The sequence below is a fragment of the Ochlerotatus camptorhynchus genome, unplaced genomic scaffold, assembly GCF_037179485.1.
Source record: "Ochlerotatus camptorhynchus isolate MF236.1 unplaced genomic scaffold, CSIRO-AGI_Acam_v1.1 ptg000404l, whole genome shotgun sequence".
NCBI lineage: Eukaryota > Metazoa > Arthropoda > Insecta > Diptera > Culicidae > Ochlerotatus > Ochlerotatus camptorhynchus.
Window position 1 is genome coordinate 395,106 of NW_027040890.1, and position 137,395 is coordinate 532,500.

The 137,395-nt window shown below is 38.5% G+C and overlaps 5 protein-coding genes across 8 annotated transcripts; 2 read left to right on the forward strand and 3 right to left on the reverse strand.

Moving 5' to 3' along the window:
- Nucleotides 1–20,663: 20,663 nt before the first annotated feature.
- LOC135710866 (sodium-independent sulfate anion transporter-like) lies at nucleotides 20,664–76,682 on the reverse strand. Of its 4 annotated transcripts, none has more exons than XM_065233567.1 (5): nucleotides 76,294–76,682; nucleotides 31,824–31,978; nucleotides 22,857–23,095; nucleotides 22,004–22,784; nucleotides 20,664–21,939 (listed from the first exon to the last, which is right to left on the reverse strand). In XM_065233567.1, the coding sequence occupies exons 1-5, from the start codon at nucleotides 76,296–76,298 to the stop codon at nucleotides 21,146–21,148; spliced, it is 1,974 nt and encodes a 657-aa protein (XP_065089639.1). In that variant the 5' UTR covers nucleotides 76,299–76,682; the 3' UTR covers nucleotides 20,664–21,145. The 4 variants fall into 4 exon arrangements, with proteins under 4 accessions (XP_065089639.1, XP_065089638.1, XP_065089640.1 ...); XM_065233566.1 differs by lacking the exon at nucleotides 76,294–76,682 and adding an exon at nucleotides 44,014–44,112; XM_065233568.1 differs by lacking the exon at nucleotides 76,294–76,682 and adding an exon at nucleotides 32,761–32,841.
- Nucleotides 76,683–121,712: 45,030 nt separating this feature from the next.
- On the forward strand, nucleotides 121,713–122,697 carry LOC135710832 (transmembrane protease serine 11D-like). The gene is made up of 2 exons (XM_065233530.1): nucleotides 121,713–121,820; nucleotides 121,880–122,697. Exons 1-2 carry the CDS (start codon nucleotides 121,787–121,789, stop codon nucleotides 122,668–122,670), a joined length of 825 nt encoding a protein of 274 aa, XP_065089602.1. The 5' UTR covers nucleotides 121,713–121,786; the 3' UTR covers nucleotides 122,671–122,697.
- An 835-nt stretch (nucleotides 122,698–123,532) lies between these two features.
- On the reverse strand, nucleotides 123,533–124,518 carry LOC135710833 (trypsin alpha-3-like). The gene is made up of 2 exons (XM_065233531.1): nucleotides 124,433–124,518; nucleotides 123,533–124,376 (listed from the first exon to the last, which is right to left on the reverse strand). The coding sequence occupies exons 1-2, from the start codon at nucleotides 124,461–124,463 to the stop codon at nucleotides 123,574–123,576; spliced, it is 834 nt and encodes a 277-aa protein (XP_065089603.1). The 5' UTR covers nucleotides 124,464–124,518; the 3' UTR covers nucleotides 123,533–123,573.
- A 153-nt stretch (nucleotides 124,519–124,671) lies between these two features.
- LOC135710834 (trypsin alpha-3-like) lies at nucleotides 124,672–125,610 on the forward strand. Its single transcript, XM_065233532.1, has 2 exons — nucleotides 124,672–124,770; nucleotides 124,827–125,610. Exons 1-2 carry the CDS (start codon nucleotides 124,731–124,733, stop codon nucleotides 125,606–125,608), a joined length of 822 nt encoding a protein of 273 aa, XP_065089604.1. The 5' UTR covers nucleotides 124,672–124,730; the 3' UTR covers nucleotides 125,609–125,610.
- A 59-nt stretch (nucleotides 125,611–125,669) lies between these two features.
- LOC135710835 (trypsin-like) lies at nucleotides 125,670–126,619 on the reverse strand. Its single transcript, XM_065233533.1, has 2 exons — nucleotides 126,188–126,619; nucleotides 125,670–126,131 (listed from the first exon to the last, which is right to left on the reverse strand). The coding sequence occupies exons 1-2, from the start codon at nucleotides 126,563–126,565 to the stop codon at nucleotides 125,670–125,672; spliced, it is 840 nt and encodes a 279-aa protein (XP_065089605.1). The 5' UTR covers nucleotides 126,566–126,619.
- Nucleotides 126,620–137,395: the final 10,776 nt, after the last annotated feature.

Consider the following 137,395-nt stretch of genomic DNA (forward strand, 5'->3'; position numbering starts at 1 on the left):
CACGAGAGGAGCTTTAGCATATACATATTCTAAATAATTATTCAAAGATTGGTATCTCCAAAGTCCGCCAATTCCAGTCATCAATCATCTATGACGGAGTGATATTGCCGGGCCAGGAACTTGAACCTCAACACCACATTTTTATCAACCGATTACCGGGACGCTCACTTGCCACTAGCATTTTGGAAGCCCCTGATCCCCTCATCACAGTCGAGCCTCTCCTGCCATCGACCTGCAGTCGTCCCGGTCCTGTGTTTGAGTCCAGAAACGGGGTCTTCCAAAATCCAACCGCAGGCAAGTATGATCGCTTTCTGAATAATTCCGTCCCTGAAACGATTATCACTTCTAGTCGAACTTCAACAATGAACTCCTTCGTGATTGACCCATGTTGGACACCGGGACGCACGCCTGCCATATGTGTTATGGAAGCCCCTAATTCATCCATCACAGTCGAGTTATTCCTGCCAGCAACCTCCAGCCGTCACTGTCCTGTGTTTGGATTTGATGAAGGGGTCTTCCAAAACCCTATCTCAGGCAAGTACGACATTATTTCGAACAATCCACTTCCTGAAATGTATTATGCCTACAGCCGATCATTTCCGATAAAAGCACAACCTGCTTTATTCAACTCGACACTCGGACGCACACTTGCAACTAGCCTTGTGGAAGCCCCTGATCCTATCATCGCAGTCGAGCCTATGCTGCCAGCGTTCAACAGTCGTCCCAGCCCTGCGTTTGAGTTAGGAGAGGGGGTCTTCCAAACTCCAACAGTAGGCAAGTATAATCAGCAAGCAACAACTGCTCTGTCTGAAAAATTCTTGGTTTCCAGAGTGCCATTGTATATGTCTGCTCCTCGACAATTGTGGTCTGAAGATAACATTAACAGTATACCAGCCCCACCATACCAGAAGCCGAGACGCTCCACAGAAAATTCACCGGAAGAAGCATTCAGATCCTCTGATCTAGTCCTGCCGAAGATTGACGACTTACACCATTATGATGAATCAACTTCTGTTTGTTTACTGGGACGCACTGCCGTTGGCATCATGGAAGCCCCCGAGCCCCCCGCCACAGTCGAGCCATTCCCGCCAGCGACCTGCAGCCGTCCCGGCCCTGTGTGTGGGCCTGGTGAAGGGGTCTTCCAACCACTCGTTTACGGCAAGTATGAACTCGTCCATGTGAATTCAACTGTTGATCCGCCACTTCGTTTCAGTTCATCTTCGCTTATGGCCACCACTTTGAGCCTTTCTACGTCAGGTGATCTTTCGCTGCCTGATAGTTCACCGTTCTCTCGTGCGGATCCTGGACAAGTTATCATTGACACGGCTCGCACCGAACCCTCTAGCGGTTTACGTGTCTACTATCAGAACACCAGGGGCTCATGACTAAATTGGACGATGTTTACCTGGCTGCACTTGACGGGGAATATGTCGTTTATGTATTCACGGAAACTTGGCTCGATGGGAGGATCAATTCAGTGCAACTGTTTGGTGACTCTTTTACTGTCTACAGATTAGACCGTAATTCATCCAACAGCATTCGTACTCGCGGTGGTGGTGTGCTCATCGCTGTTTCCAACGAATTCGCCTCCTGCGTAATCTCCAACGAACTATTTACTACAATTGAAGCGGTTTGGGTTAAGGTCAACCTCACTTCGCGGGACATCCTCATTGGAGCGGTGTATATTCCCCCTGAACGTCGACATGACTGCACCACAATGCAGCTTCATCTGGATGCTACAGAATTTGCATCGTCCATGGCTGATATAACGGATGTGCTTCTTCTGCTTGGTGATTTTAATCAGCCTAGGCTTAGCTGGTCACCCTCAGGCCAGGGTTATGCGTTTCCAGATCCGATTGCATCTTCAACTACTCCTGCCAGCCGCTTGCTTGTTGATGGCACGGCTTTTCATGGACTGAGCCAGATAAACCTTGTTCCCGATTTCCAGTCTCGTTTTCTTGACTTGGTTTTTGTTAGCGAAAGTGCACTTCTGGACTGTGTCGTCGTTGAAGCGCCTGATGTCATCGTTCCTCTTCCCTGCTTTGGATATATCTATCGCGAACGGATCTCAAATTCGTTTTGATGAAACCATGACTGCCACTCGGCTCAATTTCCGGAAGACCGATTTCCGTTTGCTGAGACGTTCCTTGTCCCGGATCAACTGGAACGTGTTGAATGACCTTGATATCGATACAGCAGCCGCTCGATATAATAGCCTTTTGCGCGACTGTTTGTGCTTCAGTACCGAAGTGCCAACCTCCAAGAAAACCGCCTTGGTCTAACGCTACTCTCCGCAACCTGAAACGAGTGCGATCTAGAGCTCTCCGTGCTCTCACTCATCGACGATGTACCCTTACCAAGCGAAATTTTTCAATTGCCAGCAATGATTATCGCCACTACAACAAGCTTCTTTACAAGAGGTATGTAATTCGTACTCAACATAATCTGCAATGCCACCCCAAGGGATTCTGGTCGTTTGTGAATACTAAGAGGAAGGAAACTGGACTGCCGTCAAAAATGTTTCTCGGCAATGACGTAGCATTGACAACTGAGGACAAATGCAGCCTATTTGCTAGGCACTTCTTAAGCGTCTTCTCGAATGACTCCCCATCGCAAGCAGAAATTGAGTGAGCCGTCCGTGATGTGCCAACCGACGTCGTAAACATGGATGTTTTTGCCGTAGATGTACAAATGGTTCTCTCTGTGATGAGTAAAACCAAATCATCATTTTCACCAGGTCCGAGTGTTATTCCATCTGCAGTCCTAAAAAAATGCTCCGATATCTTAGCTGCTCCGTTGTCCTTGCTCTTCAACCTGTCACTTCGTCAACAGAAATTTCCCGCACTATGGAAACGGTCTACTATGTTCCCTGTTTTCAAGAAAGGAGACAAACGCAATGTGGAAAACTACCGTGGGATTACCTCGCTTGGGGTTGAATCTAAAGCCTGGTACGCAGCTGAAAAGTAATGACGTTTTTATGTGCTACCGGATAGGACACGGAATGCAAAAGAAATTACTTTTCCTCAGCATTTCTTGACCCAGTACGCAGTTCAAAAGAAATCGGTAAAGGAAAGATCGATTACATTAGTATCGTGATCGACATGAAGGTGGCGCATTCTGAATGCAATTTCACTTTCCTTGCGGAATAATGGTCTGATCAATTATTCCGTTAGGAAATGTTGGCGTTTATTGCAAAACTGATGTTTTGGATGCATTTAAACAACATAAACACTAATAAGTGTTGATTTTACAATTTGACAACATCTCGCTATAATCTCAAAATTTAGCAGACTATAGCTGTCAAATTTTCTTTTGGGAAAAATCCTCAAAAATTACTTTTCCGTTTTCTTTTCAGCTGCGTACCAGGCTTAAGGTGTTTGAGTCGCTGATAAATGAGAGATTGTTTGCTTCCTGCAAGCATTACATAAGTACATGTCAACATGGTTTCTTTCCTGGCCGCTCCGTGGAAACTAATCTCGTCAGCTTTACGTCGTTCTGTATGGAAAATGTATGCAAGAAACTTCAAGTGGATGCCATCTACACTGATCTTAAAGCTGCGTTTGATAGAGTTTTGCACGACGTTCTGCTAGCAAAGCTTGAAAAAATTGGATGTTCTGTTTCCTTCTGCAGCTGGCTTAGATCGTACCTCGTGCAAGGTGAAGTTACTGTATGCATTGGAAACTACTCATCGTACTGTTTCTCGAACAGATCAGGAGTTCCACAGGGTAGCACTTTGGGACCAATGCTCTTCTCTTTATTTGTGAACGATGTAACGTTTATTCTACTACGAGGAGGTAAATTGTTTTTTGCCGATGACTTGAAGATTTATCTAGTCGTTCGAGGCTATGCCGACTGTTTAGAACTACAAAACCTTCTTGAAATCTTTAATGATTGGTGTGAACGTAATTTTATGGTCCTGTGCGTCTCAAAGTGCTGCGTAATTAGTTTCCATCGAACTAGGACTGCCATTTTGTTTGATTATAACGTTGCTGGAACTGCAGTTCAACGTGTCGATCACGTTAAAGACCTCGGTGTCATGTTGGATGAAAAGCTCACGTACACTCGCCACTTCTCAACCACGATCGACAAAGCTAATCTACAGCTTGGATTCATGTTCAAGATATCTAAGGAATTTCGTGATCCTCTGTGTTTTAAAGCCCTTTACTGTTCATTGGTACGCTCACTACTGGAATTCGCGTGTGTTGTCTGGAATCCCTACCAAGCTGTATGGAGTGGACGATTCGAAGCTGTTCAACGCAAATTCGTCAGATACGCACTGCGCTATCTTCCATGGAGTGACCCGCTGAATTTACCACCGTATGCTGACCGCTGTCGTTTACTGGGTTTGGATACTCTTGCTAAGCGACGAAACATATCGCAGGTCGTCTTCGTTGCTAAAGTTTTACTCGCAGAATATGATGTTCCTGAGTTACTGGCCAAAATTAATCTGTATGCTCCTGCCCGAACACTCCGTCCGAGAACCTTGCTACATGAAGTAGTACATGCAACCAACTATGCTGCAAACAGTTCCTTTGTCGCCATGATTCATCAATTCAACGAAGCCTCTGACCTATTTGACTTTGACATCAATGCCTCGATGTTTCGTCATCGTTTGCTGTTGGCCAATTTTTAATTTTTAATGAGTGACTACATTTAGATTTAAGTGTTTCATTGAGACTATCAAGTCAGATGGACTATAATAATAATAAATAAATAATAAATAAATAAATATTTCTCCTAAAAGTTGACACTAGCCCCAAATATTGAACAGTTTTATAAGACCAGGATCTTGAAACATGTTCTCAACTGAAGTCTCAGAATTTTGTCAATTTGTTCCTGCATCTTGAATTGTTGTGAACAACAATTCTAAACCAAAAACTTTTCTAAATTATTTTTATGAAAATTATCTCAGATTATCTGAAATTTGATCAAGGATATTCTTAAGATCATGCTTTTGACATAGGACCAGTGATGGAAAAGTTCGCGAAAACTCACTATGACTCGCGAACTTTTCCCTTGGTGAACTTAGTGAAATATCGCGAACTTTTCCAACACTGCATAAGACTACGTCTGTGATTTCTATATGGGGGTACACTTTGTGGAAACCAAAAATGGAACATGTAACGAAATTTTGAAAGATTTTGAACATTAATAATTCAGCTTCCCCTGGACCAATTCCAATAATGTTATTACCAATCGATCAGACATATTTCTAGGCATCGATAACATTGCTTCCGACTGATAATTTTCACCAAAAAACTATTGAAAAAGTGGTAAAAGTCAAGCATTGTCCAAAAGCGTCGAAATAACTAAAAAAAACCACAAATTTCGTACATGCATATGCTGCTCCCCAACACTGTCATCAGAGAGGTGTGTGCGAATAGGGAGGATGCAATTGCGTAACATTTTGCACACTCATCGCCATATTAAGAACCACACGCCTCCAACGACCACACAAAATGCCCTCCAGATTTGTAATGTTGTAACCAAACTTGGAAGCAGGTGTGCAAGAGATTTTGATCGAATCTCTTCATCGACTTTCTGTTTCGTTAATAACTCGACGGAAAACACATTCATTGATACGTTTGTTGCTCTGGATGATAGAAGAGCATAGCAGAAATTGTGCGAAATAGGTTAGTGAAGCCATGGTCACCAACAATGGGAATCGATGAAGAGAATTTACTTTCACGCCTCTGCTTCTAAGCCCCTTAATTCAGTCGTCGTCATAGCAATGAAAACTAGCATCGCACCACTTTTGGTTCTTGGGCTACACTTGCTGGTTGCAATTGTGCTGTTCGACATTTTCGATACCCTCTAGGATATCGCTTCCTTATGCAAAGATATTCAGGAATACAAGGTCTTCAAAACTATGGATAGTAATTGACAGAATTTACTCACTAGATGGCGCTAAAACGAAAAGGAACAAGTTGTGCCATCTTAAATACACATGATATAACGGCTATCTACAGATCCTGCTCACATGAATATCCAACTAACATTTTTCACAATGTAAACGCTTTACTCATTTCATTTATACCGCCTCATGCTGTATTCAAACGTTATACGATATAAGGCAACCTCTATACAAGCAAATTTGGCGAACTTAGTCAGCTACTTATGGCTGTTGGGACAGTTGAAACAAGCTCTTATTGCATTTCCATTTACGCTTCTAAACAGCTGTTATCCTGCTGTTTAGTTGTGTGCGAACTTGAAAGGCGCTTATTCAACCTTTTCTCGGTTATTCAATAATCACTACACAGCTTTCTGTTGAAGCCGATGTAAATATTGTTTAGGTTTTTTTTTTATTGGAGGAGTTGATTGAGTTTATTTTTGTGAGAATCGAATTAATCGAAATTAGGTTATAAGCACACCACCAAAATATATATACCCTGCACCGGAACCTGGAATAGAACTTGAGACGACCGTATTGGCAAACCTTGACACTATCAGCTTCGCTACGCCAACACTATGAACTGACGTAAACAAATATACATGACTTTCTGCAATAATATCTTTGATTAGAGGCTTTATGATAGTGCACATGAATCACTTTTCCCGACTAGTCACGTCAGCTTTGTAAAGGAGCAGAGTAAAAGCTGTAAAAAACCTTTATTATGGTAAAGAGTTCAGCTCAGAATTAACTCACAAGGCAACGCTAGTGTGACATTATTTTTTAATTGTTTGCCCTAAATTATCATATGGACCCAATAGACGGTTTCCAGCTTGGTAAAGTTGTTCAGATGGACAAGACCTGGATGGACTATTGATGAGCATTTTTTTAGAAAACAAATTTTAAATAAATAAAAGCTTACACATTATATTTTTTCTACCGAGCTCGGCTGTGCAAATCTCGCCAAAAAATGTTTTACTGAGATCTCAGCACACATTTCATTTGTTTGCTGAGATTTAGCTGAGCATTATCCGAAACTCAGCAATCAAATGTCACTTTTGCTGAGATCTCAGTGAAACTTATTTTGCCGAGATTTGCACAGCCGAGCTCGGTAGAAAAAACTAAGTGTGTAAATTGAATTATTTCTTTTTAAATGTGGATGACAGGAATCTTCTGAACAGAGTCGGCAACTAATGGATTTTTATTTTCTGACCAAGATTGCGGAGGACACCGATATTATTATTAGCTAAAAGGTCAAATAGAAGCAAAAAAAAAAAGTTTAAGGGTTGTGTCCTAGACACGACCGCAGTATGACGTAGAACCACACAAAATTGATGTTTTTCATGCATGTTTGACTATTATACTTTATCTTAAAATTTTCAAGTATTTCAATGTTTCGGTTAAGGTTCACTCAAAACAATTTAAATATTTTTCTTGACAAATATATTAATGTGAAATTCCACATGCTTTTCATTTGACCACATAAACAGAATCCACTCAGAAGTACACATGAAATTTATACGAAAAATGAATAGTATGTGTGGTCACGCATGGTTTTCATATGTACATATATTAAGTATGTGGCCGACACATAGATATTGATTTGTTGATCACGTTGCAACAATTCTTGTGTGGAACACATAAAAACTCTAGAACAAGATCCTTAGGATGATCCTAAACAGTCCAGGATCCGAAATTCTGAGGTTCACCACCTGGCTGGCCTTCAGCCTCTCGAAGAGCGACGAACGGTCTCCTTGGAAAGGTTCAGAGACACCTGTCTGAGATCAGATCTTCAGATCGTAATCTGGCACGTTAGTTAAGGTAGACTCGTAGTTAGGTAGGTTATCAATTTTTTCAATTAATACAAAACACACCCCCCAAGAGGTATTCTGTTAACTAGATGAAATACGCAAATACTAAATTAGAATATCCGATGAACAAAGATGAAGAGCCAGATAGGCTAATCAATTGAAATCGAATATGTCTTTCAAGCAATTTTTCTTTCTCAAATTTGAAAGTTTTGGTGCGGGAAGAAATTAAAGGAGAAACTTCTGTTTTTACTAATAATTGTGGTTTGTTTAAAATTTATTTCTCGGAAAAAAGTGATCGTCAAAGTCCATGTCTTTTTCGGATTTTTATAGAGGGGGGGGGGGGGTGTGATCGCTGTGATCCACCTTTAACCAATGACTTGGTCCTGCTTGTTGCAGGACCAGGTGCCTCGCCGTCCGAAGCGACAATGAGTAAAAGCACGACTTTAAATGATCTTTATTTCTGATATTTGTGTGGTTTTACATGTATGAATTAACAAGTGACACAGATGCGTCTTTTCAACTTTAGTTCATTTTAAATTTTTTTAATTATTATTTAAAGTTTCTAGTCCTATCAGGCCTGTTTTTAAGAATGACCACCTTGGTGGGATTGGTTTGTTTTAAATTGGAAAAGGGAAACTACTTATAACTACTATTTACAACTACAACTAACCTACAACTACTATATGCACCTAACCTACTATATACAAATTGCTTATCAAAGCATGTTCTGATTCATTACATTTTTGTGCAAATTTAGTCTTAATTTCGTTTATTCTGGAATCTATTTTGGCAATGCCTGCCTCTTCGTGTAAATTTGTTATTCTAGTGTCGAAAGGACGATCGAGTATCATCCTAAGCACTCTGTTTTGTGCCACCTGGACTTTGTTCCTGTGAGTTTGAGCACTTGATTCCCACACCGGTGCAGCGTAGAAAATTGCAGGTGCTATGATTTGATTGTAGACAGCCAGTTTGTTAACCTTAGAGAGGCGAGATCTGCGAGAAATCAGCGGATACAAACACCTAACTAAGCTTGAACACTTAACTAACGTCTTTTCTATATGCGAGCGGAACAGCAGCTTCTCATCGAATACCATTCCAAGGTACGTAACTTCAGCAGACCACTCAACCCTTGTGCCATCCATGACTACTGTGCAAGAAGGTGCCGGTATCAGTTTGGGTGATTGTCTATGGAGGAACATGATAGTTTGGGTTTTGGAGGCATTGATTTTGATTTTCCAAGTTTTTGCATAGTCAGCAAAGGTGTCAAGGCATCGTTGTAGTTTGTTTGTAATTTCGCGAGGCATTCTGCCCTTGACTGATATCGCGGTATCATCTGCGAACAGGAAGAACACGCAAACGTCTCCGAGGGGAGAAATGTCAGAAGTATACAAGCTGTAGAGCAAGGGGCCCAACAAACTGCCTTGCGGAATGCCTGCCGGGATGGAAAATTTATCGGAGAGACAACCATTCAACGATACCTTGAACGACCTTTGCTGAAGGTAGTTACGGGTAATTTTGACCAAATGCAACGGTAAATTGTAGTTACAAAGCTTGTATATAAGTCCGTCATGCCAGACATTGTCAAACGCCTTTTCGACGTCTAGCAAGGCCATGGCTATGGACTTGGATACAGCCTTGTTACTTCGAATGTTGTTCATCACCCGTACTAGCTGATGGGTGGTGGAGTGCCCCTTCCTGAACCCAAACTGTTCCGGTAGGAGAATATTGTTTTCCTCCACAAACTTGAGCAATCTATTGAGAATGAGTTTCTCGAACAATTTGCTCAGCGCTGAGAGGAGGCTGATCGGTCTGTAGCTTGATGGCAATGCTTGATCTTTAGCAGTTTTTTTTTTGAGTTTAAATGATCTTTATTTTAGTTTAACTTGGACGATTACCATATAAATTTTTACTAAGTGATTTAATTGCTTTCTTCTTCTTTAGGTATGGGCAAAATTCAAAATTTGTTTTACAGAATTAGTCCTAGACTTAGTACACTGTCGACCACCTTGGTGGGATTGGTTTGTTTTGTTTTTAGAATTTGAAGAGAAACTACTTAATACTACTATTTACAGCTTAAAACTAACCTACTCTACTATATACACTTAACCTACTATGTACAAATTGCTTATTAAAGCATGTTCAGAAAGATTGCATTTTTGAATAAATTTAGTTGTCATATCATCAATTTTGGAATCTACTTTGGGAATTTCTGCCTCTTGATGGAGGTCTGCTATTCTTGTGTCGAATGGACGATCTAGGATCATCCTCAACACTCTATTCTGTGCAACCTGGATTTTGTTCCTGTGGGTCTGAGCGCACGATTCCCACACCGGGGCGGCATAGAAGATCGCGGGGGCTATGATCTGTTTGTAAACAGCCAGTTTGTTTTGCCTTGAGAGGCGGGATCTGCGGCAAATGAGCGGATACAAACACCTAACCAAGGCGGAGCACTTAACTAGGGTTTTCTCTATGTGCGAGCGGAACAGGAGCTTCTCATCGAACAACATCCCGAGATAAGTAACATCAGTGGACCACTCGACCCTTGTACCATCCATTATTACGGTACAGGAGGGAGACGGTTTAAGTTTTGGTGATTGTCTGTGAAGGAACATGATCGCTTGGGTTTTCGAGGCGTTGATTTTGATTTTCCACGAGGTGGCATAATCAGTAAAGGTGTCAAGGCATCGTTGCAGCTTGTTCGTAATTTCACGAGGCATCCTACCCTTGACGGCTATCGCGGTGTCATCTGCGAACAGAAAGAACACGCAACCGTCTCCTAGAGGAGGGATGTCCGACGTGTAGATGCTGTAAAGCAGTGGTCCCAGCAGACTCCCTTGCGGAACACCTGCTGGGATCGGAAATTGTCCCGAAAGGGAACTATTCAACGACACCCTGAACGACCTTTGCTGGAGATAGTTACGGGTGATTTTCACAAGGTATGGTGGAAAGTTGGAGTTACAAAGCTTGTATATAAGTCCGTCGTGCCAGACATTGTCAAACGCCTTTTCGACGTCTAACAAGGCCATGGCTGTGGACTTGGATACAGCTTTGTTACTTCGGATGTTATTCATCACCCGCACTAGCTGATGATTGGTGGAATGCCCCTTGCGGAACCCGAACTGTTCCGGAAGAAGAATGTCATGTTCCTCCACAAACTTGTTTAGTCGGCTGAGGATCAATTTTTCGAACAGCTTGCTCAGCGCTGAGAGCAGGCTAATCGGTCTGTAGCTTGACGGTAGTGAAGGGTCTTTCCCAGGTTTGCGGATCGGGATGATTTTTGCCACCTTCCAGATGCTTGGAAAGTAGTGCAGCTCCAAGCATCTGTTGAGGATGGCAGCCAGCAGCGAGTGGACCCTCGGGCTGAGATTTTTCAACGCTAGGTTGAATATTCCGTCAAACCCGGGAGCCTTCATGTTTTTACTATATTTCAGCGCTGAGCAAATTTGTTCCTCTGTAATCCGTTCTTCTGGAGGGACGGCACAAGGGGAGGTATCTAACGTCTGGACGCACTGCACAACCTGGTTCTCGAGTGGACTTGGGATTGTAGAGCCAAGCAAATGCGATTGGGCAATGTGCTCCCCAATTGCATTGGCCTTCTCTTCGTTGGTGATAAGCCGTTCGTCATTGACTCTAAGTGGTGGAATGGGCTTGGGGTGAGACTTCAGCACCTTGGCAACCTTCCAGAATGGTCTGGAACGGTCGTCCAGGTTCTGAACGAGCCGCCCGAAACTCTCGTTCCGGATTGAGACCATTCTGGAAGCGATCTGCCGATTCAGATCGACCATTTCGTATTTACGCTGCAGATCCCCAGTCCGCTGAAACTGGCGTCTACGAACATTTCTGAGCCGAATCAAGAGTTTGGTGTGGGAATCAATTGCTTGAAACTTACCCCTCACAGGAACTCGTCGAACGCACTCTTCGTCAGCCACGGATATGGCTTGATGGAGACCCTCCAGAGCCCGGTCGATGTCCTCCACTGTGTCGAGTGGTGGGTTGTCGTCGATGTGGCGGTCGACCACGCGTCGAAACTGGACCCAGTTGACTCGATGGTAGTCCTTCCGCTGGCACGGTGCAGGGGCCACGTTGTAGCCCAGCTCGGTCAGCACCGGTTGGTGGTCCGAACTCAGGTCGTTGACGGCAACCGGCTTGGCTAATCTGGTGTTTGCCAAGAACAGGTCCAGCGTCGATGGGTTGCCCGTCGGTGATGTGAAGGTTGGTTCGTCCGGAAACCAGACGGAATAGAGACCATGCTGGGAATGGTCGAATAGCAGGCGGCCGTTTTGGTTCTGCTGGTAGTTCCGCCAGGCCTCGTGCCGGGCGTTCAGGTCCCCTCCGATTACGAAGCGGGCATTGGTGCGGGTTATGATGGCAAGGTCGTTCTTGAACTGCTGTGCTGTACCATTGCTAACGGTACATTGCCGGGGGCAGTAGACAACGATGAACCGGACGTTTCCGGTCGATGTTTCCACCTCAACGCCGACGGCCTCGATGATGGAAGTGCGGTAGTGGGGTAGGGTGCAGTACTTAATGCCTTTCTTGATGATGACCGCGACACCGCCCCCCCTGGAGCTGGTGCGATCAAGCCGGACAATGCTGTGGTCGGGCAGCCAGAAGCTGTCACCGGTCTTGAGGTGGGTCTCGGTGAGAAGGCCCACGTCGATGTCGTGCTTGCGGAGGAAGTCTGCAAGCTCAATGTTTTTCGCCCCTACGGAGCGAGCGTTCCAGTTGGCGATCTTTATGGGTTCACGGTCCATAATTAGCGACGAAGGAGATGATAGCTTGGAGCTGTTGTGTTCTTGTTGCGCAGGTGCGCTTGATGATGATGGCCTTAGCCAACAGTGTGACGATCTCATCCGTTGACAGCGGAGAATCGTCTGTAGCTTCACCGGTTGTACCGGCCAATCCCGGAGCAGGGGGATCCGTCGATGGGCCGGAGGCTTGACTGGGTACTGCAGCGGCAGCCGACTGGGCAGCAGCCAACTGTTGGTTGAGCGGGAGCGGCGCCAACACTGGAATTGGCCGTGGTTGGACCGGTGATAACGGAGGAAAGTTCTGCGCGTTGTTTTCCGGGACCTTCTTGCGACCGGGCTGGTTGTTGGACGAGGCCTTCTTCCGGATCTCGGCGTATTCGGCCCGCTTCGGACAGGCCTTACTCGTGGCCTTGTGGGCAGCACCGCAGTTGGCGCATGTGGGAGCGGCTTCCTCGATGCTGTCGCAGTCGTCGATCTTGTGGTTTTTGCCGCATTTGATGCAGCGGCTGGCCATGCGGCAGTTCCTGGTGCCGTGCCCGAACAATAGGCAGTTCGAGCACTGAGTGACGCCACGGTGGGTTGGCTTATACCGCTCCCACTTCACTACGATGTGGAACAGTGTGCGTGTCGTATGGAGATCCTTCACGGTTGTGGAGTTCTTCTGCAGATGGACCAAGTAGAGCTGGTCACGATACTTGATGGCCTTGCTGCGGGTCATCTTGTGGATTTCGACCGGCTTGAGGCCGTTCGCCTTAATCTCGTCCATTAAGGTGGTGGTGTCCATGTCGTGGAGCCCGCGCAGCACCACTTTCAGCGGCTTGGTGGCCTCGACGTCGTGGGAGAAGTACTCCAGCTTCATCCTGTCCAAGAGGGCCTGGACTGCGTTGTAGTGATTTTCGGCCGAGACCATCAGTTTGTAGCCTTCCGTGCACCGTTGAATGGTGCAGCGAAGGCCCTGCTTAATGTAGAAATCCAGCTGCTCCCATAGCCCGGGAGGGAAGCCCTTCACATAGAAGGGTGGCAACTTAACTTTTTTAGGCACCGTCTCAGGGTCCGACTGCGGTTGGGCTCCGTTCTGCAGGGCGGAGAACGGATTGTTGCTCAGCAGCTTTTTTGCTGCCGATGCGGTGGCGCTGATGTCTTCAGGTCTGGGTCGTTTAGTTCCGGGAGGCCCCGGCTGCGGGTCCGCAACGCCTGTCGGGACGGGCAATGGGGTTTTCTTCTGCTTCTTCTGAGCTGGCTCGGTGGTCGCGCCGTCTCCTGGGAGAGTCTGTTTTCCCGGTAAGCCGGCACTCGCGTTACCGCGCGATTTCTTACCCATGGCTGGGTCAGCGAGAGCGTCACTATACAACGCGGAGCTAATTCGACTTGCGAACGAACGAACGAAACTAGAGAGAATTCAAATCGACTGAACTGCTCAACAGTCTGGCGATTGATCTTTAGCACGACAGCAGCGCTGTTTTGTATCTTTTCAGGTTCAAGCAGAACGATGTGCAACCGAACCTGATAGGATTTCTCGCCGTTTTTTATGAATGGGGTGGAGCAGAAAGTTTCTTTTGTGCAGAATATGTAAAATAGGATGGACTTGTGATGTTAATATAATTGCATATATAGAGGTACCAGATATGTTTTACAGTCAGTTGTTGGTAATCCATCGAGTGTATGTCTCCTGTTAAGCAATTATTTTTTGAAAATGTTGGCTCTGCATGTAAAAAAATAATTGTTTATAGGGGAAATGTTGACTTCGGCAATACCTTAACCTATTATCGTCATGGCCAATAGATGCTCTGAAACACAATGTATCCACATGCCAAAATTGAGCTCTCAAGGACGTTGTTTACCCCCCGACGATAATAGGTTAAGGTATTGCCGAAGCCAACATTTCCGCTACATAATTGTGGTTTGATTAAAATTTATTTCCCGGAAAAAAATGATCGTCAAAGTCCATGTCTTTTTCTGGTTATTGTTAAGGATTGATGCATATATTATGTCACGCTCTAAGGGGGAGGGGGGTCTAATATTTTGTGACACGCAATGCATTAGGTATAGGAAAAACGTCACGATAGGGGGGAGGAGGTTGTTAATTTTTTGCTCGATTTAGCGTGACATAATTAATGCATGGGCCCTAAGGGGGAGGGGGTTTTACATGCACGTTTTTTTAAGTCTCATTCCTCATTGTGGTGGACACGCCGTGATCCACCTTTAGCCGCTTACTGCAGGACCTAGTGCCACGCCGTCCGAAGCGGGAATGAGCAGAGGCAGGAGAGCAGCGCTGATTTATATCTTTTCATGTTCAAGCAGAATGATGTGCAACCAAGTGGTATTCGTTTATGATGACTGGGTTTGGGAAAAAATGCTTATTTCATGAAAACAGTGATAAAATTATCATTTGTACATTTTCAATAGTTTAATTATAGAAAAATTGGAAAAATATTTTTTTCAGTAAGTTTGTAATGTAATATCCTATCGATTGGCGTATTTGGATTTAAATTTCATCTATAAATGACAAAGTTACAAGCGTTCAAAACCTAATACTCCTTTACCACACATATTTTTTGATTTGCACCCCAGTATAGTCGACAAAGACGTAGTCCTACGTCAAAAAAACTGCTACTTGATACTGTTTGATTGCAATTACCATGCCGCCTACAACCCAATTTGTTTATTTTTTTAATTATTTTTCATGACGGAAGTTTATTCAGCAAGTACCCACAAATTGTATTCATTGAAATTAGAGTAAAGGATCTAATTTAATCACCTGTATTTGCATCCAATTGACAAACGCAGCTGGTTACAGAAAAACAAACCCAAGTTCTGACATGAAGCCGCCATATTTAATGTTTAACCATAGCATTATGACCGAAAAAACATTTGCTCAGACGATGGGACAACTGTACAAAATTTAGTTACGTATGTTGTTTTCAATGTAAATCCAGTCGAATACAAAGCGAAATATTCCGACCAACCGGTAGACATACCATATTTTGCTTCCATGATTTGATTGATATGTTAATCTAATTTGGCAATCGTTGTCACAGGTGAATACGTCAATTGATAATAACGAACGTAATTTTCATTCCATGACGCAAGTTCCGTTCATCGTACGTCAATGACCAATGCTACTGACGCCAGAGAGGCAGCTCCCACACCTGGACCCTACCTACCGACCCATGAACTCACGTAGCTGTCTTGAATTTATCTAATCTCACGCTTATAGATTTTCTGCACTATCCTTCAGTTACGGTAACTGCCCTTAAGATCTCTGAAATTCACCAAACAATCTCTAGATCTAGCTTTTCTGAGGTACTCGGAACTTCCAAAAAGTTCATAAAGTTTTTCTCAAATTCTCTGATCTGATGATCCACATGTCTGAATTTCTTTTGACTTACGTTAATTTCACTGAATATAATTGAAATTTCAAGAAGTTATTAAAAGATCATGCAGATTTTTTTAAGCTAATGGAATTGCTTATGGTTTCCTTGAAGTTCCCATATTTTCAAGCTAACAACTTCCCTTAGGTTCCCGCAGCTTGTTCATCATCGAATAAGCTTTCTAAAAGAAGCTTCTAAAGGAGCTTCTTAAGAGGAATTCAGGAATTCAACGATTTTTTTTAAAGTCATGATTCTAGGAAAATATAATTGGACGCAACAATCGCCAAATGAAAGGTTTCACGGTCCCTAGAACGGTATTGAATATTTTCGGAATCGGTCAACTACACAGATAGAAATTCTGAATTTTAATTGTGATGTTAACATTCATTCACGTAAACTTAAATTTAATTTCACGCAACCGAGCAACTTGTAAACAATGTTGTTTACAAAGATGGGCTTTTGTATACAATATTTGCTACATTGCATGATATATGTCAGAACATTATATGATATATAATATAAACTTATATGACATGTGACGCTCCATTTATGTGCACCATATTGAACAAAAATTTACACTACTTTTCGAACTGTGTAGTTCCAGAGATACGGCCGGAACATGATCCACTGAATACCGGCCTTAAGCCAGTAAGTAACCTGCATGTGCCAAATATGTCATACGACACCTCAACACACAGGTGAACTCGAAAAAGAGATCAATCCCCAGGGATTTGACCAGTTTTTGACATGGACCAAAACCTATCATGTAACGCCTCAAATCACATTAGAATTCAAAACCTAGTTCAATGGAAGTTATATGAAGTGCTTCGAACCACATTGATCACATACGGACATGTTCCGATCACCCCCGGGGAAGTGGCCAGTTTCTTACTTCGACCAAACCCTATCATGCGACACCTCAAATCACGTGAGAATTCAAAACCTAGGTCAACGGTAGATATATTAAATACCCAAAATCACATAAGTCAAATTTGGGCATATTTCGGGTACCCTCAAGGAACCTACCAAACCTCACCTAAACGCTAAACATCGGAAAAGGTGAGAAATGGGTTTGATCATCTTTTTTTTCAGATCGCTTCCACTATGTGGCAGTAGAATGTTGACATCTGTGATAGAATTGTACAGAACGCCGGACGGAAATGTTTCAATTTTATCTAGATGAACGTGTCATTGGGAGGGTACTAATGGATATTTTTGGTCGCTCTTGAAAATTTTGTCGGTTGCTGAATTTATGTATGGGCCCAAATTATGTGCATTTAGGTCGACATTACATCCATTTCCCCTACCACTTCAATACTGTTACTCATTTGATCACAAACATTGGGTTGCTGGGTACATTATCAGAGAGCTTTGAGGGTGATGTGGCTGGCAGCAAGGCAAGCGAACCTTCAATGAAAATTATTCGATCAGTAGCGGTGCGGCTTCTTCCTCCTTCTTCGGTGAATCGAGCGTTCTTGATAGCTAACTGCATACGGGGAGCCAATCGTTGTGTAGTGGAGAAACATCATGTACAACGCTACGCGCCGAAACACTGCTTCTGTTGATGACCACCGGACCTGGAACCGGATTGCACATTCGAGCAATTTTCTATAGTGACCAATTGATAAAGTATTAATTTAATCAGATTCGTAGAAGAACTAAAATCCGTCACGACTAACCCGCGACTAACTTTGGTTTCTGAAAATGCAGCCCCAATGTTGCCATGGTATGTTAGATTTTAACTTATGGGAACTGATATCCGATTGATGACCTTGACAAATGTCCAGAAAATACTTTTTACCAAATTTATGGAGGTGCTGAAAATGACCGTTTTGTCGTGATGGTTGAGTAATGCTGAACTATTAGTGTGTTCAACACAGATGAGGTTGGCGAGCTGTATGTTGTTTGGAACGAGGGCATAGATGACCCACAGTGACTCACGAAGAGCTACTGAATCCGATCAGTAGCGGTGCGGCTTCTTTCTCCTTCTTCGGTGAATGGACGCCCATGTGGGCTGCACCTCGCTGCTTGCCGGCAGCCTTTCGTTGTGTACTGGAGAACAATGTTCAACACCACGTGCTGAAAGCACTGCTGCTGATGACAGCCGACCAGACACCACACGGTAACCGAAAAATACCCAATAATGACTACAAAGTAAACATTTTCGAGGGAAACTGGAACTACCCATTAAATGAGTAAAATTTCACCTATTTATGAGTAAATACAACTACAAAAATAAGTAGTAAGTATTCATTTTTGAGTAACAAATACACATAAATGGGTAATATGTTTACTCATTTAATGGGTAGTCCCAGTCTCCCTCGAAAATGCTTACTTTGTAGTCATTATTGGGTATTTTGCGGTTACCGTGCACCATACACGGGTACACGACATTAGGCATACGGACGTTAGGCATAATCTACCCGATGAATTCCAGAAGGATGATAATGGGGACCGTTTAATGATTGCTGACATCGGTGACAATCTAGTTTACAGCATTTATGAACTCGGTAAGCTGATCTTAATTTCCAATGTGAAATTTGACACTGATTCCAAAAATGCAGTTAGAAAAAAAGAAAGTAGAACAGTTTTTGATGTATGGCTACAAGTTGGTTTTTTTTTTTATAAATGAACAAAAACATATTTACTTAAAATCAAATATCTCTAGCAAATCCGGAAAACTTTGAGAATTGGGGCGAAATTGCTTTTGCAAACAAACATGTCAATCGCTGATTTCTCGCGAATAAAAGAACAATCTCGTGAACAAACTGTACACAATGATAGAGGAACCATTCATCTACCAGTTTATAACTCCATGCTCTTCATGAATATAGGTGTGAACATGTCGTTGAAAATCAATTTTCTTCACTCACATTTGGATTTTTTCCCACCGATTCTTGATGACGAAAGTAAGTAAGTAAATAAGTAAGTAAGTAAGTAAATAAGTAAGTAAGTAAGTAAATAATTAAGTAAGTAAGTAAATAAGTAAGTAAGTAAGTAAATAAGTAAGTAAGTAAGCAAGTAAATTCAATTTTATTTAATTTTATGAAAAATATTTGAAATTTATAACAAAATCAACTTTTAGCTATATATTGAAAACTGTTCTACTTCTATTTTTTTTCTGACTGCATTTTTGGAATCAGCGTTAAATTTCACATTGGAATCAATAGTCGAAATCCTAAATGCAGGAGGTATGTTTTTTATTATTGATTGAAAAACCACAGAATTCCCCATTCTTCATTTCAGGAGCTGTTCTTTGGCAACATCTTTTATATAACCTTAGCTGTTTTTTTTGTTATTGAATGAAAAATCGCAAAATTCACCATTCTTTATTTCATGAGCTGTTCTTTAAGAAAAACCTTTTCTTCTTTGACAATTGCAATATGTGTGTAAGAATATATTACAACAAATGTATGTTTTTTTTTCTAGATGCGATTGATTTCAAGATATATTTCAAAACTATGCTGAGTTTTTATTGCCAGATTACTTAACCGCTATCGCTACTAATCTTGGATCTAAGTAAATATGTAGCTACGTCACTTATGATATGATCAATAATGGATTCCAAAATGTTTAATAAGCACATTTAAACTATGTTTGTATAATTTGTATCATCTTTTATTCAACGCTTAGTCTTATTTAAGCATTGTTTACCATGCTCAAAACAGGTTTATTATGCCTAACGTACATTATGCCTAATGACTTTATGCCTAACGCCCATTATGCTTAACGTCCGTATGCCTTACGTATTTATGCCAAATGGATGGATATCGCCCGTACGTGTTTAAACATTTTTGATAAACCTTACATCGCATACAAATGTGAACTACCGAATTTGGTAGTTCTGTTTGGCTTTGTCTGTTATCTTATTAAAGGGAAAACACCGTAATATCTAAATTCATGCGCTCGATAGAACAACCGGTCCGATACAAGTAATTTTCCGAACTCATCGCGTTGGGCAGCCCTGGGCTACATTCTACATAATGTCATACATTGGACATGCCCCTTTCCGGTTAATCATCAAGTTAATCATCCTAATCGGTAATGCATCCAAAAACGGCTTTCATTGGATATTAGAGCAACAGGACTAATTCAATCACATGTGTTTGTATTCATTCGTACAAAACAGCTGGGCATAGAAACTAATCTACAAATGTCGTTCCGCACAGACGTCTCGCATTTTGTTTGATCGTTATATTATAATCGAAGAAACATTTACTTAGGATAAGGAAATCGTTGACCTATGGTTCTAAAGCTTAGGCTCATCGATAAAAATCTCCAGTTCTTCCAGTTCTTAGTGCAATGCGTCATCTGGACATATGGATATTTCTGGTTGGCAGCAAAATATGGACGGAAAATGCTTTCGTTCAAAATTTGTGTATGGGCTCAATATTAGGGACACTTAGGTCGACTTTAGGGACATCGACGCTATATAACAACTGCCCATTTGTAAGCTTTTTTGTTGCCAGCCCAAGTGTAGGATATCTCATCCGGTCGGATGATGTTTGTATTTACGTGTCAATTGATTCGTTCTCAGCTAAATTGTGGGAAATTCCGAAATTGAAGTGAAATATTTGCCAAAGTGCTTTGATTGACGTGTTAATCTAATTTGGTGATCGTTATAATAGGTTTATTTTTTGGCACTTCAATGTATGGAGAAAATAATGCGACGCGATTTCAATTCAAGGCCTGGACTACTACAGCTATTCACATGACATAACAACAGGAAATCAACAAATCGTTACCGCAATTAGATACCAGGTGACCGCAGTGGAACGAGTGAAAAGGAAAATATTTTACAGAGTAAGACAATTCGGATTCAACTGTATAAAAATAAAGGTTTCATTAAAATAAAGGAACATTTCGTGTATTTCAACAATATGGATCAACTTACAAATCTAAAAACTAGCTTATCCTACCAATGTAACTGGTGATTCGTAGCGTTCTGTTTGCCATGCTTGTACAAATAATAACAACCGATTCAATTTTATCAGCAAATCATAAGAATTTTTCTTCTATAATCGTCGGGATTTAAGTACACCTTTACCGTCGCTTTCCAGTACGACCCAGCATATCAACAAATTAACGGGAACTACTACTACCTCCTAATATGTCCACGCTCTCCTTAAAATCTAGATCACTTCTCTTGTGGGAGACACAATTCGTTCGATTAAGTCATCGTTACTAACGAACTAAATATCAGTATCTAGGATTACAACTCTTTCCATTAGATAAGCGGTTTCAATGGTCCTGAGTTTCTGTCTTTTGCCGCTCTACAATTGATCTAATGCTCTCTAGCACGCTATGTGTTTGTTTTTCGTCCTAAGCCTGGAAACTCTTTCGCCGAATTTCCTGTATAGCCTTCTCCAGCTGTTCGATATTGTAGAAAACTCGATACTCAAGATCTGCTCCCTCGAAAACGTTGCACACGGACGGTTTCAGATTCAGGAAGAGTAGCATCTGATTTCGCAGTTTGAAATCTTTGATAAGTGTATCGATGACCTGAGCGGCGGTGAAGTCCGCTCCGTAGATGTGAGTGCAATCAATGACCACCGGAGTTTGGTTCTTGAGGCCGTGTTTGTTGATAAGGTTTCGTACAAAGTCAGATGATGGAAAGATGAGACTTCGATCCGGGGTGAGCATCAGGTACTTGATTCCACACGGTGTGATCAGTTGGTCCAGGTGGATCTTTGGCCGAGCCGCGTGGTACAAGATGAAGATGACGTTAAGGCCGATACCAACCAGAATGCCGTATTCGATCGGAAGAGCCAAGCAAGCAATGAAGGCAGCAATTCCGGGAATCAGATCAGATTTCTTACTCCTCCACATGGGCTTTACCACGCGAACCTCAACCATAAACACCACAGCGGCAATGATGATGGCGGCCAGTGCAGCTTTCGGAATGTAGAAGAAGTAGGGCGTGAAGAATAGGAGCGCTAGGATTACAATGATTCCCGTGTACAGACCACCGAACACAGTTCGAACTCCACTAGCATTGTTGACGGCACCTCGAGAAAGTGCTCCAGTTCCCGGGTAGCCTTGAACGAAGGAGTTTGCAATATTCGAAACACCAATAGCGATCAGCTCCTGAGTTGCATCGACAGGTTTTCCGTCAGCTGTGGAAATAGAAATGAATCGTATTACTCCAAAGAATCAAACACAAAGCTTGAAAACACTCACCAAAAGCCTTACAGATGGCAATGTCTTCCAGGAGGGCAATCAATGGAATTACAATCAGCATTGATCCGAAGCTACCGAGCATGTCTCCGAAGCTTTCATATTCTTGGACGACTGCTCCGGTTTCGTCTACAACCTCCGGGACGAAAAACGGTGGTAGTTGAATTGATGGGAGTCCACTCGGAACGTTGCCAATCATTTTGAACGGCATTTGCCCATTGCTGTAGAAGGCAGCTCCAATAGATCCGCACACTATCACAATGATGGCATTACGAGCTGTTCCAATCAGCCACAAAGACTTGTTCACGATCTTCTGAAATACAGACTGTTGTTCAACTTCCAGGGGTCCAATTTTGACGCGTGGCAAAAGTCTCATCAACAGCAAAACCACAATGCAAGTAAAACCCATCACAGCATCGCCCAATTGAGTATTGTGGATGTCATCCAATATCGACTGCCACTGCTCAATAAACGTATTACCCTTAGCAGCGATGCCGAGCAGATCCTTGATTTGCGAACTCAGAATGATCAACGCCACCGCGGAGGAAAATCCAGAACTGACTGGTCCAGATACGAAATCGATCAGAAAACCGAGAGCAAAAAGTCCCATCAACAGCTCAATCAGGCCTGTCAGGAAGGCAAGAAGTACCGCACGTTGCCAAATTCCGTGCGTCACTTGGAATGTCAGAAGAGACGCAATGGCTGTCGGTCCCATTGGAACGTCCTTGCAGGATCCCAGAAAGATGTACACGAAACAACCGAGGAAGGAACCGTAGAGACCATACTGTAGAATAAGAAAAAAAAACGGATGAGCTTTTTTTTGGAATGTTGGGTAATTGAGATGCTCGAAACTTACGGCAGCCGGTAGTCCCGCAATGCTACTGTATGCCAGCGCCTGTGGAATAACGGTAAGGCCGACGGTAAAGCCGGCCACTAGATCGCCGACAGCATCGTCCATGTTGTACTTGGGAAGCCAGTTGAACACCGGAACGCGCTTGTAGAGGATCTTCTTGCGGAAAATGCTGCGGTACTTTCGCCGGCACCAGGGGCCAACTTCACGCAGCTGATCCATGGTGGACTTTTTGTCGTCGGATACTGCAAAAGGGGGAAAGGACAATGGTTAGCGTTGTTTGGTTGGGTGTTTGAAGGTTCAACAATTTGCTTGTTGATTTAAGGAATTAATTTTCAGTTTAAGATTTTAAATTTCGAATTTTCAAATTCTTATTTATCAATTCAACTTTTAAATTTTACAACTTTGAATTTTCAATTTCATTTCCGACTTTTAAGTATTGAATTTCTAAAACAAATTTTTAATTCCAACATTGTCATCTACTAAAAATTTTTAAAGCCAATTCAGAACTACGAATTTGGAAAGTAAAATTTGAAATGTAGAATTTAAAGAGTCGAATTTGAAATGCAGAATTTGGAATGTGCAATTTGGAATGTGGTTTGAGGAATGTGGAATGTGGAATTTGTCTGAATTGTCTGATTTGTAATTTAAAATTTCTCAGACTTACAGTTTGCAATTGGTCGGATTATTATGTGTTTTTGAATTCAAAACATGTCCGATACAGAATTTGTCGGATTTGAAATTTATTTGATTTGGAATTTGGTATTTGTCTGTGTTGTGATTTGTAATTTTTAACCTGTAATTTGTCTGGTTTGAGATATTCAATATGTCTGATATAGAATTCTCTTGATTTGGAATATGAAACATGCAACATGTTTTATTTGGAATTTGGAACTTGTCTGATTTTAAATTTGCAATTTGTCTGATTTTTAATTTTTGATTTGTCTGCTTTGGAATTTGAAATTTGTTTGATTTTGAATTTTTAATTTGTCTGACTTGTAATCTGAAATTTTTCAAATGGGAAATTTGGAATTTGTCTGATTTGGAATTACGAATTTGCCTGATTTAGAATCCGGAACTTGGAAATTGTCCAATTCAGATAAAATTTGTCCAAATCAGACCAAATTTGTCTGTTTTTTTGATCTGTAGCTTCTTTCATTTAGAATTTTAAATTTTTCTGTTGTGCAACTTGGTCTGATTGGAAATCTAGAATTCGTCTGATATGGAATTTGACTGATTAGGAATTATGAATTTGGCTGATGTCAAATTTTATGATTTGTAATTTGGAATTTAAAATTTATCTGAATTGGGATTTTTTTTATTTGTCTTATATGGAATTTGTCTGATCTGTAATTTTTGATATGTCTGTATTTTAATTTAAAATTCTTCTGATATGGAATTTAAAATTTATCTGAATTGGTATTTGAAATTTGCAATTTGTCATATGTGAAATTTGGAATGTGTCTTATAAGATTTTTTCTGATATGTAATATGCATTTGTCTGTTACTAAATTTATCTGATTTGAAATTTATTTGATTTGGAATTTGATATTTATCTGATTTGTATTTGTTATTTGACTGATTTTGATTTTTATTTTAGTTAGTCTCTTTTGGAATTTAAAATTTGTTTTAATTAGTCTCATTTGGAATTTAAAATTTGTTTGAATTTGAAATCCGTCTGATTTGGGATTTGTCTGACTTATCTGTTTTTTTTTTTTTTTTTTTAATTTGGTTCATGGGATTTTTCTTTTTCGTTATTTGGAATGAGGATGTTTGGAATTTGGAATTGATTTGATTTGGAAAATGTTTCATTTTTAACCAGTACATTATTTGATTTTCAAAATGTCTATTTTGCAATTAGGAATTTGTCTGATTTTTAAACTGAATTTTTTTTTATTTGTAATTTGAAATTTGTCTGAATTGGGATAAGAAATTTGTCTGATTTGGAATTTGTCTGATCTGGAATTTGTAATTTGTCTAAACTGGAATTTGAAATAAATCCGATTTGGAAATTAAAATTCGTTTGAATTTGAAATCCATCTGATTTGCGACTTGTGTGACTTGTTTTCTGTTATTTTTTTTAATTTGAAATTTGGATTTTTCTAATTGGTTTTATGGAATTTAGAATTGGTTTGATTTGGAAAATGTTTGATTTTTAATCAGCACATTCTTGATTTGGAAAATGTCTATTTTGCAATTAGGAATTCGTCTGATTTTTATCTTGGAATTTGTCTGATTTAAAATTTGGAATTTGTTGGATTTGGAAGTATGAATTTGGCTGATGTGAAATGTGATATTTTTGTCTGATTTGAAACTTGAAATTTGTTTGATTTACGATTTAAAATTTGTCTGATTTGGAATTTGTCTAAGCTGGAATTTGAAATAAGTCCAATTTGGAAAACGAAATTTGCCTGATTAAATTTTATTGGAATTTGTCTGATTGGTCTGATTTGTAAATTGTGGGGTAAGAAATATATTTTATTTGGAATTCGTCTGATCTTAAATTTGTAATTTGTCTGAAATGGAATTTAGAATTATTCTTATTTGGAGTTTTAAATGTGTCTGATTTGGAAAATGAAATTAGAAATTTGTCTGATGTGGATTTCAAAATTTGTCTGATGTGGAATTTGACTTATTTATAATTTATCATTTGTCTGATCCGGGATTTGAAAATTTTCAGAAACGGATTTTGTCACATTTGAAATTTATTTGATTTGGAAATTGAATTTTTTCTGATTTGTAATCTGTGTTTTGTTTCATTTCGAAAAATTTCAATTTGTTTGATTTGTTATCTGGAATTTGTCTGATTTTGAATAACGATTTTTTTCTAATGTGGAAGTTTAGATTAGTTTGATTTGTAATTTAAGATTTTTTTGATTGGTAAATGGTCTGATTTATAATTTGAAATTTGTCTGAAATAGAATTAAAAATTAGTCTCAATGGAAATTTGTCATATCCAAAATTTATAATTTGTCTGAATTCAAATTTTAAATAAGTCTATTTGGAATTTGCCTGAAGTTGATTTTGCTGTCGGATTTAGAATTTGTTAATTTTGAATTTAACGTATATCTTATTTATATTTTTTTTCTCATTTGCAAGTTGGAAATTGTCTGATTTGGAATTTTAAATTTGTCTGATTTGTAATCTGTTAATTGTTTATATCGAATTCCAATTTTAACCAATTAGGATTTTTAAATATGTTTGTTTTGTTATTTGGAATTTGTCTGATTGGAAATCATGAGTTAATATGATGTGGAATTTTTAAATTTGCCTGATGTAGAATTTGTTTGATTTGTTATTTGTAATTAATCTGATTTTGTTGTTTAGAATCTTGCGGACTTATTGAAGTCTATTTGTCTCATTTGGAATTTGAAATTTTACTGAGTTGGAAGTTTAATTTCGTCTTATTTGCAGTTTAAAATATGTCTGATTCGGAATTGGAAGTTTTTAAATTTTCAGATTTGGAATTAAAAATTTGTTTAATGTGGATTTTCAAATAAGTCTGATTTGTAATTCTAAATTTGTCGGACTTGGAATTCGAAATTTGCTTCATTTGCCTGAATTCGAATTTGAAACTGGTCTAATTTGGAGTAAGGAATTTGTCTGAATTGGAATGTGAGATTAGTCTGAAAAAGAATTTGAAATTCCACTGATTTAAGATCTGAAATGTGTGTGATGAGAAATTTGTCTGATTTGTAATTCGTATTTTTTGTGAATTGAATTTGAATTTAAAATTATTTGAAATTTGTAATTTGTCTGAATTGGAGTTAGAAATTTGTCTCATTTAGAATTGGTCTAGATGTTAGTTTGTAATTTGTCTGATTTGATATTTACTATTTGTCTTTTTTGGAGTTTAAAATTTGTCTGCATGGAATTTGATTATAAATATGATATTTGTCGGATTTAAAAATTTTAAATTGTCTGATTTGAAATTTGTAATTTGTCTGAATTTGAATTTTGTTTGATTAGGAATGTTAATTACATCTGATTTGTTATACGGAATTTGTCGAACTGGGAATTCGAAGCTGGCCTCATTTGGAGTTTTTTGAATTGGAATTTGAAAGTTGTCTAATTTGGAATTTTTAATTTGTCTGAAATAATGTTTGTTATTGTAAAATTGACTGATTCGTAATTTTTTATTCGTCTGAAATGAAATTTTAAATTTGTCTGATTAGTAATTTTTAATTTGTATGATTTGGGATTTGACGTTTGATTGATTAGGACTTTGTCTGATCTGTTATTTGTTATTTGTCTAAATTGGATTTGGATTTATAATTTTAAATTTGTCTAATATGGAATCTTAAATTGGATTGACTTGAAATTTTTAATTTGTCTGATTTGGAATAAGGAATATGTCTGATGTGGAATTTAAAATTTGTTTGATTTTTAATTGAACATTTGTCATATTTGGAAGTTAAATGTGATCCGAATTTTGTATGATTTGGAATTAATCTGATGAGTTATTTGAAATTTCTCTGATTTGTTACCTGATTTAAAATTTATATCATTTGGAATTTGATGTTTGTCTAATTTGTATTTTTTAATTTGTCTGATAAGGAATTTTAAATTTGTCTGATATGGAACTTGTCTGATTTGAAATTCGTCTGATATGCAATTTTAAATTTGTCTGATTTGGAATTTAGTATTCGACTGACTTGGAATAAGCAATATGAAATTTGTTTGATTTGGAAGTTGTCTGATTTTTGTCTGATTTGTAATTTGAGATTTATCTGACATGTTACATGTAATTTTTCAAATTTTGAATTTCCAATACATCTGATTTGATATTTAGGATTGGTCTAATTTGGAATAAGTATCTTGGAATTTATCTGCTTAGAAATGTTTCTGTATTGTAATTTTATATTTGTCTGATTTTAAATTTGCCTGATTTTTATTTCCAATTTGTATGATTTGCAATTTGGAGTTGGTCTGATTTATAATCTGAAATTTTGTGTTTGAAATCTGTGTGCTTTGTTTTTTCGAATTTGTATGAAGTGCAATTTGAAATTTGTCTGATTTGGAATTTGAAATTTGTCGAAATTGGAATTTGAAATTTGTCTTATTTGGAATTTGTAATTTTGTGATTTGGAATTAGGAATTTGATGATGTAGAATTTAAAATTTGTTTGATTATAAATTAAATGTTTGTCTTATTTAACTTCAAAAATGTGGATTCGATTTTTGTTTTATTTGGAATTTGTCTTATTTGTAATTCGAAATTTTTCTGATTTGGGATTGAAAATTAGTACCTACGATGTGGAATTTTAAATTTGTTTGATTATCAAGTTTTCTGATTTTTTATTTATTATTTGTCTGATTTGAATTTTAAATTTGTCCGATACAGAATTTGGCAGATTTGAAATTTATTTGATTTTAAATGTGAGGTTTGTCTGATTTGTAATATCAATTTATCAATTTATTTCTGATATTGAATTTTTGTGATTTGGAGTTCGTCTGATTTGTAATTTGATTTTTTTTTTCTGATTTGTACTCTTTAACTTGATTGATTGAAAATGTGGAATTGGTCTGATGTGAAATTGGTTTCATCTGGAATTTAATATTTATCTGATTTGAAATTTATAATTTGTCCGATTAAGAATTTGAAATTTGTCCGATATGGAATATGTCTGATTTGGAATTTGTCACATATGCAATTTAAATTTGCCTGATTTGAAATTGGGGATTTGGCTGACTTGGAATAAGGAAAATGAAATTGGTTTGATGTGGAAGTTGTCTGATTTGTAATCTGTAGTTTCTATGATTCTGATTTGCTTTTTGAAATTGGTATGAATTTCTATGTGAAATTTGTCTGATTTGGAATTTAAAATTTGAAATCTGTCCGATTGTTAGTTTGATATTGGTCTGATTTGAGATATGTTATTCATCTTATTTGGAACTTGAATTTGGTCTGATATGGGATTTTCTAATTTTGAAATTGTCTGATTTTCAATTTGAAATTTGTCTGATTAGTAATTTGGGATTTGTCTGACTTGCAAATTGTAATTTTTCAAATTTTGAATTTTCAATATATCAGATTTGATGTTCGGAATCAGTCTGATTTGGAATTAGGATTTTGGAATTTGTCTGCTTTGAAATTTGTCTGATTTTTAATCTCTAATTTGTCTGATTCAGAATTTTGGATTATTCAGATTTGCTATTTGGAATTGGTATGATTTTTTATGTTGAATTTGTCTGATTTGGTATCTGCCTGATTTTAATTAGATATTGGTCTGATTTGTAACATGTTATTCAGCTAATTTGGAATTTGAAGTTGGTCTGATATGGGATTTTCTAATTTAAAATTTATCTAAATTTCAATTTGAAATTTACCTGATTTCTAAATTTTCTGACTTTTTGTTTGATTTGTAATTTGGGATTTGTCTAACTTGCAAACCGTAATTTTTCAAATTTTTAATTTCCAATATATCTAAATTGATGTATGAAATTTGTCTGATTTGCGATTGTTATGATTTGTTTTTTATTATTTGTCTGATTTGAATTTTAAATTTTTACGATACAGATGTTGTCGAGGTTGAAATTTATTTTGTTTTATTTGCTGTTTGTCTGATTTTAATTTTAATTCGTCTGATTTGGATTGCAAATATTTCTGATATGGAATTTTTGTGATTTGGAGTTCTTCTGATTAGCAGTTTGATTTTTTTTTTAATCTTTAATTTGACTGATTAAGAATATGGAATTTATATCAGTTGGAATTTGACGTTTGTCTGATTTGTAATTTGTAATTTGTTTGATTAGGAATTTTAAATTTGTCTGATATGGAACATGTCTAATATGGAATTTTTCCGATATGCAATTTTTTATTTGTCTGATTTGGACAAGGAATATGAAATATGTTTGATTTGGAAGTTGTCTGATTTGTAATCCGTAGTTTCTTTGATTCAGAATTTTGAATTTTTCTGGTTTGCTATTTGAATTTGTTATGATTTTTGTTGGTGAAGTTTGTCTAATTTGGAATTTATAATTTGGAATTTATAATTTGGAATTTTTAATTTGAAATTGGTCTGATATGGGATTTTTTAATTAGGAAATTGTCTGATTTTCAATTTGAAATTTGTTTGATTTATAAATTTTCTGATTTTTTGTCTGATTTGTAATTGAGATTTGTCTGACTTGCAGCCTGTATTTTTTCAAATTTTAAATTCCCAATATATCTTATTTGAAATTTGGAATTGGTCTGATTTATAATTTGAAATTTGGAATTTGGTGTTTGAAATCTGTGTGATTTGTTATTATGAATTTGAGTGATGTGCAATTTGAAATTTGACTGATTTGGAATTTGAAATTGCCTGATTTGGAATTAGGAATTTGTCTGATGTAGATTTTGAGATTTGTCTGATTTGTTAATTGTACTATTAATTTTTATGACTTGAATTTTGAAACTTGATTGATATGGAATATGTTGGATTTGAAATTTATTCGATTTGTAATTTGAACATGTCTGATTAGAAATTTAGAATATGTTAGATAGGAAATCTGAAATTTGACTGATTTTGAATTTGGAATTTCTTACATTTGGAATTTGAATCGGAAATTTGTCTTATCTGGAATTTGAAATTTGATATATGTTTGGTTTGGAATTTCTGATTTATAATTTTGAATTCTGAATTGGTCTGATTAGGAATTTATCTGATTAATCTTTGAGTTGAAATTGGAAATAAGACTTGATTTGATTTGTTACTTATGGTAACTTTTTTGATTTGGAACTATTCTGATTTATTATAAGTCTGTCTTGAAGTTCGTCTGATTTGTAATTTGTAATTTGTAATTTGTATGATTTGTTATTTGAGATTTGGAAATTTGTTTTTAATGTCTGTCCGATAGCAAGTTTAGGCCGAAAGGTCTAAGAATGTCATGAAATTTTACCCACGGTTAGATTTTCTAATTTTATAAACGAAAAAAAAAAAACTTAAAAATATGGAGTGGTTAATTTTTCTGGAAAATTGTAGTTGTAGTTTTCTGATTTTTCTGGACATCACTTACTTTGAAAATTCATAAGTCACGAACCAAGCATTTTAGTTAAATGGAAAGGACATTAAATCAGAATTCATAATAAAATATAATCTGAAAAATGTTTCCTACGAAAATGTACATCATGGAGCAAAATCGCAATATCATATTCCAATACCTTTCTCTTTCATGCAAATGTTTTATCTTTCACTGGTTAAAATTTCAGAGTGGTATCTCTCACCGTTTTGAATAATTACCAAAAAACTAATGGCCGATTACGTGCCATTCTAAAAGAATCATAAAACAAGCAAGAAAACGGTAATTTTCATGGCTTTCCTATGACCTATTTTGGTCATATCTCAAAAAACGGAGTCACTTTGAATTTTTCTTCAGTGAAATATAAGAGTTTTTCAAGAATTTCAATAATCATTAGGAAAAGTTGAATACCCTGACCATGGTTTTTCCTTATGTTTCTTGGAATTTTCCACCACCACAAAAAAAATTGCCCTAATAATTTTTCAGATTATTTGTTTTATGGACTTTTGAGATAATTTTCTTATCATTTCAGAATACAACGTTCATTCTAAGTAACACATTTTCAAAGTACTTGATGTCCGGGAAAATTCAAAAACATCAACTAAAATTTGCCGAGATAATTAAACACCCCGTATTTTTGATTTTTATTTTCCATTCATATAGCCACATACTCTACGTGTGCGCAAAATTTCATAAAACTCTGAGACCCTTCGGCTCATTTGTTACGTTATTGAAAAAAATCCCCAATTTGTCTGATTTGGAATTCGTCTGATCTGTAATTTGTAATATTATCTGATTGGGAATTTAAGATTTGGCTGTTTGGAATTAAGTATGATTTGGAATCTGTCAGATTTGGAATTTGAAATTAGTCTGATCTGGACCCTGAAATTTGTCTGATTTGAATTTGTAATGTTGAAAATTTGAAATTTGAAACTTAGAGTGTGGAATTTTGAATCTAAAAAATACTTACAAATGAACTCATTGCTTCCCCGATAGCCCGGAACATCCTTGTGGATGGGAGGAATGCTGAGTGATCCTTGTGATCCTGCTAAGCCATGGATGTTATAAACGGAGGCTCCTCTGATGCCTTGAACCTTGTCCAGTTGGGTATCACTAGATGATCGTCTGGAAGTAATGAGGAAAAATGCGATTTTAGTCAGATTTTGAAAAACATTTCGATCGTCGGTGCACACGCTTCCCAAATAGTGGGAAAATCTCTAAAGATCGCGAACAAAACTGGATTGATCCGCATCGGAAACGACCTCGTTTGACGTTGTTCGCCTCAAATGACGTAGTGCGACACGCAGTTTCTGAGTGATTTTCTTTTGTCCCGAATTTACTTCAAGGGTTGGCTATAGATGACGTCACTTTAAAACTTCTAATCACAGAATTGATTCAAATACATCAATTCTGAAATTTGTTGCATATGGAACTTATTTTCGGAAAAAACAACGCTGTGAAATCACTGTCGCGTAATCTATCGTCATTAGTAGGTAGCAACGAAGCACGCGATATTAAAATAGCACATTTTCGGTTCACAATTTTCTTGACTCTCGAGAATACATCTGTGAGAAAGCTTTGTCTCAAAAACCAAACGCCAGCTGATGTTACGGGGGAAGATCATGTGAGATTGAAATATCGGACTTCACTGCATCAGATATTGGCGAAGGTCTTGTATTCTAGAATGATATCACTTCCTTAATGCTAAGTTTATCTAAATTACCTGATCTGCATATTTGCAGCAAATGAAGAATTTTGAAACATTTCACACTGTATAAGCACTTTGGTATCGAATTCAGATCATAAAAATGTTCTCTGCATTAGTACGTTGACACTCCAGCGAAGCGAATCACTATAATAAACTGCAGTCCAACTACGCCCGAGTAAATATCGATTCGAGTACGTACCGGTAGGATGTGTGGATGAGTACCAAGTGATGGTCCTCTTTGCCTTACTGGGTCAATGATACTCGGTACTTATCTTGTTTTGACCGTCATTCATGGACGACGAAACCTATGTACCTCTAAATACAGCAGATATGCAAGATACCGGACCACTACAATCGATTTCAATTACTGACGTAGAACGGCATGAAACTCGTTCATCTTAATCGACTTGTTTCAATCAACTAAGTATCTACGAGTGTTCAAAAACATCCAATTCTTAGTCTGTCGTGTAACAGGCAATGAATGTGCTGATAAGTAGATTCAAATCCCATTCGAAGTGGAAACCTACGGTACTTCAAGGGCACCGATTCGGAAATGTGTTTTCTTCCTCTATTCATGAATCGACAGCCAGAATGGGGGGGAATTCGCAAATTGATTATGATTGATTATTTACTACACGCCACCCAGTTTTATGGCTTGTTATCTCTATTAACTGTATGGAGGGAAAATAACTGTGCTTTTCCTATCACCTCTATCCGCTGGGCTGAGGTTTAATTTCGTGTGTGATTGAAGGCAGAGATTGCCAGTTTCCCAGAGGATTGGTGGGTGGAAACTACACCTGGGAGTGGAATAATTTTCGTTTGATGGGTTTATTTTTACTTCACATGGTAGCAGCACCAGATTTGCAATGCAATGTTGAATTTTGGCTCTCTTTGAATGGTTTGGATTGGGATTCGGTGGTGGGACTATTTATTAGTGTATAGTTGACAGGATGAGTGCCTTCATGTTTTTTTACATCAATGAGACCTAATTATGTGATTCTCCTGAAATAGTGAATGCTCAATTATCCAACTTATATAAATGAGCTTGTAAGAATCCGGATTGTAACATGTGTTTCCGGTCCCAAAAAAAACTTGGCAGTATTGCAAGGTTTATTCATACTCATCAATCCAACGACAGTTTAGAGATAACTGCAAAATAAGCTACAAAATACTATGTTGAAATCGATGTATTCATGTAGGTCATATGACAAGTGCCGATGTCGTCAATTGGGTTCTTTAATGCATAATACGTTGATAATACAGCAATGTTCGAATTTCATTTTCAACTACCACTTAGAGATTTTTTGCACGGACATATTGAAGATATTTCATTCAAAGTGTGTTTTGTTACTTCATACGTGAAGTTTACGGATTTCAGAGTTGGGATGAAATGCTATACATATATCAACATGAAGCTTTAGTGCAATAATTTCTAGATTCTTCTTCTTCTTATTCGCATTTCAAGCTTATTGCTTAGTGCATATTAGCTTATTGCGTGCTCTCAATTTAGTGCACTTGCACTTCAACAGTTATTAATTGAGAGCTTTCGATGCCAATACCAATTGCATGAATTTGTATATTGTGTGGCAAGCACAATGATACTCTATGCCCAGGGAAGTCGAGAAAATTTCCAACCCGAAAGATTCCCTCGACCAGACCGGGAATCGAACCCGCCGCCTCCGGCTTGGTAATACCGTGCAAATAATTTCTAGATAGAGCTGGAATTAGGGCATAAAACAATTTTGTAAACAAGGACTTCTCTCCATAATGTCTTCGAATCCAAACCAACACGTCTACGCAAACCAACATAACCATCGGATAAGGGTAGATTTCCCCTAGCCGCAGGTGATGTTGATTTGCGTAGGGTAGTTTTGACTTTATAGAAATCATCTAGAGAAGTCATTGTTTATATAACCTGTTACGCCCTTATTCCAGCTCTACCTAGATGTATATGATAAATTGAGCGAAGGACCATTATTGCGACAGTACTAATCAAATGAACATTCCTTTACCAAGATCATACATTGGATGGATGAGGGGATTTGAGGTATTTCCTCAAATCCACAGGCAAAGGAGTGCGCGTTTGACTTGCAAGAAACTGTTGACAGCTTTTTGATCTGGAAGGATCATTTATTCAGTGGTGAAAATTTCATCAGGAGTCATGCACAAGTTTATAAATTATCGAAGACACGAAAATAAATCTGCACACTCACGCAAAACAGAACAAACGTACACCATGTCCAATATATTCTCATAAAAATTCGGATTTTATTGGCAATTATTTTTTATTGAAAGTCAATATTATACAGTTCAATTACAGCATATTTTTCGGAATAACACCACCTTTAATCTTGTTGACCAGCTTGAAACGTTTTTCAAATCCATCACAAGCGGCATACACGACTTCCATCGGCATATCGTCCCAAATTCGACGTATTATGGCTTTTAACTGAGCCAAAGTAGAAACCTTGTGCTCGTTTATTTTCGACAGCATGTATGACCACACAAAATAATCAAAGGGGGTTACATCTGCTGAACTGAGAGGCCATTCATCCTTGGCCAAAAAGTCGGTTAAATTTGCCCGACACCAGTTTTGGACCAAATTAGCTGTATGAGAAGGCGCTCATCATCATCCTTCCCGTACAATCTTTCTAAGATTGGCTTCACGACCACCGCTGTTAATTTTCATATCATTCGATTGAAGATGAACTAAATCAACCATTCAATCAATTCTGTGAAAACGAATTCTCACATGTCCATCATTTGAAGAGCCCCTTTCTCATTCGAACCTCATCATCACTGTCAATTGAGTCACTCACTATCATTTGATATACGACAGTGGAGTATGGAAGAAACCCAGCAAAATGGTCCCGAACAGACAAGTCGACCAGATGTCGGATCAATGTAAGACAAATTTAACGTTGATTTCGACTCAATGTCGAAATTTATAGTTTATTACAGGTCAACATCGGGTTGGGGTTTGGTAGAAGTCAGGTTGGTGTCGGATTGACTTAGCTTTTTCGCCGGAATGTTAACCAGAGCTCCGTTTATGTGTAGGTACCACTCAATTGAATGATATCAAGCGTTTCTCAAATGAGAATGATCCATGCCTTCGTCAAATGACTGAGCAACTAATAGCATCCATTCGAAGGAGGTCCCCTTTGATAGCGGATAGCTGCTTTTCTCATTTTCATCAAAAATGATCAATTGATTTCAATTGAAGTCTCGTCCAGCGTGCCGCAATAGAAGAAAAGTTGCTCTTTCAAGCCTTTTCTTCTTGGAAGATTCCGAAACTCCGTGAACTTAACGTTTCTTGAAAGCTTGGCGGTGGCTATCTACTTGACTAACCTATTGGTCCCAAGCAAATCGATTAATGTACCCCATTCTAGTCGAAATTCTAGTATTACACTATGTTTTGTTATGATTCGCTATGAAAATTTGTCAGATAAAATGAGGGGTCCGTGGATTTTCCAATGTTTCGAGGGGTGCATCGATTAGCTTGGGATCGAAGATAGTACCAGAGCTGAGCGTTTGTTGTTGAGAACGTTTCTTCGGGACCTTCTGGTCTTAGAGTTACCACTATGGTACTTTCCTCTTGGAGAAATGATCGATATTGTGTGACCAAATTCTAAATGCAGAGTCTGACCAAAATAGTTTTTTTTATATCCACAGGACTTCACTGCAACCTCTGGAGTTGAAGAGCTGGAGATCTTTTAAATACTTGAAGACTAATGAATCATTTAAAGAGAATACTTATGGGACGAGATTGGAGTTTTTGAACAGTTTAAGATACTCGCAAAAATACTTGATCAACTTAAAAAATATCCAGAGGATTTCATTAATAGCTGCCTTTCAAAGTGTTTTTATGTTACTTCATACGCAAAGTTAGCGATTTTCAGAGTTGGTTGGAAATGCTAACATGAAGATTTAGTGTGATAATTTATTAGCTAGAGCATGATCTTTAGAAGAGGATAGGTGGATAGTTCCGTTGTTCATGTCAGCATTTCCAAAAAGTTCCAAAATCTTTACTTCTTGAAAATTTTCCACAAAACTCCATGAACTTCTTCCAAGTCCCACATTTTTTTACAAGTTCTTTCAAATCAACTAAGATCTCAGAAAGTTCCTGATCTTCTACAAACTTCAGGAAAGACCCTGAACAATTTTTCAAAAAAATCTGAACGAAACAATTCCCAAGTAACAATTTATCAGCCTTTTGGCTTTCACTCTGATTTATTGGGGTTTTATAATGGCAATAAGCAATCTTTTGAGCTTAAATACAGCTTGATTAGTAGTTCAGCTGTATGCTGTAAACACCTTTTAAAGCCTGACGAGACAATCAGAAAGTATCAGGTTTTAAAAATGAATTTAATTCAGCACTCTATCCCTTTATAAAACTGTTCAGTAAATCAATCGGTATTTATCTTATTGATGTCACGACAAAATACTCCACAAAGGTGTTTTATCATTATAAAAGCAATTATAAAACCGTTTGGTTTTAAACGGGATCAAAAAGCATATATTGATGCGTTTTGGTGTCAAAGAAGTGTATCACAAAGCCTCCCACTGTTTACAAATAAATCCTTAAAAGATGGATCCGCCTAGAGACAGAGAAAAACTACTTTCAAACGCAGAATCGCATGGAAATTTCAAAAGATAATCGAGTAAAAATTCTAGCAAAATCGGTTAAGGTGATACGGCACGTCATGCAACAATGGCTGTCCTTACAATCATTAAATAAACGTGTTTTGGTTTGTGTACGAAAGACATCTTCCTAAAAAACAGTAAATTACTAATTTCATACTTTAAAAAATGGGCCTGAATTGTATGAATAATATCTTGATACATATTTTTATACTTTTCCACTAAAATACTGACAATTCATTCACGCGTTGGTAATATTTGCATTAAAAAATACGATCAGCCGATTTTGTTCTGCTCAGGGCATGAAATTTCAATAACTGTTTTCACTGGCTTTCACTTCTCAGAACCACACTAAAAATAAATAACGACACGTGCTTCTACAAGCACTTTTAAGTAAATGCACTTTTAAAGACGATATTTACTTAAATAATATCATTTGCATCGTTAAAAACGCGAACCGCGAATAATTTTGCAAGTTGAAACTGTTTTTTTCTACACACCGCATTACGAAGGTGTGTGTACGAATCATCTATCATCGTATCCAGTGTTGTTGATTTAATTGAAACACAGTGTGTTAAAACAATGCTTTTATTGCTTTTTAAGGTGCTTTAACTGTGTTCAATTTAGAAACCATCACTAATAATTGTTTAAAACAGTTTCTTATTTTGTTTCTCAAGACAAAAAAAGGATAGTAAATGATCCTAGAAATCTTCTATAGAAAACATATGTGTCGTTCTGGTTGCACTGCTTGAAGCCATCAGCTGATATGCAAAAGGCGGCAAAAGGATGATTCGAGAACAAAAACGTACACTATAAGAAAAAAATATCCAGCGGCCAGTTCATTTTTGCCTACTTTTGACTTTGAGTATAATCACGTTGAGTATAATCATATTCACCTACTTTTGGGTACAAGTAACTATTTTTGGGTAAAAGCGAATTGTCAATTCAATACTAATTGAACACAAACAACAATGAAAACTCTTCGACCCACATTACCTACTTTTGGCTTCCTGCAATAAAGTGCCGAGATTTGTGAAATTGAGGCACTTTGGGATCTTTTTTCTTACTGTGTACCTGGAGGTTTGAGCTCTGGAATCACTTTTGGACAGGTCGTATTTAACCAAAATGTACAAAGTGTGATGTTGAATCAATTAACTACTATGATGACTTGACATGTTGGTCTTGGTGGCCAGGCGCATTATTATTTTCTGTATTGGAAGGGGTGTCCTGGGAGGTGGTAGGTCGATAATATTGGCAAATTTTATGTAAATGTATTGATAGTCTCTGTTACACATTCGACCTAATAATAACGAACTCTAGCAGCTATGTTTATGATAGTTGCGGTAGTGCACAGGCCAGTGACAAGGCCTATACCAACAGCAGCGTTTGACAGTATGCAGCATGTCCCAGGCTCAAATCGTTTATTTTGCTGTGCTGGGCCCGCTGTCATGGTATAACATGTTGCCTACGCACCTGCCACTGGGCTGGTAGTGCATGATGTACACTCACACCACTACAGCATCAATGATAATCAATTCACTGACACATAGAAAGGATAGAAAAAAAAGCAAAAAAATCGTGATGTATCGTATCACTTAAATATAAAATCCTGAGCACGGATTTGAGCACTGCTACTGACTTGATCGATCGTTGGAGAGTATAGCAATTTGATTTCTAAATTTAGTTTTTTTGAGAAAATTAACAAATAAATTTTCCGTGTACATTTTTTCTCAAATGCCTAATAGATTCCCTATAGCTTTTTCTCAGACTTAATTTCTATACAATCAATTGCTTTATAGACATGACTGTTTGAAAATCTTCTTCTTTTTCTTTGCATTTCAAGTTTATTGCTTATCGCGAATTAGCTTATTGCGTGCTCTCAACTTCGTGTTCTAGATGCACTTCCACTGTTATTAATTGAGAGCTTTCGATCTCTGATACCATTTTTACATTAGTATAATTGTGTGGCAAGTACAATCATACTCTATGCCCAGGGACCGAAAATTTAACCCAGTCCAGCATGGGTTTGCTTTGTAGCTGTGTCTTTATACACTGAACTAGAGAGGCCACGATTTTTTGCAAATATATATATTGTAAACACAAACACCCTTTTGAAAGATTAGTCTTGAGTCAAAATGGTCTCTTGCCCAGGATCCCTTATACCGAAGACATTTAAAAATATGTTAAAAAGTCGGAGAAGAATGAACCAGGTTGTGGTAGTTAATAGTTGATCAAAAGTCTTTGGAAATTTTCAGTCCAGTAACAAACAGGCAAATTCTTCCTTGGGTAACCTAGTAACAATCTACCTAAAATTTACTGCAGAAATATATTCAATGATGGCAACAATTTGAAAGATTTCGTTTATTCAGGATTTATAAATGATGGTCATAAACATTTAAATTTTATCGACCATGAAAATAATTCTAAGCAATTTTATTCGACTTTATCGACTCATATCGATACCAAAGTTTGTCTGTGACACCAAACACTTAAATCCTATGGTATTAATTTATTTCAGTTGTTATTCCACCATTTTGAACTCATTTTTGGAAATTATCGATTCAACATCTTCTAAAATGTAGTTGTTGTTTTTTTTTAGAAAGTAAAAAGTAGTAGTAGTAGTAGTAGTAGTAGTAGTAGTAGTAGTAAAATTTGAGCTAAGTAGTCGCACCCAATATTGACCTGCGCTCTTAAAATATAGATCTGCCAAAAGTAACGATGCGCCGGTCTTGACGTCGATGATGTTGTTTCAAATAGTGTCTTATCTAGTGATGATATGGTACGTTGTAAAAAATTTGCACTTTATCGCAGCTGCATGATGAGCAGCACCCTACTCTACATGTGGCGAAGGTGGCATTTGCCACACAACGAAAACCCGAGGGGCGGAAAATCGCTCTAATGTTCCTTGAACGTCTATAAAGTCCCTTTATCCTTACTTCTTGAAATTATGATTCGTTTCAAAAAGTTCTGTCAACATTTTCCAAGCACTATAATATTTGTTTTCTTATTTATCTCATATTAGTTTACCAGTTAACTTTCTCAAAATTTCAGGAAAAATTTCCTAAACATTCGTCGGCAAAACTTCGGACAAAACAACTACCATTAGGTTATTAAATCAAAACCTCAGTATGAAGACCTTTCTGCGCCCGAGGCAATTGTTCACCCTTCTTAAGCCTCAAGTTAAAGACTAAATAAGGGCAAGATAATAAATATAATCATACCTAAACCTAAAAAACAAACAAAAAACCAATGAAAACATACCTAAATATGGTTTCCCTTTATGCGTATAAGTCAGACTACCTCTGGCGTTTTACAAATCACTGCCAATTCGGTTTCTACGTTGCTGTTCAATTTATGCTGGTTCAGAAAAACATCGAAAACTTCACAGAAGTGCAGATATCTTCAGGAAAATTTTGAGAACTTCATAGCAGTATATGGAACATAAGGGAAGATCCAAAAACTTCAGGAACTTTCATGAACATTAGCAAAATGCGGAAGCTTTTCAAAGATGTTTAGTAAGCTCCAAAGTGAAATGTCTTCTATGTAAAGTTAAAGAACTGGATCGAATACTCGCGGTTGTCTCGAGGTTAGTGGAGATTTACAATATTTTGGATGGGAAAAGGGAGAAGGAGGTTTAAAATGTGATTTATGATACAAAGTTCAGTACTGTTTGAAGTGAGTCTGTACATGCTAAGCTTTTCTGCAATGATCCAGTACTTTACAAAGAAGTCACCAGCTTTTCTTAAGTTATTCGGTACCTTCCAAAGTGATTCCAAACATTCCTAATGTCAGTGCAGATAGACCTCGTTTTTGGAAACAGAACTACAGTGCACTCTCTAAAAAACTCGATATCGAAGGGACCATTGAGTAATAAAATAACAATCCCATACAAATTTGCTATCGCAGCAGCCATCACATTCATTTCAACTATGGTTCCACAACTTTAAATCGAGTTAGTGGACATCCAGTAGTGGAGAGTTGACAGCAAAATCGAGACCTTTTTCGATGTGTCACAATTGACAACTAATATGGCTTAGCGATAAGAATCAATACTCCCTTAAGTGAATCCTGTTGAAAAGCTATGGAAAAACTTTTGGAATGGAGGAGAATTTCTCGGTTTCCAAAAAAAAAACGAGAATCACGTCAATTCATTCCAATCCATTCCCAAATTGACCTACATTTGGACGCGGCCGGCCCTGATATTGCCCATCGTAAAGCATGAGACTACCAGTTTTAACACATTACAGATGCTAGTCCCATGCATTGTGTGTTGCTTCTCTGTGGAATACAGGTGATCTGGTAATAACAGAGTAGCAACCGTGGGCGGTTAATCATTCTCATACTTAATTATGCCTGTACTATCTGAAATGATTCAGTACTTTCTGGAGGTTTTCTGTAGTAATTTGTTACTTTCAAACTGATTCCGACATTTTCTAAAGAAATTTCGAACCTTTTTGAAATAATTCTGTGCTCCCCAAAGTGATTCAAATTTTTCTGAAATGATTAAATATTTTCTAAAGGGATTCCAAACCTTTATAAAGTAATTCAGCCTGTTGCAAAGTAATTCAGTTTTAGAGAAAATGATAGCAATCATTCCTAAAGTGATTCAGTACTCTCTGGAGTGATTCCGATTTTTTAAGTGATACAGTAATTTTTGAAATGATTCAGTACTTTTCAAATTTATCATAAACTTTTCCAAAATGATTCCGAACATTCCTGAAGATATTCAGTATTTTCTGAAGAGATTCTAATCATTTCTGACGTGATTCAGTGCATTTCTAAGTGATTCAATTGTTTCCGCAATCATTCAGTGCTTCCAAAGTGATTTCGTAAATTCCTGTCTCATTTTGGAGCCTCATTTGATTGTAGAATAGAGCGCTATCACCCATTTCCGTTCTATCGATCAGAAAAGATCAATAATATCAATGATTTCACCATGCACAAATCAAAAATAGGTTTGTTCCGATGCGTTAGTTTATTAGCTACAACATAAATCCTGTTAGAGCGCATTGTATGAATATTTACGCTCATTGTTCTCAAAACAAAAGAAGCGCTCCTAGCGAATTCCCTTTTTCTACGTTTATCCCTAGGACGAAGAAAATCTAATGGCGTTTCAATGCGTTTGGACGTAATTGAAACTCGTAGAACGAATTTAGAATCAAGAAGCAGTATTAGATTTTAAACAATATCTAAACAATTTGTGACTCTTTATCGAATCTAACGGTACGTATGGAAAGGTGAATAAATTTAGAAGTCATCTCTGACAGAAATATTCCATTTTTAGTTAAAACTCGTTCAGAAAAGAGAGGTAAAGTGCATGTTGTGCTTAGTAAGACAGAAATTAGATCAAAAACCCTACCTTTGAATAAACTCAGCATCATCGGAAAACAGAAAAAGTCTCGATTCTAATTAAATCAGTAACTTTTCTACACTTCCGGTGTAACGCCACTACTTCAACCGAGTTAACAAGTTCTGAACCGTCAAAATTTGCACCAGCGCCAACGTCTGTGCCCCATGTCGATCTGCATGATTAATTTGAACCAGTCTAACATACACTAGATAGGTATCATTTGACCTTAAAACACAAGCGAGATTTGTATTCTCGCCCTTCGGTCAAATCCGCATCGCGTTCTCATCTTCGCATCGTTTAGCGTCATGGTACTGATCGCACATACAAATCTTGAACTTGATCGCGTCCGACACCTACTCGTAGATTAGTGACGTGCATGCGAACGGTATTTTCCCACGATTTCCCATGCTTAACTACGGTTTTCTATTTTTATCAAAAAAAAAAAAAAAGGGGGCCATTGCTCTCCCTCTCACAGGATTAGAATGGTCTGCGTAAAACTTCTGTGGCTTACTAATAGTGTGTAGATTAGCGTGTTCCCTGCGTCAAAGTCATCAAGTAATCAAAACAAGATTATTAATCCAAAGCTGCACGCAGTGATAAAGCAGTAAATATATTTGCGCATGCTGGGGTAATCAGCTGAGTTCAAGAGATAACCCGTTTTTTCTCGAAAACAATTGCCACAGGTGACTGAAACGTGCTTCTTGACAACAAGGTGTCACTTGTTGCCGTTGTCTTTATGACAGTAATTGTAAATTAATTTCCACCAGGGAAATAAAAAGCTGTTTGTGCAAATTTCACTTTTTCCTGCTGCGAATGGATACAGTGTCAATTTAGATAAGACAATGGTAAACATTTTACTGCATCACAACTCGTGCCTAGATTTGCCACAAAGAAGGTGGCACGAGCTATTTGGCAATCTTACTCGTTGAATTGCAGATGTTTGTTTGATTTGAGATGGTGATGAGTCGTTTAGCAGTTCGTATGGAAAATATTTGCTGAATAACTTGTGCGAAAATGTTTCTACGTCTAATGAAGCAACCAAGCGTCTCCATTGAATTATGAACTCCATGAATGCTCAAAAACGAGTAGATTGCTGCTCAAGGTTTTCTTATTGTATCTATAGCTCTCTTCACCGCTAGTTGAAACGTCGGAGAATCCTCATCACCTTGAGCGTGTATTACATAAACAACACATTTTTGCGCTTATAACTTAATAACTGGACATTAACGTTCTTCCTATGGTCCACAATGGCTAAACAAGATAAACCGTCACTAGTTACGCATTGCCCCCGTACTTAAGCTGGCACCTTTTTATCTTATGATAAACATTTCACCCTGATGGGCTGTTGAATCACTTCCATATCATAAACTCATCCATCACGTTCCTGTTAGCGTATTCTCGCGTAGAACGTGACGTTTCCTACATACAGGAACGGTTGGTCACGAGAGTGCGTTCACTCACCTTATCTCGATACGGGGGATCCGCAGATCCATATTTTTTTTAGTGTTGGCGAGATTTTGCGCGTTAGCAATTGGTGACGACTGCCCTAGAACAGTTTTTGCGGATAAATCCTACGCGATCCTTAACGATCGACCGAGCGTGGTAAACTGAACGAACTGGGTGATGTGGTCCTTGTGCGATGGGGCTGCTCGTTTGCTTCGGATACTATTCGGAAGTAATGACGACCAATTGTTTGAGTGTTATCTACCGTTAACGACCGATTGTGGGGATGTTAATGATGTTGATTGGGTTTTTATTTTCAAAATTTAATTATTTGGAAATCGTTCCAGCTATATGTTTAAAGTTAAAGTTACGGATGTAATCGACAAGTTACCTGAGAAGCTGCCACCTGACGGCAATAGCAACATCAAATTACCTCATCCGCAAACACGGAGCGTCGCACAGTGGAAGCATGAACGAGACCAAATTTTTGGATCACTGTCAAGTTCAAAGATGAGAAAAGATCTTGCTTCGGTAAAAGGCAGCAAGATTGGATGCTGGCGTGTTTACTTGTTTTAAGTGTATTGGTTCATTTGCCGGGGCAGTCAGTGTTTTGAAAACGGCGAGCAAGATAAATCCACTTATAAAAGAGGAGAAAATCTGGGGTGATGACGTTTGAGTGAATTAAAGCTAAATTTGTTTGCCAAAAAAGGAGGTATCTCACGTTACATTTATATTGGTCCTTATTCCATGTTCGGACACAGCAGTTGTAACGGTTTGTGAGCGGTTTTCGTTATACAAGAACAAGGTATCCAAGGATACCATGTATTCTTATTTTTTATACGAAAAAAGTTGAGAACCCTTGTTTATGTTGATACCGTAATCCAGTCAAGAAGAATTGCGGAAATGTTCGGAATAAGTTAAAAAAATTGGGGAAAATTAAAAAATTTGAAAATTTATTCCAAACTTGTACAAGCTTAGTTCTGTTAACATGGAGGCGAACCAGCCCAAGGCTGAAAGCCTCCCTAATAAAGTTAAATAATAATAATAGTTCTGTTAACACCTTTTAATGATAGAAAATAAAATTTATCAATTTATTTGATTCCTTACAGATAACGGTCATTTGAATTTTTACCGACTTTTTCAGCAATTCAAAAGCCTAGTAAAAAATACTGACTCCTCTAAAATAATCTTAGTGTGTAATCTTAGATCCATAGGCCAACATTAGAGCCATTTCCCCAATATTGACATGTAGGGGAAATGGCTCTAATGTTGGCCTATGGATCTAAGATTGGGCCCATCGTTAAAAATTGGGACGGTACTAATGGATATTTTTAGTAGATTTCTGAATTTATGTATGGGTCCAAATTAGGGGCATTTAGACCGACATTACATCCATTTCCCCTATTTCTTCAAATTCAAAATTAATAAAACTTTGGCGAAGCCTTATTGTAACCATTAAGCACAAACTGGCACGTTACGCCTGCTGTCAACTAAGTGTACTTTGAAAAGTCTTACAATTGTTAATCGAGAGCGAGAGCGGCAAGACAATAAGAAATTATCCGATACAACTCAAAATTCTCTCTCTTGACCAATACGGTTCTGAACCTGAGAAATCCTCTAAATTTTCTTTAGCAAAAGTCCAGCAGCACCTTCATACGGACCAAATCTCAATTCCGTCTGTAAACACCTAAATATGCCCTAGACTAAATACGACTGCAGTCCCTAAAGTTTATCGAAACTTTCAATAGACATGCTCGGGATTTCCTCTCGACGTCCTCTGAAACCCTGTGTCACAAAAAATAAAATATCTAATAGAGGAAATAGATGTATTGTCGGCCTAAATGCCTATAATTTGGGCCCATACATAAATTCAACAATCGACTAAATTTTCAATAGCGTACAAAAATATCCATTAGTACCGTCCCAATGACGCGTTCATCTAGACAACATTGATAAATAGCAAATTTTTAGCGATGGGCCCAATCTTAGATCCATAGGCCAACATTAGAGCGATTTCCCCTATGTGTTGGTAGAGAAAAAATGTAAACTTTGCGGGAGACGATGTCTTAACACTCGAAAGCAATTTTGTGAAATATGAAGTAAAACAAATCCTAGCTAGTTCTGCATGATGATTTTGTTTGATTTTATTTAATTGTAAAGTCGCTGGGAAATACCAGCTGGCCATTTGTTTTTTTTATTATTTCCTTACTTGAATACAGGCAAAAACTCACAAACAGGCTGCTTTTTAATGGTATACAGTGTGATAATTCAATTATCAATAAATTATCTCAACATTTAGTGGCAAACCATTCATAAATTTTGGTAACATACAAAAATTCTATAATCCACATTAAATTTCATATGGCATTGAAACAATCTTTTCGACGTTACTACAAGGGTGATTGATTAGACGAAAGAAACGAATCGTGCGGAATGAAAGCCGAGGAAAAACTAATTGCACCAATATATTCAGGCCTACAATTCCACACCTTCTATAGACAGGTTGAGCCTTGATAGCTAGCTGACCTTGACCAATGTCCAAATAATACTCTTAACAAATTTTTGGTGGCTCTGAAAAGGACCGTTTTGTAGTGATGGTTGAGTAGTTCCACATAACATATGTGGAACTCGATAATCAAAAATCAACCCCATTTCAGTGATTTCAAGTGGTATAGAAAGACATCGATCTGTCAAATCGATTATACTAGCTGTAAAATGAGAAAAGGGATCAAGGGGTAGTCAATTCCATTAAAATACTTATAGTGTGGTTTATAATTCTCTGTCTTCATAGAACTTTTGAACTTATGTCTTGGTTTTTCCTTAACTATTTACGCCCTTTGTTGTAGCTAGCTCCTCACCTTGCGTTACACAGCAAAATATATATTAACGTTTGCAATCAAAAAAGTATAAATACGTATATTGTATTGTTTTTCTGTAGCTATGGCAAAAAATGGAGAAAATCCACGCCAATACTTCTTCTAACCTTAAATATTTTTGTATACTTAGAAGAAAAATGTATGTACCATTGTTTCGTTAATCTTTTTTAAATGTTTGGAACCAATTGCATCAACCTTTGATTTTATTTTGGATTCGTAGGAGAAAAAATAAGACCGCGCAAATTAATAGTTAACAACATAAGCAACATTTTGAAGTCCAAAGAGAAGCAGCATCATTTTGCAACAAGTGTCCCGGTATATGCGGAAATTATGCAGTGTTTTGAGCTGACCATCGTTCCATTCGCAAGAATTTCGCAAGCAGGACGATAAATCAAATCGAGTGCTTATCGATACCTGTAATACCCAAGTATTCAATCCTCCATATGCTCTCAGTTGCGGACGAGGCTGCGGCCAATTAAAAATGTTTTGAGCAAAAGATCTACTCCAGTTATTTTGCACTAAAAACGTGGAAAGATTGATCGAATAGGCAAAGAAAGAACGTTCCTAGCAAACTTTTTTCGACCACTGTGGCTAAGGTCCCAACCTGGGGGCCCCAGGTAGCTGTCTCAAAGTTAACAGGAACGGCTAATAGAGATGAACTAGCCTTCAGCTAAAAATCTCTCAAATAAAGATTAAAACAAGAACAACGGCTATATTTTCTAGCAACAATAAGCACTATTTACCAACGAAAGTTATCGTTTGAATCTATTTTACATAGTGTGCCAGTATTGGCACTAGTGGTCCAGTAGGGCCAAATTTGAAATAAATTTTAATGGATTTATTCGCGTAGATTTCTGCGAAAACATATGTTCTAACCTTGTATTGAATCAAGTTTAGAAAGATTGTTAAAATGTGAAATTTAAGATAAGGTCAATTTGACGACCACTAGGGCCTAAATCTGGTACACATACCCTAGTTATGTTTTTAGATTTCTAAGACAAATTTAAACTTTTTTTTATGACTCATTTTTTTTCTTTATTTTTGAGATTTTTAGCCGTAGGCTAGTTCATCACATTCATGACACTAATAAGTTGACTTATGAATTATATTATTCATATAAAATGTTAGTTTTATTACATCTATTCAACGCAAACATAAAATCTTCGAATTGTTTGCATTCAATTACATTCAACTATCGAAATTTACGCAATGAATCGAAAGGAATTCAATCAGGTTAAAGAGAAAAAGAAATATTGCATCTGTAAATATGCCATATTTCTGGTTAATAACGCTCTTGATTGGCTTCTGACCGGCTTGAAAATGTTAGTTAAAAAAAAAAACCCCTGTAGAGCTGGTCGAAAAAAGAAAGGCCGCATTATCCGATATAAGTCATACAAGGTCTGCAACAGCAGGAAGCAGAAATATTGTAAACATTGCTGCGCAAGCGAATGACGACGTTACGTCAGCACAACATTCCATACTGCAAACAGCAGACGTGACATCACAGGCAACAGTTGTTTCGTGTAAAAAGATAAACTCTTAGGTGAAATACGAACACCACATTCCACATTCAACTGTGTAATACCAATAAGTCAGTTGGGCCAGACCTTGTATGATTGACATCGCGCATAGACGAGTGCACGGATGGATTTGAGTTCACTCACTCGATAAAAAGTGACACAACAGCGGGGCCCTGTTTACTAAAAATGAACACATGAATAATACTCACGTAACATTTGAAACGGGTCTATCAACTAATGTACACAAAACTTGTTAAGCCTTTTTGTGCGAACCGAATACGCTCACGCAAACTAACAACACCATCGGGCAGAGGATATTCTCCCCTTCCCGATAGTGCTCTTGGTTTGCGTGGACGTGCTTCGGTTTTCGTGGAAAGGACCTAGCAAATTATTTACAAAAGTCGATAGGCCCTTTTCAAATGTTACGTGAGCATTATTTATGTGTTCATTTTTAGTAAACAGGGTCTCGCTAATGTGCCAAATTTTTTTCAGTAGATGAACAAAAGTTCACCCCCCAACAAACAATCGTCTATTGAAGAAACGACTTCTTGGCCATTTTATTCAACTGCATGCTTAATAGTACTTGTACTATTTTGAATAATAATTTCTGTTCAGGCTTTGTTCACACAAATCTAGAGAATTTATTCAACCACAACATCGAAATATTTGGTGTTGAATAAGGTATGTCGAGAAGCTTTTATTCGACTTATATTGAGTTGTAACAGAGTTTATACGATAAAATTAATGATTATTCAGCGTTTTTATACATCACTGCTTCTCCTTAAAACAGTGATGCTCTTGTATACGCTTGATTCTCATGTGAAGTAACGTTTAATTAGACATTATTATACATTTATTAAACGATTATTCAACTGTGGGAAAATTAACCCGAAAATAAGATCAACGGGGACAGGGAAGGGGGTGTTGTGGTGTGTTTTTCTTAAGTGTATTGTATTTCATTATTTCTGACGTGGCTCGCACCGCACAGATATTAGAAAATTTATTAAATACTTATACATGTCGCTGTATGGTATGGGATTCGAACCATGTACCTTCCGATCACCAGCCGCTTGCCTTGTCATCTGAGCTATCCTAGAATTCATTATATGGGCAACTCAATAATCTATAAAAGCTTGCATGAAAGTAAATACCTATCAGCATTCCCGATCGCAACGCTAGCTTCTTGAAGGCCCTGTGGGAATGATTAATTCATTCATCATTGTTTTGTATGAGAACAATGTTGCCTCTTCACATCTCCAAGTCGAAAGAAAGGATGCTCGGTTATATTTTAAACTAGATCAATGCATTCATTATCGTGAGTCATGTGATCGATGAATTAATTATTGTAAAAAAAAAAGGTTTGAGCTTGGGATTGAACTCATGACCTTCTAATTGGAAAGCGGAAACGGTAACCAATACTCTACTGATTTCGCCTTGTTGTAAGACTGAATCAGTGTTGTCGAATAATGAATCTAATACGTCGTTTATAAAGCATTTACAAATCATGTGATTACAACATGGACGCATAGTGGTATAAGAGCTATTATGCTGACTGTATTCACCTTTATTCAAAAATATTGTAAAGTAATGCAATGCAATCTTATAAATGAGCTGGAGAACATTTATTAGACGTCTAATAAAGCATGTTATTAAATCAATTGAAAACAGTCGAATTAAAGTGTCAATGTATGTATGTAATGTACACTCATTCAATTTGTTATTAGATCGAACTTCTGGCGTTGAATTGGGAAGACATTTAACACTTTTACAGCTTTTAATAAGTAAATTAATCAGATCAGAGCAAACAGTGGAATAAATGTGCATCTATCGATCTCAATTAGCTTTTTCAGCACATAATTCGACAACTCTTTTTATTCAGCATTGTACACTGTTATACAACATTAATTCAATATATTTGCTTATTTGTGACTTTGAATTGTTTGTTGGGTGGTATAAGAGCTATTTGCTGAGTGTATTCACCTTTATACAGCAATATTGTAAAGCAATGCAATGAAATCTAATAATGGAGCTAGAAAACATTTATTAGACGTCTAATAAAGCATATTATTGAATCAATTGAAAACAGTCGAATTAAAGTCTCTATGTATGTGCAAATTACACTTATTCAGTTTGTTATTAGATCAAGCTTCTGGTTCTGAATAAGGAAGACAGTCAACGTTTATAAAGCTTTTAATAAGAAAATTAATCATATCAGAGCAAACGGCGGAATAAAGACGCATCTATCGATTTCAATGACCTTTTTTCAGCACATAATTCGACATCCTGTTTTATTCAGCATTGTACACTGCTATACAACATTTATTCAATGTGTATGCTTATTTGTGACTTTGAATTGTTTGTTGGGCCGTGCACTCGTCTATTATCCTGACAATTTACGATTTGCCTTCTTTCTATATCTCTTTACTCTTATGGTTAAATCCCATCAACAATCGTCAGTATGTGCGTGAAGCCTGGTGGACATTTCCTTACCTTTTCACTTCTATGAAAATCGCAAAAGATACTATCAAGCTTTGTGTGAAGAGATGGTGGCTAGCTGGTTCTATGGTGGAGTGAAGAAATAAGACAAAGTACGCTATGTTTCATGCACATATTTTCAGATGCTTATAAGATTTTACCATAGGAGTAAAGAGTTGCAGGGTCATCGTCAACGTCAACGTCAATGCTTACTGGGCATTTAACAATATATCTGCTTTTCTTTCATAAGAGCTAATGTCACAAACGTAAACTTTTTCTGCAAATTTCTCTAGAATGAAAAACCACTCAAGTCAACTACACGTAAACTGTGTAGAGGGAGTAAATATCCGATGGAATTGGTGGCTTACATGGAATGACTTTGAGCTACAATAAATATACGAAAGAAGACATTGTTTACGTTTTCGACATTGGTCCTTATGAACGCACAGTGGCGATATCACGACAATTTTGTTTTGACAGATCGATGACCAACTATACCAGTTATACCACTGAGGCAACACAAAAAAGGGGTCAACTTTTAGAAAATTATTTTGCATGCAGTTCCACATATGTTATGTGGTAGTTCTGAGCTGGGTGTTCAACACGAATGAGGCTGTCGAGCTGTATGTCATTTGGAGCGAGGGTGACACGCATGGCATAGATGACCGAACCGCAGCGACTCACGAAGAGCTACTGATTCCGCTCCAAAGCATAGCGGTGCAACTTCTTCCTCCTTTGATGGTTGCTTATGTGGGCTCTGCAGCTCGCTGCTTGCAGGCAGCCTTTCGTTATTACTGGAGAACAATTTTCAACGCCAAACGCCGAAAGCACTGCTACTGCTGCTACAATTTTCGAGGACCGAACACCACCACACAGTGGTGTGGTCATTAGGAGCGTGTGGTTCTGAGTATGGCGATGAGTTTGCAAAATATTACACAATTCCAACCTCCCTATTCGCACGCGCCCGAGGATCGGAGGCGAATGCCACTTCGACTTTTTTTTTTTTTTTTTTTTTTTTTTTTTTAACTCTTTATTTGTTCCAAATTCAAAATAAATTACATTTCATTTTAACCTAGGTGCTCCAGTTACTGCAGTAACGTACCAGCCTTAATTGTTATGATATATATCTAAGTGTTTTTACATTGTTCATGTCTTGGCAATTCAGTATTTTAAACAGGTTTTTTAACCTGCATGTCAGTATAACAATTGATATCTTAAAACTAAAAACTAAAACTAAATCTTATCTAAGTATAAAGGGAATTAATCGTTGCAATTGAGGATTGCAACGATTTTTGCCTGAAATTATTAATTATTTTGTTGGACATTTGTGCTAAAGTCTCAACATTCGAAATTCTATGTACTTCGGTTGTACGGTACCAGGGAGGCAACTTCAAAATCATTTTCAGAATTTTGTTCTGAATCCTTTGAAGTGCTTTTTTCCTGGTAGTGCAGCAACTAGACCATATTGGCACAGCGTAAAGCATGGCCGGTCTAAAAACTTGTTTAAATATTAGAAGTTTATTCGTCAGGCAAAGCTTGGATTTCCTGTTTATAAGAGGATACAAACATTTTATATATTTGTTACATTTGGCTTGAATGCCCTCAATGTGATCTTTAAAAGTTAATTTTTGGTCAAGTATTAATCCAAGATATTTCACTTGGTTTGACCAGGAAATTGGAACTCCGTTCATAGTGACTATGTGACTACTACTAGGTTTCAAAAAGGAAGCCCTGGGCTTATGTGGAAATATTATAAGTTGAGTTTTGGAAGCGTTGGGAGAAATCTTCCATTTTTGTAAATAAGAAGAGAAAATATCTAAACTTTTCTGAAGTCTGCTGCAAATAACACGAAGACTTCTTCCTTTAGCGGAAATGCCTGTGTCATCAGCGAACAAAGATTTGTGGCAACCCTGAGGCAAATCAGGGAGGTCCGAAGTGAAAATGTTATACAATATAGGCCCAAGAATGCTACCCTGAGGAACTCCTGCTCTAACAGGTAGTCGATTAGATTTGGAATTTTGATAATTTACCTGCAGAGTTCTGTCAGTTAAATAATTTTGAACTAATTTCATAATGTAAAGTGGAAAATTAAACTTTTTCAATTTAGCAATCAAACCTTCATGCCAAACACTGTCGAATGCTTTTTCTATGTCTAGAAGAGCAACTCCAGTTGAGTGGCCTTCAGATTTGTTAGAACGAATTATATTGGTAACTCTCAAGAGTTGATGAGTAGTTGAATGCCCATGGCGAAATCCAAACTGCTCATCTGCAAAAATTGAGTTCGTATTGATGTGAAGCATCATTCTATTCAAAATTATTTTTTCAAAAAGTTTACTTATTGAAGAAAGCAAACTTATTGGACGGTAGCTAGAAGCTTCAGCTGGATTTTTATCCGGCTTCAAAATAGGAACAACTTTTGCATTTTTCCATTTATCAGGAAAGTATGCCAAATGGAAACATCTGTTAAATAATTTTACCAAGAAAGACAAGGTACTCTCTGGGAGTTTTTTGATGAGGATATAGAAAATTCCATCATCACCTGGAGCTTTCATATTTTGAAACTTTTTAGTTATAGACCTTACTTCGTCCAAATCAGTCCCCCAGGAATCATCAAAAATATTTTCCCGAGAGAAAATATTCAGAAAATCCCCAGCAACCTGATTCTCAATAGGACTAGTAAGACCCAAACTGAAATTATGGGAACTCTCGAATTGCTTAGCAAGTTTCTGAGCTTTTTCCAAATTTGTGATCAAAATTTTACCACCTTCTTTAAGCGCTGGAATAGGCTTTTGAGGTTTTTTCAAAATTTTTGTGAGTTTCCAAAAGGGTTTGGAACTCGGGTCTAATTTAGAAATATTATTTTCAAAAGTTTTGTTCCTCAGGGCAGAGAATCGCTTTTTAATTTGTTTTTGCAGATCCCGCCAGATAACTTTCATGGCAGGATCGCGTGTTCTTTGATATTGTCTCCTACGGACATTTTTAAGACGGATCAAGAGCTGAAGATCATCGTCTATTATAATTGAATCGAATTTAACCTCGCATTTTGGTACTGAGGCAGCTCTTGCTGCAACTATAGAAGTAGTCAGAGATTCAAGAGCATAATTAATTTCATCTTTGGTTTGCAAAGGAATGTTTGGATCGAAGTTATATTCCATAAATGTTCGATACTGCTCCCAATCAGCTCTATGGTAATTGAAAGTAGAGCTGTTGGGATTACAAATTATTTCTTGGGATATTTCAAAAGTTACTGGAAGGTGATCAGAACCGAAGTCAGCATGGGTAACCAATTGGCTACAAAGTTGACATGAATCAGTTAAGACCAAATCAATAGTGGAGGGATTTCTTGCAGAAGAAAAGCATGTTGGGCTGTTTGGATATTGAATAGTGTAATAACCTGCAGAACAATCATCAAACAGAATATTACCATTGGAATTGCTTTGAGCATTATTCCATGAGCGGTGTTTTGCATTAAAATCACCAATAATGAAGAATTTAGACCTATGACGGGTAAGTTTCTGGAGGTCACCCTTGAGAAAATTCTTTTGCTGGCCTACGCATTGGAATGGCAAATAGGCAGCTATAAACGTAAGTTGTCCAAATTTTGTTTCAATAGAAACTCCCAAAGTTTCAAAAACTTTGGTTTCAAATGAAGAAAGAATTTTATGTTTGATTCGTCTATGAATAATGATGGCAACGCCACCACAGGGTCCATCAAGACGATCATTTCTATAAATTAAGTAATTTGCGTCCTTCTTAACCTTATGGGCAGGTTTAAGGAACGTTTCAGTTATAACGGCAATATGCACGTTATGAACTCTCAAAAAGTTAAATAGCTCGTCTTCATTATCTTTAAGAGATCGAGCATTCCAATTTACAATATTTAATGCTTTAAAATCCATTACTGAATTTTAAAGTCATGACAATATTATTTGCAAATTTTACTCCAGTTTGAATAGCATCAAACATGGAGTTAGATTTAAGCATATCAGAAATCATGTCAATTAATGAATTCTGTAAAAATTCCATTTTAGGAGCAGTAATGCTTCCTAAGTCAAAATTGTCAAAATTTCCGTTAGAACGTTGGTTAGTATTTTGATTTCTACCCGCTGCAATAGCAGCATAGGTAGCTCCATTAACTCGCTGAACATTGTTAGCAGCGAGGGGAGTAGGTACAGATGAAACATTTGAAGCAGGGGAGATATTTGTACCTACGGGTACGAATGTAGAATTTGTTCCTCGCTGACCGTTGTTAACAGCAGAGGAATTTGTACCTGGTCGGAAACGTGGAGCGTTTCCTACCTGACGGTTAGAACGAGATTGTAGGATCGCTTTGCGAGTATTACATTCCCAAAAATTGGATTTGTGGTTTTCACCACAATTTGAACATTTAAATTTCTTAGGATCTTCCTTCACAGGACAGTGGTCCTTTGCGTGAGAGGAATCACCACAATTCATGCATTTAGCTGGCATGTAGCAATTTTTAGTTCCGTGACCCCATCCCTGGCACTTACGGCACTGGGTGAGGTTTTGGAAATTTCCTCCAGTCTTCCTGAAGTGTTCCCACTTCACTCGGACATGGAGCATAAGGCTAGCTTTTTCTAAGGCCTTAAGGTTGTTTAGTTCACTAGACTTGAAGTGAACTAAATAAAAATCATTAGAAATCCCGTTGCGCGAATCGCCAGGACGGGATTTCATTTTCATTTTGATTACTTGGAGTGGCACAACTCCAAGTAATTTTGCCAGTTCATCTTTGATCTGATCCAGGGATTCACCACTGGGCAGTCCTTTCATGACAACCTTGAACACACGTTCAGTTTTGGTGTCGTAAGTAAAAAATTTGTGCTTCTTCTCAGTAAGATACTTGAGAAGACATTTAAATCCGTCCAAGGTTTCAGCCAATACACGGCATTCACCCCGACGTCCAATTTGTAGTGAAAACTTAACTTTCACGAAATTCAAAAGTTCCATGCGAAGAGCATGGAAATCGGTAGTGGTTATCACAATAGGGGGAATCTTTTCCTTCTTGGCATTAAGCCGGGAAAGTTTACTAGAATTTTTCTTGGATGATGGATCATTCTCATCATCCGTGAGCAAATCAAATTGATTACTCAAATTAATTTCATCAGAAGGGGGGTCAAGAGTTTGCCCCTTTCTTTTGCGTTTAGGCGCCATGGCGGCAGTAAATTTTTATCCAAATCGATTTCCAAGCAGATTACTATAAGAATCTGAAGGATCGAAGAGGAATTTTCCAAATCGATATCCAAGAAGGATTACCTCGGGTAGGGTCCAAACAAGGATCGAAGAGGAATAAGAGTTGAACAAGGTAGAAAATTTTTACAGGTTGAGCACTGAAAAGTGCTGTTTAAATTTGTTGTAGCTTTAGGTAGTAGTAACACTTCCTTCAGCAAAAAGCAAATAGATCCGCACGGCAAGAGAGCACGATGCGGACTGATGCCACTTCGACTTGTTTCATCTACTTACTACTCCATGACGACTGTGCTGGGGAAGCAGCATATGCATATAGGTAATTGGTAGATTTGTTAGTTAATTCGACGCTTTTGGACAATGCTGGACATTTACCAGTTTTTCATTAGTTTCTTGTTGAAAATAAACATTCGGAAGCATTGTTATCGATACGTAGCCATATTTCTGATCGATTGGTGATAAAATTATTGAAATTGGACCAGGGGCAGCTGAGTTATTGACGTTCAAAATCTTTCTTAATTTGTTACATGTTCCATTTTCAGTTTTCTCAAAGTGTACCCCCATATAGAAATCAAAGACGTAGTCCTACGTCAAAATCAGTTTTTTCTTAGATTCCTGAGAAAATTTTCATGCAAAACTATGTTTTCTATCTTATCATGGGAAAAATTGGACCCTTAGCAAAACTGAAAGGTCGATATTTTGTGGTTTTTTTGAGTCCAACTTTATGCCATGATGTTTTACAAAATTTTTTTTTAGATTTTTGATATAATTTTCCAATAATTTTATAAAAATCAAATCAAATTAATAAAAATTAAAGGGCTGTGTCCTAGACACGACCGTAGTATGACGTAGAACCACACAAAATTGATGCTTTTCATGCATTTTTGACTATTATACTTCATCGTAAAATTTTCAAGTATTTCAAGGTTTCGGTTATGGTTCACTCAAAACAATTTAAACATTTTTCTTGCCAAATATATTAATGTGAAATCCCACATGATTTCATTTGACTCAGAAGTACACATGAAATTTATACGCAAATGAATAGTATGAGTGGTCACGCATGGTTTTCATATGTACATGTATTAAGTATGTGGCCGACACATAGATATAGATTTGTTGATTACGTTGCAACAATTACTGTGTGGAACACATATAAACTCCAGAACAAGATCCTTAGGATGATCCTAAACAGTCCTCCACAGACCAGAAATTCTGAGGTTCACCGCCTGGCTGGCCTTCAGCCTCTCGAAGAGCGACGAACGGTCTCCTTGGAAAGGTTCAGAGACACCTGTCTGAGATCAGATCTTAAGATCATACGTGATCTGGCACGTTAGTTAAGTTAGACTCGTAGTTAGGTAGGTTATCAAATTTTTCAATTAAAACAAAACACACCCCCAAGGGATATTCTGTTAACTAGATGAAATACGCAAATACTAAATTGGAATATCCAATAAAAAAAGATGAAGCGCCAGATAGGCTAATCAATTTAAATGTAAAATCAATGTATACACCATAATCAACAGAAATAAACGAATTTTTACTACTACTACTTTTACAGTCAGTGCAGTGTAATTCATCAACAAAATACCAGCGAATATGTCTTTCAAGCAATTTTTTTCACAAATTTGAAAGTTTTGGTGTGGGAAGAAATTAAGGGAAAAACTTCTGTTTTTTACTAATAATTGTGGTTTGTTTAAAATTTATTTCCCGGAAAAAAGTGATCGTCAAAGTCCATGACTTTTTCGGATTATTGTTGAGAGGTTGTTGTGAAGGGGGGAGGGGGTTTACAAACATGTCTTTTCCTCATTGTGTCGCATTCCTCATTGTGGTCACGCCGTGATCCACCTTTAGCCAATGACTTGGTCCTGCATGGTGGCACGCCGTCCGAGGCGACAATGAGCAAAAGCACGACAGCAGCGCTGTTTTATATCTTTTCATGTTCAAGCAGAATGATGTGCAACCAAGTGGTATTCGTTTATGATGACTGGGTTTGGGAAAAAGGCTTATTTCATGAAAACAGTGATAAAATTATCATTTGTGCATTTTCAATAGTTTAATTACAGAAAAAATGAAAAAATATTTTTTTCAACAGCTTTGTAATGTTATATCCTATCGATTGGCGTATTTGGATTTTAATTTCATCTATAAATGACAAAGTTACAAGCGTTCAAAACCTAACACTCCTTCACCACACATATTTTTTGATTTGCACCCCAGTATAGTCGACAAAGACGTAGTTCTATGTCAAAAATCCATGCAAAAAAAAGAACATCTAGTAGAGTGTGACAAGTTTTTTTCTCATATAGAAGGGATCCCACGGAATGTGTAACAAATATAAAATGGTTAAGTTGCAGTTGAAAAATCATCAGGACTATCTCTAAATCAAGTTTTTCAGAGTTGCCGCAATATTGTTTATTGCAATATGTTTGTAACACCCATGGCTGTCATTTGGAGGGTTATCTCTCTGGTTTCCAGACGAAATGCTATTTTGAGCCACCGTTTTTTCTCAAAAACAAAAGGAGCGAATCAATTTTTCCATTCCATTTAAGCCTACCCGTATGACGAAGTTAATCCAATACATGATCCTATATGTTTGTGCGAAATTGAAACCCGTGGGCCGACTATATTAACAATTTGGGATTGGATCTATAGTTTATTTTCCTTGATTTGTTTTCCGTCGATTTTGTTTACCATGCTGAGCACCAATACTACCGACGCCAGCGAGGCAGCTCCCACACCTGGACCCTACCAACTGATGAACGGGAGATCAACGGCTTTACCTCTCTTCCGAAGGAAGGCGTGATTAGAGATGTTATGCCTCAGAACAACCCGGCGCACTATGGGCAAAAATGGGTCCAAAATTACCCAAAATTCAATATCTCAACAGCACGCTGAATTCCGGCCATGAAAAACGATTTTTCCGAAGGGAAATCGTCCGGGGAATCGATTGCACGTAGTCCCATAGACCGGAGAGCCTTGTAGGTATGTGTTTTGGACAACTTAACCCCATTTTCCCCTACTTTTTGGAGGAAATGTTTTTTCACAGCTCTATTTTTCGTAAAACATAAGCAATTTATGCATGGTTTAAGAATACTATGTCTTAAACAACAGTTAATGAGATATTAGGGGAATACGGAGTACACTTTATAGGGGAGTAAGGGGTAAAAGTGAAAAAAACAATCAATGTTTTTTAATACAAAATCCTTTTTTTTAATATCTTTATATTTTTTCTTAAAAATACTTTTAATTAACTTTCATTTGGTATTTTGAGTTCCGTCATCGGCCAAACAGTTCAAAAGTTATAAATTTTTGAAAAAAATCAAAAAAAAATTTTTTTTTGACCGCCCTAATATATAAATAGTCACCCTAATGACAAAATAAAAATAAGGGTCTAATATGTTGCGACTAGGAACAAAACTATCAATTTTTACAAAATTCTGAGAACCACTATATCGCTTTGCTGTATACAGACAAAAAAAGTGAAAACTCTTTTAAAACAGATAGCAGTAAAATAAAACTTATTCAACCCCAATTAACCTTAAAATTTCAAAACAAAATCTTATTATTGCATGCAACCTTTGGGTTCATTCAAACAATCGCATCGTTCAACATTTTTATGAATTAAAATAAATTTAGCTAGGGTTCACTTTTACCCCTTACTCCCCTATAAAGTGTACCCCGTATTCCCCTAATATATAATGAACTGTTGTTTAAAGACATAGCATTCTAAAACCATGCATAAAGTGCTTATGTTTTACGATAAATAGAGCTGTGAAAAAACATTTCCTCCAAAAGTAGGGGAAAATGGGGTAAAATGGTCCAAAACACATACCTACAAGGCTCTCCGGTCTATGGGACCACGTGCAATCGATTCCCCGAACGATTTCCCTTAAGAAAAGTCGTTTTTCATGGCCGGAATTCAGCGTGCTGTTGAGATATTGAATTTTGGGTAATTTTGGACCCATTTTTGCCCATAGTGCGGCGGTACCGACTGGGATTGAACCCAGGTCTGCTGTAGTGAGAGATAATCACGCTTACATGTCATCTAAAGTAGAAAAAATCCATATTGTGTAAAATACGCTCGAAAAGGAGAGGTAAAGTGCAGGTTGTGCTTGGTTGGCCCAAAATTAAATCTAAGACCTATAACTTATTTATTTGCAACAACATTATTCAAAATATGAAAAGACATTTGAATATAGGAACAGTGTAGTATTTTTTCCATTATCTTTGAAACCAAACCAAGCTGCAATCGATGAGAGCTGCATCGCAGAAAATCAGTACCGTCCAAGATAATTGGCCGTACAATAAAACAACGGATATCTTGATATCAGCTCTCAGATGTACCCACAAGGTAATATATCAGCGAAATCAGATATCAGATGATTGACGGTGGAACCGGCTACAATGATTGAATATCGATCAATGTCTCAACGCAAGTTGCAATGAACAAACACCAATGGGGCGAGCTAAGGAATTAACTTATCTTTCCCATCTGTATCGATAATAGAAAGGATTAAGTGTTAAGCCTTAACAACGCTTATCGTCCGGCAATGCACACACGATGCACGTGTGGCTGTGATTACAATTGCATTTTTCTGTATCAACCAATGACGCATGCTCAAGATCTCAAGAGGTTCAATTACTCTCCTCGTGGATTTCAAAAGAGATTAAACTGTCAACAAGCGCTGGTGATTTTATCAAATCAAACCTAAATGATTGGAGCCGCTACGATCCAAATCATTAAAAAACAATGAGTGTTCAAAATTTCCACTGCGCTGCTTCCGGTTGCTTTTTCGTGTAAGCTTCCTGTTGTGTTACAAAAAAAACCCTGACGTCAACGTATTTGTGTGCTTCGAATGCACACTAACTACCTTATAAAAGTTGACATTGAGGAATTCCGCGCACGCATCGTACTATAGTCCTAGCTTATCAGAGCCCAAAACAGAAGAATCGCCTAATAATAGCTCTAATTTTGAGGTTTTTATGACTAATATTGTACGTCAAATTAAAATCAATATGACATGGGAACATTCCAGATAGAGCGAAACAATCGGTAGAAAAACGGCATTCAACTGATTGACCATCTGCGAGGGCGTGCGATTCGGCGAGACAACACATTTTGTTTGTTATTGTTATTAATATGGCTAGACAGCACTTTGAGTGTATCTCTCGAAACTGACCAAAACTTTGGCTCAGCATGTAGTACCCACGTGCAAGAAGGTTATCATTTAATCGAGGCTCAACACTCGATGAGTAGACGGAGTGTGTGTTGCTCAAGGGCGTTAATTCAATTCGTCTCGGTTAGGGTGGTAAGCGTTCTAGCGACTTGGACAGTACTTTGTGGATGTTTTATTCGCAGGTCAGTTAGTTATCTATTATGTAGGAGGATGCTGTTCTTTTTAAATGCTCCATCAACTGTTCATTCAAGTACTTGGCGTGAAGAATAGCGCTCTTATGTACACTGAAACAAAGCCAATTGGCAAAAATACTGTATTACTGGCTTAAATTAAATTATCTCACCAATAGATTGTTTCAGAACACAAATTCATTTAATTTTACTATTATTTCTATCAAAACTATTATGAATTTTGAGCAAGCAAAGTAGATTTGTCAGAATCACAGTAAATTTGTTAACACTCATAGTCAACTAAACTGAATTCATAGTAGATTTAACAGTAATAAGCGTGGTTATATTGATAATAAGTGTTTTCTGCAAAATAGTATTCCTTACTATGGTCCTTGTAACAGTGTAACAGTGCAAGCTGCAGTTTTGCCCTGAATGCAGTCGATAAATCATATCATAAAGTTGTCGACTTGAAAACCAACTAATAACTAATTCTCCTGCAGTTCAGCAAAGTGGCGGAAAGCTAGGACGATGAGAACAAAACGATCAATTTTCCCATAGTTATTTCCAAAGGGCCAGTGCAGTATAATTGCAACCAAATGAGCTCAAATTTTGAGAGAATAATCAGCACCTGATTTGGAATCGACTGAGTTGGGTGGTGCAGAATTGATATTTTAATCCACCCTAATATACGTCGAAAGACCTTCAACTGAAATGACGTTAAACTCCACAAGCTGAAACAAGTACTGCCGTTCAGTAAATGAAAAGTAAGCATGTTTCAGCTATCGAACGTTGAGCGTACATCGATGGGACCGTCATTCTCGTCATATCAATGTCAACAATGGTGGAAGCTTTCCTAGCTATAAAGACATAAAACCCTAAACAGTCCACAATTACTCGTCGCAATCAAGTGCTTGACACCAAACAGTGATAAATTAAAAGAAACGGAACTATTTTAAGCTTCGTCAGTCAAGATGAGGAAAAACGATTTGAACAGACGTTATCAGTAGCAATTCCATTCATTGGCCGATATGAACTAAGGCGAAGGATTACAACAGGAGCTGTAGTAAGCGATTAGTGCGGATGATCAGATCGTGTCCCACGCAGTAAAGACAACGCCAGTCCGTCTGGTCAGAACCTATTAATAAGGCATACTCGCAAATACTGTAGAATCATCAGTGTGCATGTCATACATCATATGGTTGTGTGGTCTTGTGAGCAAAAATAGATTCCACTTCTCACATTTTCAGGAGGAGCAGTGCACAAATGTAGGTGAGGGTAAATGGGGCAAGATCGCCACCTGTGGCAAGATAAGTACCATTAAATTTTACATAAAAAATCTTATATTTTTAGAAACTGCTTATACGTACCTTTTAACAATGATCCTAAGATACAACGTTCCAGAAATATTTTAGAAATGTTCAATAACTATCAAGAATCTGATGACAATTTGCCTTTCAATAAAATTCCTCTCTTTGTTATAAGAATTTGTAATCAACAACTAACCTTTTGACGTTGGACTATGTCGGTGTTTTCTATATGAACTTGTAACGACAAGTGGTCAGGTTTTGATCGATTATAACTCGGCTAGTTCATTATACATTTTCAATATTTCAACATCAATTGATCGAAATTTTCTCTACGTATCGATTGCAATATTTTAAACTTTAGATCTTCAACAATATACTTTTGAAAAAAAATGTGAATATTGGGGGAGACATCAGATGATTTCCAGCTCTAAATGGCAAATTTTTAATCACACAGAAAGGGAGACGGCCATCCCAGTACCTACGCTGGAGTTGCGAGAGGAGCTACATCAGCCGAAATCAACAACAAGGTGACGGAGATTTACGAGATTGAAGTGCTTGAAGAGGAAACCATGACATCAGAGGACGTAGTAGCAACCAGTGCGGCTTCAGATACAGCACAAGAGAACAGAGAACATTCTGAAGTTGACACAAACGATGAACAGATCAAATCAAAAGACAGAAATATTTTGCCGACCATATGAAACAGAAGAAAGCGAAATATGCTCTTCTAACGTGGTAAGACACAAAAAATAAAACGAAACTATTCCATTGGTCATAGATCCAACCAGTGTATGGAAAATCATTCTCAAATCTCATTCATCGAGCCTCTCTGAGAGAATAAACTCGCGTGCGAGTATAGCAAGCACAACTCTTGCTTGAGATTCTCACGACTAAAAGTGACCGACTATCGCTAGAACAATTGCATGCAGACGATGGTACATAAGCGAATTGAATCTTCTTCTTTTTGCCAGTTTCGGGAGTGAAGTCACCACGCTTTGCTCCAGACGTACCACATATGATCAAGCATTTCCGCCATAGACATTTGTTTGCTACAAATTATCTTCGTAAGAACTATGCCAAATTTGGCCCTTCTATCCAAATGATGACAATGTACAATAAACATTGCGATACTATTGACTTTACAATGTTCAAAACCAAACGAAAACTATTATAACTATTTATATGCTCACACATATTGTATCAACACAAGTAGTAGTGTTTAAGTTCTGGTAAACGGCTGGACAATGCGTACCATAAAATAGACCCTGATTGGGCCCTGATTAGCCTCCCAAAATTTGAACTCATTTAGTGAGAAACTGACTTGGCATAAACCATTTGAAGTTTATATGGGGAAACCATAATTTCGGTTCATATCTATCTTAAAATTAGCCAGTTCACTCTACTTTAGAAAATGATAGCTGAGCTTGTTAAAATTTTTCTCAGCTACAACTTTGTTACAGACCACTTTTCGATCAAACGTAAGGAACAAACATTATTAATGATTCAAGTCACTGATGTCTTATGATTATGCTCAATCAACTGTTCAGCAGGCAACATTGGTGTTTATGGCGCGTAGAATAGAGGACAAAAATCATGGCTACTATGTCACACTGCAGAATATAGTGTTGCCCACAATACAGTTGCTTAATCTTGCCATAAGATTATCAATCTCTTAAACAATTAATAACTATTTAATTTGACGTTTGGCTGAAAAACTATTCTCTGCAAAGTTGTAGCTGATAAAAAATCCCATAAGAAAAGCAATAGAATTTGTTAACAGTACAATATGTGAAAAGGCTAGGAGACAATGAACAAAAAGTTTTGTTTTCCCATAGTTATTTCCATATAAACTTCAAATGGTTTGTGCCAAGTCAGATTCTTATCAAATGAGTTTAAACTTTCGGAGGCTAATTCGCTGTGGAGCGAAAATTTCAAATTTTGCATCAGTCTAGTAACCATAGAGAAGATCGGGTAACGAACCCCGGTGAGACCTTGGTCGTATGTTGACAGGGAAGGGGAGGGGACTCCTATCTCCGGAGAGTGCAGTCTTCGAGCGCCTGTTCACCATGAAGGTGCGGCTCAAACGGCGTCTGTTCTCCATGTTAGGAGCGGGACCGCCGGCGAGACAATGGGGGTTGGTGCAGGCCCTACAAGCCAGCCGTAAAAAAAACAAAAGTACAGGAAGCAAGCAATGTAAATACGGACCGGAACAATCGGCATAGACCCAAGCAATGGAAACGGACTGACGATTGGAAACTCGGAACATGAACTGCAAGTCTCTCAATTTCTTGGGATGTACCCGCATTCTTTCCGATTTATTGAGGGTCCGCAAGTTCGACATCGTAGCGCTGCAGGAGGTTTTCCTGGAAGGAATCGTCGGTACATACGTATAGGGATGGTTAAACCATCTACCAGAGCTGTGGTAATACCCATGAGCCAGGTACAACTTTCATCGTGATGGGCGAAATGCAGAAGCGCGTGGTTGGGTGGTGGCCAATCGATAACAGAATGTGCAAGTTGAGGATAAAAGGCCGTTTCTTCAATTATTTAGCATAATCAACGTGCACAGCCCTCACTTAGCAAGTGACGATGACGATGAAGACGCTTTTTACGCGCAGCTGGAACGGGAATACGACAGCTGCCCAAGCCATAACGTCAAAATCGTCATCGGTAATCTTAACGCTCAGGTCGACCAGGAGGAGAAATTCAGACCGGTTATAGGATAGTTCAGCGCTCACCAGCTAACGAACGCCAACGGCCTTAGCCTCATCGATTTCGCCGCCCTTAAGAACATGGCCATACGTAGTGCCTACATCCAGCATAGCCTCCCATATCGGTACACCTGGAGATCACCGCAGCAGACAGAATCGCAAATCGACCACGTTTCAATCGACGGAAGGCACTTCTCGAACATTATCGACGTCAGGACCTATCGCGGCGCAAATATCGATTCGGACCACTACCTTCTAATGGTCAAGGTGTGCCAAAAACTTTCCGTTGCCAACGACATTCGGTACCTACACCCGCCACAGTACAATCTGGAGCGACTGAAGCTGCCCGAAGTCGCAACTGAGTACGTGCAATTCCTCGACGCAGCGTTGCCGGATGAGGGAGAGCTCACCGAAGCTCCTCTTGAGGACTGCTGGAGCAACGTGAAAGCAGCCATTAACAGCGCTCCTGAAGGTGCCGTTGGGTTCGTGGAGCGGACTCGACGGAACGGTTGGTTCGACGAAGAGTGTCAGACGGTCAGACGACGATGCTGCAGCAAGGAACCCGTCATAATGTGGAGCGATATAAACAGAAGCGAATACAGCAAACCCATCTTTTCCGGGAATAGAAGCGCCGCCTTGAAGAGCTGGAGTGCGAAGTAATGGAGCAGCTGTATCGTTCTCAAGAAACACGCAAGTTCTACAAGAAACTCAACGCATCCCGCCAAGGCTTTGTGCCGCGAGCCGAAATGTGTCGCTAGAAGGAAGGGGGTATCTTAACGGACGAACGTGAGGTGATTGAAAGGTGGAAGCAGCACTACGATCAACATCTGAATGGCGCAGAGGAATGGCTTCGTCGGTACAGTGGATGAGGGGGACATGCCAGCTCCCACGATAGGTGAAGCTTAAGATCAACAAAGCAGCTGGGAAAGATGGTATCGGAGCGGAACTTATCAAAATGGGCCCGGATAAGTTGGCCACTTGTCTGCACCGACTGATAGTCAGGATCTGGGATACAGAACAGCTATCGGAGGAGTGGAAAGAGGAGTAATATGACCAGTATATAAAAAAAGTGACAAACTAGAATGTGAGAACGCTAGCAAGCAGATTTTTGAGAAGTTATCAAGCCGGTTTTGTGGACGGGCGATCGACAACGGACCAAATCTTTACGTTGCGGCAGATCCTCCAAAAGTGTCGTTAATATCAAGTCCCTGCGCACCAGCTATTCATCGATTTCAAGGCCGCTTATGATACTATTGACCGTGAAGAGCTATGGAAGATTATGGACGAGAACAGTTTTCCCGGTAAGCTGACCAGACTGATCAGGGCTACGATGGATGGTGTACAGTGCTGCGTGAAAATATTGGGTGCGTTATCGGACTCGTTTCAAACTCGCAAAGGACTTCGACAAGGCGATGGTCTTTCCTGCCTCCTGTTCAACATTGCGCTAGAAGGTGTTATGAAACGTGCGGGCTTCAACATGCGGGGCACGATCTTCAATAAGTCCAGCCAGTTCATCTGCTTCGCTGACGACGTGGACATTGTCGGAAGAACGTTTCAGGCCGTGGCGGAGCAGTACACCAGGCTGAAACGTGAAGCAGAGAAGGTTGGATTAAAGGTGAATGCGTCGAAGACAAAGTATCTGTTAGCTGGAGGAACCGAGCGGAATAGGGCTCACATAGGCAGAAGCGTGACAATCGACGGGGATGAGTTCGAGGTGGTGGATGAATTTGTCTACCTCGGATCATTGGTGACGTCGGATAACAACTGCAGCAGAGAAATTCGTCGGCGTATTATTGCCGGAAGTCGTGCCTACTACGGACTCCACAAGACCCTGAGGTCAGGTAAACTTCACCTCCGTACTAAATGTACCATGTACAAGACGCTGATAAGACCGGTAGTTCTCTACGGCAACGAGACGTGGACGATGCTCGAGCAGGACCTGCAAGCACTGGGTGTTTTCGAACGACGAGTGCTTAGGACCATCTTTGGCGGGGTATGTGAGAACGGTGTTAGAAGGCGAAGCTGGCGCAACTCTATAGCGAACCCTGTATCCAGAAAGTTGCGAAAGCTGGACGGGTACGATGGGCGGGACACGTTTTAAGAATGCCGGACAACAATTCCGCAAAAATGGTGTATTCTTCGAATCCGGCCGGTACAAGACGAAAAGGAGCACAGTGAGCAAGGTGGTTAGACCAAGTGGAGCAGGATCTTGGAAGTGTGGGACGGTCAAGAAATTGCAGACAAGCAGCCACGGACCGAGTGAATTGGCGTAACATTGTGATGCAGGTGCAATCCTGAGGGATGTCGGACCAGGATAAGTAAGTAAAAGTGTTTAAGATAATCATTGTAACAAAACCGTTCCACAAAGATGATTGACGACAAAATACATAAATAAATAAATAGATCATCAGATCAATCAGTAGCTTGGAAAAAAGAAAATGCTAATTATATCATCAACAAAATTTCTCAAGCGCATTTTCAATTTCTGTTCAAATTTCACATTATCGTTTCCTAACCGAACCATTAATTTTAAACTAATATCACATTCACTCTCCCTAGCTAATAGTCGTCTTGTGTCAGATGTTGACCATGTTGATCGAAGATGACCAAAACTCATCCCCAGCACACTTGTCACTGAACAATTGTAACTTAACTTAACTTAATTCGATACAAGTGTGCTGCTTGGGATGGCCTCAATAACTACTGTATCTATTCCATATCTGGTTTTACTTCTAGAAATCGATTTGCATGCTCACTATCGCTCACTAGTGGGAGATTTCCGAACTTATCCATCCACCACCTAGCAGCCCTTGATGACCTTCTGACGAACTTTGCCGAAGACATCATACTTTTCCAGAGTTGGTTGGAAATGCTATCTAACATATTGAGGCTTGATCATGTTATTTGGAATTTTCCAAATAATCGTTTGGTGGAAGATGATGAGTGTGACGGGGCCTAAAGGCTTGGAATAACTTATCTTATTTGAGGAAATTTCAGCTCATCACAACTTGTTGTGGTTCAAATTTTAACCCCAAAAAAAAACCAAGCAAATTAGTCAACAATATTTGTGAATTTTTCCGGAGCGGCAAAATCGTGGATCAAGTTGTAGCGTAGACAAATTATTCAAAACTGGGTTAGTGAAGTTTTCATTCTTTAGGATTAGATGCAAAAGAGTTATATCGGAAATGAAGCTAGTATTGTCGTTCCCTTTTATAAATAGTTACTTAGGTTTTTTTTAAGGTTGCATGAAAAAAAGTTTTCGTTGTTCACATCTCTGTTGAAAAAAATAATAATTAAATATTGAATACCGGATGCTCAACAAACAGTACAGCACACATGAGTTTTCCATTGACATTTTGTTGATGAGCTACCAATCGATCTGAAACCAACGAGTATTCCTCAAAAAACTTGTTTTGATCTACACAAACTAAACTTTGATTACAGTAAATACCAAAAAAATGCGGACCATACTACGTGAAATTTGACTTAATTGATTACAAAATGGAATATATCGAGATCTTGACCAGATAGAAAGTTACTGTCTCTGACAAAGTTGTTCAGGAGATCATAGCCTTGACGTTGGTGGATAGTAGTTCAAAATTTTCTCACTACGTATCGCTAGTATACATGTGAAATTCTTGCATGTGATATATCTCGATATCCTGACCAGATAGAAAATTACTGTCTTCCAAAAAGTTTTTCAGGAGGTCAAAGCCTATTGCTTGATGCTCAAAAATTCAGAATTTACTCACTACGTGACGCTAGTATACCCGTGAAATTCTCATATAAAATATCTCGAGTTCCCGACCAGATAGAAAGGTACTGTCTTCGGCATAGTTGTTTAAGAGACAAGGCCTTTTCGCAGGTGGACAGTTGTTCAGAGTTTTCTCACTTCGCGGCGCTACTATACATGTGAAACTCTCGCATATAAAATATCTTCAGATCCTCACCAGATAGAAAGTAAATGTATCCGGCAAAGTTTTTCAGGAAGTCAAGATCTTTTTGTTGGGTGACAATAGTTCAGAATTTTCTCACTATGCGGCGCTAGTATATGCGTACCTTTCTCGCATATTCAGCTCGAAATCTTGATCAGCTACAAAGTTGCTGTCGTCGGCAAAGTTGTTTAGGGGGTCAAGACTTTTTGGCTGGTAGACAGTAAAGGGTGATACGGTCAAAATTTGGTCAATATCAACTTGACGTATTTCTTTCAATTTTGCATTTAAAAAACCTGAACACCCCTCATTTTGAAGGTGTGTGTGTGTAGAATGTTGCTCCTATATTGATTTTGGAATTCACTCTTCAGTTGTCAAAATGCCGTCCAAGCAAGAAGAGCAGCGTATCAAAATTTTGCTCGCGCATCGCGAAAATCCGAGCTACTCGCACGCAAAGTTGGCAAAATCGCTAAAAGTTGCCAAATCAACCGTTACAAATGTAATTAAAGTGTTTGGGGAACGTTTGCCGACAGCCAGGAAGTCTGGATCGGGGGGAAATCGAAAACCGGAAGCCGCTGAGACGACAAAGAGAGTTGCCGGTAGTTTCAAGCGAAACCCTAACCTCTCTCTCCGAGATGCCGCAAATAAGCTGGGTGTATCGTCTACAACCGTGCATCGAGCCAAAAAACGAGCCGGACTATCGACTTACAAGAAGGTAGTGACTCCAAATCACGATGATAAACAAAATACGACGGCCAAAGCGCGATCCCGGAGGCTGTACACGACGATGCTGACGAAGTTTGACTGCGTGGTAATGGACGACGAAACCTACGTCAAAGCCGACTACAAGCAGCTTCCGGGACAGGAGTTTTATACGGCAAAAGGAAGGGGAAAGGTAGCAGATGTTTTCAAGCACATGAAACTGTCAAAGTTCGCAAAGAAATATCTGGTTTGGCAAGCCATCTGTACCTGTGGCTTGAAAAGCAGCATTTTCATAGCTTCCGGGACTGTCAACCAAGAAATTTACGTGAAAGAGTGTTTGAATAAACGTCTGCTGCCTTTCCTGAAGAAACACGGTTGTTCCGTACTGTTTTGGCCGGATTTGGCATCTTGCCATTACGGTAAAAAGGCCATGGAGTGGTACGCCGCCAACAACGTGCAGGTGGTTCCCAAGGACAAGAACCCTCCCAACACGCCAGAGCTCCGCCCAATTGAGAAATACTGGGCTATTGTCAAGCGGAACCTAAAGAAGACCAAAAAAAAACTGCTAAGGGCGAGCAGCAGTTCAAGGCAAACTGGCTTTCTGCGGCGAAGAGGGTGGACAAGGTGGCTGTACAAAATCTGATGGCAGGGGTCAAGCGTAAGGCCCGGCAATTCGGATTTGGAAAAGCGGAAGCCTAACTGAATATTTTTCCTGAATTTTATACTAATTGAACTTGAAAAAGAAATTTAATTTGATTTTTTAAATAAACGATTTCACCGATTTACACGCGTTTTCCCTTGACCAAATTTTGACCGTATCACCCTTTAGTTAAAAATTTTCTCACCACGTGGCAAGTTTTTCGCTGAGATTCAGCAAAATAAAATACCGAGATGCTTGGTGGTGCCCATCTTGGCAAAATATTTTAGTGTGTAGGTATATCCAAAGTCATAAAGAAAAGGCCTGATAATATGAAATTATCATCGCTTTCATTATATCGCTATTCCTACGCTGCTAGGAGTGTGACGTCGAATTTATGGTTACATACACCTTATTCTAAATCTAAACGATAAGAATTTACTCAGTTCGTCTAAAATATGTAATGTAATGTAAAATGTATAAAATATATACACACGGGTTAGCCAGTCGAACCATAGGACCATCTCAGTCGTGAGTGATCTACACTCCGATCATAAGCTTAAATACATCCCCAAAATACATGCCAATGTGTTTTGTTCAAAGCTCTCTCATTAAACGTCCAATTTTTAATCTCCTTAGGTTATTTGGATGGTATGAATCGCATAGAATAAGGGTTCTACTACTACTTTTAATTTCAAATATATATTTTTCAACTCAATTCTGAGACAATCAATCATGATTCTTCAGAGTATATTTTGAAAAATAGTGTAACTTTGGGTGAAACTTTGGTATACAAAATTTGAAAATTGTATTGAGCAATTTGCTTTTTCGTATTTCCATTCAAAAATTTTCAAAATTAGGCGTAAAATGACAAAGATATGAACATAACACATTTGCAGGTTTTTTGGGGGTGTCCTTAAACTTATAATCGGGGGTGTACGGTTTTATAAATTTCTCCATTCAACTGAGTAAAAGTGCCTCACTCTCTGAGTTAGTCTCGTTGTCCGTGCACACGTAAATACAGGGACTTAGTTTTGTTCTAGACCCCTCGATAAGACATTTTGAAATTAGCCTAAAATGAAAGGGAGACTCTAAACATTCATTTTGTGGAAGGCGCAACTTAGTTGCGCTGGACGCTAGTGAAATCATTCTCATTTTTTATTGAACATCCGTTACAAGTGGAACGACCCACTCCAATTTATGTATCCACAAATCTGCATGAAAATCTTCACCAGTAAAAGAAATCCATAATATATTTGTCATATTCCACCTAGGCTGATGTAAATTATACTTTTATTTTATGATATTTGATATGCGAGAATTGCCCGCCAAATTTTGAGAAATTTCTGGCTGCTTTTCATCAGCCAAAAGATCTTTATCTCCTAAACAGCTTTACCAAAAACAGTAAATTTCTAGCTGTTTAGGATCTCGAGATATTATATATGCGAAGATTTCACGTATATCCTAGCGCCGCGTAGTGAGAAAATTCTGTACTGTCGACCAACGAAAAAGTTTTGATCTCCTGGACAACTTTGCCGACGACAGTTTAGCAGGTCTCAAAATGTGTCTAATGCGAGAATTGCACGTGTATACAAGCGCAATGATGTGAAAAAAAATTGAATTTCTGTCCACCAGCCAAAAGGCCTTGGCCCCCTTAACAACTTTGCCCAGGACAGGAACATTCTATTTGGTCAGGATCTCGTGATATTTTATATGTGAAAATTTCTATACTAGCGCCGCTTAGGAAATTCTCAACTAGCGTTAGGCAGTGAGAAAATTTTGATCTACTTTTCAAAAGCAAACAAGTTATGACAACTTGAACAACTTTTTCGACGACAGTAACTTTCTATCTGATCAGAATCTCGAGATATTTTATATGCGAGAATTTTGCGTGTATACTTATGCCACGTAGTGTGAACATTCTGAACTATTGTGCACCAAGCAATAGGCATTGACATCATGAACAACTTTTTCGAAGACAGTAATTTTCTACCTGTTCAGGATCACGAGCTATACCATACGCGAGAATTGCCACGTGGTGAGAAAATTTTGGGCTTCTGTCCACCAGCCAAAAAGTCTTGACCCCTTGAACAAGTTTGTCGAGAACAGTTACTTTCTATCTGCTCAGGATCTCGAGCTATTGAATATACAGGAATTGCATGTGTATACTAGCACCGCGTAGTGAGAAAATTCAACTGTCCACCAACAAAAAGATCTTAACTTCCTGAACAACTTTGCCAAAGACATTTACTCCCCATCTGGTCAGGATCTAGTGATGTAACACTTGCCAGAACTTAACATGTATACGAGTGCTACCTTGTGAGAAGTTTTTGAATTACTGTTCACCAGCGAAAAATTCATGATATCCTGAACAGTTTTGCCGAAGACAGTAACTTTCTATCTGGTCAGGGTCTCGAGATATTAAAAATAAGAGAATTTCATGTGTGCACTAGCGCCGTGTAGTGAGAAAGTTCTGAACTAATGTCCACCAGCCAAAAAGTCTTGACCCCCTGAACAAGTTTGCCGAAGACAGTAACTTTCTATCTTCTCAGGATCTCGAACTATTGTATATGCTAAAATTGCACGTATATACTACACAGCTAAAAAAAGTAATGTAAATTTCCGTTACTATAATGCACATAAATGGAGCGTCGTATATCATACAAGTTTAGATTAAAGATCGTGTAAATTTATGAGACATGTCATGCAATATTCCATATATTGTATGCAACTGTCCACTTTTGTTTGCAACATTTCTTGCAAGCTGCTAGTTTACGTAAAAAGGAAGTTTACATGCATGAATGTTTGCATGCATGGATGTTTACATCGCCAGTAAAATTCAGAATTTTTTGGTGTGTAGCACCACGTAGTGAGAATTTTCAGAACTACTCTCCAACAGCAAAAAGGTTATGATCTCTAGAACAACTATGCCCAAGACAGTAACTTTCTAGCTGGTCAGGATCTCGAGATTTTCCATGTTGTAACCTTTTTTTTTTTTTTTTTTAATCTTTATTTTAGAGATTTTTAGCCTGAGGCTAGTTCATCTCTCCATGTTGAAACCAATTAAGTCGAATCCCACATAGTCTTCTTCTTCTTCCGCGCATTTCAAGCTTATTGCGTATGGCATATTAGCTTATTGCGTGCTCTCAACTTAGTGTTCTATGTGCACTTCCACAGTTATTAATTGAAAGCTTTCGATGCCTGCACAGAAAAAAAAATCTGAATTTTAATTGTGATGTAAACATTCATTCACGTAAACTTGTATTTCATTTCACGCAACCGAGCAACTTGTAAACAATGTTGTTTGCAATAATGGGCTTTTGTATACAATATTTGCTACATTGTATGAAATGTCTCAGAACTTTACATGATATATAATGTAAACTTATATGATATGTGACGCTCCATTTATGTGCGTCATACTAAACAGAAATTTACACTACTTTTTCGAACTGTGTGTACCATTTTTGCATTAGTATAATTGTATGGCAAGTCCAATCATACTTCTATGCCCAGGAAAGTCGAGAAATTTTCCAACCCGAAAAATTCCTAGACTGGACCGGGAATTGAACCCAGCACCTCCAGCATGGTCTTGCTTTGTAGCTGCGCCTTTACCGACTGAGCTAAGGGAGGCCTCACATAGTACGGACACCGTTTACGCGGTTTCCATTCACGTTTTCTCTATTATCCACAATTTTTGGGGGTTAACTGTGATAAAAGTTTAGTTTGTTTAGTTAAAAACAAGTTTTGTAAGGAATACCCGTTTGTATCATATCGATTGGTAGCTCGGCTGCAAAATGGCAATGGAATACTCACATTGTTGGCCAAGTACAACGTGCGAGTACTCTTGTTTCAAAAGTTGGCGCGAGTAACGAAGGGTTAATAGTAAAATATGTGATGCAAATTCAAATGATAGCTGGAGATTCATCAGAAGTTTGATTATACCGGCAAAGTTAATGATACATTATTGTAAACAAAGGCAAACTAAGAACTTGTGAAAAACGTGTCTGGATAGTCCATAAAAATCTACAGGAATCCAGATAAATCAGAAAGGTTGGCAACGCTGTTTGAAGCTAAAATTTTCGAAAATCTCTCTGTTTCAGAACATAAATTAATCCGAATAAACGTTTCGGCAAAAGCATCTCGATCCATGCATCTTAAAACGCTTCTAATAACATGACAATGCCAATTCAGTCATCAGGAAACATGACACATCTTCCCCCTTATTCTGCGAGTCACGTGACTCTCTGTCACCGGTGAGGTGACAATTGTCACCTCACCGGTGAGAGAGAGTCACGTGACTCACAGAATAGGGGGGCTTGTGTTTCAAATTTGAGGTACTGTCGTTTAATTTGCACGCGTTTTTCTTTCACGTTAGCGGCTCCATTTGTGTGTGCAACACCGAATATATGAAGTTGATTTGTTTTTTTTTTCTTTGATTTGTTTCCGTCGATCTTGTTTTCAGTGCTGAGCACCACACCTGGATCCTAACTATCGACCTAACAACTCATAGACTGGGACCAACGGCTTTACTTCCCTTCCGAAGGAAGGCGTGATCAGAGATGTTATGCCTCAGAACATCCCGACGGCGCCGACTGGGAGTGAACCCAGGCCTGCTGGGGTGAGAGGTAATCAAGCTTACCACTACACCACCAGCGCCGCTACAAGTTGATTTGTTCATGCATAACTGTGGTTCAAAAAAGTTATTTTCAATAGTACTGCTTCAAAAAACTACCATGCGTCTCCACATAGTGCTCCATAACAACCTTTCCAAGTAGGTCCACCAAAAACATTTAAAGCAAGATAGGACTCATTCAAGCAAAAATATGCACAATCAGCAAAAAAAAAATGGCTTATTCAACTCTTTATCTGTTAAAATTGTGTGTTGATATTCTTAGCACGAAAAAACTGCGGCGCACAATGCATCCGATTTTGATACGTTGCTGTAAAGCAGCATATCATTAGACAATAAATTGAGCTGTCACTTGGCTTATCAAATCTGGGTGCATTGTGGAGTGACTGATAGGATTATTAAACAATCTTTAAAAAATCTGATCACTGAAGTAAATTTGGGATTGTTCAGCCACCCAACACTGGAAGCACGGGGTCTTTTTTTTTTAATAAATAAATTAATCAGAAATCCATCCACGCATCATACTGCAAAAAATGAGCGTTGTAAGTTGTAAGAACCGAAGCCGTTCTCCAACTTACTTTACTATTGAAGTCCTTGATACATTTACTGAAATATAATGCCTAAGTGCTGAAACCATAATAAGTGATTGCAAAAAAGTAGCAACGAAAGAATCGATAACCAAAAACACTGGCTCGTAGAATCTCATCTCTCAAAAGTGTCCAGCTGTCTCGAAAAGCTTGTGCATGTTTCAACATGCACTATTCTGAGAAACACGAACGTGTTGCTACAGGATCGCTAGTTACCCCAAGTCCTTTTGATTTCAATCCCTTTCGTTCTCGCCGTGTTAACATATTCATAACAGATAGCTACTTTAACCTTCGTAGTGCTTTAGTGTAATTGTTGGTCTAGAAAAACTGTGTTAATTTTTCCTAACGTGTATAATAACTTACGACATCTTGCTCCGCTCTCAGTCCGAAAAGCACCGAAACCACCCGTCCAACGAGAAAGTCAGCAAACGGTCAGCTCAACACCTGCAGTTTCTTTCTCCGCCTGCTATAAATCTGCCACTTCGCATAAAACAAATAATCCCCTCACCCGTTCCGAAGGCACTAACTAATGGTCGCAGGAATTGTTGTTCAAAAGCAGAGGAACATCAATTCGGATGGGATCACAAATTTAGCACACTTAACTCGCGAAACCGATTTCCCTAAAGGCTGTGTATCAAATCCACTTTTCTATTGCAAAATCTATACCGCCTTTGTCTAGCGTTCGTACGTTTTTCACTTTCAATCTGAACAATCTAGGCAAGAACCGGGTCCTATTTAGGTGGGGGAGATCCTCCCACGAAGCGCGTTGACAGATGACTGAAAGGCCACCGCCAACCGGTGGCAAATATTAATTGATTCTTTCGCCGTGCAGAATTTTCTCCCACGGCCGCCGTCGGATCAGTTGGGGCACTCAACTATTCAACACATAGACGATAACGACAACGACGGACGGCGGATGGGGATCATGCGTGTCGTTATCAAGATGTTATAACAAGCGGTACAACACGAGATCCAAAAGTGCGCGCGCAACTCACGAGTACTTTCCAAGGCACTCTCCAACTGTGCCCACACTCACTCTCCCCTAACGATGACGTCGTGATTTCGGATCGTTTGTGGTGGGTGACACTTGTTGAGTGGTGCTTTGTTTTGTTATCGCGACAAGGCCTTTCATATTTACAATCACGATACTCGATCTTGCTAGTGATTGTACATGACGGGTGATGTGCATTATTGAAATGGATGATTTAGGATGGGGAAAATCAACGAAAGTGGTGAGTTGATGAAATTGAAACAGGAATCGCGATAATGTGTAGTTTTTTTTATAAATATTTATACCCAATAGTCATCTTAAAACCAGTGCGCAAAATATCAATATCAATACCTACAAAATGCCGTTTTTCACTAGCCACCTGATGTCAGTATCACTTCATATAATGTCAGTGCTCTAATGACATTGATGTCGTAATGAGACCTACTGAAATTCAATGTTCTGAAGCAAATATTTTCCACTGATGCCAGCTAATCGTGTACCTACAGTCGTTTAGAAAACTCATTGTAAATACAACGCAACGAAATAGTTCATTTATTTAGTTAAGAGTAAGATTATTAATTGCTTCCTTGTGATATTCATATGGAATGCTATGTGAAAACTACCCGCTATCATGTTTGCTAGGAATATCAGTGTCGAAAGTGAAATTCAGTGCAGGTACAATATCGCTCGCAATATCTAATCTAAAATTGATTATCAATTGACATTCTTTACTGCGTGCAGCTGCACTGGGATTTGTGCTTGGTTTTTGTAAATCTCACGTAACATTTGAAAACAGCCTATCCTCGTTGATCAATTCTCTTCATCAACTTTCTCTTGGGTTTATAACCACGGCTACACACTTAGAAATAACTAATTTTACACGTGACGGAATCCATCTTTGACATAAAAGATGAGACTTAAACAAACATTTCATGCAATATTAAGTGCTCCGAGACTGAAAATTTCGTTGCTCGACGAAAAGTACGTTTGATAGTGCTATATTTTGCGTCTGTTATGACTCAAATTTGTGTCAAAATTGACGAACGTATATGTCGCTCTCAGAGCACCTAAATTTACATGATTTTTTCTAAGTGTTTATGTAAACGAATTTCTCGCTATGCTCGCAACACAGTTCGACAGAAGATGATATTAGCTTGCGCTTGAAACAACACACTCAATGGAAAATGCAAGTGCAGTCGGTTTATTCGCGAAAGAGGAAGTCGATGAAGAGAATCGATCAACAATGATAGGCCCTTTTCTCGTGTTGCGCGAGAAATCTTAAAACATGGGTCAAATCGTTCCGAGCCAAAGGTTTTCAATTCTAAATCCAGATTATGTTCACAGGCATAACTTAGCGACGATTTCCTTAAATCTTATAGAAAATCGATCGGAATAAAGCGGTCGAAAAAATCAAAGTTGACCTTAAATTGGAATCCATTTGATTTAAATTACTTACTGTGGAAGAACTATTTCAGAAGCAGAGCCTTTTGGAGAATAGCAATGGTCGTCATCCTGAATCCACTTCCAAACCTTCTTCAAATGAGTTTAGCGGTGTCTGTATTCCTTGCCAGATTTCGCAGATTTGATGATTGTATCAGTCCCTTAGCTTTGAAATCCTCGTTACTGAAATTACACGAAACGAAAATCAATTATTTTATTCACGTGTTTCACTTATACATTTTTGCCCAAACATCAGCCTTATACTCCTAATAAAAATAACCATAAAACAGAGCTTAACGACGTGTTTGGGGTATCATCCAAACCATTTGTGGGATAGTTTACCCATCCAGGATATATTTCGTTTATGGTATTTGACATAAGACAAACCATATATGTCCTATAATTATGAATAAAAGGTATGTGTGACTGCTTATACATTTTATTTGACAAATGATCTTCATTAACTTTTTGCAAGGCGTCTGCTTATAAGTTGACTTATACATTTTATGAATAATCAGTAATAGAAATTTGCCAAAAGGTTTAAGGAGATTTCCATCCGTGTAGTATCCAGTTTATTGCTCATTCACATTCGTTAGGCCAGTACCATAACCAGGCTTGGGAATTGTCAACCTCATGGCGATAAACTATGTAACAAAGACAGCAAAAGAAGTCAACGCTCATCTGACGAGCACGATGCAACAAACTTCTGCTTGAAAGACTGATCTACTGGGCTGTCTCTCGACGAAACATTTTCTATTCTTGTCTTTCTCTCATTTGGTCACGAAACAACTTGTTTATTAATTCATTTGATAAGGTTTAAACGAATTAACTTTACAGAGCCGAGGATTCTTGGTCACTATACAATACATCTTAAAACTTTAGTCAAAAGGTACAACACAATAAACACTTTATCTTCCACTATCCAAAAGGCCTCCTCCATCTGAACTGGAGCCGCTTCTAGTGACCAGTTTCATTGTTTGGCAATAACGCCATCGGGGGGCAGAGCGCTTCCATTGCAGTAATGGACGCAAAATGTGGTCAGCACTAACACACTCATCACGAAACGGTTGCTTTCCAAAGTCAACGACGCATCGACCGAAAGAACTGCTGATGAAGAACAATGAGGAGGACCACACAATGGTTGCTGCCAAGAAAACAGACGATCGCGTGGCACACATCGAGAGTGGCCTGCTTTTGTTGATAGCCGAGTGAACACTGTCACGAAACATCTGTTGCGTGACGTTTTCCAGAACGACTTAGTTGTTTCACGTACGCCAGACGACAAGATTGACGGAAACTGTTGACATCCCAACAAACAATTTTAGCTGCAGATTAGCTTATACAGGCAAAAATTAGCTGTATAAGCCAATTTTTGGCTGTATAAGCTAATCTGCAGCTAAAATTGTTAGTTGGGATGGCTATTGACGAAAAAAGTCTGTCATGTCATTCTTCCATTCTGTCACGACAAAACTGCCGCTGGTCGTTTTCTAGTAAATAAATGCATGTCGCTTTGTATAAGAGACATAACAAGATTGAAATAACTGGAATTGTAATGTTTTGACGGGATTTACCCTTTGTCTGGAAGTAGCTTGAATCAAGATTGCGGCCATTGTTTTCAGATAATCAGAACGGGGACGACACATACATTTCGAAAATCGATGTCTGACGCCATTTTTGAATCCAATATGGTGGCCTTTACTTCAGAAAAAAAACTGTCAATAATTTCGGAGAAGACATGGAGATGCCGAATATCAATGTTCGACGCCATTTTGTAATACAATACAGCTGCTTTCAAATTCTACAAAACTGTAAAATACCCTACAATATGGGTATTTTTGGAACGGGCTGGCGTGTGGATGCCGAAAATCAATTTCTGACGCCACTTTTTTTTCCATTATGCCATTAAATTTAGAAAAACTGTCAAATACCCTATAAATAGATATTTTATGCCGAAAGTCGAATCCAACATGGTGGCTCTCGGTTTAAAAAAAACTATCGTATACCTTATAATATGGGTATTATCAGAACCGGGATAACGTGTATATGCCGAAAAAATATGTTCGAAGCCATTTTGTAGTCCAAGATGGCGGCCATTGTTTAAAAAAAAAAACTGTAAAATACTCTAAAATATGTATATTTTCGGAACAAGGACAACGTGTAGATGTAGAAAATTGGAATGGCAAAATGGCGCCAGCCATCAATTTTGCGTCTATTGTAGGGTATTTGACAGTTTTATAAAAACAGAGGACCGCCAATCTTAGATTCCAAAATTGCGTCGGAAATCGATTTTTAGGAACTACATATCGTCCCCATTCCGAAAATACCCATATTGTGGGGGTATTTAACAGTACTATCCAGTTTATCTGTAACTAAGAGCTGCCATCATGGAATTCAATATGAAATCGGACACATTGATGCGTATTTGACAGTATTTCCAACTTTTCCTGTATCTTGTAGCTGCCATCTTGGATTTCAAGGCATTCATTTTCTATATCTAGACGTGATTCCGATTTCGATATCCGGTCTCTAGATGTCATTCCATTTCCAAAAATACTCATATTGATGGGTTTTTGACAGCATTTCTCTCTTTTTCTGCAACTGAAAACCATCTTCTTGGATTTCGAGATGGCGTCGGACAACGACCTCTAGACGTCACAACGGTCTCTAGACGTCACCTTGATTCCAAAAATATAAATATTGAAGCTTATTTGACAGTATTTCCCACTTTTTCTGAACCCAGAAGCCGCCATTGGCGTTTCAAAATGGCGTTGGACAATGATATCTGATGTCTAGACAACACCCTGATTTCGAAAATACCTATATTGAAGGGATTTGACAGTATTTCGCATTTTTTTCTGAAATCAGAATCTGCTATTTTGGATTTTAAAATGGCATTGGACATACATTTATGGTCCCTAGAAGTCACCTCGACTTAAAAATATCCATATTGAAGGGAATTTGACCAAATTTCTCACTTTTTCTGAATCATCGGACATCAATTTCTTCTTTGAACATCATCGCAATTCCAAATATATCCATATTGAAGGGTATTTGACAGTATTTCCTATTTTTCTGAAATTTTAAGTCACCATCTTGGATTTCAAAATAACGTTGGACAATGATAAGTTAAGAGTTACCAGTTTAATTCATTCAAACAAATCTGAAGGCCACTCAACTGGAGTTGCTCTTCTAGACATAGAATAAGCATTCGACAGTGTTTGGCATGAAGGGTTGATTGCTAAATTGAAAAAGTTTAATTTTCCACTCTATATTATGAAAGTAATTCAAAATTATTTAACTGAAAGAACTCTGCAGGTAAATTATCAAAATTACAAATCTGAACGACTACCTTTTATAGCAGGAGTTCCTAAGGGTAGCATTCTTGAGTCTATATTGTATAACATTTTCACTTCGGACCTCCCTGATTTGCCTCAGGGTTGCCACAAATCTTTGTTCGCCGATGACACAGGCATTTCCCAAGAAGTCTTCGTGTTATTTGCAGCAGACTGCAGACAAGTTTAGATATTTTCGATTCCTATTTACAAAAATTGAAGATTTCTTCGTTTTTGAAACCTAGTAGTAGTCACATAGTCACTATGAACGGAGTTTCAACTTCCAGGTCAAACCAAGAGAAATATCTTGGATTAGTACTAGACCAAAAATTAACTTTTATAGATCACATTGAGGGCATTCCAGCCAAAAGTAACAAATGTTGGCCTGTGGACCTAATATTGGGCCTATCGCTAAAAATCTGCTATTTATCAATTTTATCTAGATGATCGCGTCATTGGGACGGTACTAATGGATATTTTTGGTCGCTATTGAAAATTTAGTCGATTGCTGCCCATTGTATGAGCCCAAATTACGGGAATTTAGGCCGACATTACATACATTTCCCCTACTTTTTGTTTCAGTCACCTTTGGTTTATGCATTTTTCATCATTACTGGTGTCAAGTTTTTGGAAAACGGCACATTCAATTCTATTCTAGTTTTACTGATATTTATCCAGAGTTACAGAGCCTATGTACCAAGAAAATGTGATATTTATCTAAAGGTTTTTCAGGAATTTAACGAGTTTTTATTACGGATTACATTTGATACATTTGCATTTGATTTATACATTTGATCGCTGTCAAACTTACAAATTTATTGTTTATCAAACAAGCTCTGATCCGACACAGCGAATTGCATTTAAATCACCTCAACGCACCCAACACAAATAACCCCTCTTCCTTTTTGTTGTGCTTACAAACCAAAACATGCAACAAACGCCCACCGCAGCGCATTCCATTCAATCAGTAATCGACTCATTTTAACAAATACTCCCTGCATCAATTTTCATCTTAGTCACACGAGTATCCGTAGTAAGCTAGCGATGCACTCAAGTATGTATCAGCATAAAATAAACGCTGAGTTGGAAATTCCATGCCTTATTATTATGCGCAGAATACCTCAACTCCAAACGATAATTTTCCCACAATGACGCCTACGTATACAACTGACTGCTCACTGGATTCTCACGGGGTAACTCACTTTGGACTCTCTGAGTATACCGACACATTTTCGTTTAGTTACCAATTTACATCGCAGCACGATGTGCACACATTTCGGCTAACGACTGCTAGTTATAGCTCGTTCATAGTACTATGCCAATTGGAAGTGGCTATATCCAATCAATTGACCGGCACAATTGAAAAGTAATGATAAAAAATTGGCTAAACAAAAGATCAGGTGATCTCGATCGAAAAGCATGTTCGATCTTGTCCAAAATAGATAACTCGATTGTTTGTTGTGTGTTTGTAAGAAGACAGCAAGAACCAACAAATGTTTCCCACCACTACAGACACTTGCACATTTCAGTGAGTAACGATGTCAGATACGATATCTTTGCGATGGTAGAGACAGAACACCTATAGATATCAAGGTGCTAAGGGCTGTTCAGTTTATAAAGCGGACACGAGCAATTGTCTGTTACTTTTTATTTTTACGTTGCATCCGGATTGTTTATTTGGGATGTACAAAGCCATGCTACAGGCGGTTGGGTTCGATTCCCGGTCCGGTCTAGGAATTTTTCGGGTTGATTTTTTTTCGACTTCCCTATGTATGACCAACCGGTGGAAAGTAACGATTTAAAATTGGCTCACTACTTGACTAGCCTATTGGTCCCAAGCAAATCTATTAACGTACTCCATTTCAGTCAAAGTTCTAGTACTACAAAATGTTTGTTTTGATTCGCTATGAAAGTTTGACAGATAAAATGAGGGTTACGATTTTCCTATGTTTCGAGGGGTGTATCGATCAGCTTGGGAACGAAGATAGTACCAGAGCTGAACCAAAAAGTTGAGCACGTCTAAATATTCGGGACCTTCTGGTCTTAGAGTTACCTCTATGGTATGACTGTGCTTGTCACACAATAATACTAATGCAAAAAGGATATGATTAGAAAGCTCTCAAGTAACAACTATGGAAGCGCGTCTTTTAAACTTGTCAGATCACTTAATTAGAACAAAATGTGTATATTTCTGCGTTGACTGAGCTAATTGTAAGTACGGAATTTGGTTTACGTTCTACAAAGGTTTTTTTTTTTTTTTTTTTTTTATTATAGTCATTTTAACGCTCTTGGGTTATTCGTGACTTGTCCGGGGGTGAGATTTGAACTCATGACTTTGGCGTGAGAGGTATGGATGCCAACCACTACGCCTGGGTCGCCCCCAATAATTTCTACAAAGGTGTTTTCAATTCAAATTTAATGAAAACTTCCATTAAATATCATAAAATTACCAGATAAGAATGTATCAACATTATTTAAACTTAATAGTTAGTTTTCTGAAGTTAGGACGAAAAATAACACCGAAAAAAAATTTAAATAGTGTAAACACTTTGTTCTACGAAATTGGTACTGCAACCAAGTTCGCAAATATCATAATTTAAAAGAGCTAAATTTAAAAAAAAATTAAAATGGCTTGAAACCATTGTAAAATGAATCCAGATGATCTAGTTATATTGATATGATTATATAAATTGCTTTTTTGGAGTACGTGTTTCAAAATGGCGTAAAAATAACATGCTGCTGCTGATACATAGTTGATTATTGTTTCTTAGTTGCTTAACTTCATAGCATCAAGTTAAGTAGGAATAAAGAATGTAGTGACTGAAAGTGTGTGTCCATTTTTTAAACTGAACAGTCCTTACTACCTAACAACAAAAAACATTTTACGATGACGACCATCACCACGACGGCCTCTTGAGAAGATCGTGTCGTCTGGTTGGAGTAGAAAAACATTTTCTCAGAAAATAGTTTCGCGTTGTTTGCAAGGAACACGTGTGACTCACTGAATTATCTCGATGGAAATAGCGTGCTCAAGCGTCGTGGTCGTGAAGATGAACCGGAACTGTTGCTTGAGTGAACGTTGTAGTACTCGATTCTCGTTTAGTTCGGTAAGCTAGATAATAATACAAGCATAACTAATTTAGACGTCGCTGCCACTATAAGCCGAGCCTTAACTAACAAGGACCAAGAAACCTAAGGACATGATTATCCGTGAATGAATCTGTGAACAAGTGGCTTCCATGATTTGATTGTATGGAAAGAGTCCGTAATTATATTATGCCGTGCTGTGAGTAGTCAGTTTTCTTTTCGGATGTCGTTAACATTGCTGTGTTCCTAAAATTTGAGCTAAGTAGTCGCACCCAATATTGACCTGAGCCCTTAAAATATAAATCTCCTTAATATAACGATGCGAAGTTGATGCCATTGTTTCAAATACTGTATTATCTAGTTGATATAGTCCTTCTTCTTCTTCGCATTTCAAGCTTGTTGTATTTTGATATCCAACTTTGCTCGGGTTCAGTCCTTTTTGAAGTGATCAACAACTTAAAGAAATGATTCAATTAATTCTTATGTGATTCAGTACATTCCGAAGTGATTCCAAACTGTATTGAAGCGATTCAGTACTTTTAGAAGTAATTTCGAAGTATTCTCAAGTACTTTCCGAAGTGATTTCGAGCTTTTTTGATATGATTCCAAACTTCTGTCGCATACCTCACCAATCAGGGGCCCAGGCCACTTCAAGTTTATCAGTTTTTATTCATTGTTTCCGTATTATGTTTATCAGGGGCGCAAGCCAAATAAACATAATACGTCAACCAAATTTAACATTTTTCCCTCAGTATGAATACCAAGGGCGCTAGCCAAATCGAATGAAAAGATTTTAATATTTTTTTAATCTGAACATGTTTGCTAGGGATACTAGCCATTTCAAATTTATATATTTTTTCAAACGTTTCCTTGATCATGTTTACCAGGGGCGCCGCCACTTAAAATTGAACTATTTTGATCAATTTTGGCCTGAACATGTTTACCCGTGGCGCAGCCATTCAAAATTGAAAGTTTTTTATCATTTTTTTTTCCAAGGCATGTTGCCTCTAACTATTTCAAATTTAACAATGTTTTATCCCTGATCATGTGTTTCAATTTTTGAATTTTTTTTCTGATTTTTCTGAGATTTTTGTCAATTTTAACCTGAACATGTTTACCAGATTCAAATTTAAGTATTTTTTTTAATTTTTCCCCAAACTTATCTAGCATGGCGCAAGCTATTTCAAATTAACCTTTTTTTAATTTTTTCGTAAACTAATCAAGCCACTTAAAATTTAGGATTTTTTTTTCCTGAACTTGCCATTTCAAATTCATATTTTTTTATCAATTTTTCCCTGATTATGTTTGCCAGGGGTGCAAACATTTTAAATTTGGTATGTTTTTCAGATTTTCCCAGATTTTTTTTTCTGAACATGTATATCAGGGGCGCAAGCTATTTCAAATGTAACATTTTAATTTGTTTTCCAGAAAGTGTATATCAGGCGCGTAGCTATTTCAAATTGAACATTGTTTTCAATTTTTCCCTGAATGTGTGTGTCAGGGGCGCCCATTTCAAATTTTACGGTTTTGATAATTTTTCCCTGAACTTTCTACCAGGGGCACTTGCCATTTCAAATTTACCGATTTCTCGCGTCACTTTTCAAATAGACCAATCTACATTGATCAATTCTCTTCATCGACTCTCTCTTTCGTTAATAACTCGGCTCCAAAAATATGTTCATCTGTTCTAAAGGTCCAATACGCTTAAAAATACTTTCTTTTAACATCCTGTGTAGACAAATTAGCCCAAAATATAATTGCAGCCAAGTTATTATCGGAAGAGATAGTCGATTAAGAGAATCGATCAATGTAGATTGGTCTATTTGAAAAGTGACGCAAGATTTTTCAATTTCCACCTTACCATGTATATCAGAGACGCCAGCTATTGGATTGGATTGCTATTTTGTAAACTTTTTTTCGGTTTGGAGCTAAGTAGTCATCAACTACCTGCGACTACCCACAACCACAGCACTGGTCGTTCAATCTCGACCCTTATTACAAAGAAGGATGTACATACCACTTGGGAAACCGACTTTGTGTACAATTAAGTGTGTTTCTCGGCAACCACTGCATTGAATCGGGCACCCCGTACCACGGACAAGGTTCCATAGAACGCAATTTAATATTTTTAGAATCGGTCAATTGGTTCGAGAAATATGACCGAAACATACTCATGAGACCTGAACCTGAACCGACCTGAAACGTGCCAAATCCATCATGCGTCACCTAAAATTACATAAGAGTTCGAACACTAGCTCGATGGTATGACCATGTTTGCCAAAACCGAAAATTTCTGAGGAAAAAGTCAGAATCTGATTTGAACCAATGCCCATCATGCGGCACATCAAATCACATGAGAATACATAACTAAGATCATTGACAACCACATTGAGTAACCAGTACCACACCAAACATGGTCCAGGTAGCCCCATGAAAATGGCAAGATTCTGATTTATGTCAAAATGTTTTTTTAACGGCACATCCAATCACATGAGAATTCAATTTATATAAGCCATTAGTGGATATTTAAAGTGCTGAGATCCAGGTTCACCACACCGAGGCATAACTTAGTACACCTATTAAGTGACTTGCGAGGGTATCAACAACATTGGGTTAAATTTATAGCACACAAGTATTTAACATTGTCCTTCATTGTTCTTTAACGTGTTCTCCCGAGCAGGAACCCGAGCAGAAGGAAATAACTAATGAATACCTAATTCTGACCTGATATCAAAATTTGGTATTGACCAGCATGACATAAGAGGTAAAATATCAAGGATTAATACCAAAAAAATACATGCAAAATACTTTGAAAATAACAACAGTTGATATTTGGATACCAAAAGAATACCTGTGTGGTATTGTTTTGGTATTGAATTATCATAATTCGGTATTGGAGTGGCATTGTGGGAACATTTTTTTGGTATTATTTTTTGGTATTTTACCTCTCATGTCAGGCTCACCCATACCAATTTAAGGTATCGAGATATTCGTTCATGCTAAATTATTTATTAGTTCGTTATTCGTAGAACGTTTTTGAAGGTATTATTTTTGGTATTTTACCTGTTATGTTAGCCTCACTATTAACATATTTAGGTTGCCAGTTATGCTGTTTTTATGGTAAAACTTTACTTTCTTTTTATGTCCATGAAGTGAAATAATAATCTCTTCTACGTTCCAGGTAAAACACTCCCTAAAATTAAACTTGAAGCCTACATCTTGCTGGGTGTCGGTAGACTCCACAGGAACAATCCAAACTGCGCAATAATATTGCGATTGCATGGCCGGATTAGGCGAAGCATGCTCACACGTAGATTCGATGCTGTTTGGCCTTGAATGCTGGTCCCACGAAGAGGTGGATGTTAATGAACCATCATGTACAGATATTCTCAATAAATGGCTGGTCCCACCTAAGAAAGCCCACCATGGCTGGTCCCACCTAAGATTATGCTGAAATTAAGGACATTTTCAGTCTGAAAGAAGAACAAACTCCCAAGTATGACTTCCATGTACCTGCCCTATGAATAAATTGAACGACTTTGTTAGAAAGTTGGTCAGAGACGGAGAAAATCCATCAATAGGTCAACTTATTCTACAATCAAGAAGACATTCGAATATTGACTCTAAAACGACATGGAGCAACTTCCATCCTGATCCATCTATGTTGAAACTCCTATTTTGTCAATTTTTCGATCCCGATTTTGTTCGAAAGCCTTTGAACGAGCTTTATCAAATAGGTGTTTCAAAATTATCTGACCTGCGTTACTCAAATTGCCAGTATAACCATTTGTCAAATTTCCAGTTGGTATTGGGAGAAGTTTCGAGCTGGAAAAAAATCACCGCATCTGTACACCGCGGCTACAAGAAATCCAATTGAGAATCCTTCGCAGTCAGTCCTGAGAAGAATCTGCTATCCGGAGAAATGCAAGAAAATTTGGATGTAACCACGAGAAGAAGTATGCATTGACGATTATGGTGGAACATACCAACTTCCACAAGGAGGAAAGTGGTTTACACTTGGATTGAGAAAATCCATTTTTCGGAGCTTCACCGGATGCAATCACAAACTGCGATTGTTGCGGCAAGGGTGTAGTAGAAATTAAGTGCCCATTCTGCTTGCGAGACGGAAGTACAGTCAAGCAGTATGCAATCAGGAAAGGTAGCCCTATTGTGACAACGGAAGCAGGATACAAAATGAACCCCGATCACCAATATTTTTATCAAGTGCAGATGCAGATGCATGTACTTGATACACAATTTTGTGAATTCTTTGTTTGGATGTGTAAGGATTTGCTAGTTCTAAGAGTGCTCCGTGACGATACATTTTTGAAGAAAGAACTATTCAAAGCTGAGAGCTTTTTTTAAGATGGTTGGTATGTCAGAGCTTCTAAGCCAGTTCTATACAAAAGGAGAAATTTGAAAACAAAATGTAATGCTTTGTAAGAACAATAACAGCCAAATCTGCACTTTGATTTGTTTATCAATCAAATATAACAAAAAATAAATAAACATCTACATACTAATTGATCATTTGGAATCACTGAAGGCCTTAAGTTAACTGGACTACAGCATACTGTAACAATTTGATCCATTAATGTTGTGTCACTGAAATTACTAGTTTTACTCAGAGTGCTTAAAGGAAACTTGTTCTTATATAATATCTTATATTTGTTACGCAACTGACTCGCTAACCATTAATTTTGACATTTGCTAACTTTCGTGTTCTTTCTATATCAAGGGGATGAAGCTGATCCTGATCAACGGGTAAAGCAGGCAAAAGTAATTCTATTCGTGAATTTTCCATGTAATTTTTTCATCAAGAAACCCCTATCAGCCATAATATAATCACCTTTTTGCATTTTACTTAATAGGCCTGATTTTTCCGTTATAAATTTGTCGCTGGCTCGACCACCAAATGCATTTGATATAAAAATAATTGTTCCGTTAGGAGCAATTCCGATTAAATATTTAACTGTGTGAGAATGTTTGTAGTTTGACCACATTTGCGCTGCTTTTTAACACCTCACTAAGCTTCTCGGTAAGAATTTCAAAACAATCAATGATTACAGATACTTTTTTTTTATCGAAATGCCTCTGGAAGCACATTGACATCGAGTTCTGAACTGCCAAGAAGGCCAACTAACAAGTCCCTTTAAGCCTCTGAAACATTACGTATATACATTTATGGTAATATCCTAACACTGTGCTAATGTGCACTCCACTCATATACGCAATTAAAGTAAAATCCATATTTAACCTGAGCTTAGTAAACGTAAAAAGAAGTAGTTGAAACTTAGTGCACCCAAACGAAGCAGCAGCCGCAGGTAAGTGAGGTTCCAAGAACGTTCTTCCCTACTTCCTGTTCGCTTATCCACCCGGGGGAATCGGAACCATTTTTCCCCACCACGATCTCTGCGCTTGTGCACCCAAAAACTGCACACGTTCTAGGCACTGGTTTATGAGTGAAATTGTCAAAATAACAATTGTCATTTATACGTCGATATACTAAAATTTACTTACTGATTATTACTATATAACAGGAAGGATAATAATTTTATTTTCACTCCGTACTCGTAACAACGAAACTTGTGAATGACAGCATGCAATGTGTGCCTAACAGATGCTTTGAATGTTTGTGTAGCAAGAGCCCTATTACTTTCGACTGACGACTTATTCTTCTTCTTATTCGCATTTCAAGCTCAGTGCTTAGTGCATATTAGCTTATTGCGTGCTCTCATCTTAGTGTTCTAATTGCACTTCCACAGTTATTAATTGAGAGCTTTCGATGCCAATACCAATGCATGAATTTGTATATTGTGTGCCAAGCACAATGATACTCTATGCCCAGGGAATTCGAGAAAATTTCCAACCCTCAAGATTCCCCAATAAAAAAAAATACCATAAACGAATGATAACCCAAATGGTAGGATATATCTAGATAGAGCTGGAATTAGGGCGTAACAACTTTTGTAAACAATGACTTCTCTCGAAGATTTCTAGGAATTCAAGGCACTCCAACGCAATCCAATACAACCATCGGGTAGGGGAAGTCTTCCTCTACCCGGTGGTGATGTTGATTTGCGTGGACGAGCCTTGATTTAGTAGAAATTATTGAGAGAAGTCATTGCTTACAAAAGCAGTTACGCCTTAATTCCAGCTCTATCTAGATATGTCCCTAACCTCGGTCTTATATGAAGGCTTCAATTACATTTTATGCCGTATCTTATGTAATGATTGAGCTGCAGCCGATATTTCACTGTGAACATGTAAGCTTAGATATTCTTATTAATTGGATATCGATTTGGCACGATTGAAAATTGTTTAATCTAACCATTTAAACATGAAAACATTCCAGGTACGTGGAATTAATGTCGATCTACTGTACTCAAATTGGGTCTATAAATGGATGCAACTCCGTCCTATCTAAGATGAACCTCGATCTACAAAGGATTGGCATGTGGAATAGCGCTTTTTTCACTTCTTATCATTCAAACGTAACCACATTGTTGACGTCACTTTCATTTCTCGCGTAAGAACTGATGAGGATGAAAGAGATAGTGTTTTCTTTCCGATTGATCCAGATAACATAAATCACGAGTCAAATAGATCATCTCACGACCACACATATAACGAACTGTCAGGTCAAGTGATAGCAAGCCGAACAATGCAGTAGCGCCTAAGTAACATAGACGGATTCTCTTTATAGATTTTATCTTTGCATCCCCACGGTCATACATAGACACTTCCAGCTATTTTCAGCACATAGTTCGATAAACGAAACTATTATTTAGCATCTAATACGGTAAACACGACAAGAAACGGATTTGTAGTGAAGTTATTAACGAAAGAGAAGGACGACGAGGAGAATCGATCAATGCTACTTGGGACCCAATGTATTGTTCGGCTTGATAGTTTTTCGAAGGACTATAGGTACGGTAAATGAATAAGAATGAAAATGATTCCGGTGGAGCCTTAAGTAGCTACTCATCCCCATAATCATGTCAAGATCACAGGTAAAGAAAGTGAAACTGCAACGTGCGGAATCGGAACCTAGCTAACTAATAATTAAAAGATTTAAATAAAGTAAAGAAGATCCCCAAGCAATTGATTGGTTCGAAAACTATTACGTCTTCACCACAATTAGAATAGGAACATGACCAAAATAGGTGCGTTTCCTCTAATGCATTTCTATACAATGAACAAAACACACAAGATCCACCACGTTACGCGTTATAACTTTCTTCACCATAGCCATAAACAAGCGAGTAGATCTCTGCCGGTAAATATTTAAACAATATCCACACACTCTTATCAAGTTTTTGACCCTCTCCGGTAAGAACTACCTTCACGTCAAAGTCGTAAAATTCCATCACCTTGATGTTTGCTTGCTTCATATATGAACCGATTGTGATTCCATAACCTTGCGGTAAGTGTCCAAATGTCAATTTTGCAGTCCTGAATAGAGAAACGATAACATGGAATACTGGCAAAGATTTCATCAACTGATTAGACGAGATGATGGCGGTAAATTCCCAGCGTTGCAGATCAATTTGGCTTTTCTGACAGTTATTCGGTGGAATGATAGCTCGCGCTATCTTTTGGGTCAATACGCTTTTACTTGTGATGTGTCTAATCTAATCACAGCCAGTTTTGAAAGCATCCTAGAAAATGATGGATATACTTCCATTATTTTCTAGTCTATTTGATTAATGCTACCCTGTTACTAATCAGAGCTGCGCAACACATATCAAAACAACCCAGGCCCACTGTGCGACATTTGAGGGGCAAGATGATTCTGAACCATCGGGCTTGTTTAAATCTACACACTAAGAAACAATCATGTAAATTAACGAGCGTCACTTTTGATATAAAATTTAATCATGACATTCAGCTCAATCAAGCGTGCTTTTCGTCGAGTAGCGAAATTTTCAGTTTCGGAGTACTTATTTTTACCCGAGACGGGACTTGACAATCGAGCTTCTCACTCGTCTTAATGTTTTTGAAGAATGCCCTTCGGAAAGTTGTGCGTGGTGTTTTACGGAGTTGACTTATGATGCCAGGAATGTAAAATATTTTTTCTTTTTTAATTTGAATATTATTCGGAAGCTCTACACGGTAAGAAAAAAGTACCCAAAAGTAAGTTCTTTTCACTCATCTCGGCACTATAGTGCAGGAACCCAAAAGTAGGTAAAGCGGACCAAAGTAGTTTTCATTAACTTGTGTGCAATTCGTATGGAATTTTCCACTAGCTTTCTACCCAATAGTAAGTTAGTTGTACCCAAAAGTAGATAAATATGATTATACTCAACGTTGAGTTCCCACACTTTACTACCCCTGTTGGGTGGTTTTGCTCCTCCGTTTTTGACAACATTAGAAGGCGAAAAGGAGACAAACTAGTCAAAAGTAAGTAAAAGTGAACTGACCGTTGGGTACTTTTTTCTAACCGTGTACCGCAGTTTAGCAGCTTGTACATTATTTTTGCTCAACACAATAAAAACAAACAACAATATCCATCGCTTAAAACACACAGTGCACTACATTTTTCAACTTTCTTTACGCAAGTATAAAGAATTGACAACGTCATTGACGTCAACATTGATTCCGGCATCACTGCAAATTGGCTCGAAATCGCTAACCGATTGTCAAGTCCCGTCCCAGAATTTTACCACATCTATGACATAAATTTCATTCCCATATACTTTGTGTGAAGCCAAGGAATAATGGTTCACTGGCTCGATTTTACGTCAACATTTGACAACTTCGCAAGCAAACTCTGTTAATGCGTGATGTTGTTAAGAAAGTTTGTAGCGAGCGGCGGGAAGGATTTTTTCGAATCTTTGTTGTGCCATAGGTGCTGTTTACCATCAGTAAAAACTTTCAACGCGATATAACCATGCGGCACACATGAATGTAGCTTAAAAACGCCATCGGTTGCGGCTTCAGCGAGTACTAGCAACATTCAATACGAAACTAACGATTTTAAATTGGCTCACTGCTTGAGTAGCCTATTGGCCCCAAGTACTTCTATCATAGAGGTAGCTCTAAGACCAGAAGGTCCCGGAGAAACGAGCTCAACTTTTTGGCTCAGCTCTGGTACTATCTTCGGTCCCACGCTAATCGATGCACCCCTCGAAACATATGAAAATCCACAAACCCCTCATTTTATCTGTCAAACTTTCATAGCGAATCAAAACAAATATAGTGTAGTACTAGAATTTCAGCTAGAATGGGGTACGTTAATCGATTTGTTTGGGATCCAAGCAACACACATGTTCTATAACAGTTTATATAACCTTTGTATGACGGATTTTGGCCGTATAGCAGTTTACTCAACATAATTCTATGAATTTGTGTTACTTGGGGACCAATAGGCTAGTCAAGTAGTGAACCAATTTAAAATCGTTAGTTTCGTATTGATTGTTGTTTCTATGGGGTACATGCTTATGATTCAGTACTAGAATCTGTCAAAAACTGTCTGTTTTTGTTTTCGTTTCGCGTAGGTGCTTTGTGGTGCTGCATGCGCCGTCACCGGAGGCTTCAGCATCTAGTATTTTCTACGGTGTGTTTCTACCGTTTCTACAGACTTCCTGCTCCAAGGTATCGCTTTTTGGATGGTAGCGAGGATTGTGTCAACTCATCCGGAATTTTGCCTGAACCCCATCAGAAAAACAAACCATAAGTCGTGGAACAGGAAGAGCAACAATAAATATACCAAATCCAGATTATATTTTGAGCATATCAAGAAGTATGGAGCTGTAAACAGTGATCAGGAAGTGCTGAAGTTGGCTGAATGAATGTGTTGCTCTGTGCAACAACCCAACCGTTAAAAAGGTCTTACATCCCATCTATGCTTTGTGGCTTATGGGTCTGGAAATACCGAACAAAATGCGAAAAGTAACGGAGGTGACATATGAAAAATTCTGGCGGTATCGAGTGGGATGAGTGTAAAGACGTTGCATAGTGGACTTGGAACCAATTAGGTAAGCATTAAAGTGGATTCAAACTAAGCAGAGCTGCTCCTGTGCAGTGCATTCGATGCGGATTGCTCTGGAGGAAAGCACAGGGGATTCACTTATTGGGAGTCGTTTCCCGGGTTTCGGCACCAATTTTTTTTGGCAGACCTATCTGCAGCGAACTCATGACCAACCCGTTCTTGCACAAAGCGGACACTCCAAGACAACTTAATTCCGACCGGCAACGATTTTTGTCCTTGAGGTGACCTTTCGGACATATGCTAAATTCGGTTTTCTATAAAGAACGAATGCAACACGGTCTGGTTTGAACGATGGATCTATTTCAACTGATTATATAATTAATTTCGTGTGCTACGGTTACCTAACACAGTGTATAGGGAATGCTACATGCTAGTGTGTGAGGATAGATAAGAGAGATTAGAGAGCGCAAAATTCACTTCCTAATACTACTACTACTACAACTCATACTACTTCAGGTACTCACTTGTCTATTTAGTACTGGTGTATAGTGTTGTACAGATCATGTGAATTTCATTTATTGGAACAAAGTGTGCAAATATTAATTCTCCTCCGAACACAGTTCGCAAACTATACTGGCTTGTTAATGCGGTTAAATTACACCGATTATATATTTTTAGAAGTATTTTTAAAACCACCTTTTGAAACAAAAGCAAAAGAGTTTAAATGTGTTTTACGAATTAACCGATGAAAACTAGAAATGCGAAGAAAATTAATCAGAAAAATACAATTCAGTTTACAATATTTATTAAACAGCTTATGGTGCTTGCATGGTTTAAGAACTCATGGTACAAATGTTTAATCTTTAAATGTTTTTTCTCAAAAACAAAAGACATGAATAATTTTACATTGTTCCACTTACTTGTTTGAATTGTGAATGGATACTTCTAACCATTATCGTGATTCCTTCTTTCGCCAAGTGGTATGAATAATTTTCTTCGACCACTCTTTCTGTACCGTTATAAGGGAAGCCGTAAAATCTGTCCAGTCCACCGTGATAGTGAAGCATCTGCTTTATAGACATTTCATCAATCAAAATGGCCACTACCTTATCTCTATTGTCCATGCCTTTACCAATATGCTTCATTCTTCTCAAAACTTCCTCATTGAACCCGGGTTCTACTGACACGGACTTCTGCCAATTCGCTATCGTTTTAGGATGTGGTAAAGTAATGATTTCCGATCGACGAAGGCATTTGTAGCCAGCCGTGGAAGTCAATTTCTGACGTGTGGCATGTACCCGGATATGGTTGTATCGCCAAGCGTATTTATTGCGACTGGCGCTTTATTTTTTCTTTCGCCTTCAATTTTGTTTTTAAGCTTGAGATAGGTACATAAGCGGTCCTTCTTTCTCGAAGCTTTTCTTCTTGCACACGTTCGTCTCAAACTTCGATTTTCCTTTCGCTCGGCGGTTAGAAGCGACTCTGTATTTGCCAGCAAAGCCCTCAATCGAGCATTTTCGTCTTTCTCGTCCCTTTATAAGGGCTTGTAATCTGTAGTAAGTAAATAAAATAAAAATAATGTGCATAAAACACATTGGCCGGTGGTGCAGGATTAACTTTTGAAATAAGGACAACTAATATGATTGGATATTCAAATACACGTTTACAAATTATTAGCAGGTATTAGCAACTAAAACTTTTACAGATCGTTTCAATACAAATGTACGATCGAAATGAAACTTAAATCTCCGTGGACCAAAGTGGCGCAACTAAACTGCAGCTAAATTAAAGATTTGTTAATGAATGCCCAAGATTTTAAGAAACTAATTAGAAATAAACTGTCTAAACAATGGTAAATTTCAATGTAGATATGTTTAACAGAATGGTTTGTATTTTGTACCAGTTATCATACAGCATATTTAACCTCATTGAACTATGGTGTTTTTAACTATAATATTAAAATCAACCAAATGTTATAAGAAACTTATGCATCTACACTGAACAAAGTTTTTACTTAGTTTCTATTAGGAACGCACATAGTATTTTTCCAAAAACAAAAACAATGATTTTTACCTGAATATCACATAGCATTAGAAATTCTATATGAGAAATCATATAGATTTCATTGGACACATAACGTTCATGTGATTTAGTGATGCAATTTCCAATTATGGGATCACATGAAAGTTATGTGAAATTCACATGGATATTTTCCACTGGTTATGTGATTTATTTTATGAGTGTACTTAATCGGAGCATTTTTTAAAATGGGTTTCTGCTTTTTTTTAATAAGGACCACTGTGTGGGGGGGGGACCTTATGCCGTTCACTACCCTACAATTGTATTTTTTTTTTGACGTAGGACTAAGAACTCCGTTACATAGACTTGGTGTAAAAAAACGAAAATGAAAAATTTGATTCTTTAGGGGTATTGTGGTAATTACATATTCGAAATCTGCATTTAAAATCGAAATCTATTTTGGTGCACTGGAACAGTGCGATTATATTGCCAAAAATTACCATCTGTGCGCCCCTCGGCGGTACTTTAGTATGGGGAAAACTGTCAATTTGTTAGTTATGTGTCAGACAGCGAAGTCATTGTTTTGCTTTAAATTTCGATTTAAAAATCGAGTTGAAAGTCCATGGGATCGAAAACAAATCATTGTTTTCAGAAAACGAAGCTCTTTCAGATGATGTATGATAACCGATATTTTTTTTCAAAATCACCCGTAGCAAGCAAGATGGCTGGGTCAACTTTACAACCCCCTGCTCTTTAGATCTGTATTGAGCTCCCAAAACAGCGCCAAATTTGAATGAATTTGTTCATGATCTGGGTTTACCGGAGAACTTAAGTCATTTGAATAGATCTACTAAAATTTGATATCAGTACTATGAAATGCATAATACTCCGTCCAAAAGATAGAATTGAGCGCCACCTATACAGCGTTAAATTGAACTACCGTAAACCGTCCTAATTCCACGCAGTTTGTTTTTTTTTTTAAATAATGAATGATGTGGATATCTTGAGTTGTGCTGCTTATGTAGATAGGTATGATTCATATTAGTGTGTGGGAAACATCTAAGATTAAATAAGGCAAAAAGGTGACCCACTTATTATTTTTACAAGGGACACGAATAGCGCCTCCAGGTGAGCAAAAATCTAACTAATACACTGTTAATGTTGGACCTTTAACTTGTCAAGCTGAACGTCAATTCAACTGACAGTGACAGTTTTGCTGACAGTACGCTCATACAGTTTGTTGATAGACTTGATGCTTATGGTGCCGATCGTTGTTTGTTGTGTGTTCTATTGCTAGAAAATGTGAAAAACGAAGAATATGGGACGAATTGCGTGTGCTGTAAGAGGTTGCTTAAGTGTTAAAACTCCTCCTTCAACTTCATGGTTTTACCGAATCTTTGCTCGCAACAGGTACCTGTATAGTTTATTAATATGATATAAGCTAACCCTATACATGATTCGAGGGATGTGCACGTCTGGACTCTTTTCTGTCGCAATCCGGCCATAAATAAGCACAGTCAAATATGTTCTAAGGATTTTAAGAACAACCATTTCATTAATCCTAAGAATAAGGCACAAGGGTTTGTATTGAGACAAGGTAAAATAAAAACAAAACAACATATAGTATATATTTTTTAGGCTACGGAGCACAATCTTCTATTTTTAATTCCATTTTTTCCTACGCTGGCACTTCTCACCTTCTCTCCACAAATAGCCAACCATTGCCTTTGTCTACTCAAAACAAGGAACTCAAAATAAGCTTAAATATTTTGTATAATATTTTAAAAGCGAATTCGTTTTTGATTCAGTTCTAACCGGGATCGGGTATCAAGATAGGGTCTGCTTGTTTTCTATAAAAGGTCAGTTTGATTGTTTGTTTTTGTAGCCTGGCTCGGGTTGAGGTTCGCACTGACAAAAAGTTTGGGTTCGAACGGCTTGGAACTGGGTTCAACCTGAATCAAAAACAAATTCACTATAAAACATCCGATACCCACAATTCTGGATCCTGTGGGAAGCTATGCAGCGTAATTGGTGGCTTTCCATAGCACCTAACTGTCGCACACTTCTTCCCCATGGTGATGTTTGCTCTACAAGATTATTTTTGATTTTCATCGAATGCACTACCGACGTAAACACTTGTTTCATCTATTTTCTTTTCTCAAACTGAAAATGGCGGCACAGCCGTCGTGATGTTTTTTCTTTGCTGTTTGCTGCCGCGTTACACGGTAACCGCAAAATACCCAATAATGACTACAAAGTAAGCATTTTCGAAGGAAACTGGGACTACCAATTGAATGAGTAAAATTTTACCCATTTATGAGTAATAACAACTACAAAAATAAGTAGTAAGTATTCATTTTTGAGTAGCAAATACTCATAAATGGGTAATATTTTTACTCATTTAATCCGCAGTCCCAGTCTCCCTCGAAAATGCTTACTTTGTAGTCAATATCGAGTTTTTTAAAGTCTTTATTGGGTATTTTGCGGTTACCGTGTAGAAGCTCTGAACTGAAGTGACAGGGCAGTAGTAGAATTTTCAAGGCGTTGCAAAATTATAAGGGAAAACACAATCCAACGAGGGGTGAGTGAAATAGCTTGGGACTGCTTGGGACCGTTGTTCTGGTAATGAATTTCTTCGGGACCCAGTAGTCTTAGAGTTACCTCTATGGTACTAGTCTTGAAAGGGATGTGAATTTTACATGAAATGTTTGTTTACGTCCCATCCTTTATGACAAAAATAGATTCCGTCATGTGTAAGATTATTTATTTTACAAGGGTGTATGGTTTAAGCACGATGCATTAGAATCCAATAAATGGATGCAATGTAAACTTTACTTGATGCTGTGTGATATTAAAACACCTTTTTGGATTTTCATTTTCAATTTACAGTTTTTCACCAAAATATAGATTAACTGTACACGATCGGTAGGTCCTATCAGCTTGGATCGGTTTTCTTTATCGACTTTCTCTTTCGTTAATAACTCTGCTGCAAAAACATTCCCTGTTGTATTTGACGTTCTGGGCGCTAGATAAGAACCTCCTTTATTATACGATGTGTCAGAAATAGCGCGACATCTGTTTGTATAACCGTGGATATCAAAAGAGAAAGTCGATGAAGTGAATCGATCACAGCAGTGAAGAGCCTTTTGAAGAATTCATCTAGAACTGTAGATCCGTAACCAATAAAATCACACTTTAACGTCCGTACAGCAATTCAAAAAATGTTGATAGAATGTCAGAAAAATATATTCGATCTGCCAGATGAAGAGTCAGATCCATAAAATTCTATTTTACGCGTCGTTTGTTGTCAGTTCAAGCGTTATTTTGTTTGAAAAACATCATCTGGTATAAATGGTGTTCCGATCAAAACTTGACACATTTCTTTTCATCGAACCAGCATTTATAAAACCTGAACACCCCTCATTATGTAGGTGTGTGCGTGCAGAATGATGCCTCTGTTTTGATTTTGACATTTGCTCTTCTTCAACTCGCACTTCAACAGACTTCATGCCCAGAAGTTTTATACGGCAACCGGAAGAGGAAAGGTTGCAGACATTTTCAAGCGTTCGCTAAGAAATATCTGGTTTGACAGGCTATCTGTACCTCTTGCTTGAAAAGCGACAGTTTCATTGCAACCAGGATCATTCAGAAAATTTATGTAAACAAGTGTCTGGACAACACGTCCACTGAATTTCCTGAAGCAATACGATTGTTCTGTGGTTTTTTGGCCGGATTTGGCATACTGCCATTAAGCTCCCAACACGCACGGCAGAGCTACGCCCAATCGAAAAATATTGGGCCATCGTCAAGCGGAACCTGAAGAAGACCCAATAAACTGTTGGAAGTGAGAAGCAGTATAAGCAACCGGTGGAAACTAACGATTTTAACTTGGTTCACTACTTGACTAGCCTATTGGTCCCAAGCAAATCGTTTAACGTACCCTATTGTAGTCAAAATTCTAGTACTACACTATGTTTGTTTTGATTCGCTATGGGAGTTTGACAGATAAAATGAGAGGTTCGTGGATTTTCCTATGTTTCGAGGGGTGCATCGATTAGCTTGGGACCGAAGAGAATACCAGAGCTGTGCCAGAAAGTTGAGCACGTTTCTTGGGGACCTTCTAGTCTTAGAGTTACCTCTATGGTATAATGCAAACCGGCGTTCTGCGGCGAACAATCTGATGGCAGTTTTCGGTCTTCCGGTCCCGGTTTACGGCCAGATTTCGATGTAACCTCGAAGGTAACATCTTCACCGGACCTCCGGATGGCGGTTTGGACTGCTCCCTTACTTCTTAAATTTTCGCTAACTTCTTTACTGAAAGGTTAGGAATAGTGCACCATTTGTGCACGATATGTTTGCGCTTTTCCGGGGAAGTGCCTCGCATTTTGGTTTGGATGATATCCGGCAGACATTTCAATTCAATATCAGCATTTAAACAAACGGTCGTAGAGTAGCAATGTTTGATGTCATGAACTAAAAAGTGAAATTTTTCATTAAGCAAAGTGTCAATCAATCTGAATTATGTGAAAAATTTAGACATATTTTTTTTTTATAATGAGAAATCAACGGTTTTTGGTGAAATTAGTGATTTTTTTTAACAAATTGCCTAAGATTAGGCGCAACTATGCATTTTATGAAATATGTTTTGTAACTCCTGTTGAAAATACACTAAGCACAAGGATTTTAGCATTTTATTCGAATTCAGGGAACCCAAATTCAAGATGAACAGTTTCTAGAGACAGATCAATTTCGTCGCATATCGATATTTTTATATTTGGAATTTAAAAAATGTCCTATGCATAAACAAACACTCAATATGGTACACTATCATGCAGAACGATAGATACCTATCAATTTTAATACCATTTGTTTGTAAATTGTCTTAAATGCAGATATTCATTTCAATATTTACATTATTATGAGTTATGAATTTGCTTCCGAATTACGAATTACGGTACGTATATACAGGGTGTTTGGTTCCGGGTTTTACATATTTTCAGGGTAGATAGGGCTCCTAAAGTTATGAAAAAATCCCCATGAAACATAGGGTCGGAAATGACTGCTAAGTGAGTTATTCAACATTTTATGTTTTTTTGTTTTGCCAACTTTGGTTAGCTATATTTTTTTAATCTTAATGTGGTTTTCTGATTTCAACATACCAAATGAAAGATTAAAGTCTTAGCTATCAATGCTGTCTAGAAAAGAACTCGATTAAAGTTAATTATCATACATTAAAATTGAAAAGTATGTTGAAAGTACCGAAAAAACTGGTGAAATTTCATACATTTTAGTGTTTTAAGTTGAAAATTTTCATTTCTGTTTATTTAGTTGTTCTACAAAACATTCTCCATGCAGTTCCCTAGATTTGTGTCTTTGGTAGTAACCTTGTAGGTTTTATGGTTTCTTCGTAATTATTGATTTAAAACAGTCATAAAAACTTGTGACGTTTTCTTAAAATGCGCTATAGTCACCCTATTCATTCGTACGTTCGGCTGTTGCAGTGGACTACGCACATGGAAATTTGGTAGAATGTTATTGTAGATGTTTAGCTACATTCTTAACTTTTCATTACCGCACATCTCCTGCGCCGAAAGAAAACATAACTGCGGAGATGTTTCGCGGTATCGAATATTGCTCAGTCTCAGCAGAAAACACAACGAGAGACACCGAATCAGCGAATTCTGAGAGCGGAAGGGAGAGAAGTAGGTAGGTGGTAATAAGTCGATGTCCTTTTTATTTCATAGCACTCGCAGCTCAGCTGCGGTGCTGTTTCGATGGAGGAGCGTGGAGCTCCGCTGCTTCTGTATACACACTTAGATTTTTTTTACAGGAGTTAGTATTTTTACTGGATTTTTAGATTAGTGACTCGGTTAAAATTCAAATGAATCGAAATTTTTTATTTTTCATCATTACACGGGGTTAACAGATGTTAGTCTGTAAAATTTGGTAACACATTTCTCAACTTTGAATTTTTCACAGATTTTTAAAATTTTACCGAAGAGTTCCGCAATTCAAAAACTCGGTAAAAATTACTGACTCGATAAGTGTGTACTGATGTTTGGTTGGTGAAGAGGCTAGCATGTGGAGGGTATTCTCGGGCTAGTGAATGCCACCCATCCCCACTTATAATTCAGTAATACACTATTTATTCATTTCTGTTTGATATGTTTACAAAGTTTGACAAACAGAAATGAGCATTGTAGCACAGACAAACAGACATAACACTCGCAAGTTGTTCATCGAACAAGCATTTAGCGATCAATTTAAAAGTATCGTAGTTGGTAGTACCGCCACCCGTGGCGCGCATAGTCAATTCCCTTTTGTTTGACGTTGACACACTACTGCCATCTGTTCAGCGTACTACCCACTACAGTGTACTCAACAGATGGCGATAATGTTTTAGCGACGATGTTTTACAGTGATGAATATTCAATGTGTTATGTCTTTTTTGTCTGTGATTGTAGTGTAGTTACCAATTTTCCAATTCATTGATTTCAGATAACTGTTCAAAGTCCCAGATTTGTTATAACGGAATCATGAACAAAAAACCAAAGACCACTATGACAAACGTGATCGTGAACTTCGAGTTTTCTAGGGAGTTGATCTCGGGCACTATTGTGATTTGAGGCACTAAATTCTCATCACAGTTTTGTTATTGTATGTTTTCCGGTAGCAGATAATGGACTCCTGGAAAAAGTAGAAGGGTCTGTGCCTAGGGGCACGAACGGAAGCTTGATGTAGGACCGCTAGTGGACGGAATAAATGTGAAGAGCATTAAGTTCTTTTAATTGATCAAATCAGGCATAACATTTGATAACGGCACAAAAGCATTTGTAAACAAACATTCTAAGGCCCTTTACACGCGAACTAAAGTACGCCCACGCAAACCAACAACATCACCGCATAGGGGCAACTATCACCTTTCCGTAAGTGTAAAGGGCCTTAGAAGGTTTGTTTACAAATGCTTTTGTGCCGTTATCAAATGTTATGCCTGAAATATCTATTATCTCAACTCTTTCCGTTTTTGAATTGTAGGCGATCCAAATTTGTAGTGATCTTTTTCAAAAAAAAAATTGATTACGAGAATCAATCAAAATCACTTGCACCCCTGCTTCCAAGTTTGTGTGATCGTTGGGGGCTTGTGGTTCTGAATATGGACAAACAAGCATAGATAAATTCTATTCCAACTCTTTACTGATGTAAGCTTGATGGCCCTGAAAAGGGCCGTTTTATTGAAGAGGACATCCATGGCCACTTACGCTTGGCGTGTTTAGTGTAGGTGACGAACACCTTCAGCACACCTCGTAGATCAGACCGGAGATACGTCAGACACTGCCACGGCGAGCCAGACGGATGGTGGTTATCTCGAAAAATTTGCGATGACGATTGGCACCTCCTTTGCCACGACCAGCCACGACCTACTGCTGCTTTTGCTGACCACGCCGTCCGAAGCGAAAATGAGCTGATAACAGACAGCAGCGCTGCTTTATATCTTTTTAGGTTAAAGCAGAATGATGTGCAACCAAGTGGTATAAAAGCTACAAAGACTCCTCCCATTATGAGTAGTTTGCTATCAAGTAGCGACACTGGCTATTTTCTTTTTGCGTACACGGCGAATAAGAACGCCCCAAATTTGAGTTTAGTTCACTCATAATCGCCAAAAGTGTAGGAACTCAGCGATGAGTAAATTTGTCTCATGATTTTCTGTGGAAAACCTAAAAAATCTGCCAGAAAATGACGAAATTGACGAAAATTTTATTCAGTCTCGGAGTAGTACCAATAGACTGAGTGAATCCAATCTTTACTTTTCTCAAATTCGTTAATTTTTCCCTGGAAAATCCTGGAAAAAACCTGGGAAAACATGAGAAATATTTACCCATCACTGAGTTCCTGAACTTATTTCTGAGATAACTAAACTCAAATTTGGGTCGTTCTCATTCGCCGTGATAGATATCGGCGCCGGTGGTTAGCGTGATTACCTCTCACCCCAGCAGGCCTGGGTCCAATCTCAGTCGGCGCCATCGGCATGTTCTAAGGCATAACATCTCTGGGAGCTGCCTCCCTGGCGTCGGTAGCATTGGAGCTCAGTACAAATCTCGCGTCACTTTTCAATAGGTCCTATCTACATTGATCGATTCTCTTTATCGACACTCTCTTTCGTAAATAACTCGGCTTCACAAATCTGGATCAACAATAGAAAAGAGCCCATCAGCATTTGTAAACAAACCGTTCCAAAGCCCTTTACTCACAAAGCGAAGGCCACCCACACAAACCAACACCATCATCGGATAGGGGAAACTTCTACCTACAAGATGTTGGTGTTGGTTTGTGTGAGCGGCCTCGATTTGTGAGGCTTTGGAACGGTTTGTTTAAAAATGCAGATGGGCCCTATTCTATTGTTGATCCAGAAATGTTTCCTGCCGTCTCGTCGAATTAGGTGCTAGATTGTTGCTTCTTTCAAAGTTGATCAAGGTTGATCAAAATAATTTGTGCCCCTGCTTCCAGTTTGATTACATGAGCATTTTGTGTGGTCATTGGTTCTGAATATGGACAAACAGGCAGATGAATTCTATTCCTACTCTTTACTGTAATAAGCTCGATGGCCCTGAAAAGAGCCGTTTTGTTGCCAAAGTTGGTGATGATTTAACCTCCGAAACCAAGCAGAGTGCGTCTCTGCCACTTCAAAACGTAGATGACATCCATGGCCGCTTACGCTTGGCGTGTTTAGTGTAGGTGACAGCATCACGGATCTCATTTTTCAGAAACACCTTCACCACACCTCGTAAATCAGACCGGAGATACGTCAGACACCGCCACGGCGAGCCAGACGACGGATGGTGGTTATCTCGAAGAATTTGCGTTTGGTTCTGAACATGGCGATGAGTGTGTAAAGTATTACGCAATTCCATCCTCCCTATTCGCACGCGCCCGAGGATCGGAGGCGAATGCCACTTCAATTTGTTTCGTCTACTTACTACTCTCTGACGACTGTGCTGGGGAAGCAGCATATGCATGTAGGTAATTGGTGGATTTGTTAGTTAATTCGACGCTTTTGGACAATGCTGAACATTTACCAGTTTTTCAATAGTTTCTTGTTGAAAATCAACATTCGGAAGCATTGTTATCAATGCGTAGCCATATTTCTGATCGATTGGTGATAAAATTATTGAAATTGGACCAGGGGAAGCTGAGTTATTAACGTTCAAAATCTTTCTTAATTTGTTACATGTTCCATTTTCGGTTTTCATAAAGTGTACCCCCATATAGAAATCAAAGACGTAGTCCTACGTCAAAAGCGAAGTGGAACCAGAGCCAGAGGTTCTGAATCGTTTCACCTTAAAACAATTTCTATGTAAAGATCCCTTCAGACCGATCACGTTTGTCATAGTGGTCTTTGGTTTTTTGTTCATGATTCCGTTATAAAAAATCTGGGACTTTGAACAGTTATCTGAAGTCTATGACTTGGAATATTGGTAACTACACTGCAATGCTCATTTCTGTTTGTCAAATTTTGTAAACATATCAAACAGAAATGAATAAATAGTGTATTACTGAATTATAAGTGGGGATGGGTGGCATTCACTAGCCCGAGAATACCCTCCACATGCTAGCCTCTTCACCAACCAAACATCAGTACACACTTATCGAGTCAGTAATTTTTACCGAGTTTTTGAATTGCGGAACTCTTCGGTAAAATTTTAAAAATCTGTGAAAAATTCAAAGTTGAGAAATGTGTTACCAAATTTTACAGACTAACATCTGTTAACCCCGTGTAATGATGAAAAATAAAAAATTTCGATTCATTTGAATTTTAACCGAGTCACTAATCTAAAAATCCAGTAAAAATACTAACTCCTGTAAAAAATCTAAGTGTGTATACAGAAGCAGCGGACCTCTACACTCCTCCATCGAAACAGCACCGCAGCTGAGCTGCGAGTGCTATGAAATAAAAAGGACATCGACTTATTACCACTACCTACTTCTCTCCCTTCCGCTCTCAGAATTCGCCAATTCGGTGTCTCTCGTTGTGCTTTCTGCTGAGACTGAGCAATATTCGATACCGCGAAACATCTCCGCAGTTATGTTTTCTTTCGGCGCAGGAGATGTGCGGTAATGAAAAGTTAAGAATGTAGCTAAACATCTACAATAACATTCTACCAAATTTCCATGTGCGTAGTCCACTGCAACAGCCGAACGTACGAATGAATAGGGTGACTATAGCGCATTTTAAGAAAACGTCACAAGTTTTTATGACTGTTTTAAATCAATAATTACGAAGAAACCATAAAGCCTACAAGGTTACTACCAAAGACACAAATCTAGGGAACTGCATGGAGAATGTTTTGTAGAACAACTAAATAAACAGAAATGAAAATTTTCAACTTAAAACACTAAACTGTATGAAATTTCACCAGTTTTTTCGGTACTTTCAACATACTTTTCAATTTTAATGTATGATAATTAACTTTAATCGAGTTCTTTTCTCGACAGCATTGATAGCTAAGACTTTAATCTTTCATTTGGTATGTTGAAATCAGAAAACCACATTAAGATTAAAAAAATATAGCTAACCAAAGTTGGCAAAACAAAAAAACATAAAATGTTGAATAACTCACTTAGCAGTCATTTCCGACCCTATGTTTCATGGGGATTTTTTCATAACTTTAGGAGCGCTATCTACCCTGAAAATATGTAAAACCCGGAACCAAACACCCTGTATGTTATTTCCTAAAATGGGGATGATAAGCCGTAGAGTTAAAAATACGGAGCCAACTTGAGGTACAGATCCCCTATAGTGAAATCTGGCCATGCGCAGTATCAAAGGAAGGCAAGCGCTTTCGAAAGCTTCCCATGAGTATGTACTAAAAAAGCTTCAAATCTCGTATAACATGTCAAAAGGACATATGGAGTCTCTTCATCCACTTTATCAAATAAACTAGATGTGTTGACACCTTCGAACGACAAAAGATGTTGTCACCAGGTTTTAACACCTCGATAGAAAATGCTTATGATCAACAAATAAAGGCCCATTTCAAATATTACGCGAGAAACAATGTGTATATGCCTGTCGTTAAGGTTGCCTAACGGTAGGGAATGTAATAAGCAGATAAGGTACGTTGTGTTGAGAAGCGATGAATTGCAAGCGTTATGTGGGATCTGCACTTTATGTGAGCACCATTTTTGCATTAAATTATTGTGCGTCATGCATAATGATGCTGAGATTAATAATGCACAAAGTAATGCAGTGTCGACGATCTCATCAAATCATTATTTTGCAATCAATATATTTGTACTACATGACATCGATGAAGCAAAATGGTTACATACATTTAGGGGTACTTCTTCATATAAGGGACTGGTCATAAGCTACGTAGACTATTACTTAGATAATTTAAAACACCCCCTCCCCCGCGTAGATAATCGTAAAAAAATATATATTTGAATGGACCGTAGTCACTCGCCAAACTCAGAATAGTGTTTTGCCCAATCGGTAGATAAAACGGGGGGAAGTTGATCAGTTTAATCGATAAACCTAAATATTTTCCCAACCATATGTTTGGCACGCAAACAAATTTATTTTCGAGGTGATTCCGAACTACTTTCAACAGTTTGAGTACTTTCCGAAATGATTTCGAGCTTTTCTTTGTATGATTCCATTCCATTCTATACTGATTAAGTATTTTCCGAAGTGATTTAAACCACTTCTGAAGTGAGTCAGTGCTTTCCGAAGTAATTACAAACACTTTGAACACATGTTTGAGTGATGCCAAACTTTTCAAGGTTCTACAAAATTAAAATGATTGTAGTAATATTTTTCTAAGCGAGTCCATACTTATGACGGGCAATATACATCAGTTTTTCTCAAAAATCATTTTTATGATACTAAATCTGATTTTAGAATCGAATGTAAGTAAAATAAGACTCAAATGTTAGTAAAATAAGTAATTTCGATCAACACAGCACTAGAAAAAATTTCGATTTTAATTCAGGGTTTCAAGAACCTATGCTGGGGCCACCATATGATTATTACGACCCTGAAAAGCTTATATGTCTTTTTGAAAAATGTTCATAAAATTATGAGAACACTGCACAGTGGGCCAGGAATTAAATCTAGCAGGACGTTGACGTCTTCAGCGAAGTTTCTTGTATTAATTAGGACTAACATTTTGAGGGCAACAAAAATTGCCTGAAATTCACGTTTTTGTATTATATTTTGAACAATCGTTCAAAAGAATACTTTTTATCATTCATCCAATTAAGTTTCAAAAAGATGATATGGCCTCTTCTGGAATGCACATAAAATTTTCTGAGAACAATGATATGTCACTCGATAGATTTGTTTACAGTGGAAATTTGGTCACTTTTTCCAGTGCTTCCGGAACGTATATCGAGTTATGTGGAGCAGTATGATGGCGTCGTCATTAATGATTAGTTTTTGAAGGAGTTTTGTGAAAGTAAAATAATTTAGAACGCCGATTTCGTCAGTACAGTTAATAGAAACCGGCATTAAAGAATACACGTACCAAATAGGATTAGAGTTAATTGGGGACAAACACTTATTGTATGGGAATTTGAAGAGATAACCTCGTGGTGTCTTCTGAAAAGTTATTAACAAGATGGATGACCACCTTTTTGGAAAATTTTGCATCCGGAATGTCACAAGTCTGAAGACACGGAACATTCGTAAAAGTGGTCAATTCATGAAACTGATCCTATAGCTCAGCGAATTTTTTTAAACTACTCATAGACAACTTAGCAGAATTAATTCTGAGTTGTGACCGGAATATGAATCAAAGGATGGTTCACCGGTAGATCTGGAACAACCGTAAAAGTGATCAATTAATTAAACTGATCCTCTCATAACATCATGCCTGTTCAACTTGACAAAGCTGAGAATTCAGTGACATCTCTTCTTCTTTGGACAACGTAGGCTTATTGTAATCAGTCGGACATAGTCCGGACAGAAAGGAAATTTTTATTATGCCTTTAAGTTGTAAGAACGATAAGTGTTGTGTCTCATCTCGCGTCGCGTTTTGTGAGTGATCCTAGAGCTCCATGGTTTTTTTTTTCCAAATGAGTGTATAAACGTTTTATCAGAATTAATTCGGAGTTGTGATTGGAATATGTACCCTGGGGATCACATAATCACAACCGAAGTGACAGACGACTAACTGGCGAAGAAATCAATTAAAATAATGTGGTTCGCTGTAATAGAATTTTCTTAGAAGCTTGTGCTATCAGCCACCAGATGGGCTAGTATTTTTGTTTTGTTTTGAACAAAGTGGATTTTGTGTGCAATGATCTTTGACAGTGTACAAAGAGTGTATAATTTGGTAATTTTTTATGCATTTCAGTTTTGAGTAAAGTGAAAGAGATAGAACCAAAACATTCTAGTACATTTGATGAAGATGCTAGTACAATCCAGTAGTAGTGTTGCCATGTGGTACACTGAAAAAATGCAATTGCGTCACCATAGTGTTCGAGCCGCTGAGCGGCTAGTCAACTGAAAGATCCGGAACACCCGTAAAAGTGGTCAATTCATGAAACTGATCCTATGAAACCACTCATAGACGTCTTTGCAGAATTAATTCGGAGTTTTGATCGGAATATCAACCCTGGGAACCACGAGATGGTTCACCGGTAGACCAGAAACATCCGTAAAAGTGATAAATTTATGAAACTGATCCTAGAACTCCTCGTTTTTTTTTTTTGAAACCACTCATAAACGTCTTACCAGAATGAATACGAGGTTGTAATCGGAATATGGACGCTGTGGACAACGGGATGGTCCTCTAAAATTTTTGAAACTGATCCTAAAGCTCCGCGTATTTTTCACGATTACGCCATGGTAATCAGTCAGCCATGGTGAAAAAATACCGAACCATTTTGCACAGGTGGCAGTTTTGCTTAAAACACACCATCAAGAGCATTGAGTTTTACGCAAGCCAGTGACAAGGCAAGACAAGACAGCAGCGTTTGACAGTAGGCAGCATGTCTCGGGCTCAAATCATTTGGGCCCACTGTCACGGTATAACATTTTGCCTACGCGCCTGCCACTGGGCTGGTTTTACGCTCCGTATCAGAGCTCGATAACAAACACCAAACGTAGCGAACAAGGCACCGGGGGCTTTGTCGGTGTGTATTTGTTTGCACCGGTGTATGATGCTTCTCCTCTATCAGCGCTTGTAAAATGTATGATGCTAAACTACCTGTAACCGCATGTGGGACGATTTTTGCGTCGTTTTTGAGTTAAATGTAGTATCGTATTTAGCTTGAGCTTGAGCTTGACTGACCGCCCACGGTTGCTACTCTGTTACTGCCAGATCAGCTGTAATTACACAGAGAACCAATAGACGATGCTTGGGACTAGCAATCATCCTCAATGTGTAAAAACTGGTGATCTTAAATTAGGCAATACCAGCGCCGGCCGCGCCCAAACACAGGTCAAGAAGGAATGGGAAGGATTGTGTTGACATGACACTCGCTTTGATGGAAGCCGAGAACACCTCTGCACTTCCACGAGGAATCACTGGGATGTTGGATAAGAGGGTTGGGTTTGCAGCAGGGTTCGTTTTGGTAAACGATAAGCTGAATTGATGTCCTAACGATCATATAACGCGAAGGAGCTTGGGACTAAACCCACGGTCTTCTGCTCAGTAAGCAAAACGTTTGCCACTAGGCAGACGAGCACCTTTTTAATCACCGAGTTGCTGTTATTACCATGTAGTCATATTAACAAATAAAACGATTGACGAATCCTGAATGTGGATGGGCCTGAGATTAGACTCATGATGTTCTGCTCAGTAAGCAAAAACGGTTGCTCTAAGGCCACCGAGCCCCTCATATCACATAATACCGTTGCTCAAATTTGTGTATCCATTCAAACCCGGAACCAACGACAACAACGAGTTTCGCAAAATACACGATACACAAGCGATTTTACCATAAATCTCTTTGATATGTAAGGACCTGGGACCACGTTTTTCTGCTCAGTAAGCAGGCCACTGTAACCGACGATCTTTCAAATCCGAAAACTAAAAACTACGAAAAAGTACTTAGGCCTTCATTAAGTTCCACTTTCACGCGACGTTCAATGACAGGGTCCTATCCAGGATTACATCTGAAAAATCCAAATCTGGCCAACGCCCACCTAAACTTGTTCTAATCCACCTGAAATGACTGGATGACTTTGACTACCCAGCCATGCAATAGTCTCATTCTGTGCCTTATGGCAACTTGATGATTCTATTGCGCTCATCTTTTGGCACCACCCAGGGGAGACTTGGTCCTGTACCCAATGCTTAACTTATCTCCATTCCACTCAGTTACTCGCAATTTCTTGTGATATAGTGGGCGGAATATTATTATATGAGACAATTCAATGCAGACGTCTTTCCAAATTTGGTAGATCGACAGGTAATCGGTGAGTTACCACGATAGTTGCTATTCAACAACTCGACAACGTCCCATCGTCAACGCCTGCTATGAGAATTTCCCATTGCAGACGTCAACGAAATGACGCCATCGAGCTATCGATCAACTACCCTGGTTATCGCCTGGTACCTTATAGCACGATGCTAGGAGGCGAACCGGAAGAATCGATGAGCTACATCTCTCCCCCGTTAAATGTAGCATCATATTTAAAAAGGTTAAAATTTAGTTTTTCGTTCTACACAAATTTAAGTAATAACAGACGCGAAATATAGCTCAATTAAACGTAATTTTCGTCGAGCAACGAACTTTTCAGTCTCGGAGCACTTAATTTTACATGACATGTTTGTTTACGTCCCATCTTTTATGTCAAAGATGAATTCACTCACGTGTAAAATTAGTTATTTCTAAGTGTGTAGGTTGTCTCATACATAGGATGAAAACTAGATGTATGAGTGCTCATTACAAGACAGCCTATATTACGTGATATAAGCCATAGTCTGTACGGGGTATAAGTGTGTAGAAAAAGTCAAAAAAATATCAGGTCAATTTGTCCCATCTTAAAAGTAACCGCATATGAGTCACATTAAAGCCAATTGAATGTATATTATGGTTCAACATTTTTACTTTTTGCTACAAATGGATATTTTTGGTTGCTATTGAAAATTTAGTCGATTGCTGAATTTATGTATGGGCCCAAATTAAGGGCATTTAGGCCGACATTATATCCATTTCCCCTACGTATCAAAATAAGGTCAAAATCTGCCAAAATCTGATGAAAAATGTTAAGAGAAACGGGAATTCATCCTTTAAATTTGTCGAACCTCTCATATTAAAACACCAGATTATAGTTTAGATTTCAAACTGTGCATTATTAGAGTAATAATATTCAATTTATAAGAAGCAAATAAACTAAAGACCAAATAACATGATTTAAAATGCAATTTTATGTAGCAACGATGTATAAACGTCTTCCAATATTGGCATGATTAAAAAAGTACGTATTATTGTCTAAAAACAACTCGAAGCAACGAAGTTAACAATGATGGCACTTTCTGTAACTTGATGTGTTCATTCATCAAGTTGATAGCTGCTACCATATTTTGTAGTTAGAATAATGTTCCTGTTGACTGATTCAGAATATCCGTTGTCGAATCGTCCTTTCGTAAATTTAGTCGTTAGAATGTTCTCAATATACTGCCGTGGATGCATTTGGTTGAATATAATGGAATCCTTACTGTAAATGTTAACTGTTCCAAAAACTTTCTTGAAATCATCGAAGTCCACGATCGACAATCTTCTTGTGTTCTACACAGAGCATTCATCATTTGTTTCTCAAGCTGCCCATACTTAAAGACTTTATAGATGTAGCAAACGACGATTGCAGTAATGTCAACTCACTTATTGTTGGTTTCAGTTAATGATGCAAACGTATGGAAACTATCCACTTTCAAAACTTCGCGGAGAACTCAAGCACGCTCATGTCAACACAACCACAACCACAAGAGTAAAGACGTCAAACGCAACGTGGCCATCAAAGCAACACGGAAAGTAATAGTTTTTAGTGGGACTGATATGCGTAGAATTTTCTACTTCATAGCAAATTTCTAGGCATAACAGTCCCACTGAATTGTTTTCGTATAAAAATAGGTTTAACTAATTTCATTGAAGGTAATTTCTGTAGTTTTCACTAAAACAAATTGATTCTAATGAAATATGAACAATGCACAAACTTATTTTAACTTATATTTCTTCCAATAAGCAGAAATGATTCGAAACATTATGCGCGATTTTCTCAGATGTTACTTTAAGAACATGGGACAGATATGCGTAAAACGGCAGTACAGTATGTGTTCGCACTGGGTTCGGACCAATTTTCGAAAAAAAAATTCCACAGCGGTGTAGTATTTTACAGCAGCTTGAAACTAAATGTATTGTTTAGTTAATTTTTATAGTTAAATTCACCTTACATATATTGTTTCCTGATTTCACTTCTATCTTTGCAGGTTACGTTCACCGCAGTACAATCTTTCCACGGTCCACTATGAAATAAACCTAAATGTTCATTTATTTTCTATTGAAGAATTTGTTTAACTTACATCCGAATGTGTATTTAGCAAGACAAAATATTTGCACCACGGATCAAACTATCCCTCGAACGACGAACTCAAAAACTGTTCCAATTATTTGATTTATTTACAATCGATTGGCTAGTCACTGTTTATTTTTATTTATGCTACTCTCTCACACTCTCATTCGCTTTGTTTCCACCCGTTCCGTCATTGACGTTTAAGCGCAACGTTCATTGCGCTCCGCAGGTACGGCACGGCGCAAGGTATGTGACCAGTGCTCGGCGGTGCGCACAGTATGCTTAGTTCTTAGTTGGAATTTCATTAAAATAATAAACGAAAAAGTTTTTGAGTTTTGGCCCAAGTAACACTTGCAACATCTTGCATGAAAAATAAAAAAAATCCAGTTGTAACTAAGTTATATATTAATTGCTTTTAAAACATCCTGTTTAGGACGCGTTCTATTGTTGTTTCTGAAGTATTCAACCTTTTTGACAAGCACTTGTTATCTTGAAGTTATAATTCGATATTGTATGTCTCTTTCCTTTATTTAACGTCGGTCTCTGTTCCGCAATCTAGTTCCGATCACCGACGGACATCGATTCCCATCCATTGACGGCAATCGAATGTGCAGAAAGGCAGCTTCCACACCTGCGTAGGATATCGCACCCATTCAACACACATGGGCCGGGACCAACGGCCTTACTTCCCTTCCGAAGGAAGATGTGACCAGAGATTTATATGCCTCAGAAAAATCCCACCGACCTCGGCTGGGATTGTACTCAGACTCATTGGGGTGTTAGAAAGCAGTCACGCTTACCACTACACCACCGGAGCCGGCTGATATTGCATGTCTCAATTACCAGTTTATAACACATTTATAACTGATTGTATTTGGTGAAAACTATCTAGCCTTATTTACAACATGTTTTCATATGTCATTATTAGAAACATGAATACATCTGAGATATAACTTATTGATAACATGCTATTAATAAGTTATATTTCAGTTGTACTCATATTTCCAAAAATGACATATAAAAAAATGTTGAATATAAGGCTAGCAGGTTTTCATCAAAAACAATCAGTTATAAAAGTGTTATAAATAGGGAATTGAGAGCTGCCATACCTAATTATAACTTCAATGCATGATACAAGTAATGTTCTTGTTTTGCGTGTTATAAACATGCTTTGATAACAATTATGAAATTTCTCAATGCATTCTACAAACTGCACTACAATATGACTGACCCATGAAGCATTGTATAGAATGAAAAACCCGAATTTATCCACCTATGGTGTGATCAGACACTTCTTACTTATTCAAGTTTATTTATTTTATTGTCATTATCAGTGACCAAGCCCCCCATCGTGTCATCCAGTGACGCTACGCCACTGCCTGGGGGTACCCGGAATATATCCGGGTGTAGTCTATTTGGTGAGGCTACCAATCACCTTATCAAAGTATTTTAATGTGATTTAATGGGTTTTAATTCCATTCATATTAAAGCAACTTCCCCGGGGTACCCGGAACATGTCCAAGTGTGTCCAATGTGGTCTGGAACACTTAACACGACTTGCATTGATCTTATTTTTGAATTCTGTAGTAATTTGATGTGTCGCATGATGGTTTTAATACGTTTTCCGTTAAATCCAGCGTGAAGGCCCATATTCACCGGATCTTATTCCGGCCATATCTCCGAAACCGGTTCACCGATTCCAAAACCGTTCAATAACGTTCAATGAAACCCCAAGACCTATCATTTGGCGCTAAGTTTGTCCTAATCGGTTGAGCGGTTGCTGAGAAACGTGAGCGCATTCATTTCGTTACATACACACACACATACACACACACACACAGACATGTTCCGATCTCGTCGAGCTGAGTCGAATGGTATATGACACTCGGCCCTCCGGGCCTCGGATCGATAGTCGGTTTTTCAAGTGATATCTATACCCTTCTTTGTAAGAAGGGTAAAAACATTGAATTTGTGCTTTCAACATCGTTGTACGTTCTGGAAAAGAGAAAAGTAAGATAATTAAAAAAGAAGGTTGATATTCTATTGGTTTTTGTTTTTTGCAAAGTTGGGGAATTTTAACCAGGATTTTTTATGCGATTCAATTTATTACATCAAGCTTTTTCTAAGAGCCAATGAGTTTTTTAGAAGTAGAATGTATAGCTTTGCCATAAATTTGCAAGCGCATAAATGTTTGCAGTACGGAATCTAAGTTTAGGCACTTTATTCGCACGATAAAATTCCTCAGAAGAATAAGTTGTATAAATTGATGATAAACAAATTCCATTCGTAGGAAGGATGAAATTAATTTACAACTTGTCCAATACAGTAGGTTGCGTTAAAGTCATAAATAAGTTGCGCAAGTCAAGCATATGTTATATATAGATCCAACCTCTTGCGCTTTTTTCGGTATAAATAAGTTGTATATAAGTGACTAGATGTAAATGTTTACCGCTGATATTGTCATAAATAAGTTATGTAAACCCGTTTATGGCAAATTGTGTTGCTTGGGGAACCAAACGAGGTCTATGATTAGCGCTCCAAGTCAATTGTGTGAGGGGTGTTTTTTTTTAAGTAGCCCTGTGAACAATTTCTTGGATACAACTACTAGAAACTACTTGGAAAGCATTTCCAGATAAAATTAAGGAGAACTCCATGTGAATTTTCAGTAGAACTTAAAGGAAAACTCCAAGACAATTCAGATAAAAAAATTATGAGAGCTCAGAGGTGAACAGCATGGGAATTCTAAAGAGGTGAATTATTTAAAAAAGTTTATAATTCATTAATTTCATGATTTTTTTAGTGAAAATTCAAGGCACTCCAAGAGATAAACTCGAATTTATTTTAGAAGAATTCTGTAAAGAACTCTATAAAAAGAAATTCTTTTGAAATAAATACTTGAACTTAAATATAATCCTGTTAAGCTCTGTAAAGCTTCTCTTGGACTTTACATACGGCAAGTTGGAATTTTAATTTTTACCCATAACTGAACAGTTTAAAATTCTCATGTCAAACATTTATTTCGTTACATTAAATATAAGAACCTTATTGTAACTAAAATCAAACACTTCATCAATAAGTAGCTTTTGGTTTTATATATAGTTAATCTACTGGTTGGTTTAAGTTAAATTTGAATCCAGATCTCTAAAATTTCAGCGAGCTCATGCACCTGATGAGTTTTTATTCTTGTCAATGTCCACAAAATTTAACCCTTGGATCATTTTCGTCAATGTCCTAGAACTCTAGTTTTGTAGGTAATTCTGAGTAGAATTCCAAGGCAACCTTGAATAGGATTCAATTCAAATTTTAATGAATATTCATAACAGCTTTTCACGTTAATTCTTAAGGAATTATGAGAAATTTTGATTGAGAAGGAGGATTACACCATGATCATTCTGAGGAGAACTTCAAGATAATACAAAAGAGAAATGTAAGGACATTCTGATGATTATTTAAAGAAGATGCTGGGACAAAAGGAATCCGGCGCATATTTCCATGTGAGTTTTCGGAGAATTCATAGAGGTTATATTATGGAGGATTACAATTAAATTAGACTCATCCTATCGAACCTCAAATGATTTCGGTTGAAAATTCCAAGAGGGTTGTGACAAATTTTGTGGAGAAATCTAAGAATAACTACAAGTATTTTTTTACGTTAGAATTTCATAGTTGTGAGTTGAATTCCAAGGAAAGTGGCAATATTCAACGGTAATTCCAAAAAATATTCGATGAGAATAATTCCAACGGATTTATTAGGAATATCCTTAGAAAATTCTGAACTAAATTTCAAGTGAATTTCTTAGAGTATTCTAATGATATTCAGGCCCCGTAACGTGGGTAGATCACCTTTTCATGGTAAGTTACGGGATGTAAGATCTACCACCGATTCATAGTCCTGACTACTTCAAACTAGGGGAACAGTATTTTTCAGTAATCGAAGGAACACATCTTAGTCCTTGTTACTTTTTATGCCTTGTTGATAGTGACAAGACTCGGCTTTGTCTACCGAGGATGATCTTGAAAGAAGGAAAAAAATGAGTTAGTTGTCTTCATCTATGTGATTCCTAATCTTCTATTCGATGTTACCTAGTTTGAAGTGGTAAAGACTAGGGTTCTGATGCAGGGTCATTAACGTTGTCAAACCTTATTTTGTTGCCAAGGAATCCAAATTTGACTGACAAAGGGACGCGCCTTTGGAGGGTGTTTCAAAACTCCGAAGGGTATAAATAACGGGACCTTTCAATTAGAGTCGGATCCTTGCAAACTGTAAAAAAAATCGAATAATACTTCATCATTTCTCAATAGTGATGGAGTAATACGACATGCACTAAACTAAGGACATGGGATATACTACAATAGATCAATTTACTGGTCGCAGTAGTGTTAGGTCCCGAGCAGAGGAAAAAAAATGATATTCAGGTGTTTTTTTTTTCAAATATTTCAAATGAGAATCCCAGCAGCATTTCAAAGAATTTTTGGGATGTCCAAGCAGAACTAAAAAAATATTCCTAAGGTAATTCCATGGGAATTTCAGGGTAATATTAAGTAAATACTGGGGTTAACTGCAAGTGAATTTTCAAGCAATTCCTAGCAAGAATTATTAATAATGTAATTAGCATTGCAAAGTTAATTAATATAGTTTTCTAAAGATGTTGTAATATTTTTTTTCATAATACCTATCAGAATTTCTAGCTCAATTTTAAATATTTCCATTATATTTACATTTTCAATGTATTTTTGACTAATGCGTGAAATTAGGATCAAAGGTTAATGAAACTATGGTACTTTATGGTAGAAACATTCGGAAAAACCTTTAAAACTCATGGAATTGTATAAAGAAGACAATAAGCTATAATAATTATCAACAATATAAAAAATCGTCCAGAATCTGGAATTCTCTTCCATCGTTTTTTTTTTAATTTCCCACTATATAGTACTGTATTTTGTACGTTTAAGCTCTATGATCCTTTCCTTTCCATGGTAGCACAGGGGATCTATAGGTTTTTATTCCGTCCTACGATTATCATTACATATTCATCTCACAAGTTTCTAAAAGGTTTATCAAAAAAAAATCACGTCGGAACTTATAAATTGAGCTTGATAACTTCAAAAGTGTCGTAGTCCTATGATTTGTAAATTTCCCGCATCTTGTAGATCTTTTCGTGCAATAATTTTTCTTATATTGTAAGAGGTATCGCAAATTAATCGAAGACCAAACCCCAATCTAATATTTTAAAATGCGATTGACAACAGAATTGAAAGATTAAAAAGACAAATAATCTGGAATTTATTAAAACTTAATTCAAAATATATCATATTTCCACAAAGTGCAAAAGCTTGAAAATAATCGAAGAATATTAACAAATCTTCAGAGACAGTACTAAGAGATTTTGAAACAAATGGTTCATTCAGGTACTTGTTTTGCTTTCTTAAGTCTGATGCCTATCAAGTTAAAATGTCCAGTGTTCACTCGGCTGTCGACAAAAGCAGGCCACTCTCGATGTGTGCTACGCGATCGTCTGTTTTCTCGGCAGCAACCATTGTGTGGTCCTCCTCATTGTTCTTCATCAGCAGTTCTTTCGGTCGATGCGTCGTCGACTTTGGAAAGCAACCGTTTCGTGATGAGTGTGTGAGTGCTGACCACGTTTTGCGTCCATTGCTACAATGAACGCGCTCTGACCCTCGTTGGCGTACAACAATTTGCCATACAATGAAACTACTGGAAGCGGATCCCGTTCTGATGGATGAGGCTTTTTGGATAGCGGAAGATAAAGTGTTTATTGTGTTGTACCTTTTGACTATAGTTTTAAGATGTATTGTATAGTGACCAAGAATCCTCGGCTCTGTAAAGTTAATTCGGTTGAGCCTTATCAAACAAAATAAATAAATAAAATAAAAAGTTAAAATGTACTGAAAACTTTCGTATTTCTAAAATTATAATATTGCTTGTCAAATGCCAAAAGATCCAAAATATCGTCAGGAATCATGCGAATTGAAATTCAAGGATTTTATGAATTCCTGGGTTCTTGCATAAACAATTCCGATCACTCGATATTTGACTCATCATGTCTTATCCTATTTCTAACCAGTTTAAAACAGGTTTGCCTTGCCTGATTCGTAAATCCTTTGATAATGGACTCGCCCTTAGGAGAGTATTAACCAGGCAAACTTACATTGGGCATGTGGTCTCCCCTCTGAAGTGGCGCTTAAGCCACACGTTTTAGAGATAGATCGCCCAGGCAGGCTACAATATGACGTCTGAGGCAAAGTTGAAGGAAACTGAATTCAAAAATAAAATGCACACTGGAAAAAAGTCACAAATTTTCGTCCTAAAATCTATAACATAGTACAAAGTTTGGGCTTTATTTTTGCAAATATTTTTTTATTGTTTTTCATGCATACGGTTAAAAATCTTGAAAATTTAGTTTTTTTTTTTTACATTGAAGCTTTTAAAAGTTTAAGGCAATTCAGTTTCCTTCAACTTTGTCTCAGACGTCATTTCAATAAGAATGATCTCTTTTTGCGCTATGATTTATAGAAACATATCATATAAGCCATTTTGAAAAAAATAGGCGTGAGTCAAAATGGCCGAATTCCATGGAATTCTGATAGGTAAAATCTAAAATTTGTTTATTTTTTCACTATTCGGTCTGGAAGTGCTATATTGACGAAAACGGTTTTCCCGGAAAACTGACCAGACTGATCAAGGCTACGGTGGATGGTGTACACTGCTGTGTAAAGTTATGAGGTGCTTTCAGCTAATGTCAATGATGACTACGTGGACATTGGCGGAGGTAGAGCAGTACACCAGGTTGAAAGGTGAAGCAGAAAATGTTGGATTAAACGTGAATACATCGAGTACAAAGTATCTATTGGCTGTAGAACCGAGTGCTATAGGGGCGCGCATAAGCAGAAGGGTGATCGTCGGAGATGATTTCAAAGTGGGATGATTTTGTGTACCTCAGATCATTGGTGACGTCTGATAATAACTACAGCAGAGAAATTCATTGAGAAATTATAATGCTGGTCAAATCTGGCAAAAGGAAAGTAATAATATTGAGTACACGATATAAAATCATTTGAAAATCAGTTATTCGATTACATCAGTTTTGCCCTGATACCCTCAAGGCCTTCACAAATAATTCTATTTATGAAATGTATCACATTCTACTGCTCTTACTTTGGATAAGATTAAGTATCAACACCACATTTCAAAGGATGTCGTAACATTAGCATTAGATGAGCCTAAAATCCCAACTCTTATCGTAATAATGGATTGTTTCCTACCATACAAATGAGAATGCACTTTCGGGGGTTTTGGCATCAAAGCAATACGTCCCGCTATCTGCAAAGCTAACCAAAATTATGGAACTTGGAATCATATGGTTTTGTTTATCATTGAGCCGATTTAATCCCACGATAAATGATGAGTGATTGATGGTCAAACCACACCTAAACGGCACAACGGTGAATCTAAGGGGTTTAGTTCGGTTTTCCTGATTCGAGACAGTCACATTGTGAGGGGTAGCGTAAACATGAGGTTGCTTGCTGTGATATTTGCTGTGATTGGTATGTAATTTTAGTTTGATTGTTGGGATGAAGTTTTGCTCAAGTTTGGAATGTTGCAGGCCTCGCCGTAGCGGAGCTGAATCCGGATGCTCGATTGATTGGCGGTACCAATGCTGCATGGGGTCAATTTCCATCGGCCGTTTCAATCAATACACCATTTCAACTGCACTGCGGAGGCGTGATCGTCAATCAACAACATGTGCTAACTTCGGCTCAATGCGTCCTGAACGCTCAGAATCGTTTGATCGATCCCTACTGGTTGACTGTGGTGGCTGGAGATGTTGCTTTGGCTCCTAAAGGTCCTCGCCGTCAGACTAGGAAGGTTAGCAGAGTGTACGTTCATCCGGAGTTTAATGTATTTACCAGGGAGAATGACGTTGCTGTGCTGCGATTGGATCGCCCATACGAACTGCCCTCGAATACGATTGACGAAGCTCGACGCCGGATGCGTGTTACTCCGAATGCTGAAGCTTGCCAGTTTGCCGGATGGGGAGCATCTACGAATGCGGCCACTGCTCCGCTGAATGTGCTACAGCGGTTCCTTCCAATGAACATCAACGACCGAGAGCTGTGCAACCAGGGAACGATGCACGCCGGCCGCGTGCTAGAGAGTATGATCTGTGCGGGCAACACGGCTGCTTCGAACAATGCTGCTCCGTGCACTGGTAACTTGGGTACCGGGTTGTACTGTAACCGGCAGCTGGTGGGAATCCTATCGTTTGGTGTCAATTGCGGTACCGCGAACAATCCTCCGGTGTTTACTCAGGTGCGTTACTACAGCCAATGGATCGATCAGCAGTTCAACCGCACCGATGGACTGCCACCAAATTGGACTCCTGGGCACTTGTAGGATGTTGATATTAGTTTGTTATGATGAATAAAGGTTGTTGTTTACTATGAAAATGATGTTTTGCGTTTTTGACGTGTCTCTTGCTTCAAGGCCGTTTCCTGGAGCTTTCCTAAGCTTTTTGCTAAATGACTATTACAAATATATATAGAGTGCTATATGACAATCTTGTGACCGACAGCAATATACTTCAAAAATCCACCAAGTTTTACAAAATTCCACAGCATCTGAAACAAAAAATTCTCCCGATCTCCTTCAGAATTCTTCAAAGAATGAAAGATGAAATCAATTCTCTAGCATTGCTGAACTCAGTTCCATCAGGAAAAGCCTTGGAAATCAAATCAAACTCAAAAGTTTATACACCATCATATGGATTTCTTCAAAAAAATGGTTAAAATTGTTTTGAATCCTGTTAAGAAACTTTCATGAATTTGTTAGCTGGCGATTCAGGCATGGTAAATCATTTAGATTCATCGTGTGCATTTATTTACATTCATTTGCCTTTAACTTTTTTCATCAACAGAACTCCGTAAAATTATGTATCAAACTTGTAAGTTTTGATATTAGCTACAATGTTTGTGAATAGCTCAAATCTGTATCTCTTATGTATGATTAACCAGAGCGAACACAACCCACCATTGTTTTTCAGTGAATGAAAATTACATTCGCCGAGAAATAATAGTTCAAAAGTTTTAGTTAATATCATTATTTTACGGAATTCTGTTACTGGAAGAAATTTAGGCAAATGAATGTGAATGATTTGCCATAAGTCCCATGATTTTTAAAGATTGTACTTCTCTAGCCGGTAGCCTCCCCAAGATTGAGTATTCTATTTCTATTTAACAAACAGAACATCGTCCTTGTCTTATCCAAAAACCATCTTTATTTCACTCAAGCGAACACTGTTTACCAAATCGGAATAGGAGACGAACCACCCGGAGGAACGTCCTGCCGGTCAAACTGCTGTCGAATCCAGGGTAGGTAGAAACGAATCTGCGTGTAGACTCCCGGATTGTTGGCCTGGCCGCAACCGAAACCTGTCGAAAGAACTCCTGCCAATCGTCCATCGCAGAACAGTCCCGTTCCCATGTTGCTAGCGCAGACTCCCGGTCCCGTTCCGGTAACTCCGGCGCACACCATCGACTCGCTGATGCGTCCGAAATTCAAGGGCAGTGCATTGCAGATGTCTCGATTCAGGATCGGAGCGTTGATAAATTGCTGTATCGGATTGTTGGTAGCGTTGTTCCATCCGGTAGCCTGGCATGGCATTCCGTCGAATGGAATTTCGTCCCCCAGGACGCTAAAACCAATGTTAGGCGTTGCAACCAGCGGTGGCAGGAAACTCGATGTGGTTCGCAGTACAGCCAGATTGTTGGCAAAGGTGAATGGGTTGTACTGCGGGTGAACGTAGACAGCAGAAACACCAATTCGAGGAGCAGCAAAGTTCAGCTGCAGGGCTCCTGACATGATGGTGAGTTGATTCGGGAAAAGCAGCGTATTCTGGACAGTCAGAACACAACGAGCTGCCGTAAGCACATGGTTTTCGTTAAGGATAACGCCACCGCAGAAGCCATTAATAGGAACTGGAACGCCAACGGCTACAATGGATGGAAACTGGCCAAGAACGGCATTGGTTCCTCCGCTGATGAAGGGTTCGAAAGGATCATATTCTTCATCAGTTAGACGGTAACTGCTGGTCAAAGAGAACACTGAGAAGAGAATTGCCGTTACGAAAGAGTTCGGACAAAAGGAATCTAAGACTTACCAAGTAGCAAAACAGCAATCGTGGACTTCATCTTGGCAAACGCTGGCACACTGAGCCAAAAAATGTAAAGATACTACCCAGGCCGACATCTTATCACAATTTTCGGATTAGAGTAAATTCTCATTTAGGGTGATTTAATCAGGACTCCAAGCAATGTGACACTTTTGTAATGTGAAATCAAATATGAATCACGGCATGGTGATAAGATAAGAACGGTGAATTCGGAAGCATAGTCTTGTATATCACCTGCCAATACTGTCAGTATCTGATTGCTTTCCGAGGTGGTAGGGTAAAGAAAATGAAGCTCTTTCTACTTGTTTTGTCAGTGGTAGCTGCTGGTAAGTCATGCAACGGATTTGAACATGATATAATACTAATTACTCAATTCTTGCAGTTGCTAGCGAAGATGCATCCAGCCGTCTTACTGGAGGAACCGTCACCCTTCCGGGACAATTTCCCGCTGCGGTCAGTATTGATTCTCCGTACAACCTGCACTGTGGAGGAACGATCCTGAATCGGCAACATGTGCTGACTGCCGCGTGGTGCGTTATGCATCCAACGACCTTCTCCCTCATCAACCCATTCTGGCTTCGGGTCATCGCAGGTGACGTCAATCTGGTACCGACCTCAGTCCGTCGCGAAATTCGCAATGTAACGCACCTTTTCGTCCATCCGAACTACAATCGGCTGAGCAGCAATAACGACTTGGCGGTGATTCGTGTCAACACCATGTTCCCAGAGTTCCATAATACGATCGAGCCAGCCGTGATGAACACTCGGTTCCTAGCCGACAACACTCAGTGTCAATTCGCTGGCTGGGGAGCAGCTACCAATGCTATTAATGCTCCACTGAACCCCGCTCAACGAGTGATCACCACTCCAATCATTCCCACGGCACAGTGCAATGCAGCTAACGTTCATGCAAACCGTGTTTTGTCGACGATGATATGCGCCGGATCAATCCCCGCTACTGCCAACACGGTTTGCCAGGGTAACACTGGAGGTGGTCTCTACTGCAATGGTCAACTTACCGGCGTGCTTTCATTCGGATTTGCCTGCGGAGCCGCCAATAACCCTGGAGTCTACATTGACGTCAGACAGTATCGCGTATGGATCGACAGCCAGTTCACTCGCACTGACAACCCTGCCCCAGGATGGATCCCCAATCCCTTGTAAAGATATTAATCGATTTGATGAATAAAATGTATTTCGAAAAACCAATGTATAATTTATTATATTAAACTACATCTAGAGGTGACATGCCAGCTGGAGGTCTATCAGTTCTTATCAACTGCTGCTGAATCCACGGGTTGAAGAATCGAATTTGGGTGAACGTTGGGGGATTATTGGCCATACCACAGTTGAGCCCATATGATAACAGTCCAGTTAGGTTACCATGGCAGTACAACCCAGATCCCAGACTTCCATGACAAGGGGCTGGACCATTTTGAACTATATCTGTATTTCCTGCGCATATCATGCTTTCGAATATTTGCCTTTCCCGCCGAATGGTATTGCAAACATCACGATCGTTTATCACCATTGGAATGAATCTTTGCATCGGATTGATGATCGATCCAGGAGCTGGATCGATCGCTCCCCATCCTGCCAAGTAGCAAGTAGCTCCGTTTGCCACGATGTGAGTCCTACGGTTAGCTGGTTCCACCTCATTACTTGGAATGTGGAACGGTTCTTGAACCTGAAACCACCATGATTACTTTTAAATTACAACGATGTTCTAAAACAACCACTCACCCGTATCACAGCAACATCATTCTCCAGCGTGTGAGCTTTAAAATTTGGATGAACGTAGATCACGTCTCCGAGTTGAGTTTGCCTAGTGTGTGACACCGGAACCAGATTGAGTTCCCCCGTGTGAACGCGTACCAACCGTGGATTGATCGTATTGTAGGTTGCATTCAGCACACACTGGGCCAAGGTCACCACGTGCCGTGCGTCAATCACGGCAGCACCGCATAACTCACGATCCGGAGCGACAATGTAGGCTACAGCTGGGAATGCGCCGAACGACGCTACCGTGCCACCGATGAAAAGCGGGTCCGGGTTCGTATCCGGAAGGACAAAAGCGGACGCCGAAGCAACCAAAACCAGAAGAAACGGATATAGCGACATTGCTCGTGGGAACGTTGATTACTCGAGCAGATATCAATCGACACTGACTGAGGTGGTTCGCCAGCACTGTCATAAACAACGCGATAAAGTTTATCTCGGTTTGATCCTAATCGCCTCGGATTAGTCGATAAAGATAGGTAGTGAAGACAGAATTCAGACAAAATGGAATGTGAATGCTACAGTCGGACGGTTGTTTGAACAGTTCGTAAAATTGTAAACAATACAACAAATGGTCCGACATTACTAGGTATGTTTTCTGAAAACCAGTTTTCGGTTATGGGAAATACAATACCGGTAAAATCATTGGCGTAGCTAGAAAATTAATCTGGGGGGGGGGGGCTTAGAGGGGGTCTTTTTTTCAAAATTACGGTTAAATAAAAACTCGCGAAGATGCTATTCAATCAAATTGCGTCAAGGCAACTTGTTTTTGGGTACATTTGTTTTGTGACCAATAATATGACTTTGAGACTTGCTATTATTTTAAAGGTGAACCAATACATTTGATTTCATTTATTTCACAACAACGGTTGGGGCCTTGATTGGGGAGCCTTAAAAGCTTACTAATTTTGAACAAGCAATGATCGTTTGTTCATGCTTTTTGTATTGACATCACATAACGTCTGGATCTCACAAATTTAAGCATCTCCAACTTAAGAAAAAAAAAAAAAACTGTGGTGCCAGTGGTGAAGTGGTAAGCGTGATTAAATCTCACCACAGCAGGCCTGTGTTCAATCCTAGTCGGCGCCGCCTGGATGTTCTGAGGCATTCATGAGTTGATGGGTAGATAGGTACGGTCCAGGTGTGGGAGCTGCCTCCCTGGCATCAATAGAATTGGTGCTCAGCACGGAAAACAAACCAAAGGAAAAAAAGAAAATTCTCAGAGTTAGGTAATCTATGAATTTTGTAACCAGTTTTTTATCTCTTACATAGGAACCAAAACTACAGGGGTTACTCAAAATAACTAGGATAGGCAAATTTTTGGTCAACTTTGGAGTGTTGTAACTTCGTCAAATATGATCCGATTTTAAATCTTCTAAGAGAATTTGACTGGAAAACTAATATTGTTCTACGGTGTAGCCACGAAAATAATCCTGGTCACCGTATACCGGAGAAATTCTGGGTTTCCAGAGGGCTTGTCTAATTTGCTAAATTTTTGGTGAAATTTTATATATGATGCTGGTTAAATATATATATTTTTAGTAAATACAACGAAAGGAGAACTATTTCTAAAGCGAATCATATGCAAAAAACTAAAATCGGCCTATAATCAACCGAGATATGGCCATTTCCCTGGAATCGGTTCTGGTGGAGGGTTCTGAATGCGGGAAGATCATTTAATCACTCAAAACATGTCGTGCGACAGCTCTTTCTTCATAGTTTCTCGTCAATAGACTTTCGATAAACTTTAAATGCATCATTGACCACATTGGCCACTCTCGAAACATCCAGTATGCCCCCGGGGGAACCTGGAGCAGGGGACAATTGCATTTTTACATCAAAACATGCCGTGCGACAGCTCATTCTTCATGGTTTTTCATGAATAGGCATTCATTAAACTTCAAATGGATCAGTGACCACATTGACAGCTCTCGAAATCACGGGATACCCCCGGGGGAACCTGTAGTGTTGGGCAATTGCGTTCTTACTCAAAAACATGCCGTGCGACAGCTCTTTCTTCATAGATTTTCAGGAATATTCTTTCTATAGACTTAAAGTGAATTATTTACCACATTGACCGCTCTCGGGGCCACTGGGATGCCCCGAGAGAACCTGTAGCAGGGGACAATTTCGTTTTAGCTCAAAAACGTGCCGTGCGACAGCTCTTTCTTCATGGATTTTCATGAATATTCTTTCTATAGACTTAAAGTGAATCATTAACCACATTGGTCGCTCTCGGGACCTCCAGTATGCTCCTGGGGGAACCTGGAGCAGAGGACAATTGCATTTTTACACCAAAACATGCCGTGCGACAGCTCATTCTTCATGGTTTTTCATGAATAGACATTCATTGAACTTCAAATGGATCAGTGACCACATTGGCCGCTCACGGAACCATTGGATACCCCCGGGGAAATCTGTAGCCGGGGACAATTGCGTTTTTACCCAAAAACATGCCGTGCCACAGCTCTTTCTTCATGGATTTTCATGAATATGCTTTCTATAGAATTGAAGTGGATCATTGACCTTTCCGGAGTCACTGGAATGCCCTGGGTGGAACCTGTAGTAGGATCACATTTTTACACAAAACAATGCCACTGGAGAGCTCATTATGGAACCAGCAGATGCCCCAGGATAACATGTAAGAGGAAAATTGTATTTTCACTTCACAATGCCGTTCGACAGCTCGAACTATCTGAAGTCTTTAAATGGACCATTGACTACTAGCAGTGGATAGGAGGATTAGGTCTTTAAACTCTGGTTGTAGACCAATAAAAGTCTCTCTCTCTTGTATTAATGTAAGGTGTAGCAAGAGCACAACAACAACTCTTTAATGAACAAAATGACTGTCAACGTCAGCTCTGGAGATGTTCGCCAGCACTTTTGTACTCGCTAGTGACCATCAGTTAGTGCCATTTCCTGCATTTCAAATAAACAATAGTGACAGTGCGAATAAACCATTCTTATTTAAAAAGTTGCGCTTTTCATCTGGGTTCCAAAGCTATGTATGATTAATGAATTGTTGTTTATAAATTAAGAATGCCATTTAAAATTGTAGGAAAATGTTATAATGGAACCGTCTAATATGATATTGGACCACCATTTGCTTCAATAACAGCTTGGTTTCGTCTGGGAATTGATTCATAAAGTTTTTGGATGGCTTCTAGTGGAATGTTGTACCATTCTTGGATCAGAAGATGTTCAAGCGTTTTCAACGACGATGGAGGAGGAAAAAAGCTTCGAATACGAGCTTACAACGTAGACCAAAGTGGCTCAATTATATTTAAATCCGGCGACTGTGCTGGCCATGGCAGGTATGTAAAGTCCTCGTCGTGTTCCGCACTACAGGTTCCCCCCAGGGCATTCCAGTCAATGTGGTCATCCCAGAAAAGGTCAATGTGGTCAATGATCCACTTCAATTCTATAGAAAGCATATTCATGAAAATCCATGAAGAAAGAGCTGTCGCACGGCATGTTTTTGAGTAAGAACGCAATTGTCCCCTACTACAGGTTCCCCGGGGGTATCCAGTGGTTCCGAGAGCGGTCAATGTGGTCAATGATTAATTTTAAGTCTATAGAAAGAATATTCATGAAAATCCATGAAGAAAGAACTGCCGCACGGCACGTTTTTGAGTTAAAACGAAATTGGCCGCTGTTACAGGTTCTTTCGGGGCATCCCAGTGGTTCCGAGAGTGGCCAATTTGGTCACTGATCCATTTGAAGTTTAATGAATGCCTATTCATGAAAATCCATGAAGAAAAAGCTGTCCAGCTCCACCAGAACCGATTCCAGGGAAATGGCCATATCTCGGTTGATTATAGGCCGATTTTAGTTTTTGGCATATGATTCGCTTAAAAAATGGTTTTTCTTTCGTTGTATTTACTAAAAATATATATATATTTAACCAGCATCGTATCTAAAATTTCATCAAAAATTTAGCAAGTTAGACAAGCCATCCGAAAACCCGGGATTTCTCTGGTATATGGTGACCAGGATTATTTTCGTGGCTACACCGTAGAACAATATTAGTTTTCCAGTCAAATGCTCTTGGAAGATTTAAAATCGGATCATATTTGACGAAGTTACAACACTCCAAAGTTGACCAAAAATTTGCCTATCCTAGTTATTTTGAGTGACTACTGTAAATGCTTAGAGTTTGAATTTTATATTTTTCAAAAATTCTGGATTTGAAACATGGTAAAATGTACACGGAATAAATTTCGTTGAAGTTCCCTGAATTTATTCAAAATTTCATATTGTTTTCATCTCACTGAATTCCACGAAGATCTCTGAACATCTTTGCACTTTTGGAAAGACACATCTACAAATATTCTTGAACATCTAGAAAGTTGCTTGGAATTTAACGAAGTTCCCAAAACCTCAAAGAAGTTCATGGAGCTTTTTTAAGTAGGATCTCTGGCAAACTGCAACGATGTTCCCTAAACTGAAGCGAGAATTCCTGAAGTTCTAAGAAGTTTATTGAACTGTTTTTAGCTCTTCTTCAAAATTCTCTGAACTTTTTCAATATTCCTTATACTTATATGAAGTTTAACGCAGCTCCTTAAAATGCTACAAAATTCGCAAAACTTCTGTAAAGTTTGCCGCACTTCTGCGTTTCGCGATTATTTTTCGCGAAGTTGCAGGAACGAAATTTGTTCAATTTGTACGTAATTCCACAACAATTCCATGTCCATGAGGCTTCAAAAATTTTCCCTGAAATGGTATAGATATTCCCAATCAATAGCTGAATGAGCTTCCCTAAAATAAAATAATGCTCCCATAACTTCTACGAATTTTCACTTTTACGCAGTTTTTAAAACTTTTCCAAATTCCTTTTTTCTACGATTTTTTTTTCTGAATTTTCTCAAAATTTCAACTAAGTTTCCTAAATTTCAGCGATGTTGCCTGAACTTTTAAGAAGTCTTTGGAGTTTTACAAAGTTCCCAGAAGTTAAAGAAAAATCACTTGGCTCATGGCCAATTTGTAGAGCCTGAAGACATTTCATTGAGCTATCGATTAAATATCGATATCATATAATTTCTCAAAATTGTTTCTTCTAACCCAGAACATAAGAAAAGTAGTCAACATGAAGGACTTTCCAAAAAAAAACTTTATTTGTGGTACAATTTTATTAATCGCTGTTACATAGTAACATCGAACTTGACAAGCTTGACAAAATACCGGTGAGTCATAAAAAACACCAGCAATTCAGGAGGAGGTTGATAATTCTGGAGAGGGCCTGTACCCCTTGGCACCCCCATTAGCTACGAATCACTCGGGTGCGAGAGTTATCATTCTCTGGGGTGAATCGCTGCTTGTCTCCTCGGAGATTTATCCTGAGAGATTGTTAGACAAAACACGAGAGAGTGAGAGAGTTGACTGTTCACTGTTCGTCTGTTAATATACTCACTTCCGTAAGAAAGATGGCAGCGTAAAGGTGTTATTGTTTCTCCAAAGATTCCGGCATAAAGTTCTGCCGGAGTGAGTGAAATATCAACGTATACAGTCTTCTCACAGGCATATTCGACGTGGCTGTTGAAGTTTAGCCGGTCATGGATCATCACTCCCAGGTATTTCAACTCACGCTTTGAGGTTATGGCGTGCCCCTGACGGTGATATCTGCCCGCTGTACCGCTTTACAATTACTGGCCAATAGCACTTCCGTTTTGTGGTGGGCTATCTGCAGCTTCGCTCCTTGCATCCAGTTACTAATCATGTCGATCACCTCGGTCGCCAACACTTCCACCTCTTCCAGCGTCTCGCCTGTTACCGTCAAGACGACGTCGTCCGCAAATCCAACGATCTCAACTCATTTGGGCAGCTTCAGCAGTAGCACGCCGTTGTACATCCCGTCCCACAGTGTTGGACCAAGGATGGAGCCTTGTGGAACTCCCGCTGTGATCCTAATCGATCTCTGTCCCATGTTTGTCTGTAGACTAAACTGAAACAAATTTCAATAATGATGCGCTGATGCACTTCCCGTATTCGCATTTCCAAAATGTGTACATTATTATTTTACCAAATTTTAAAATAATAGACTAGGGGAAACGCTCCTATAGTTGCGGTACGTTAGAAGCGTTAGGTTCCTTTAGTTGTGAATTGAGTCTCCATGCACAACTATAGGAACCTGACGCTTCTAACGTACCGCAACTATAGGAGCGTTTCCCTTACATACTGAGCTTGAGCTTGATTGACCGCCCATGGTTGCTACTCTGTTACTGCCAGATCAGCTGTAATTACACAGAGAACCAATAGACGATGCTTGGGACTAGCAATCATCCTCAATGTGTAAAAACTGGTGATCTTAAATTAGGCAATACCAGCGCCGGCCGCACCCGAACACAGGTCAAGAAAGGAATGGGAAGGATTGTGTTGACATGACACTCGCTTTGATGGAAGCCGAGAACACCTCTGCACTTCCAGGAGGAATCACTGGGATGTTGGGTAATAGGGTTGGGTTTGCAGCAGGGTTCGTTTTGGTAAACGATAAGCTGAATTGATGTCCTAACGATCATATAACGCGAAGGAGCTTGGGACTAAACCCACGGTCTTCTACTCAGTAAGCAAAAACGTTTGCCACTAGGCAGACGAGCACCTTTTAATCACCGAGTTGCTGTTATTACCATGTAGTCATATTAACAAATAAAACGATTGACGAATCCTGAATGTGGATGGACCTGGGATTAGACTCATGATGTTCTGCTCAGTAAGCAAAAATGGTTGCTCTAAGGCCACCGAGCCCCTCATATCACATAATACCGTTGCTCAAATTTTTGTATCCATTCAAACCCGGAACCAACGACAACAACGAGTTTCGCAAAATACACGATACACAAGCGATTTTACCAAAAATCTCTTTGATATGTAAGGACCTGGGACCACGTTTTTCTGCTCAGTAAGCAGGCCACTGTAACCGACGATCTTTCAAATCCGAAAACTAAAAACTACGAAAAAGTACTTAGGCCTTCATTAAGTTCCACTTTCACGTGGCGTTCAATGTTTCAATTTGCTCTTTACGCATTGTTCAGGCTATAATGTATTTACAATACCAACAGTTGATGAAAACAGAGAAAAAGAAACTTAGGCAGTCCATTAGAAAAGTATAAAAACAATGGATAACTAAGTGGGAAAACAAAATTACTTAATAATTAAAAAAGCAATGCATGAGCGTTAGTTTTGGGATCATTTTAGTGTTAGAGTTATGTTAGCCTTGACCCGTAATCAACCCTGCGGCCCCTCCAACACTAGTTGCAGACAGTGGTTGTTAGATCATGCAACACTGTAACTACTACTATATTCATACAACTCAGTGTTTCAATTCAGGTAAACTATCTATCAAACAATTACAAAATCAACCTCCTATAGGAGCGTTTCCGTACGTTAATAGAAAAAGTAACCTTTAAAAAATCTTTGTATGCAACAAACAAACATTCAAAATCTTCACCGCGCACCGGGGTGATTCTCCCCGGTGCAGCAAACGAGCTCTCTACGGTGCTCCTTAGTGATCACTCATACGCTCCGGTGTGTTGGACTGGTGGAGGTACGAACGTCAGAGACTATATTTGTTTGCGAAGTGGGAGAAGCGGTAGAAAGTTAAATCAAAATAAAAATCTCTCGGGTGAGTTTGCTTTTGTCATAGTGCGAGGTGTCTTTTCAACTCATTGAATTCGCTGCCTTACAGTGTTTCCGGAGATATCCGGAAAAGTTCCGATTGTTTGGGCCATATTTACTTTGTACCAAGCTACCGTGTCTTGCGAGTAGTGCATTGAGCCCAAAATCGGACCAAAATAGTACCGGGCCATCATGTTGACGGATCATGGACCGCAGACGCCTATTCAAACACTTCCGAACGCAAATTTCAGTGTTTATCGTCTCCTTCGTCACAAATGGCTTTGACAATGTGGAAAACCCTCCGGCATCCAACAGAAATCGCCCAGCACGACGAGCACTCTCCCCTATTGTACTTACCCACTTGACTGGTTGAATACGACTGGGGTCACATTGCGAATCTTGAAACGAAAGACTTTTTGTACGAACGCTTGTATGAAAAAGTTTTTCGTTTCGCGATGCGCAATGTTTCCCTGGAGTCGACTCACAGCGATGCCGAGTGTCGATGTCGAATCATTGCTGTTCACGTGGTTTGGTTGGTAGTATTCCTAGGGGTGTGCAAAACCCTTTCACACTATCGGTAGGGTTGTGCGCATATACTCACAGACAACTTGCCGCACTTACATATCACTTGTCAAGTACTTTAGTTCAAATTCGAACTTACGGTAAATCAAAAACTAAAATCGTTTACAGATTTGGAATTGGTTCATTGGAAATTAAGCTCGGATTTAATATTTAGGGACAAATCATTGCTTATAAATTTTAGGCCTCTTAATTATTTAACCCCGGTTCGGATCATCAATCTATTTAAAACGGTTTTGGAATATAGTTAACTTGTATTGAGTTAAGCATTTCATTTAGTTTAATTTCAAATTATCGTCGGCTTCCCGAATATAATTGTGCCCATATTCAGGAATCCTTTTTTGTCTAACAGGGCGCGATTGTTCCATACTTATATCGGTGTCGTTGTCTTCTGTAGCCTCATGCCAATCAAAAACCTTTTTGGTTTGCGAAACGTGGTGCTTCAAAAGTTGTCCATCATCGTCCGTAAGCACTAGGCTGTCATTATTTTGTTCCAGTACCATAAATCGCTTCGGATCGAACTTGGTCTCATCTTTTACGTGGGTGTGCTGTTTAGCAATTACTGTGTCTCCCGGTTTAATTTAGCACTTCCTTGCACCTCTGCGACTGTCCTTGCGGCCTATAGCTTTTAGCTTGGCTTCTCGATATCATTCGTTGATAATTTCTTGGTCGTGTTTAACTTTCCCAGAGCTCAATAGAGGTAAGTCCCACCTGACCATACGACCCATCATCACTTATTCAGGAGGAACTCCAGTGATTGAATGAGCTGCAGTATTATGAGCTCGAATTGCGGCTCGTAACTCTTCAATATAACTGGTACCTGAAAAGAACGCCATTTTCGCTGCAGCGCTGACATGATCTGCGTTACTACTGTGCTGACGGCGTTAAAGGTGCCTTCCTCTCGACACATTTCGTCGACGACATTCTCTGTGCTAAGGGCGAGCATATCCTCTCGCACATCATCAAATCTAGGACATTCGAAGACCACGTGCTCGGGTGATTCTTCCACATTCCCATACTCCGGACAGAAGGGTGACGTTGTGTGTCCGAACCGATGCAGGTACTTCCTGAAGCAGCCATGACCAGACAGAAACTGCGTCAAGTGGAAGTTGACTTCTCCATGCTTCCTGTTCACCCAGGTCGAAAGAGTCGGTATTAGCCTGTGTGTCCATTAGACTGATGCAAAATTTGAAATTTTCGCTCCACAGTACTTAAACAGTTCCAAATTGGGTCCTGCTTAGCCTCCCAAAATTTGAACTACTTTAGTAAGAAACTGACTTGGCACAAACCATTTCAAGTTTATATGGGAATTACTATGGGAAAACTTATGTTTTTGTTGATATCTATCTAATAATTCACCACATCACTATGCTTTTAAAAATGATAGCAGTGAGTGTAGCAAATTCTCCCAGCTACAACTTTGTTGAAACCCACTTTTCAATCAAATGTAAGGAACAAAAGTTATTAATGATTCAAGTCACTGATGTCTTATGATTATGCTCAATCAACTGTTCAGCAGGCAACATTGGTGTTTCTGGTGCGAACAATAGAGCACAAATATCATGGCTACTATGTCACACTGCAGAATACAGTGTTGCCTACAGAACAGCTGCTTGATCATGTCATAAGATTATCAATCTCTTAAGCAATTAATAACTTTTTAATTTGAAATTTGGCTGAAAAACGATATTCCGCAGCTTAGAAAATTTCCCGTAATAATATTTATAGAATTTTTCAAAAAAGCAATATGGAAAATGGGTAGAAGCCAATGAACAAAAAGTTTGGTTTTCCCATAGTAATTTCCATACAAACTTTGAATGGTTTGTGCCAAGTCAGTTTCTAACCAAATGAGTTTAAATTTTGAGAGGCTAATCAAGACCTGATTTGAAACCGTTTGAGCACTGTGGAGCGAAAATTTCAAATTTTGCATCAGTCTAGTGTCCATCTACCGTTCTCTGCTGCATCCCACTCCTGCTGCCACTTAGCCATCGACTCCGTTCTCACCAATGCCCGTACTCCTCTGGTTTCTCTCGTCATATAGCACTCGTAGTCCTCCGCCAAGGTGATGCCGATTGGGATCATACCGGCGATAACGCATTGCCTCCATCGAAATGGTTCTGTACGCACTCACGACTCGCATGACCGTGAACGTACTGCTCAATTTCCTTTGGTTTTCATTTTCAGCGCTTCAATCCAGGCTGAACCTCCGTACCTTAGTATCGATGAGGATACACTAGCCAGAAGACGCCTCTTGCTGCTGCTTGGACCAGAATTGTTAGGCATTATTCTGGCTATTGCGTTGATGACCTTCGCCGCCTTCTGGCAAGCATATTCGATGTGGCTGTTAAAGCTTAGCCGGTCGTCGATCATCACTCCCAGATACTTCAGCACTCGCTTCGAAACAATAGTGTGCTCTCCAACGGTGATTTCTGCCCGCTGCACTGCTTTGCAGTTACTGACCAACATCACTTCTGTTTTGTGGTGGCCTATCTGCAGCTTCGCTCCTTGCATCCAGTTACCAATCGTATCTATCGCCTCGGCCGCCAGCGTTTCCACTTCTTCCAGCGTCTCACCGGTTACCGTCAAGACGACATCGTCCGCAAAGCCAACGATCTCAACTCCTTTGGGCAGCTTGAGCGTCAGCACGCCATTCATTTCCACAGCGTGGGACCTAGAATGGAGCCTTGTGGAACTCCCGCCGTGATTCTAAGCGATTTCTGCCCTTAGAATCCTTCAGAGGTAGTCTGGAACCCTCATTCTATGGAGCGCCTTGGCGATGGCCTCCCAGCTGGCGCTATTGAATGCATTCTTCACATCAATCGTAATCACGGCGCAGTATCGATTTCCTCTCCGCTTCTGTTTGGAAGCTTTCTCGGCTCTGTCAATCACTGTCCGAATTGCATCCACCGTCGATCTCCCTTTCCGGAATCCAAACTGTCTCTCCGACAATCCGTGTTCACTCTCCGTGAATTTCGTCAGCCT

Coding starts and splice junctions, on each gene's coding strand:
- LOC135710835 (XM_065233533.1), bottom strand. CDS start 126,565: ATGTCGCTATATCCGTTTCTTCTGGTTTTGGTTGCTTCGGCGTCCGCT. Junction 126,132..126,187: donor ATGATGTTGCTGTGATACGG/GTGAGTGGTTGT, acceptor TGGTGGTTTCAG/GTTCAAGAACCGTTCCACAT.
- LOC135710834 (XM_065233532.1), top strand. CDS start 124,731: ATGAAGCTCTTTCTACTTGTTTTGTCAGTGGTAGCTGCTG. Junction 124,771..124,826: donor TTTGTCAGTGGTAGCTGCTG/GTAAGTCATGCA, acceptor CAATTCTTGCAG/TTGCTAGCGAAGATGCATCC.
- LOC135710832 (XM_065233530.1), top strand. CDS start 121,787: ATGAGGTTGCTTGCTGTGATATTTGCTGTGATTG. Junction 121,821..121,879: donor TGTGATATTTGCTGTGATTG/GTATGTAATTTT, acceptor GGAATGTTGCAG/GCCTCGCCGTAGCGGAGCTG.
- LOC135710866 (XM_065233566.1), bottom strand. CDS start 44,045: ATGGATCTGCGGATCCCCCGTATCGAGATAAG. Junction 23,096..31,823: donor GGGAAGCAATGAGTTCATTT/GTAAGTATTTTT, acceptor CCCCTTTTGCAG/TATCCGACGACAAAAAGTCC. Junction 22,785..22,856: donor TTGCGGGACTACCGGCTGCC/GTAAGTTTCGAG, acceptor CTTATTCTACAG/TATGGTCTCTACGGTTCCTT.
- LOC135710833 (XM_065233531.1), bottom strand. CDS start 124,463: ATGAAGTCCACGATTGCTGTTTTGCTACTTG. Junction 124,377..124,432: donor GATTGCTGTTTTGCTACTTG/GTAAGTCTTAGA, acceptor TTCTCTTCTCAG/TGTTCTCTTTGACCAGCAGT.